General features: G+C 45.9%; 1 protein-coding gene across 1 annotated transcript; it reads left to right on the top strand.

Annotated features, from left to right (window-relative positions):
* The first annotated feature begins 38,587 nt into the window (after window positions 1-38,587).
* On the top strand, window positions 38,588-107,093 carry LOC134339917 (uncharacterized). The gene is made up of 24 exons (XM_063036704.1): window positions 38,588-38,621; window positions 49,379-49,466; window positions 58,027-58,296; window positions 60,001-60,167; window positions 61,813-61,984; window positions 62,078-62,143; window positions 64,078-65,809; window positions 68,151-68,237; window positions 70,294-70,464; window positions 71,164-71,331; window positions 72,917-73,000; window positions 81,093-81,266; window positions 82,222-82,313; window positions 87,707-87,864; window positions 89,578-89,749; window positions 89,857-89,922; window positions 91,240-92,983; window positions 97,150-97,236; window positions 97,385-97,555; window positions 98,452-98,622; window positions 100,186-100,356; window positions 101,810-101,980; window positions 104,846-105,013; window positions 106,745-107,093. The coding sequence occupies exons 2-24, from the start codon at window positions 49,412-49,414 to the stop codon at window positions 106,830-106,832; spliced, it is 6,405 nt and encodes a 2,134-aa protein (XP_062892774.1). The 5' UTR covers window positions 38,588-38,621; window positions 49,379-49,411; the 3' UTR covers window positions 106,833-107,093.
* Window positions 107,094-113,499: the final 6,406 nt, after the last annotated feature.

Raw genomic sequence — 113,499 nt, forward strand, 5'->3', positions numbered from 1 at the left:
CCAGCAATTCTGTGTGCGTGCAGTTGTCTCCTGATGAGGGCACGCTGCGCGAATACTTTGCTCTTTATTCCTCACGCTGGAGTTGGCGGACTTGCTGAGGTACCCCAGTGTTGCGGGCGTATTACTTTTGATGTGCACGGTGAATGTCAGGAATTTCGTTATGCACGTGGACCCAATAAGGTGGCGTAAGAAGTGTGCAGTCTATCGTGAAAGAAAATAACACGTCGACCTAAGTTATCATGGAGACAGAGTTATTTTAAAATTAAAGATATATACTTCCTTTACTTCAGGAAGGAAGGGCAGGACATTTTTGCATAAAACCTGATAGAGCGATTGCAACAATCATTTTAAAGATCACCAATGATAAGCGTGCTGATGGGTCATTTCCTGAATGACCATATTATTGAACACCTTTAACTGCGCGCTTAACACTGCCTCACCATTCTAACAAACAACTGAACGGGAGAGAGAACCACATTCCTCAGCTGCTCCCTGAATTTGGTCTGGGTCACTCCGTAAATGAAGGTGTTTGTGCAGCAGCTGAAAAGCTGAATCACAGTCCCCGCTCGCTGCGCCCGCCACAGTCGGATAGACGTTTCCAGGTCCGTGTACAGGCACCGCAGGAAAATGAAGACCAGGGTGGTTGTTGCCCAGCACAGGAGGAAACTCGCCGACAGCGTGAAGAGCAGAATGATGGACTGTCTCCGGCTCCTCATCTCCGGATCCTGCTGCTTCTCACCATTTTTCTGTCCCCTGAGTCCCCTGCGGACTCGACTGGACGCCAGGATCTGTCGGACGGTCAGAATGTTGAGGAGCAAAATGAGGAAGAAAGGAAGTAGCGGATTCAAAAGACGGTCCAACCAGTGAAACCACTCAAACTCCGGATACATGTGAAGAACCCCCTTGCTATAGCACTTCCAAGAATTGATAAAACGTTTCCTATGCAGGAAATAATAAGGAACGTTCTTTAAACAGAGCACGACGCATATTGTGACAATCACCCATCCCGCAGTGCTTGAAGTACAATACGTTGTCTGAACCTTAGACCAGCAAATGGCCACAAAGCGATCGAAAGTAAAGGCTACAGTAAGCCACACGGAACAATCTAAAGACACGTAACAGAGTACGAAGTGGACTAAACAGAACGGAACTGACGGCTGAAACCAGTATGCTCCGTACGCATCAACTATCTGGTAGAACAAGACTTCGATGATCACCACCATTAGATCGGCCACGGCCATCGCCAGCAGATAGCGAGTGATACCTTTGGAGAGACCGCACTTTCCTCGGCTGAGTATCACGATCGCAATCAGGTTAACTGGCATGAAGAGAAGAAATGTAGAATTATGGCACCCATAACATAATCAAACCGCGTTTCCAAAGATAATACTTACCCTACACTACATCTTGTGATAATATTTATCATCTAATACACTTTAAACATAGGTTTCAAAGGCTTCAAAGGTACATCTAATGTCAGCGAGCTCTGTACAATATACATCGTAAAATGTTTTTTTTTTCTTTGCAACCATCGAAGAAAACAGAGGAGTGACCCCAACAATGAACGACACTTAAATGTTAGAATCTCAGAGTCTCCCCCCCCCCCCGCCCCTCAGCTTCCCCTCTCCTTTGCGTAAGCGGCAGCAAGCAACAATACCCCCTCCCCGCACCGGCAAAGAAAAAGCATCGGCGCCCGCCAATGGGCACTCAAACGTAAGCAAATCAACAGCAAAGACACTGACGCAGGTACCCCAAAGACTATTTGCCCACTCGGTATTCGACATATCACAGGTAGGCCTATAGGGAGGAAGTCACCGTCTGGAAGTCACCGCACACCTGGTTTTGCTCAAAGTTACTGTTACAGAATCCCTGCTAATGTGGAGAAAAGAACACTCCATTATTTAAGTTGTGATACAGATGTAACCCATCCGTTTCAAGATCTTACGTTCAGAGATGCTCATCGGCACTGTAATTTAGCTGCGTTACTCTCTCCTCTCTGTCAGCCTGAAACAACCTATCTATTCTCCAACATCTCTCTCGTCAATGCTGCAGTTCGTCCAGAGAGCTGCCTCTGACTGGATTACTTTCATTCTTGTACCATTTTCCGTTAAACTCGCGATACGCTTGGGCGTGAAAATCACGGGCGATCAGCTCTTCCTGAGCTACGCAAACCACATCATCTGATACCGACAATCATTCCACGTTCAGAGTGACATAAATCACTTTCCTTCCCCATCCCTCCGTCTTTTCCAGACCCTCCCTCATTGGTGCTCGGCTCACAAACCTTTATTACGTCTTCTGACCCCATCCATTCTGGTTCTGAGGGAATGTCTCGGCGCGAAACGTCGATTGTTTATTTCTCTCCATCGATCAGTATCCCCAATCTGGGATCGACGGAATTATCGGTTAATGCTAAGAGTCCATCAGATACATATATGCTGGGAATCCCAGCCATAGATGCCGCCCGACCTGCTGAGTTCCTCAGTCATTTTATGTGTTGAAACGTAGAAATATAGAAAATCTACAGCACAATACAGGTCCTCCGGCCCACAATGCTGTGCCGAACATGTACCAACTTTAGAAATTGCCTAGGTTTACCCATAGACCATAAGAATATAAGACAAAGGAGCAGAAGTAGGCCATTCGGCCAATCGAGTCTGCTCCGCCATTTTATCATGAGCTGATCCATTTTCTCCTATTTAGTCCCACTCCCCCGCCTTCTCACCATGACCTTTGCTGCCCTGGCTACTCAGATACCTATCAATCTCTGCCTTAAATACACCCAATGACTTGGCCTCCACTGCTGCCCGTGGCAACAAATTCCATAGATTCACCACCCTCAAACTAAAAAAAATTCTTCGCATTTCTGTTCTGAAAGGGCGCCCTTCAATCCTTAAGTCATGCCCTCTCGTACTAGACTCCCCCATCATGGGAAATAACTTTGCCACATCCACTCTGTCCATGCCTTTTAACATTGGAAATGTTTCTATGAGGTCTCCCCTCATTCTATTAAACTCCAAGCAGTACAGTCGAAGAGCGGACAAACGTTCCTCATATGTTAACCCTCTCATTCCCGAAATCATTCTAGTGAATCTTCTCTGTACCCTCTCCAACGTCAGCACATCCTTTCTTAAATAAGGAGACCAAAACTGCCCACAGTACTCCAAGTGAGGTCTCACCAGCGCCTTATAGAGCCTCAACATCACATCCCTGTTCCTATACTCTATTCCTCTAGAAATGAGTGCCAACATTGCATTCGCCTTCTTCACTACTGACTCAACCTGAGGGTAACTTTAAGGGTATCCTGTACGAGGACTCCCTAGTCCCGTTGCATCTCAGAACTTTGAATTCTTTCCCCATTTAAATAATAGTCTGCCCGTTTATAGTTCTCTATTTGTCTGAGTCCCATTTACCTAACCAGGAAGCTCTTAAAAGTCCCTATCGTATATGCCTCCGCCATCGTCTCCGGCAGCCCATTCCACGCACCACCACTCTCTGCTTAAAAATCTTACCACTGACATCTCCTCTGTACCTGCTTCCAAGCACCTTAAGAATATGTCCTCTTGTGTTAGCCATTTCAGCCCTGGGGAAAAAAAGGCCTCTGACAATCCACGCCATCAATGCTTTTCATCAACTTACACACCTCTGTCAGGTCACCTTTCATCCTCCGTCACTCCAAGGAGAAAAGCACAATTTCACTCAACCTATTCTCATAAGGCATGCTCCCCAATCCAGGCAACATCCTTGTAAATCTCCTCTGCACCCTTTCTGTAGTTTCCACATCCTTCCTGTATTGAGGCGACCAGAACTGAGCACAGTACTCCGAGTGGGGTCTGAGCAGGGTCCGGCATAGCTGTAATATTACCTCTAGGCTCTTAATCCCGATCGCACGGTTGATGAAGGCCGATACACCGTATGTCTTCTTAACCACCGAGTCAACCTGCGTAGCAGCTTTGACAGTTGTTTGGACTCGGACCCGAAGATCCCTCTGATCCTCCACACTGCGAAGATTCTTACCATCAATACTATATTCTGCCATCATATTTGACCTACCAAAATGAACCACCTCAGACTTATCTTGGTTGAACTCCATCTGCTACTTCTCAGCCCAGTTTTGCATCCTATCAATGTCCCGCTGTAATCTCCGACAGCCCTCCACAATATCCACAACAGCCCCAAACTGTGTGTGATTCTGGTTTTCAAGTCTTTGCAGAACCTATTATGTCTATAGTGGTACGTAACCTGAATTACCATGGCGATCGTTGAGCAGTTCGCGATGGTTTAAACCTGAAAGCATGTTGCGATAAATCAATTTAACTGCGACCTGCCCACACTACCGTTCGCCGCTTAGAGGACGGCTAAAGGAATTTAATACTATATGTTTTAAAATCTCAATGTTTACAGCACAGTTTACACATGGGACCAGGATATACGTCTATTAATCCATTAAGTGGAAGGATAAATGACGAACGAGATGCATTAGTAATGTAACACATTGAGATTACCAGTAACAGTATCTCCAGTATTACCAGTATCGCCACGCATGGAAAACTTACCAGGGACACCGATGGCTGCAATAACAGGGTAGCATATTCTCCTTGCTAGAACCATTCTATACTTCAGTTCTGTGTTTGCAATACTTATTATTAACCAGAAGTGCAGGAGCGTAACGGCCGTATAACACCACCAATTATTCAGAGTATTTCGAATGCATTAAAATAAACCCACGCAGGAAACACAATGAACCATCTCTGAAGAATCCCACTGAAAAAAAAACAAAAGCGCGCTCTTTAATTGCAGACAGTTTCCGATTTTGCTGCACAATGGGCTCCGTCGCAAGTGAAGCAAAGAGACTGAGGGATCCGTCTTTTATAGAACATTCGGTTAGCCGATGTTGTAAACAACTTGCCTACCATTTGGCGCTAATTAACCGTCACTTCACAACTCATCCAGCATGGTCGGCCTTGTGAGACCTGGATCCCCAGAGGAGAAGCAACATTTCCACTGTCAGAAACCCACCACGAGTACTAATGTCTACCAGGCTTCAGAACTTTGGACTCCATTCTAGTCGAAGTATTGTCAAGTACATTCTCTCACCATGACAATATGTCTGTCTGAGCAGTTCCGATTTGATGCTGTCATTGCGGGACACGGCAGTTCAGCTCCAAATATCTCAATCTGACAAACACGTTCCGATTGGTTTTCAGTGGGAATGCCACTTTAATGTCGTTCTTCGCTTTGCCACTCTGACGTCACTGCTCCTTCTGACATCAGAGGGGTGTCTATTTCACCACCGCACCGTCAACTGCGTCTTGTTGAAATCATCCCTCTGGCTGGGTGCGCAAAACTGCACCAACAGCTACAAATAGACCTTCACAATGCCCGGCATATCGACAGGGAGCACATGATCGACACGGAATAAATGAATACTCTATTGGGACTATTCGATAGGCCCCCTAGCAGCAGCAGAGATACCGAAAAGCAGATTGGGAGGCAGATTTTGGAAAGGTGAAAAAATTATAGGGGTTGTTATCATGGGTGACTTTAACTTCCCTAATATTGATTGGCACCCGATTAGTTCCAAGGGTTTGGACGGGGCAGAGTTTGTTCAGTGTGTCCAGGACGGATTCCTGTCACAGTACGTTGACAGGCTGACTAGGGAGAATGCAACACTAGATCTAGTATTAGGTAACGAACCGGGTCAGGTCACAGATACCTCAGTGGGTGAGCATCTGGGGGACAGTGGCCACCGCTCCCTGACCATTAACAAAGGAAGTGCAATTCCACAGCGCCAGGGAATTCCACAACAGATTATAACTGTTGCAATCTACTCTGCTGCAATATTCTGTCCAATATTACGCCCCCAAGAAATGTTCGTTTCACTAAAGGTATGCTTGAACAGAAGAAGGTTTCAGAGCAAAGTGACGTCTCAAAACGCGCTGAAGATGTCCTTGGGAGATCGTCCCGCTTTGAAATTGGTTTTAAGCAGTTCCTTCGTCGTGTCTGGTGCAGTCTTTCGTTAATCCTCCAATGGCTATTGGATTTACTGACCATGCCCGCAGAGGTAAACGAATCACAGGGTAATTTATGGTGACATAGCGGTAAAGTTATCAAACCTGTGACCTCAGGCCGCTCCCGGCCACTAATTTTGGGCGAGAGAGTGCTTGTTTTCCAAAGTAACAAGATAAAAGTCATTACCCAAACGTCCATTGTTGAATCCTCGCCATAGAGGGTGTCTAACGTGCTGAGTTCCTCCATCATTTTGTTTGTGTTTTGCTATGTATTACGAATATAATCAAAATGTCCTGTGTTAAAGGAATAGACAGATGTTGGGTTTGTGCTTTAGGCTAATAGACCAGCCATGTCTGACGGATAGGCAGAGGGCGCTTTCACCGCACCTCCCCCCTGCAGGAGTGGGTTGGGAAGGGGAAATGTCATTGTATCTTCTACAACAGGAAAAGGCACGGAAAGAGAATGGTTTTAGCTATAATTTTAACATTGACGGTGGGTCCCGATTGCTTTCATTATCAGGAAATTCCAAAACAAAAGTTGTGAAGTTACAGGCAGATAGATGGAAGATAGTTAAAATCTGTGAGGGCATGTATATTTCCGGGAGGAAGTAGGGTAATAATCGGTGATTCACGCCCCTTATAGTAGGTTTTTATGAACGTTACAACAGCGCGATTTTCCGGAGGATTTGCGGAGGGCCGGGTTGACTAAACGGGCAGAAGGTATTTCGGAGCAGAGTGCCTCCGATGCGCAGGTTGAGTAGTACCTGAAGGAGAGTGATAGTGATGGTTTTCTATTTTCACGGAGTAAACATAATCTACCCCAAAGACAGACCCCAACAGCAGATGTTTTATTCTTAGTGACCAGAAAGAGGAGGTTACAAAGGATGGAGAAGTGGAATGGTTAGAAGTAGTGTCACGTATGACTTATCCGTCCTAATGCATTTAAAAAAATCCAACATCTCTTCTCCCTTAATATCAACATGCTCCAGAACATTAACCTCACTCATGTTGTCCTCACCGTCATCAAGTTCCCTCTCATTGGTGAGTACCGAACATAAGTATTCACTGAGGAACTCGTTCACTTCCACAGCCTCCAGGCCCATCTTCCCACCTTTATCTCTAATCGGTCCTAACTTCACTCCTGTCAACCTTTTCTTCTTCACATAATTGAAGAATGCCTTGGGGTTTTCATTTACCTACGTTCCAAGCCCTTCTCCTGCCTCCTTTTTGCTCTTCTCAGCCCCTTCTTAACCTCCCTTCTTGCTACCCTATATTCCTCAATAGACCTATCTGATCCTTGCTTCCTAAACCTCATGTACGCTGCATTCTTCCATCTGACTAGATCCCAAACCTCACTTGTCACCCATGGTTCCTTTACCCTACCATTCTTTATCTTACTCACCCGGAAAATTTATCCCTTACATCCTGCAAGAGATTCCTAAGCATCGACCAAATGTCCATAGTACATTTCCCTGCAAAAACATCATCCCAATTCACACCCGCAAGTTCTAGCCTTATACACTCATAAATTTCCCTTCCCCAATTACAAATCTTCCTGTCCTCTCTGTTTCTATCCTTTTCCATGATAATGCTAATGGACCGGGAGCGGTGGTCACTGTACCCCTGATCCTCACCACTGCGAGATCTGTGACCTGACCCGGTTCATTACCTAATACTAGATACAGTTTGGCATTCCCCCTAGTCGACCTGTCAACATACTGTGACAGGAATTCGTCCTGGACACACTTAACAAAGTCTGCCCCATCTCAACCATTGGAACGAATGAGATGCCAATCAATATTACGGAAGTTAAAGTTACCCATGATAACAACCCTGCTATTTCTGCTTCTTTCCAAAATCTGCCTCCCAATCTGCTCCTCAATATCTGTTCTGCTATCAGGGGGCCTATAGTATTCTCCCAAAAGAGTAACTGCTCTCTTCCAGTTCCTAACTTCTACCCATTCTGACTCAAAAGAGGATCCTGATAATTACCTACTCATTCTGTAGGTGTAATAGTATCCCTGACCAGTAATGCCACCCCTCCTCCCCTTCCACCTTCACCATCCCCCATCCTTTTGAAAGCACTGAAATCCAGGAATATTGAGAATCCATTCCTGCCCTGGTGCCAGCCAAGTCTCTGTAATGGCCCCACATCATAACCCCATGTATGTATCCAAGATCTCAGTTCATCACCTTTGTTCCAGATGCTTCTTGCATTGAAGTCCACGCACTTTAGCCCTTCTACCTTATTACCTTTACACCCTTCATTCTGTTTCTCTTTCCTCAAAGCCTCTTTATATGTTATATCAGTATTGGGGGTAAGGTATTGGTGTGGGTGGAGAATTGGTTAGCAGACAGGAAGCAAAGAGTGGGAATAAACGGGACCTTTTCAGAATGGCAGGCGGTGACTAGTGGGGTACCGCAAGGCTCAGTGCTGGGACCCCAGTTGTTTACAATATATATTAATGACTTGGATGAGGGAATTAAATGCAGCATCTCCAAGTTTGCGGATGACACGAAGCTGGGTGGCAGTGTTAGCAGTGAGGAGGATGCTAAGAGGATGCAGGGTGACTTGGATAGGTTGGGTGAGTGGGCAAACTCATGGCAGATGCAATTTAATGTGGATAAATGTGAAGTTATCCACTTTGGTGGCAAAAATAGGAAAACAGATTATTATCTGAATGGTGGCCGATTAGGAAAAGGGGAGGTGCAACGAGACCTGGGTGTCATTATACACCAGTCATTGAAAGTGGGCATGCAGGTACAGCAGGTGGTGAAAAAGGCGAACGGTATGCTGGCATTTATAGCGAGAGGATTCGAGTACAGGAGCAGGGAGGTACTACTGCAGTTGTACAAGGCCTTGGTGAGACCAAACCTGGAGTATTGTGTGCAGTTTTGGTCCCCTAATCTGAGGAAAGACATCTTTGCCATAGAGGGAGTACAAAGAAGGTTCACCAGATTGATTCCTGGGATGGCAGGTCTTTCATATGAAGAAAGACTGGATGAACTGGGCTTGTACTCGTTGGAATTTAGAAGATTGAGGGGGGATCTGATTGAAACGTATAAGATCCTAAAGGGATTGGACAGGCTAGATGCGGGAAGATTGTTCCCGATGTTGGGGAGGTCTAGAACGAGGGGTCACAGTTTGAGGATAGAGGGGAAGCCTTTTAGGACCGAGGTTAGGAAAAACTTCTTCACACAGAGAGTGGTGAATCTGTGGAATTCTCTGCCACAGCAAACTGTTGAGGCCAGTTCATTAGCTATGTTTAAAAGGAAGTTAGATATGGCCCTTGTGGCTACAGGGGTCAGGGGGTATGGAGGGAAGGCTGGGTTCTGAGTTGGATGATCAGCCATGATCATAATAAATGGCGGTGCAGGCTCGAAGGGCCGAATGGCCTACTCCTGCACCTATTTTCTATGTTTCTATGTTTACTTCATGCACTATACTTGCAGCTCTCGTATAACCATTATCCTCCTCCACCTCACTATCTGCTGTAACACTCTGGTTGCCCTATTTTAAAGCCCCAACATTGCATTATTAGTTTCAAAATCTAGTCCTCTCGAAATCACTGCTAACATTCTTCTCTCTTTTATCTATACAGAGAATGCTTGGCATATTTGATAACATGAACTCTACTAAGAAGCCCCAACACCACAAGAAAAGTAATGATACAATATTTCATAATCGCCAGAAATGAAACAGTCATCTACTTTCTTTTGATATACTGGACGATGTAAAGGCCTCAGTTTAGGTATTGGTACAATTCTGCTCACCTAGCCCAGGAAGCAGTTCAATAAGATTGAAAGAGTGCAGACAAAATGTACAAGGATCTTCCCAAAACTTATTTATAGGCAAATGCTGAATAGGTTAGGAATTTATTCGAAGGAGTGTGCGTTTGATAGAGGGAAGCAGAGTCTCGACGGGGGCAGATGGGTTCATGCAGGCAGTCATTTTCCTGTGTTGTTCGGAGAGACAACGAGAGACCATGGGTTAAGGGTGAAGGGTGATTTTTTTTTTTAATAACATGAGGGAGATGTTCACACAGCGGGTGGAAAAAGTTTGGAACCGGCTGAGGGCAGAACTGCTCAATTCAGTTTCGATTTCAAAATGTGAGAGAAACTTCTCTGGGCTCATGTTCAGGGAGGGGCCTGGTGTCCACATGTATGGTGCAGGTCGATGGGACGAGGCAACATTATAGTCCGGCAGGGAGCTGACGTGCGGAAGGGTCTATTTCTGAGCTGTGCTATTCAGTGACTCTGTGTTTCTGTGACCCCGGAACCCCGTGCAGTGCTGACGTCAGCATCTCACGTGTTTCACTAGGGGCAGTGACGTAAGAATGGCAAAGCAGAGATCCACACCAATGAAACGTGTTTATGACATTGCGATACCTGGAGCTTAGTCGAATTGAACTAGCACTCTTCCTTCAGATAGTTTAACATGATGAGAGAATAGGCGTGTCACCATTTCTACTTGAATAGAACCATACATTCTGTAGCAGTGGAACAGAAACGGCGTCTTTACTGTTAATGCTGCGTTTCAAGCCGAAAGAATTTTGCTTTTCCATTGGGAAACCAGGTCTCGAAGGCAGAGAAAGCTGGATTAATTGCGCAGTCACGATAATTAACACCGAATGTTATGCAAATTGGTTGCATCATCCGCTAACTGAATGTGCTATAAAAGAAGGAATTTGCAGTCTCTTTGCTTCACTTGAGAATGAACTGTCAGGACGCATCGAAATCGCAGAACTATTGCAATTGACGCGAGCACATTTTATTTCGGTGAGCTTCATCGGAGACGTTCCATTGTGTTTCTGCGTGTTTTATTTCTCGTGTGGGTTTTCTTTAATCGATTCGAATTATACTGAATAGCCGGATACCTACTGCACCTCTATATAGTACTAAGTATTTTAAGGGCAGAACATAAATATCGCGTGAATACAGCAGAGAAAGTATGCTACCCTGTTATTGTCGTCATCGGCGTCCCAGATAGGCTGTACATGTGTATCGATGTCAAACTGCTCCCGGTGATCAGATTGTGATATATTACTGACGCATCTCGCTCGTTATTTGTCCTTCCATCTTATCCATTAACAGATGCATTTGCTGGTCCCAAGTGTAAATTGTGCTGTAAATGTTGGGCTTTTACGATATATATAATTCTGATAGCCCTCTGCAAAACGGCCAACAGCAAACACTGTTGTATGCACGTCGCAGTTGAACTGATTTTCCGCAACATCTTATTCGGGATTTAACGTTCATAATCTGCTGGACGATTGCCATGGACATTTATGTTCGTTTCCGCTATAAACTTAAGAGATTCTGCAAACGCTAGCAACCGGAATCACACAGACAAAAAGTGACTAAGGAAAGCCGCAGATCAGGCATCAAATGTGGCAAGCATTCCAGATTTTTTTTTTAACATGCCGTCGACCCCTAACATTAACCCAGAAGTCAGCCGACCTCCGGCTGGGAATCCCTGATCTATGGGGAGAAATAAACTGTCCGTATTCCGTTCCAGGACATGTCATCTGTACCAGATTGGATGGGGAACGAAGCTAGAATAGGACAGTGTGAGCCGAGAGGCAATGATGAGCGGTCTAGGCTAGGAACATCAACTCCCTCTCCGTTTTCGGAGAAGCTGCATCTCCGAGTTCGTTCAGAGGCAACTCTGCTGGTGATTGTTCACCTCTGCATGAGGCAGAAGGGTAAAGTTGAAGGATTCACAGAAACGCTAACTATTTATTACTCTCCATAGGTGCAGCCTGACGTGCTGAGCTCCTCCAGCATTTTGTCTGCACTTCCGTGGAATTACAACATCTGAAGTATCGCCTGGCTTGGAGTTGCATTCAGTTTAGAATAGGCTGGGGAGGATAACTGTTTTATCTACCCACAACTCCATGGCGTCTTGCTGACTGTTACGTGGAAGACGCGTTTTCTTCCTGTTACGTACCCCGTAACTGGGTTGCCAAACCAGCAGAAATGGATCACTCAGTTGGAGTCTGGATTACTAGAACTAAGAACGTTTTATTAAAGAAACAAGCAACACAGTAATCGAAAGGATAATAAATGGAACAGTTCAGCAATGATAACCACACATGTGCACAGAATTAAGATAACAGCATCAATCAAGCTCTATCGTTGTCTAGGGGTAAATGACCAAATTTAAAAGTGACTCAGTCCAGTTTAGTAGTTCAGTTCGCAGTAATCGTTGCCATGGCGATGGACAACGTGGGGGAAGAGAGACAGAGAGAACAGGAACAACTGATCATTCAGCACTGCTTCACTCACAGGCCGGCGAGATGGCTCACAAGCAGATTTTGGGCGGGTCCTTGGTGATGTCACCTGAGGTCACCGACTGTGACCCCTCCTCCAGATGCGGTCGATCCTCTGCAGTGAACCCGGCACCCAGGCAAGGGCGGACACACACCGGGTTCCCGCTGATCGTACCTTTCCACCCTGGTCGTTGTCTGATCCTTCTCACCCACTCGTGAGAGGCGCACCGCTTCCAGGGTCTCGTTACCTCGGGTGGCGTGTGTGTCCTGCCTTAGCGAACCTGTCCCTTTTTATCCCCCTGCTGGGGCATCGCCTGTCCATCACTTCAAACAGTTCAAGGTTCAAAGAGGGGAGCCGCTCCAGACAGCTCTCTCTCCCCCGTCCCTTCATTACACATCTCCAGACGCTGCTCCATTGTTCCTTATCTCTCCTTCCCCTGAGGGCAGGTGGCAGACCAACTGCTGATGTCACTGATGCTAGCCCAGGCCAGCAAACATCTTAATTTTATGTGTATTCTCGTAACATTCCCTTCCATGTTTCGTGCAACTGAGATCACCAGGCTTTACAACGGCGCTGTGCAGAAGCGTATCTCTGAACGTCAGATGTTGAGATGGATGGGCTACAGCTGCAGGAAGCCCTCTAACGGACAGAGTGTTTCCCGATATTGTACAAACTTTCTACACTCGCAATTCTATTGAATATCTGATGTGCAGTGTAGGACAGGGTCTTTAAAGAGACTACTGGACAGGTACATGGAGCTCAGAAAAATAGAGGGCTATGGGTAACCCCAGATAATTTTTAAGGTAAGGACAAGTTCGGCAGAGCTTTGTGGGCCGATGTGCCTGTATTTTGCTGTAGGTCTTCTGTGTCTGTGTTTTCTGTGTAATTTCACACGGCGACGCTCTGCTTATATGTCACCGAACATCTATATTGGGGTAGATTTTAAATATTATCACAAGATGCACTGCAGTGTAGGAATTACCCCTGGAATCGCGGTTTGATTGGATGTTGCAGATATCGTAATTCTACTTTTGTTTTCTTTTCGCCAGTTAACCTGGTGGCGACCGCGATACTCAGCCGAGGAAAGTGTGGTCTCTCCAAAGGTATCACTCGCTATCTGCTGGCGATGGCCGTGGCCGATCTCATGGTGGTTATCATCGAAGTCGCGTTCTACCAGACAGTTGAAGTTTATCGAGTATACTGGCTTCGGCCACCAGTTCCGTTCTGTTTGGTCCACTACGTCTTGTGTTACGTGGCTCTAGATTGCTCCGTGTGGCTTACTGTGGCGTTCACTTTGGATCGCTTTGTGGTCATTTGCTGGTCGAAGATTCAGAGAAAGTACTGTAATCCAAGAGTTGCCGGATTGGTTACTGGCACAATATATGTCACTTTCTGTGTGAAGAACGTCCCTTACTACTTCCTGCACAAGGAACGTACAAGTATTTATTCAGAACACTGCTCTGTCAAGTCGGGTCTTCACATGGACCCTGGCTTTGAGTGGTTTTACTCGGTGGGCCGTCTTTTAAATCCGCTGCTCCCTTTCTTCCTCATATTGGTCCTCAACATTCTGACCGTCCGACAGATCCTGGTGTCCAGTCGACTCCGCAGGGGACTCAGGGGACAGAGAAATGGCGACAAGCAGCAGGATCCGGAGATGAAGAGCCGGAGACAATCCATCATTCTGCTCTTCACGCTGTCGGCGAGTTTCCTCCTGTGCTGGGCTACAACCACCCTGGTCTTCATTTTCCTGCGGTGCTTGTACACGGATCTGGAAACGTCTATCGGACTGTGGCGGGCGCAGCGAGCGGGGACTGTGATTCAGCTTTTCAGCTGCTGCACAAACACCTTCATTTACAGTGTGACCCAGACCAAATTCAGGGAGCAGATAAAGATTGCCGCGCTCAGCCTATTCATTTCCTTGTTAAGATGGTGAGGCCGTGCTTAGCGCATAGTTAAATGTGTTGAATAATATGATGTTTCCGAAGATGACTCGTCAGCAGTTGTGGAAGCAAGTTTGTAATTGGCATTCTGTAATATGTCTGTTGTGCTCGGTAAATATCTGTTTGTCCAGAAATGTCCTGTCCTTCATTCCTGGGATAAAATAACCACTCTCCCGAATAACTTGTATTGATCAGTTGTGCTTTTCTCACGATGTCATATACACTCAGTGGCCAATTTATTAGGTTCACTTCCACACAGAGCCTCCCGGCATTGATTGTATACATTCAAAGTAACGCGGACACCATGAATTGGGGAAACTGGTAGTACCAACATCTCCAATAAAGAACGAACGATTTTGGCCGAGTGCCATCATCAGGACACAACCGTACAGACACATCGTTTCCCGATCAGTGGGGCTGGTTCATGTGCACCGCATTTAGAGACATGTGGACAGATAACATCCCTCTATTGTAAGACATTGGAGAGACCAAGTCAGTCTTTTACATTTATCTATTCGCTAATATTATCAGTCCCTTCCTTCAGATCAGTACAATAAATAGCATATATTTGGTTGTTATCGTTAACTTCCGCCTGATTCTAAGAACTGTTACCAATCAGTTGTCCGGAACTTCTAAACTTTAAAACACTGAATTCCTACAGCACAATACAGGCACTTCGGCCCACAAATCTGTGCCGAACATGCACTTACTTTGGAAATTACCTACGGTCACCCATAGCCCTCTATTTTCCTAAGCTCACTGTACCTATCCAGGAGTCGCTGGACAAACCCTGTCGTATCCGCCTCCATCACCGTCGCCAGTAGCCCGTTCCAGGCACACACACAGTCTCTGCGTAAAAAAAACAAACAACAACTTACCCCTGACAGCTCCTCTGTTCCTCCTTCGAAGTACCTTAAAACTGAGCCCTCTCGCATTGGCTATATTAGTTACGTTAGCTGTTCTTAAAGTGAAGTCCCCAGCTTCGGTTCCGAAATACGATGGACTGTGACGTCCTTTTCCGGAAGCCTACGTGCAATAAACCATGAAATCTGGTGACGTTTATTAGTTCCACGTCTGTTTTATTGCAGGCATTGAATTTACCTCTTTGAATGAAGCGGCTTGTCACCAACACACAACATCACCTGCACCAATGAGCATACGATATAGTGGGCACAGATAGGTCATTTGACCCATGGAGTCTGCTCCGGCATTCTTTTATCGCCAATACCTTAACCCTCTGAACCACATTCTCCTGCCTACTTGTAATAACTTTTCACATCCTCACTAATCATGAAATCTTCAGCCTCCGTATTAAATAAACCCTCTGACCTGCCCGTAACAGCAGCCCGTGGCCATACATAGTCTGGAGAAACTGGGATGAGCCGCAGTAAATAAGAGATTCCTGTTCATGTGCATTCTCTTCCTTATCCCGACAACAACGTCTGAAAAGTTTTATACAATTCCATGAGATGGTTAACTGACGGTGTATCATCCGAGCAATATCACTGCAAGTTATATTTTGCTGCGTATCTGACCTTCTATGGAGCCGTCCGGCTCCGACTCCGCTGTCCCGTTGCGAGGTCAGTCGGTCAATGAACACATCCTCTTTCAGTTTCAGTTCCATTCGATAGTCATTAACCGCAATAAAAAATTACCATTTGATGCCTCGCGCAGCATATTCCCCAATTCGGAACCTGTTCGGGTGAACGGAATGATCCGTGGTTTTGTTGTAACAAATTGCTCCGATCGCTCGCCTTTGTTAGCCCCTTGTCTGCTGACATTAATTACGTTGCGCTGGCGCGTCTATCGGCGCTGCGTACCTAACACTATGAACTGCGGACGGAGACCATGCTTCTCTTTTATTACATTTTTCAACGTATTGCTTGTTTATAACTCAATGACGAACTGCAGAGGGGCGGTTGATGTGAGGGGTGATGGAAGACGGGAGAACTGTAATGTCATTGGCTAAAGAAAAGGACTCAGTTTGCCGCCAGAGTTCAGACCACGGGCTACAGGAGCGGAATCAGGACCATTGATCTTCCCCCATGCATCTGTTCTCAGAAACCTTCGCTCAGGTTGAGACCGTATTTGAGATCACGCCGCAGTTTGACTATATTATGCGCCTGACTATAAAACTAGTTAATTACCTGAAAAATAAAGATATCCAGGGGTGCAGGTCCAGAGACTAATCTTTCGGCGCTACGTGCATGAGAAAAGGACACGGCTGCAACAAATCACGCTAATTGTTTGCGATAATATCTTCCCTTTTCCAAATCGGAATGCACAGCTTTAAATTGTAGTTAAGGCAATCTTGGTTTGATCACATTAAAAATTCAAACCAGGGAACAATGTTCCGGCTGAATTATTACAGATTAGAGATATTGTACAGCAGGCCGATGAATATAACATTCCGAAGGTGAGGATCGGGTTAACGATTGCAGCTACATGCTGAGTTAAGTTTACCCTGACAGTCATGGTTGCAATACTGGTCCACTCTGTCATCAGCTTGAAACTGAAATTCACATTTGTGTGTCAAATAATGTCTTTTTTTTTGGTTATTTTAAAACACATTAACCTTGATGCGTCAAATTCTTTCTTTTTACTCTTTTTTGCTGTTTATTCTCTTGCCTTTGATAGCAAGAGCTTCCAAGTGAAAATGGTCTGTGCTAGGTATTCAGTCTCAATTTCCAGAATGTAGAATGAAGCACGATCCAGGGCCATATTCATAAGCGGTTATTCATCAATCGTTAGGGAAACAGAGAGGAGATTATATGAGCGTGAACAGGTAGCCGGCTGGCATGTTGCCTGCCAGATGCCGGGGTCAGGGACATCTCGAATCATGATCAGAGCATTTCAGAGAGCGACGGAGAGCAGTCAGGTGGTTTGGTACATATCGGTTGCAATGGCATAGGAAAGATAAGCAATGAGTTCCTAAAGAGCTAATTTAGAGAGATAGGCAGACGGCCAGGAGCAGGATCCCCAGGATAGGAAGTTTTGGATTGCTACCTGTGCCACGTACCAATGAGAGGTTGAATTATCAGATCATTGCATGGCTAACAGACTGGTACATGGGGCAGAGATTCAGTGTCTTAAATCACTAGGATTCCTTCCGGTGCTGGTATGACCTGTGCAAAAGGGGTGGGTTGCACTTGAAGCCGAGCGGTATCAATATTCTTGCGGAACGTTATTTCAGCTATCTGGGTGTGCTTTAACGATTTTGGCATTGGTCTGGGTTCCGGAATAAAGCGACGGAGGATAGGACGGCTGTTAGAATGTAAGGATTACGTGTTGTCAGGGTATCAGAAAGGGCAGGCAGTTGATTGGCGAAAATTGTATCGAGCAGAGTGAAGTGAGTATCAGCGCCTTAGGGATGTAGAATCAAAAAAGTTAACAAATGGAGAACGTAAAGTGTTCTATCAAATTCGAGGAGTGAAAGAAATAAGGTGAATGATCTTGTTGCGGTGTTGCAGATTGTCGGGTATGAAGTTGTGGCCATCACCCAATCATGACTGAAGGATAGTTGTACTTTGAAACAGAATGTCCAATGTTACACGTTGTCTCGGTGGGATAGGAAGGCAGGCAGAGGGGGATGGCGTGGCTCGGCTAGTAAAGAATGACATCAAATCAGTAGAAAGGTGTGATATAGGATCGGTGAATACTGAATCATTATGGTTTGTGTTTAGAAAATGCAAGTGGAAAAGGACGGTACTGGCAGAATCATGCAGTCATTACGACAGTAGCTGGGATGTTGGCCACAGATTACATCAGGAAATAGAAAAGGCGTGTCAAAACGGCAATGATATGATAGACATTGAGAATTTTAATGACGTGACAGCGAGGAGGTTAATCTGTCATTGCAAATTTGTCCAGAAATAATACCAAAAGTAAATCGGCCAGTTCTCTTGCGGTGCAGCTCGAAGGGCTGGGAGTGCTTAGCAGATAATATCTTCCCTTTTCCAAATCGGAATGCACAACTTTAAATTGTAGTTAAGGCAATCTTGCTTTGATGACATTAAAAATTCAAACCAGGTAATAATGTTCCAGTTGAATAATTACAGATTAGAGATATTGTACAGCAGGCCGATGAATATAACATTCCGAAGGTGAGGATCGGGTTAACGATTGCAGCTACATGCTGAGTTAAGTTTACCCTGACAGTCATGGTTGCAATACTCGTCAACTCTGTCATCAGCCTGAAAATGAAATTCAAATTTGTGTGTCAAATAATGTTTTTTTTTTCGGTTGTTTTAACACACATTCACCTTGATGAGTCAAATTCATTTTTTTCTCTTTTGCGCTGTTTATTCTCTTGCCTTTGATAGCAAGAGCTTCCAAGTGAAACTGGTCTGTGCTAGGTATTCAGTCTCAATTTCCAGTATGTCGAAGGAAGCACGATCCAGGGCCATATTCATATGCGGTTATTAAACTATCGACAGGGAAACAGAGAGGAGATTGTGCGAGCGTGAACAGATAGCCGGCTGGCATGTTGCCTGCCAGATACCGGGGTCAGGGACATCTCGAATCATTTTCAGAGCATTTCAGAGAGGGACGGAGAGTAGTCAGGTGGTTTGGTACATATCAGTAGCAATGGCATAGCAAGGAAAAACAATGAGGTATTGAAGAGTGAATTTAGCGAGCTAGGCAGAAGGCCAAGAGCAGGACCTGCAGGATAGGAATTTTTGGATTGCTACCTGTGCCACGTACTAATGAGAGGTTGAATTATCAGATAATTGCGTGGCTAAGAAGCTGCTACATTTGGCAGAGATTCAGTGTCTTACATCACTAGGATTCCTTCCGGTGCCGGTATGACCTGTGCAAAAGGGGTGGGTTGCACTTGAAGCCGAGCGGTATCAATATTCTCGCGGAACGCTATTTCAGCTGTTGGGGAGTGTTTAAACGATTTTGGCATCGGTCTGGGTACCGGAATAAAGCGACGGAGGATAGGACGGCTGTTAGAAAATAAAGATTGCGTGATGTCAGGGTGTCAGGAAGAGCAGGCAATTGATAGGCGAAAATTGTAACAAGCAGGGTGAGGTGAGTATCAGCGCCTTAGGGATGTCGAATCAAAAAAGGTAGCAAATGGAGAACTTAAAGTGTTATATGAAATTCGAGGAGTAAAAGAAATAAGGTAAATGATCTTGTTGCACTGTTGCAGATTGTCGGGTATGAAGTTGTGGCCATCACCCAATCACGACTGAAGGATAGTTGTACTTTGAAACAGAATGTCCAAGTTACACGTTGTACCGGAGGGATAGGAAGGCAGGTAGAGGGGGATGGCATGGCTCGGCTAGTAAAGAATGACATCAAATCAGTAGAAAGGTGTGATATAGGATCGGTGAATGTTGAATCATTATGGTTTGTGTTTACAAAATGCAAGTGTAAGTGGACCGTATTGGCAGTGATATGCAGTCATCCCAACAGTAGCTGGGATGTGGGTCACAGATTACAACAGGAAATTGAAAAGGCGTGTCAATACGGCAATGGTATGATAGACATTGGAAATGTTAACATTCAGGTCGACTGGAAAAATCAGGTTGGAAATGGATCTGAATGGTGTGAGTTGGTTGAAAGCCAACGAGATGGCTTTTTGTCCTTGAGCCCACTATGGGGTCAGCTATACTGGACTGGGTGATATGTAATTAACCAGTGGGGATGAGGAAGGTTAAAGGAAATGAACCCCGAGGAGACAGTGATCAAAATATCATTGACTTCAACTTGATATTTGTTAGAGTGAAAGTACAGTCTGACGTAGCAGTATTTGAGTGGATTAAAGGAAATTACAGAGGTATGAGGGAGGAGTTGGATAAAGTAAATTGGGAAGAGTTGCTTACAATGATGACAGCAGAGCAGCAATGCCGTGAGTTGCTGGTAAAATGAGGAAGCTGCGGGATACATGAGTTCCAAGAGTGAAGGGGTAGACAAATGTCAAAATAGTACAACCGTGGAGGACAAAAAAATTCAGAGCTATTGCAAAAACAAGGGAGAAGACATATAACACAACAATAATCACCAGGAAGTCAAAGTATTGGGAGGCGTTTAAAAACCTACAGAGGGCATGTAAAAGTATCATTAGAAGTGAAAGGATGAAACATGAAATCAAGATAGCCAGCAATATCAAAGTGGATAGCAAAATCTTTCTCAAGCACGTAAAACATAAAGGAGAGTTGAGAATGGATATAGGACCTCTAGAAAATGAGAGAGCGGATTAACAACGGGGAACCAGGAAAGAGCAGATGAAGGAAATGACTATTTTACGTCTTTCTGAGGAGAACGCTAGCAGTGTGCCAGATGATGTAGTGTGTGAAGGAGGAGAAGGAATTCCAGTTACTATTACAACGAGAAGCTGCATAAAATGCTTGAAGATCAAATGGTACATAAGCCAACTGAACAAGATGAACCGCATCCTAGGGTATCCCTAAAGTACCGCGAGAGATAGTGGAGGCATTAAAATTACCCTTCAAAAATAATTGAGATGGTGCCAGAGGACAGAAAAATTGCAAATGTAACTCCACTCTTCCAGAAAGGGTGAAGGCAGCAGAAAAAAAAATATAGACCAGTTGGCCTGACTTCAACGGTTGGGAATTTGTTGAGATAATTGTAAAGGAGAAGTTTATGGTGTACGTGGTGTCACAGAACAAGACATGACGAAGTTATCATGGTTTCCTTCAGGGAAACTCTTGCCTAACGAAACTGTTAGAATTCTTGAGGCGAGAAAACCCAAATATCTGAGATGAAAAGGGAATTAGGGTTTCTTGTGCAGAAAACACTAAAGGTTAACTTGCAGATTCAGTCGGTGGGGATAAAGGCAAATATATTGTTAGCACTTATTTCAAGAGGTATGGATTCGAGTGCGGGGACGTGATGTTGACGCTTTAGAAGGCACTGTCGGGGGAGGGGTGGGGGCTCACTTTGACTGATGTGAACTGATTTGGGGGCGTCATCTATGAAAAAATGTACTGGCATTGGAGAGGGCCAACAGACGGTTCACAACGATGATTCCGGAAATTAACCTGTTACTATACGAGGAACGTTAGAGGGTTCTGTGTCAGTACTCGATTCAATTCAAAGAGATGAGAGGGGATCTCATTGAGACCTTTAGAATGCTGAAAGGGCTAGAGAGAGAGCAGATACAGACAGAATGTTCGCTATGCTGGAGTAGTCGAGGACAAGAGGCCACCTTGCGGCATAAAGAGGCGTCCATTTGAAACAGAGGTGCGGAGACATTTCTTTACCCAGTGGGTGGTGAATTTGCGAAATTTGTTAATCCGACGTCAGGTTTTGTAATCCTGTGACTTTAATATGCCTGGCGAAATTCTACTTCGAATTACGTGACAAAGTCCTTCGGACTTTGCTTTACTTCTCCAGGTGATGAATGCACTTTAAAATCCAGCACGAACTGAGCTCAATATTGATCCGTGGATATTTGCGCAAGATATTTACTATTCCTTTTGTAAATGTTCCACCTTGCCAAACTTTGGAATTCAGTTCCCAAGATCCATCTCATAGTGGTGTTGTAGGATGCAAGGACATCTACTAATATTCTAGTGCACAACGAACATGTGGTGAGGTGCAGTGGAAGGTCAATGAACACTACACAGGGAAACGTGTTTAATATCTAATCGTTGGAACAGTGGGTCATTTTCTACATCGATGTGTCCCCACGACAGAATGAGATCGTTAGACCGACATTTCCAAGATATTCTCCTCCTTTTAACCATCTGGACTGTCCAGTCTCCAAAAGAAAAAAAAAAGTCCCTTTATCTTCTTCACAAGTGCATTCTCCCTCGAGGTAAATTCATGGTGTTCCCCATTTCTCTTTCTCAGGTCTGATGAGGAGTCTTCGACCTAAAATCTGACCTGTTCTCTCTCCCGACATTAACACCGTCACGCCGAGCTTTTGCAACATTTTTTTCTGCTTTATCTTCTCTTTTTAATTCAACAAAATATCTTTGCAAAGACCAGCTCATTTCCCTTTGGCGGGTCGAAAAATACCAAAATACGTTGGGATCAACGTGATCAATCGACACGATGGAGGATTCTCATAATAAAAACCCTTGAGAATTATGCCATTTACGATGCCAGCTACAATGTTTATTTCCCGCTGCTGCCTGTAAGGAGTTTGTACGTTCTCTCCGTGCCCGCGTGGCTATCCTCAGCGTGAAGCCGTTTCCTCGCACTGTCTAATGACGTGCCGGCGAGGAGGTTAATTTTTCATTGCAAATTGTCCAGGAATAAGACGAGAAGTAAATCGCGCATTTTTCTTGTGTTGCAGTTCGACGGGCTGGGAGGGCTTATGCCGTGCTGTACATAAATAAGCACCCCGCAGTGTGTCTGCCCAATGTCGGAGACTAGGTCCTGGGAAATGCACAGGCGGGAACTGCCAGGGGGCCTGTCTCATTCTTTTATAAATTTAGTTCCATGCAATGCCTGGGGTTGGCATTATCTGGAGAAAGATTCCATTCGGCCGTGTTTCTGAGAATGGACTACTGGTTGTAAATTTGTAAATACTTCTGTACTTGATCATTTGCTCTTTCAGATTGGCTCGCAAGAGCGATTTTAATCAGGGGCGGTCACAGCAGTCGTAACAAAAGGAAAAAAAACAGAACTGATTATTCTTTGCCGAATTTCTACTAGTTGTGTGTGGCTAGACTTGAAATGCAAGCAGCTTAAACTTTTCACATATTAGCCGTTTACTCAGTATTTAATTTGAAATTTCCGTCGATACAGAATTGGTTTGTCCACAGAAGGCAAAGAGTGGTTGGTTGTAGACTGCTCATATTCCCATGGAGGTCGGTGACTTCTGATGTGCCTCAGGGACCTGTCTGGGACGCCTTCTCTTCGTGATTTTTATAAATGACCTGGATGAGGAAGTGGAGGGATGGGTTAGTAAATTTGCTGATGACACAAAGGATGTGGGTGTTGTGGATAGTGTGGAGGGCTGTCAGAGGTTACAGTGGGACATTGATAGGATGCACAACTGGGCTGAGAAGAGGCAGATGGAGTTCAACCCAGATAAGTCTGAAGTGGTTCATTTTGGTAGGTCAAATATAATGGCAGAATATAGTATTAGTGGTAGGACTCTTGGCAATGTGGAGGATCAGAGGAATCTTCGGTTCCCCGAGTCCATAAGACACTCAAAGCTGCTACACATAATGACTCCGTGGTTAGGAAGGGATAGGGTGCATTGGCCTTCATGAATCGTGTTATTGGGATTATGAGCCGAGAGGTCATGTTGCAGCTATATAGGACCCAGGTGAAATCCCACTTGTTATATTCTGCTCAATTCTGGTCGCCTCAGTACAGGAAGGATGTGGAAATCACAGAAATAGCACAGAGGAGATTTACAAGGATGCTCCCTGGTTTGGGGAGCATGCCTTATGAGATGGATTGACTGAACTCGGCCTTTTCTCCTTGGAGCGACTGAGGATGAGAGGTGACTTGAATGAGGTGTATGAGATGATTGGTGGTGTGGATAGTCTGAGGGTTTTTTTATACCCCAGGGCTGAGGCCAGTTTTAACGTGGTCCGGGGTAGATGTCAGGGGTAAGTTTTTTTTTACGCAGAGAGGTGAGTGCGTGGAATGGGCTGCCTGCGACAGTGGCGGGGGCGGGTACAATAGGGTCTTTTAAGAGACGCCTGAATAGGCCCATGCAGCTTAGATAAATAGAGAGCTATTGGAAACCCTAGGTCATTTATAGATCGGTAGGAGAAGATGGAGGCGCGACGCAGCTCGCAGCGGCCATTCCGGTGAATGATATCTGTTATCTGTCAAGTAGGGGGCCGTGCACAATCCTGATTTGATGGAGACAGACGTGAGAACACGGAGGAACATGTGGTGAAACTTCTGAAATGACTGTTTCGCTGCCTCTGCCACTGTGCGATCGAGAATCATCGGAGGCGAAGGCCCTGAGTCCTCGGTTTTGCTTGTTGCTTGGCTGCCGGGGAAGGGTCGAAGCGCTCGGCATAGATGGTGCTCGGTGCTCAGTGTCGGAGGGCTGGTCGGAGGCCTTTTCGGACGAACTCAGTGTCGGCGGACCGGTACTTCCAATGAATCGGCAAGTTTGCAGCGCTTCTAGATTCATGGCAGGGAGAGTTTCTCCCTTCTGCCGTCTGCGTGAGATGATGGGGCTATCGGGACTTGAGACCTTTATTTACCCTGCACATCAAAATACGGCATTGCTTTGTACAGTTGTAAAGATATGTTATAATTATCTGGTTTTGTCAACTTTAGAAACATAGAAAATAGGTGCAGGAGTAGGCCATTCGGCCCTTCGAGCCTGCATCGCCATTTATTATGATCATGGCTGATCATCCAACTCAGAACCCCGCCCCAGCCTTCCCTCCATACCCCCTGATCCCCGTAGCCACAAGGGCCATATCTAACTCCCTCTTAAATATAGCCAATGAACTGGCCTCAACTGTTTCCTGTGGCAGAGAATTCCACAGATTCACCACTCTCTGTGTGAAGAAGTTTTTCCTAATCTCGGTCCTAAAAGGCTTCCCCTTCATCCTCAAACTGTGACCCCTTGTTCTGGACTTTCCCAACATCGGGAACAATCTTCCTGCATCTAGCCTGTCCTATCCCTTTAGGATTCTATACGTTTCAATCAGATCCCCCCTCAATCTTCTAAATTCCAACGAGTACAAGTCCAGTTCATCCAGACTTTCTTCATATGAAAGTCCTGCCATCCCAGGAATCAATCTGGTGAACCTTCTTTATACTCCCTCTACGGCAAGGATGTCTTTCCTCAGATTAGGGGACCAAAACTGCACACAATACTCCAGGTGTGGTCTCACCAAGGCCTTGTACAACTGCAGTAGTACCTCCCTGCTCCTGTACTCGAATCCTCTCGCTATAAATGCCAGCATACCATTCGCCTTTTTCACCGCCTGCTGTACCTGCATGCCCACTTTCAATGACTGGTGTATAATGACACCCAGGTGTCGTTGCACCTCCCCTTTTCCTAATCGGCCACCATTCAGATAATAATCTGTTTTCCTATTTTTGCCACCAAAGTGGATAACTTCACATTTATCCACATTAAATTGCATCTGCCATGAATTTGCCCACTCACCCAACCTATCCAAGTCACCCTGCATCCTCTTAGCATCCTCCTCACAGCTAACACTGCCACCCAGTTTCGTGTCATCCGCAAACTTGGAGATGCTGCATTTAATTCCCTCATCCAAGTCATTAATATATATTGTAAACAACTGGGGTCCCAGCACTGAGCCTTGCGGTACCCCACTAGTCACCGCCTGCCATTCTGAAAAGGTCCCGTTTATTCCCACTCTTTGCTTCCTGTCTGCTAACCAATTCTCCATCCACATCAATACCTTACCCCCAATACCGTGTGCTTTAAGTTTGCACGCTAATGTTGGTTTGTCTTGTGTTTCTGTGATATCTTTCTGGAGGAACATTGTATCATTTTTAATGCGTGCTTTTCTAAATTACAATAAACGAGGGCTGAGTGTCCTCATAATCTAAAAAAAAGTACATGTTCAGCACAGCATTATGGGCCGAAGGGCCTGTATTATGCTGTAGATTTTCTATATTTCAATGTATAGACAAAAAAAAATCGTCTAGAGTCAGCTCGGTAGTTCACATGTTAATAATTTAGATGGATGCTTCCAGGACTTGAAGTCAGCAGTTACAGAGAAGTGTTGCATGAGTTACCACTTTATTAATACATAGAGTGTTGGAAAATGAGGGGATATGTGAAAGAAGGATACGACATTATAAGGGGCTTCGATAATGTAATGAAAGCAGTGTATATTTTTACACTGAGGTTGTCTGACACTAGAACGAATACATTTTGTGTGAAGGGAGAAAGGAGGAATGGTCAATGGGAAAACGAAGTACAGCTTCTTCACTTAGAGAAGATGACAGTGTGGAGTGCGAGCTGCCAGCGGGTATGATGTATGCGGGTTCAACGTTTAAGAGAAGGTAGGATATGTTCATGAATGGGATGGGTATGGAGGACTCTGGTCTAGATGTTTCGGTTCGCTGCAACATCCCAAAAACTTGCGGGTGAGTAGGTTAAGGTTCCACATGCGTGTACTTGGGTGGCGATGGCTCGGTGGGCCGGCAAAGCCTGTTACCACTCTCCATCTCAAAATAAATGAGGTTTACAAAACGATAAGGGAGAATTATGTGGATAGTGTCATGACCCCTGCCGGACTTGCACCTGTACTTGTCAATTGTTGTCTTATGTAGAGGCGTGAAGGCCTTGTGTTTAAACTATTCCAGATTATTTTCACTGTCACCGATTGTCAGCGTAGTGTGATTATTTAGAGCGGAACCCCTGTTAGCGCTGAACGCTGGGTCCTTCTGTGCATGTCTGGGAGTATGTGTTTCAAGATGTTCGCTCGATTACGACACCGACGTTCATTTGAAAGTCCGATGAATAAAGTGATGCTGACGTCAGCGCACTCTGTGACAGAAGGACGCCACGTCATAAATTGACCCGCGGAGGCTCGATGGCAGCTTTGACATCTGCTGGCTGGCGGCGAGGGTTCCTGTTCTTCTCGGCAATCGCCTAGAGGCTCCATTCCGAGAAACTCGTATCGAGTCCACTTTCAATGTTGTCAATATTTCCTGAACCCCTCCAGGATTCCAATAAATATATCAGGCTTCCGCGGTGAATTCCGTGTTTCCGGGGGCGTTTCCAAGTTTCCGAGGACTATTCCCTGATCCCGAGTTTGATGCTACATTCTCGAGTTTACCAGACCTGCTTCGAGCGCATCGCTGCTGTTTCGAAAGCAGCAGGCTTCTCAGTGGCCACGCATCGTAATTCCACTTACCATCCCCATTCCGACATGTCAGGCCATGGCCTCCTCGACCGTATCGTCAGGTCGGAGGAGCAACCCCTTACATTCCGTCTCGATAGCCTCCAACCTGATGATAATAACATCGATTTCTGGAACAGCCAGTAATTCCCCCCACGCCCTCCCTTCTCCTTCGCCATTCCCCATCCCCATTCTCTCTCTCAACTTATCTACCTGTCACCTCCCTCTGGTGCTCCTGCCCATTTTCTTTCTTCCGTGGCCTTCTGTACCCTCCAGTCAGACTTCCCCTTCTCCAAACTCTGTATCTGTCGCCAATCAGCTTCCCAGTACTTTACTTCAACCCTTCCCCATCCTGTCGGGTTTCACCGATCACCTACCGCCTTGTACTTTTCCCCCCTTCCCCCAGGTACTTCTCTGACATCTGATGTTTCTTCCCAATCCCGTTGAAGGGTTCGGCCTGAGACGTTGGCTGTATATTTTTTCTATAAATTCTGTCTGTCTTGCTGAGTTCCTCCATCATTCTGTGTGTATTGATGATATTTCCAGCATCTGCAGAAAGACTCTTGCTTGTGATAGGACTCTCTTTAATTTACCGGCATTGTCTGGAGGGCATCTGGTTTGCCTCGAGTTAAGGTCAATTAATTAAGAGGTACGTTAGGGGGCTTTTTTTTTTCACTCAGAGAGTGTGGAAAGGCCTGAGTGCGGGTTCGAGTCAGCATTTCCGAGAATATTGGATACCTATATGGATGGGAAGGGCATGACCCGCTGTGCTCCATGTGCAGGCCGATGTGACTTGTCAGAATAACAGTTCGGCACGGAGTAGATGGGTTGAATGTCCTGTTGCTCTGCTGTAGTGATCTGTGACTTCCGTAGATGTCATCTCATCGTCAGCGCCCCTGCACTGATGCCTCCGCATCGCTGTAGCTCAGTGAGGTTCGTTGCGCTCCACCCCGACGCAAATATGGAGCTGCTTGAGCATTTCACGGGAGTAGCAGCACCCGTGGAAGAAAAATGACCAAGTCGGCTTCTCAGTCAAGAGCAATCACTTGGATATGGAGTTGCGGGCGTCTGGTCATTGGAGCGCCAAGTGCAAACGGGTGGATTCGGCCGTCCGAGGCGGGATGGTTGGAAGTAGCGACCGAGATTGCGAGGTGACGAACGAGGGCAACGCAAGGTTGCAGTTAATGGAATCTCATAAGAAACGTAGGCGGTTCATGAACCCAAATAAGGGAGGAGGAAGAGCACATGGATATTAGGCGGAGGGGACAGTGGGATAACGAGGGCTTGTGTAATGGGCAGACGAAGTCATTGGAGACTGGGAATCGATGTGTGTAGATGGCGGGTCGGAGTGTCCGGTTGGATCATACTGACAGAGAAAGGGACGGGGATGCGGGGCAGACATTTTAAGACTGGAGGAATCGATGAGCATGTCGATTTCCAGCAGAGGCACATTTCCTCTTGTTTGTGACTCAGTTCCTTAGCGATGTAACGTAATCACGAAGATAATAAACTCCATAATGAACCGGGCTACTGTTAGAATTGAGCCGAATTTGTCATGTTTCCGAAGAAATTCAATTCAATTGCAGGTGTCGAACACATTCTCACTTCGGCTGCCTGAGGAAACCGGGCAAACACTGGGGTCCGAAGATGGGCTTTCGAAAGCTCGCGCTCACGTGAGCGCCTGCGTTACGTATGAGGCCTCATCGATTCACCGGCGCGACCAGTCAGTCGCATGCGCACTCGCTACATTCTCACAACCGATCTCATACATAGACCCTTTCCATCCTGTTCTTCTCGGTGTCCTGTTTTCTCTGTCTCCTTACCCTGCCGGTCAGCCAATGCTCTATAGATACTATTTCTTTACTCTAATCTATTATGCTCTTATTTTGCATTAAAAGCTCAGTGGCTTTTCAATATCCATGTAAGCAGCATACTCTGAATTTCCTTTGTCTATACTGCTTCTTATTTCCATAAAGTATTCCAACAAATTTGCCAGGCAAATATTCCCTTCAGCAAACCGTCGTAACTTTGCCCCAGCAACATCCTCCAACCACTGAGGTCAGCTGATTTGCCTATAATTTGTTTTCTGCTGCCTCCCTCCATTCCTGAAGTATGAAGTTTTACTTGCAATTTTCCCGTTCTCCGGAGCCATGCCCGAAGCTATAATTCTGGGAAGATCATTACTATCAATCTCTTCAGCTACCTGTGGGGCCGCTACTCGTGAGCATTCATAGAAACATAGAAAACAGGTGCAGGAGTAGGCCATTCGGCCCTTCGAGCCTGCACCGCCATTTATTATGATCCTGGCTGATCATCCAACTCAGAACCCCGCCCCAGCCTTCCCTCCATACCCCCTGATTCTTCGGCTCCTTTTCTTACAGAGGATGTGCTGAAACTGGAAAGGGTTCAAAGGACGTTGGCGATTTTTTTTTGCAGGATTGCAATGGCTCCTGCTGTGAAGAGCATTTGAATCCTTTGTGTCTATAATTACCGGAATTCCCAAGAATGACCGGTGACCTAACTGAATCTGATCGAATGCTGAATGGCCTCGATAGAATGAATGCGGGGCGGAGGTATCCTGTGGTGGAAGGGGCTAGGACCAGATGATAGAGCCTCAGAACAGAGGGGCGTCCTCTTAGAAAGGAGATGATGAGATGTTTCTTTAGCCAGAGAACGATGAATCTGTGGAATTCTTTCTGTGAAATCTGTGGGCCCAGTTTTTATGCATATTTCGGCAGAGGCTGACATATTCCCGATTGGTCATGGCATGAATGGAAGGCAGGAAATTGTGGCTGTGAGGAAAATTGAATAAGCCATAATGAAATGGCGGAACAGGGTCAATGGGCCAAATGGCCCAATTCTGCTGCTATAGCTTATGGTATTATGAATTTTATGGTCTCTTCGTAAATCCTCGGATGTTATCCATTCTGTCCAGGTGTCTTACATACTTGCAGACCGTTCAGCTTCCCAGGCAATTTGTTCCTAGTAAGAGCAACTGCACGTACTTCTACTCCGTGACACTCTCGAGCATTCGGCATCTGAACTGCCCGCGGCGGTGAAACGTCGTTTCACCATATTCTCTGCCTGTCTGTCTGTCTGTCTGTCTGTCTGTATGTATGTATGTCGCTCTCACACGTGCTGTCTCTCTCTCTCTGTGATCGATTCTCTCTATGATCGATTCTCTCTCTGATCGATTCTCTCTCTCTCTCTGTCTCTCATACCCCTTCTCGCTACCTCTGTGTCTCACATACACACGCAAACACACACACAGGCAGACGCACACACACGCACAGAAACATCTGCATATATAGAATATGAGTCTCAGTATTTGTTTCGCAAGCTTTGTTTGTTCCCGCATCCAGTTTCATTTCTTTGTAGTTGTCCTATTATTCCTAGTACGTATTCTGTGTGTGAATTAGAATATATATATATTTATATACACACACACACACACACACACACACATATATACATTGCATGGTTACGTTGTTACTTTCTGTAGCAGAGGGGCATAAGAGGTTAATTAAAACTTCAAACAACTTCGTTCACGTCTTAGCATCAGCGGAATACAGAAGTTCTGATAACAGAGAGGACGCGCCCTGTTCTCAGGAGTGATTGTGGTTGAACACCAGTGGTGGAAAGGGAACTGTTCGATCGCACTGACCAACAAGCTGCACCTTCAGAATCAATCAACGCTTGCTCACCTGAATGGTTGCAATGAAGGTAATAAATCGGAAAGAGGAAGCTGACACAAACAGTAATAACATGGGAAGGCAAAGCCAACATAAAAGCCAAAGGGTTGGGGTATGTAATAAAGATAAAAGGGAATCAGAGAATTGGAAACGTTTTAAATACCCACAGGAGGCCACAGGAGGAAACTAAAAAAGTCAATAAGAATTACTAATTTCCAGCATCGTTTTCCAGTGGTTCGATATCTACTTATGCCTCTCGTTTACATTTTATGTATCTGAAGATACGTTTGGTGTCCTCTTTGTTATTATTGGCTGCTTACTTCCGTATTCCATCTTCATATATTAATAACATTTTTAGTTGAACATCTGTTGGTTTTGTAACGTTTCCCAATCCTTTGACCTTCCACAATATATTTTTTTGCTCTATTATATGCCATCACTTTGGCTTTTATGTTGGGTTTGACTTCTTTAGTTAGCCACGGTTGAGACATCATTCCTTTAGAATACTTCTTCCTTTCTGGAATGCATATAACTTCTGTCTTCCGAAAACTGCAGCTATTGATGCTCTGCCAACCTCCGCGCCAATGTTCTTTCCAATCGATTCTGGCCACTCCTCTCTCGTGGCACTGTAATTCCCTTTATTCCACTGTAGTACTGGACTTTAGCTTCTCTTTCTCAAATTTCCAGGTAAATTCGATTAGAAACAGAAACGTAGCAAACCTACAGCACAATAATGGACCTTTGGCCCACAACGTTGTACCGAATGTACTGACTTTAGAAATTACCTAGCGTTGCCCATAGCCCTGTATTTTTCAGAGCTCCATGTACCTATCCAGGAGACTCTTGAAATACCCTGCCGTATCCACCTCTACCACCGTCAGCGGCAGCCCATTCCACGCCCTCACCAATCTCTGCATAAAAAAAAACCGCCGTGCATAAAAAAAACCGCCATCTGCCTCTAATTATATTATGATCATTTGGCCTGAAGGTCTCTGATCGATTCTGGTTAAGTACACAACACCCAATCCGGAATATCTGATCGTCTAATGTACTGAACCACGAGGTGCTCTGAAAACCCATTCAGTAGACAATCTAAAAAAAAGCCCTGCTCTAACCTAGCACCAATCTGATTTTCCGAATCGACCTGTTGATGTCCCCCATGACTATTGTCACATTGCTCTTTGGCATGCATTTTCTGTCTCCCGTTTTAATTTGAAGGTCACATCTTTACTACTGTTTGGGGTATTTATATAAATCACATTAAGGTACTTCAACTCTGATAAGAACATAAGAATATAAGAAATAAGAGCAGGAGTAGGCCATCCAGCTCATCGAGCCTGCCCCGCCATTCAATAAGATCATGGCTGATCTGTCCGTAAACCCAACTCCATCTACCAGCCTTTTCTACATAACCCTAAATTCCCTTACTATGTAAAAACCTATCTAACTGATTCCTAAATAAATTTCGTGAGGATGCCTCAACTGTTTCCCTAGGCAGAGAATTCCACAGATTCACCACTCCCTGGGAAGAACAGATTCTCCTCATCTCCGGTCTAAATCTTCTCCCCTGATCTATTCACAAATATTCAATACCTTCAGACCATATATCATCACAGCCGCCTCTTCTGTCTTACTGCCTATGCTTTCGATGCAATGTATATCTTTGGACATTAAGCTCCCAGAGATAATCGACCAGACGTGATTCAGTGATGCGTACAGCATCGTAGCTGACAATCATCAGAGTTTATAATCAGACACGATAGAATGGCGCCACAGGCATGTTGCTCCGTGTGACCGAATTCTGCTCATATCGCATATGGTCTTGACCGTCTAATATATAAGCTTTTTTATTTTACACAGATCTGGAAAATAATATATATATTTTCGGATGCGGTTGTTTCTGACATCTCAACAGAACCAGAGAGCGCAAGTGATCTTACGTCAGCGTCTACGTAGGGAAAAGTACGGAAGAAATGTGGCAAGTATTCAGGGGATATTTGTGTGGAGTTCTGCATAGGTGCGTTGCAATGAGACAGGGAAGTTATGGTAGTGGGGTACAGAACCGTGGTGTACAAAGGCTGTACTAAATCTAGTCAAGAAGAAAAGAAAAAGCTTACAAAAGGTTCAGAGAGCTGGGTTATGTTAGAAATCCAGAAGATTGTAAAGCTAATAGGAAGGAGCTGAAGAAGAAAATTAGGAGAGCCAGAAGGCGCCAAGGGAAAGCCTTAAGGAAATCCCCAAGAAATTCTACAAGTATGTGAAGAACAAGAGGTTAAGAAGTGAAAGAATAGAACCTATCAAGTGTGACAGTGGGAAGGTGTGTATGGAACCGGAAGAAATAACAGAGGTACTTAATGAATACTTAACTTCAGTATTCACTATGGACAAGGATCTTAGTGATTGTAGGGATGACTTACAGCGGACTGAAAAGCTTGAGCATGTAGATATTAAGAAACAGGATATGCTGGAGCTTTGGGATAGCATCAAGTTGGATAATTTGCCGGGAACGGATGAGATGTACCCCAGGCTACTGGGGGAGTGGAGGGAGGAGATTGATGAGCCTCTGGCGATGATCTTTGCATCATCAATGGGGACGGGAGAAGTTCCGGAGGATCAGAGGGTTGCGAATGTTATTCCTTTATTCAAGAAAGGAAGTAGAGATAGCCCAGGAAATTATAGACCAGTGAGTCTTACCACAGTGGTTGGTAAATTGATGAAGAGGATCCTGAGAGACAGGATTTATGAAAATTGGAGAGGTATAACATGACAAGAGGTAGTCAGCATGGCTTTGTGAAGAGCACAGCGTGCCTTAGGAGCCTGATTGAATTTTTTGAGGTAGTGACTAAGCACATTGATGAAGGAACGGCAGTACATATAGTTTATATGGATTTCAGCAAGACATTTGATACAGTACCCGTTGCAAGGTTTATTGAGAAAGCAAAGAGACGTGGGACTAAAGGGGATATCGCTTTGTGGATTCAGAACTGGCTTGCCCACAGAAGGCAATGTTTGGTTGTAGACGGGTCATATTCTTCATGGAGGTCGGTGAGCAGTGGTGTGCCTCAGGGATCTGTTCTGGGACCCTTACTCTTCGTGATTTTTATACATTATCTGGATGAGGAACTGGAGGTATGGGTCAGTAAGTTTGCTGATAACACAAAGGTCGGAGCCTGAAACGTCGACTGCACCTCTTCCTGGAGATGCTGCCTGGCCTGCTGCGTTCACCAGCAACTTTTATGTGTGTTGGTTGACCTCTCTCTGCACCGTTCTGTCATTGACAGTCTCTCTCCACTCTCATTGATACAGTCTCTCACTGACCCTCATTCTCTCACACTGACCGTCTCTCTTATCGAACATCTCTTCCACCAACCTTATCTATCATAAATACCTCTTTTCCACGCTATCATTAACTCTTTCTGTCTCTCACTGACACTTACCGACATTGTCTGCGGCTGCTGCTCTCTCGTGCTGACTCTCTCTCTCTGTCTCTAACTCTCCATCTCTTTCCATCTCTGTTTCTCGCTTTCTCTCCTCTCTCTCTCTAAGTCTCTCTCTCACGCTCTTTCTCTGTCCTCTTAATGTGGAGTTTGTGGAAGAAGACGTGTTAGACCTTCTTAAAAATAAATCAAGATTGATAAGTCCCTAGGCCGGACGTCATATACCACAGGTTGCTGTGGCAAGTGAGAGAAGAGATCGCTGGAGCAGTAGTTATGATCTTTGAATCCTCTTTGGCTGCGGGCAGGGTGGGGTGGGGGGTGTGGTGGTGCCGGAGGATTGGACAAAGGCAAATGTAATTCCCTTGTTTAGAAAAGGTAATAGGGAGAATACTGGGAACTACAGACCGGTGAGTCTTACGCCAGTGGTCTGCAAACTATTGGACAGGATTCTTAAGGAGAGGATCTACGAGCATTTGGAGAAGTACAGTCTACACAAGGATGGTCAACATGGCTTTGTGAAGGGCAGGCCGTGCCTCACGAGCCTAATTGAGTTTTTTGAAGAGGTAACAAAATAAATCGATGAGGGTAGGGCGGTAGATGTGGTCTACATGGATATTAGCAAGGTATTTGACAAGGTCCCCCACGACAGACTCATCCAGAAAGTCATGAGGCATGGGGTCAGTGGAACCTTGCCTGTTTGGAGCGTAGAAGGATGAGAGGGGACTTGATGAGAGGCACAGATAGGGTGGATAGCCAGTACCTGTTTCCCAGAGCACGAATAGCAAACACCAGGGGGCATATGTACAAACTTAAGGGAGGAAAGTTTAGAGGAGACATCAGGGTTAAGTTTTTTACACAGAGGGTTGTGGGTGCTTGGAATGACTTGCCAGGGATGGTAGTGGAGGCTAAAACATTAGCGGTATTTAAGAGCCTCTTGGAAAGGCATATGAATGAAAGACAAATCGAGGGTTACGGGGTAGTGTGGTTTAGTACTTTTTTTAATGAATATATGGGGCGGCACAACATCGGGGGCCGAAGGCCCTGTACTAGTGTCTAGTCTCTGTCTCACTTCCCCTCTCTCTCACTCTCTCTTTCCCTCACTCCCTCTCTCTCTCTCTCTCGCTCTCGCTCATTAATCCTGTTTGTCATTAACTCTCGAATAACTGTCGAACCCTCTCGGTCTTTCTCTCTCTCTCTCTCTCTCTCTCTCTCTCTCTATCTATCTATCTATCTATCCCTATCTATCTCTCTCTCTCTCTGTCTCTCTGTCTCTCGCTGTCTCTCTCTCACTCACTCTCTTACCCATCCATCGTGTCATTAACTCTTTCTGTTTCACACTGACTCCCACGGACATTACCTATGGCTGTTGCTCTCTTGCTGACTTTCTCCCTCGCTCTCTCTGTCCCTCTCTCTCTCCATCTCCATCTGTCTCTCTCTCGCTCGCTCCTCTCTATCTCTCTCTCTCTCTCTCACTCACTCTCCCTCTCCCGTTGTCTCACTCTCTCTCACTCACTCACTCTGTCTCTCTATCTCTCTCCATCTCTCTCTTCCTCTCTCTCTCAATTGCTCACTCTTCCTGTCTGTCATTAACTCTCGAGTAACTGTCGAATCCCACCCTGTCTCTATTTCTCTCTGCCCCCTCTCTCGCCACTCTCTCCCTTCCTCCCTTTCGCTGTCTCTCTCTCTCTTTCTCTCTCTCCCGCCTCCCTCTCCCGCTCCCCCCCTCTCTCTCAGCCTTCATTCTCTTTCCCTCTCTGTCCCTCCCTCTCTCTTACTCTCACTTTTCACTCTGACATCTGTTACGTACCCCGTAACTGGGTTGCCAAACCAGCAGAAATGGATCACTCAGTTGGAGTCTGGATTACCAGAACTAAGAAAGTTTTATTAAAGAAACAAGCAACACAGTAATCGAAAGGATAATAAATGCAACAGTTCAGCGATGATAACCACACATGTGCACAGAATTAAGATAACAGCATCAATCAAGCTCTATCGTTGTCTAGGGGTAAATGACCAAATTTCAAAGTGACACAAAAGTTCAGTCCAATTTAGTTCAGTTCGCAGTAATCGTTGCCATGGCGATAGACAACGTGGGGGGAGGGAGAGAGAGAACGACTGATCATTCAGAAACGGCTTCCACTCACAGACCGGCGATAATTGCTCACAAGCAGCTTTCGGACAGGTCCTTGGTGATGTCACCTGAGGTCACCGACTGTGACCCCTCTTCCAAATGCGGTCGATCCTCTGCAGTGAACCCGGCACCCAGGCAAGGGCGGACACACATTGGGTTCCCGCTGATCGTACCTTTCCACCCTGTGCGTTTAAGGTCAGGTACTTCCCACCGACTCGTGAGAGACGCACCGCTTCCAGGGTCTCGTTACCTCGGGTGTCGAGTGTCTCCTGCTTTAGCGAACCTGTCCCTTTTTATCCCCCTGCTGGGGTATCGCCTGTCCATCACTTCAAACAGTTCAGGGTTCAAAGGGGGAGCCGCTCCAGACAGCTCTCTCTCTCCCGTCCCTTCATTACACATCTCCAGATGCTGTTTCATTGTGTTCCTTATCTCTCTCTTGAAGACAGGTGGCAGACCAACTGCTGATAACACAGGACAGCTAACATCGTATCTATGTGTATTCTTGTCACACATCTCACACTCTCACAGACCCTCTGTCTCTCACAGACTCTCACTCTGTCTGTACTCCCTTTCTCTATTCTATCTTACTAACTCTCTCTACCCCCTTCTCTCATTGACTCTCTCTCTCTCCACTCCCACTGATACTGTGTCTCACTGACCCTCTCTCTTACCGAACATCTCTCTGATCAACCTTCTCTCATGACGACTGGACCGTCTCTGTCCGGCCCTTTCACAGTGCCACAATCTCCCAAAGACCCTCTCCCTCGGCATCTCTCTGTCACTCAGTCTCTTACCCATCCCCTCTCACTGATGTTCTCGGCCATTACCTGTGGCTGATGCTCTCTCGTGCTAACTCGTTTTCTCTCTCTCTGTCTATTTCTCCCCTTTCTCTCTTACTAATCTTACCTGTCATTAACTCTCGAATAACTTTCGAACTCACTCTCTCTCTCCCTTTCTCTCTCTCTCTCTCTCTCTCTCTCTCTCTCTCTCTCTCTCTCTCTTTCTCTATCTCAGTCTCTTTCTCCTCTCTCTGTTTCTATGAGGGCAGCTCCTGTTACCATCTATTCGTCAGAAGCTGCACTCCAGATTTATTTGTGACTGTCTGTGTTGTAGTAAATTTACGTCCTGTTGTCCGGGTGTCTCTGTATGCATCGTGCTTTGCACCTTGCCCCATTCTCCCTACTCCTATCCCCGGAGGAACGATGTTTCGTTTGGCCGTATGTATGTGTGTCATAATTCAACCTGAAATGGAAATTGAACTTGAAGAAGCCACATCTTCAGAGCAATGGCCTTCTCTGCCCCGTGCACCAGCTTCCAAGTTTGAAATAGTTTTAGTTACCTCCTTTGCGTTCATTTTCTTGCATTCAAAATTACAGCGGCATATTTTGAACCGAGGGAGTTCAAAAATGGAGTTGGACTCCGAATCTTAAAGTTTTCTTTTTTTTTTTCAGTAGTTCTCTCCATGTTCAGAAGCTGTGTTCCCAGTTTCCTCGCTGGAGCTGGCACGCAGCCTGCACCATCACGAGAATAACTTCATCTTGCTGAAATGTGTGCCGATCTGCAAATCAGGCCTAGGGAACGATAGAAACGTGGCCGGCAATAAAATACACAAAACTTTACTATTTTCACAATAATTCCCGGAGTACTTTGTCATTTTGGCTGAATACTTTAAACGTTTTTGCCTGTAGCTATCAGCTCATTGGGCGATTTCGTTCAGTGATATGGGAGATGCTGGTTGCTAATCCGAGAGTTCAGAAATGCACAAACATTCCTCTGAAAGGGGAGCGGCTTTTGTGTCGAAACCTACCCAACTGGTTCGAACCATTTATGCTTCCTCAACTGTGAAAAGCAATATATTGAATATATATATACATATCTTTTATATGCTACACGAAATTCAATAGTACGGTTGCGTGCTGAAATTAAATTCCAGAAGGAAATTGAATTGAATGAATTGAATTGTCATACAAAGGTCCAACGAAACTCTGTTTGGCTTACCGCCCAGGCAATTAAATAAAGTCTTAGATAAAAACAAGACAGTAATAGAAAAACAGTATTAAATAGATAAGTAGCAGAAAATAAACTGCAGCAGCACCAGAATATCATAGTAATCCACAAAGTGCTGTTACTGCAAGTTAGTGCAAATCGGCTCCCTGTCCCCGAAGCTAAGGAACATTTTAGGCAGCAACAAGTTAGAACTCAGAACTTTTCCGCACAGGGGTGGGATCAAGTTCGCAGCTTGACATCACTAACTCAAAAAGTGAATTCCCGCCCACTTCCAGTAGGAACTGCAGAGAAGGCCACATAACAAAGAGAGTATTTGCGACAGAAATTACGGGCGATCGTAGGGTGAGTTTAAGCCTCCGATATTCCTATCTCTGTTTCCTTTATTTTACTCACTCCCGTCCTCGGGACGTCTGACCTGTCCCTGGTCGTGGATCCGACGGTTCTGTCGCAGTGCGTGGAACTGGGAGTTTTGAGTATTCAGTAAAATTTCGGTCGCTCCCAGCCCCTAACCCCTCTCCCCCCTCTACAATACTTCTTCCACAACGTCACTCACGGGGTGCAATGTTAAACCTGGCACTCTGAGCTAACCCAGTCCGGTGGAAGGGTAGTTTCTGCTTGGACTGTATTGCGAATTCCAAGGTGACAGTTTCTGACTCCATTCCTGCAGCCTGTGACCGTCAGCTGAGACCGGCGTCTTCAGCTCCGAGCGGGTTGACCATCCGGCACAGGTCTGCGATCGCTCTCTGTCCAATACCCCCGACATTATCATACCATTGCCCCGGGACCTAATCGAGGACGAGCCAAAGAGAGAACTGCTGGCCCGATCTATTGCAATAGCTGATCTGTATAGAAACAGACAGTAATTATAGACGTACAAAATTGCTTAATTTGCAGATATATGTATATATCCCTACTGATATCCCCCCGGCACTGATCCTTGTCAGCGAAAACAAGAGTTGGAGCGGCCCCTGCACCTGCTCTCTTACAACCCTTCACTGCCCCAAGCAGTCCTTCCGGGTGAGGCGACACTTCACCTATGAGTCTGTTGGGGCGATATACTGTGTCCAGCGTGTCCCCCGGACAGACCATGCATAGGCTGAAGGAACAACACCTCATAATCCGCCTAGGTAGCCTCCTACCAGATGGCGTGAACGTCGATTTCTCCAACTTCCGGTAATGCCCTCCACTCTCTTTCACCATTCCCCATCCCCTTTTCCCACTCTCTCCTTATCTCCTTTCCCGCCCATCGCTACCCTCTGGTGCTCTTCCTACCTTTTCCTTCTTCCATGGCCTTCTGCCCTCTTATATCAGACGCCCCCCTTCTCCAGCCCCGTATCTCTTTTACCAATCAACTTCCCAGCTTTTTACTTCACGCCTTCCTCTTCAGGTTGTTCTATCACCTGGTGATTTTCTATTTCCCTTCCTCCAACCATCCCGCACTTTTCATTTACTCCTCGCCTTTCTTTCTCCAGTCCCGCCGAAGCGTCTCGGAAGAGATGCCGACAGTACCCTTTTCCGTAGATGCTGCCTGGAGATTATTTTAACTCTGTATACGGTTATTGCATTCCCTGCGGTTATTGAAAGGTTAAATATTTGTTGTCAGTTGAGGTGAGCGGGAAATGTAGAACCGGCTCGATCTGATTTTAGACACTCCCTGTTCTGAGGAATGAGTGTGATGAAATCGATAAGACCATAAGACCATAATACAAAAAAAAACAAATGCTTACCTTTGTTCTAAAAGGTCGCCTCTTAATTTTGCGTGTGTGCCCTCTAGTTCTGAATACCCCCACCAGAGGAAACATCCTCTCCACATCCACCCTATCTAGTCTCTTCATTGTTCGGTAGGTTTAAATGACGTACCCCGCATTCATCTAGATTCCTGTGCATGAAGGTTCAAAGCTGCCAAACGCACCTCATAAGTTAAACCCTTCATTCCCAGTACTATTGTGAAACTCCTCTGGACTCGCTCCAATGGCAATACATCCTTACGGAGACATGGGACGCGAAACTGTTGACGACACTCCAAATGCTGCCTGACTAGTATCTTATAAAGGCGCAGCAGTATGTACTTGCTTTTTATATTATATTCCACTTGAAATAAATGAAAACATTCCATTTGCCTTCTATACCACAGTCTCAATCTGAGATTCACCTATTGGTAGTCTTGCACGAGGACTTCTAAGTCCCTCTGCACCTCTGATGTTTGAAACTGCTCCCCATTTAGGTAACAGTGAGCGGGCAGCGTAGTTTGCGGGCGGCGGAGTGAGCCGGGAGCAGAGTGAAGACTTAAGGGCTTCGGCTCAACAGGCTTAGGCGGAAGCGGGCGAGGCGAGGAAGGTTTGACATTCATTTTCTGTTGCTATTTGAGGAGAGAGGCATTATGACTGTGAGGGCAGTTTGCTGTTCTCGGTGTCGGATGTGGGAGGCCCTGGAGTCTCCAAGCCTCCCGGACGTCTACATCTGCGCCAAGTGCATCGAGATGCAGCTCCTAAGGGACCGCGTTACGGAACTGGAGCTGCAGCTCGATGACCTTCGTCTGGTCAGGGAGAGCGAGGAGGTGATAGAGAGGAGTGGAAGGCAGGTGGTCACGCCGGGGCCACAGGAGGCAGACAAGTGGGTCACGCTTAGGAGGGGGAAGGGGAAAAGTCAGGTGTTGGGGAGTACCCCGGTGGCTGTGCCCCTTAACAACAGGTACTCCTGTTTGAGTACTGTTGGGGGGGACAGCTTACCCGGGGGAAGCGACAGTGGCCGTGCCTCCGGCACAGAGTCTGGCCCTGTAGCTCAGAAGGGTAGGGCAAGGAAGAGGAGGGCAGTTGTGATAGGGGACTCGATAGTAAGGGGGTCAGATAGGCGATTCTGTGGACGCAGTCCAGAGACCCGGATGGTAGTTTGCCTCCCTGGTGCCAGGGTCCGGGATATTTCTGATCGTGTCCAAGATATCCTGAAGTGGGAGGGTGAGGAGCCAGAGGTCGTGGTACATATAGGTACCAATGACATAGGTAGGAAAAGGGATGAGGTCCTGAAAGGAGAATATAGGGAGCTAGGAAGGGAGTTGAGAAAAAGGACCGCAAAGGCAGTAATCTCGGGATTACTGCCTGTGCCACGCGACAGTGAGAGTAGGAATGCGATGAGGTGGAGGATAAATGCGTGGCTGAGGGATTGGAGCAGGGGGCAGGGATTCAAGTTTTTGGATCATTGGGACCTCTTTTGGCGCAGGCGTGACCTGTACAAAAAGGACGGGTTACACTTGAATCCTAGGGGGACCAATATCCTGGCAGGGAGATTAGCGGGGGCTACTGAGGTGACTTTAAACTAGAATGGTTGGGGGGTGGGAATCAAATTAAAGAGGCTAGGCGTGAGGAGGTTAGTTCACAACAGAGGGATGGGAACCAGTGGATGTGGTATATTTGGATTTTCAAAAGGCTTTTGACAAGGTCCCACACAGGAGATTAGTATGCAAACTTAAAGCACACGGTATTGGGGGTAAGGTATTGGTGTGGGTGGAGAATTGGTTAGCAGACAGGAAGCAAAGAGTGGGAATAAACGGGACCTTTTCAGAATGGCACGCGGTAACTAGTGGGGTACCGCAAGGCTCAGTGCTGGGACCCCAGTTGTTTACAATATATATTAATGACTTGGATGAGGGAATTAAATGCAGCATCTCCAAGTTTGCGGATGACACGAAGCTGGGTGGCAGTGTTAGCAGTGAGGAGGATGCTAAGAGGATGCAGGGTGACTTGGATAGGTTGGGTGAGTGGGCAAACTCATGGCAGATGCAAATTAATGTGGATAAATGTGAAGTTATCCACTTTGGTGGCAAAACTAGGAAAACAGATTGTTATCTGAATGGTGGCCAATTAGGAAAAGGGGAGGTGCAACGAGACCTGGGTGTCATTATACACCAGTCATTGAAAGTGGGCATGCAGGTACAGCAGGCGGTGAAAAAGGCGAACGGTATGCTGGCATTTATAGCGAGAGGATTCGAGTACAGGAGCAGGGAGGTACTACTGCAGTTGTACAAGGCCTTGGTGAGACCACACCTGGAGTATTGTGTGCAGTTTTGGTCCCCTAATCTGAGGAAAGACATCTTTGCCATAGAGGGAGTACAAAGAAGGTTCACCAGATTGATTCCTGGGATGGCAGGACTTTCATATGAAGAAAGACTGGATGAACTGGGCTTGTACTCGCTGGAATTTAGAAGATTGAGGGGGGATCTGATTGAAACGTATAAGATCCTAAAGGGATTGGTCAGGCTAGATGCGGGAAGATTGTTCCCGATGTTGGGGAGGTCCAGAACGAGGGGTCACAGTTTGAGGATAGAGGGGAAGCCTTTTAGGACTGAGATTAGGAAAAACTTCTTCACACAGAGAGTGGTGAATCTGTGGAATTCTCTGCCACAGCAAACTGTTGAGGCCAGTTCATTGGCTATGTTTAAGAGGGAGTTAGATATGGCCCTTGTGGCTACGGGGATCAGGGGGTATGGAGGGAAGGCTGGGGCGGGGTTCTGAGTTGGATGATCAGCCATGATCATAATAAATGGCGGTGCAGGCTCGAAGGGCCGAATGGCCTACTCCTGCATCTATTTTCTATTTTTCTATGTTTCTATTATAACTGATGCTCCGTTATGCTTCACCATCGGGATTTGCAATATGGATTCAATGATATTATGATCACTGCCTCCAAAGAGTTCCTTTCCTTTGCTTCGTATTACGAACCGTTTTATTAATAACATGCGACACCAGCCTGATTTCCCCAATCCCCTTGCATATTGAAGTCCTCCATTACAATAGTGCCATGCACTTGTTGCCTGACTTTCCTGCTCCCCTTGCAATCTAATACAACGTGGCTACTATCTGAAGGTCTATATATCATTCTCATAATGCTTTTTTTAACCCTTGCAGTTTCTTTGCTTCCCCCAGCATTATCTGGGTCTATGTTACTTCTTACTATAGATGATATTCCATCTCTTAGCTACAGACCCACACCACCGCCAATGACATCCTGCCTGGACTTTCGATACAAAGTCTCAGCTTTGATGTTAGGTTCCAAACGGTGGCCTTGTTTAAGCCAACACTCAGTCACACTGACCAAACTCTAATTGCGCCACAAGTTCGTCCACCTTATTCCGAATGCTATGCACATTTGAATACAGCACCCTCTGTCCTGCATTCTTCGCCATTTTGGATTTGCCTCTGCGGTGCAATTTAATTCTTTGCTCTGTCTGCATTTGTACCCAATCATTGGCTTGTCCTTCCGCTCATTACTGTTACACCCACGATCTACGTGAAAACTTGCTGTCTCATCCTCAGCTCTATCATACTGGTTCCCATCCGCCTGCCATATTGGTTTAAACCACTCCTAACAGCTCTAGTAAATCTGCCTGCAATAAATATAGTCGCCCTCGGACTCAAGCGCAACCTGTCCCTTTTGTACATGTCTCACCTGCTCCAGAAGAGGTCCCAATTATCCAGAAATATAAATTTCCCTCCATGCTCCAATTCCTCAGCCACACATTTATCTGTTACTTCATTCTATTCCTATCCTCACATCCCTTTTGCAAGGACAGCGATCCCGAGATTACTACCCTTGAGATCCTGCTTCTGGCCTTCCCTTCTGACTCCTCGTATTATGTTTTCTGGACCTCCACCCCTTTTCTACCTATGTCGTTGGTAGCAATATGTACCCGACTTCTAGCTGCTCACCTCCCTTGTCAGGATACGGTGGACGCGTCCAGAAACTTCGCAGTCGATGTCACCTGGGAGGAAAGCTACCATTCATGTTTCCTTTACTCTTCTTCCAGGAATTATATCGAAATTCGAAATTACTTCCAGAGAGTCATAACACTCTGGAGGAATTTAGATGATAACAATACCGCATCTGGCATTCATTTCAGACCTGTGTTTATTTCAACTTTTATAGAATCGTTGGAATCAATTTTAAATTTAACTATGCTTGCAGTGATGGTGTTTGTCTGCGGTGTTCTGCTGCCATGTTTCCGGGCTTTAGGTTTAAGGACACTTTCCAGGGGCGAGGGGAAAGCTGAGAAAGGTACCTTTTCGGGAACTCAGTTTGGAGGATCGTGGAATGTCGTTGACGCTGAGAGTTTGGGGAGACAAAACACCATAAAAGCAAAATTAGGGCTATTAGTCCTATTGTGTCTGTTCCGCCATTCCATCATGGCTGATATAATTTGCCTCTCAATTCCGTTCTCCTGTCTTCTCCCTATTACCTTTGACTTCCTAACTAATCAAGAACTTATTAATGTTCAGTTTAAACATAAGACAATAATATCTTATGGCATGCTCGCAGGGTTAGGTCATTCGGCCCATCGAATCTGTTCTGCCGTTCTTCCAGCTCAACCCCACTAGTCTGCCTTCTCTCCGTAACTCTTCGCACCCTGACTAATCACTTTAAATGCATTCAGTGACCAGGCCGCCCCAGCCCTCGGTGGCAAAGAATGCCATATATTGAGCAGACTGTGGTTAAAGAAACTTCTCCTCATCTCTGTTCTAAAGGGATGTCTATCGTGAGACTGTGGCCTCTCTTCCAAGTTTCCCGCAACAATAGAAACATTCTCTTCGCGTCCACTCTTTCCTGGCCGTTCAGCTTTCGATAGGTTTCAAAGAGATCCTCACTCATTATTCTTCTAAATTCCAGCGAGCAAAGGGCCCAGAACCTTCTTTCACTGCTCGTTTGATAACATATTAATTCCCCGAATCATTCTCGTGAGCATTGTCTGAACTCTCCATAATGTCAGCACATGCTTTGTGAAATAACGGGCCCAAAACTGCTGACAATACTCCAAGTGAGGCCTCCGTAATATCTTTTACAGCCTCAGCATTACCTCCTTTCTCACCCGCAAACTAACTTTCAGGAAAACTTTTAGAGAACTCCCAAGTCCGTTTTCACGTCGGGTTTTTGAATTTTCTCCCCGTTTAGTAAAGAGTCTATGCTTTTGTTCCTTCTACCAAGGTGCATGACAACACAGTTCCTGAGTTCGTATTCTATATACCACCCCTTTCCCAATTCTCCACATCTGTCTGTTGTCTTCTCCAGCCTCTCTTCACCTTCAATATCACCAGCACTCCATCTATCTTCATATGATCTGGGAACCTGGCCCCAAAGGTATCAATTTCTTTACCCAAATCGTTGACATAAAACCTAAACAAAAGTCTTCCCAACTCAGATCCCTGCAGTACACCACTAGTCATCGGCACCCAATCTAAAATTGATCAATTTATTCTAACTCTTTTGCCTCCTGCCAATCAGCCAATGTTCTATCGATGCTAGCATCTTCCCTGCAATACTGTTGACTCTGCACTTGTTTAACAACCTCGTGTTTGGCTCCTTGTCAAAGGAGCCCTGAAAATCCAGGTTGATATCTAGCGTTTCTGCTTTGTCTATCCAACTTGTTATTTATTCAAACAGTTCCAACAGATTTGTCAGGCATAGTATTCCTTGGAGGAAACCTTACTGGCTTTTCCCTACTTTGTCCTGCGCCACCGAGTACCCCAATAACACATCCTTAACAATCAACTCCAACATCTTTCAAGCGATTGACTGGCCTTTAGTTTTCTCTATTTTGCCTCACCCTTCTTGAAGAGGTGAGACACATGCAATTTTCCAGTCCTCCGGAACGATGCCAGAGTTAATTGATTCATCACAGATCATTAGAAATGCTTCTACAGCCTCTTCAGCCACGCTTTTCAGAATGCTGTGGTATAATCCATCCTTTCCAGGTGATTCGTCTACCTTCAATTTCCCAAGTATCATCTCCCTAGCAACAGCAGCAGTACACACTCGCGCCTCATGACATTCTCGAAAGTCCGGCGCACCATAGTGTTGTCCAACAGTGAAAACTGGTGCACAACACATAATCAGTTCGTCCGCCATTCACTTGACCCCATTACGATCTCGCCAGTGTTACTTTCCAGTGCTCCAATCCTTACTCGCGCCTGTACTCTTTATGTACCTGAAAGTGTTATTGTTGCTATTATTTTTGATATTAATGTCTAGTTGTCCTGCATAATTCATCTTTAACCGGCTATAGTTTTTATTAATTGTCTTCTGTTGGTGTTTTTATTTTAACTCCCAATCCTCTTTTATCAGTCTTCCTTTATATGCTGTCTGTTTTATTGCTATGTTGCCATATACTTCTCTTTTCAGCGACGAATGCGTCATCATGTCTTTAGAATACTCACTCTTCTTTGGGAAGTCTTCATCCTGCCCCTTCCGAGTTGCTCTCTGAAACTCCAGCCTTTGCTGCTCTGTCATCATCCTGGTTTTGTCCCCTTCCACTCAACTTTGCCAACTGCCTCTCTCCCACGCCTCTGTATTTCCCTTTACTCCACTGCAATATTAATACATCTGACTTCATCTTCTTTACGATCACCGTTTCTTCAGGGTTCTTTGCCCTAAGCTCCTTAATGATTTCAGGTTCATTACGCAATACCCAGACTTTGCCATTTTGACATGCTTTTCTCTATTTCCCGCTCTAATTTGTAGACCACATCCTGGCTACATTTCGGTGTCCTGTAAATAACTCCCATTAGGGTATTGTTACCCATGCCCTCTCTTAAATCTACCCACTAGGATTCTACACCTTCCGATCCCACGTCACCTCTTTCTACTATAGCCCGATCACCTGGCCTTCACAGCCGCCTGTGATTCATCTGGCGAGACAAATTCCTCCACAGCACTGTTCATAAGCAAAATTATTATATGCTGAGGCTGCACCCTCTGGTCTTACCCTACGCCACTACAGGAAAGATCCTCTCTACGTCCCTGCTTTCTAGCAGGATCCTGATAATTCACATACCCCGTCAGTTAATCACCTTACATCAGAAGTAAATCTCACCCCAAAGTCACACGTCGGAAGGCATACAGCACCACGAATGCGTTGACGATTCCGCATGGTAGTTATCTTATCCCAGTATAAGACATCGATACCTCCCCACGTTTTGCAAATGGATTGGTTGGAGATGCGTTCGTTATGCTGAATGAGGATAGGGTAGAGGACTTAAACCGTTCGTTTGGGTAACACTGCATGCCAGAAGTCACAAAATACTTCCCAAGCAATACAACTGAACAAATACTCCGGGAAATTAGAGCACTTGTTAAAGTCTGGAATAGTTTCTGTGGATTCGAGGGTAGCACAAAGAGGCCCTCATTTCCGAAAAGATAGAGTAATATCACTTAAAATTCCAACATGTTAGACTTTGAAAATGCTGTTATCTATGGTAGGAACTGTTAAGAGAACAGTGGGTGTGCTCCGAAGAAGATATCTCGGGCGAGTGTCTTCAACACAGATGGTGCAGGTGCCTGGAGAGCTAGGCCAGGGGTGGTGGTAGTGGTAGATGCAATAGTGTTGTTTTAGAGGCAAACTGGGCTTCACTGACCCCTTGCATAATGGTATTGGTCCTATTGGTCCAAAGGCTGGAAACCCGTGGAATCGCGGGATATGGATCGAGTACAGACAGAATTAATTAATCAATTGAAGTTAGCTTCATGGATTCAGAGTTAGCATAAACGGCGTGACTGTTGGAGTATTTTTCTACGTTGTGATGCTCTATACTCTATCCGTCGGAGATCGTTAATAGAACTGCCAAGAGCAGATTGCATTTATGAAAATGCTGCTCATAGTACCAGTCTGCTGCCCGTGGAAGAAACACCGGGGACTGAAATGTTCGCGAACTGGGATCTTACGTCCAATTCAATCAGACACGGTTTGAGCGGCGGAGCGTGCATCCAGGGATATCAGGCTTTGCAAGATCAGCGAAGCATGGCGCAAGGGTCGGACTCAGTGTGCAATAGGGAATATAAATCCCGGAATTCTGATACTGCGGGATCTGTGGAAGATGGGACGTGGGTATTCAATAGCGCGATAATGGGAAGACGGATAGTACCTTGGCCTTTAGTGGTCTGGCGGTGTCACATGAAGGAGACGGTCCCTACGGTTACAGTGTGAGAAATGCGGACAAGAGATCAGGATTCAACATTGTGTGACCTGGGGAACATGCGTCCCAGGGTATCGCACACCGAGTGACGTGGGGGTGCGTGCGGCTTCTGTGGATAGCAGAGTGATCTGCGAACTTCTCCAGCGATTATACGTGTGAGGCATGAGGAACATGGGGCGTGGATAATACATGGGTGACCAGGTACACAGGCTCCTAGGGGAATTGACGCTTTGTGGTCTGAGTAGCATGGTCCCAGGTTTCCAGTCACAGGAATATTGGAAATGGTCTCAGAAGACATAAACATGTGACATAAGGACTACCCCAATGGGTAAAGGCTCTGGCTAATATGGGAACATGGGTCCTGGGAGGTTCCGATACTGCGTCATATGAAACAAGTGACAAGGGAAAGCGAGATTCTACGGCCGAGGAAGCAGTAAACCAGGGGACCAGGCATTCTATGGCCCGGAGTACGAGCCTCGGGGCGAGGCACTGCGATCTGGGTAAAATGGGCCCCGAGGGATCCGGGACTCTGCAGATTTTGGAACAATGCCCCAAGGAGATGGGACACTTTGTGAGCTGGAGGAGATGGACCCGGAGGATGAGATACTGCATGAACTTTGGATCAATGATGCAAGGTCACCTATCATGCACAATGTGACGTGGGGAAAACATGTGCGCAGGTTGCTACGGGTATGTTGGAACACGGGGAACACAGCCTTGGAAGCGCCAGGCAGTGTCACCAGGATAACTTTGGTCTGCTGGCGGAGTCGGGTATGTTGTGATCTGGCGGTATTGTGCCCAGGGGGGGAATCAGTCACTTTGACCTAGGCAAAACCAGCTCTGGCTGAATCAGGCACTGCGTGACCTTGGGAAATAGACCCCGCCTGGCCATGCACTGTGAGTTTTGGAATAACCGGGCTCAGGGTATGAGTTGGCAGTATGTGACCTGTGGGGCATCAACACGCGCAGAAGTAACACGACATTCTGCCTGCAACTTTGGATCTAAGCTTGCAAGCACCGCGACGCGAGGACCAGGTGCTGAGTACGCCCTATCGTTTTGCGTTTGGAGTGCATATTGGAATTGGTGCTTCAGGAAAGTATATCCCACTAATTACTTTCCTGTTTTTCTGTCATTTATTCCAGGGCACCAGAATATCGGAAACTGCTGTCACCAGCATGGCTGAAGGCACCGGAGGCAGGGGTGATCCATTGACTTCAACAAAGAGCAAAGGTGTGTGTCTCATAGACAGTAGTTTAAAGTATGACCTTTGATTAGATGCTTTGCAAGGATTTATGCTTTATAAAAATAATAGGGAATGTGGAAGAAGGAAGGAAAGGGGAAAAAGGGGGCGGAGGCAAGATGGACGGGGATAAGGAGAGGGGAGTGGAGTGTAGTTTCCTGATGATATGCATTGAGGAAACAACTGCATAAAGGGCCCCCTGAGGAATGGGTTGCACGGGTGGCAGGAATGGAAGGAGTATGACAAGTGGGTCAGACGAGCAAGTAAAGGCCATGTGGATTTCAGTGCCAGGCGTATAGACAAAAACTGATCTAGGAAGCTGGGCCCAAAGGAAGACGCTGCCCCTCTGCAGACGGGAGCTAAGAGGAAAAACTATCAAGGGGACATTATTCTAGGATGGAGAGCCTGAGAGGAAATAACAATGGGTGTGAAGGGCCGAACGCTTTCCTGTGCCGAACTCCTCTACCTCTATCTGAACGGATCGTATCTGGAGTGTCAAAACTAGTGGAGACGTAATCCTGCATCTAGTACGAGCAAGCACCGCATTCTGCCGAGGAGGTCAAGAGCGTAAAATGCTGACGTAGGACCGCCGTGCTGAGCGGTCGTACATAATAGGGATGAGGACAGTAAGACGACAGCAAACTTACAAGCGGAAAGGCTGACCATGGGAAAGGCCACAGAGAGTTCGCCGAACCTTTAGCTGGCCACGTTCCCATCCTGGGATCAATTAGGTCTTCCGTAGAGGTGCTCGTATAGGTAGCGTATGATTGACTTCTGGTGACTTTGTAGTCTCTGCCTCAGAGGTCGACTTGGGAACATCAGTCAAGGGGGTGAACCCTCGCAGGGCGTCAGACTCTGATGGTGTATGTCGATCATCTGGCCGGAGTGTTCAATGTTATTTTCATTCTCTCACTGCTGCAGTCGTATGCACCCACCTGCTTCAAAACGGCGTTAATCATGCCCGTGCCTAAGGTTAGCCGGGTGAGCTGCTTCACCACTATCGCCCAATGGCACTCACATCTACGATAATGAAGTGTTTTCAGAGGTTGGCCATGAATAGAGTCTACCCATGCCTAAGCAAGGACCAGGACACAATGCAATTTGCTCTCAGTAGGACTACAGGGGGTGCAATCTCAGTGGCTTTCCTCTCGGCCTTGGCTCACTCGACACTGGTAACACCAGCGTCAGACTGTTGCTTAATGGACCATAGCTCGTCCTCCAACACAATCATAACCTCAGTTCTAATCAACAAGCTCTAAAACATGAGCCTCCCTATCTCCCTCTGCAACTGCTTTCTCGACTTTCTCGCCGGAAGACCAGAAGCTGCCAATCAACGCTGGCGCATGTTGCGTGCTTAGCTCACTGGACTACTGTCGCTAACCACGTGACTGTTTGGGTCGGCATAACTCAGAAGCCACCTGTAAATTTGGCGACGACCGAACTATTGTTGGCAGAATTTCAGATGGTGACCAGCAGAAGTATAGAAGCAAGATGTGTCAGTTGGTTCGGAAGGCGTAGGAAAGATACATCTCAAAAATGGAGAAGTACTCTTAATGGAGTTGATGGCAACTGAGGCTGGTAAGGAAAATCAAAGGCAGCATAGAAGCAAATAGAACATAGAATAGTACAGCACAGTACAGGCCCTTCGGCCCACAATGTTGTGCCGACCCTCAAACCCTGCCTCCTATATAACTCCCCCACACCTTAAATTCCCCCATATACCTGTCTAGTAGTCTCTTAAATTTCACTAGTGTATCTGCCTCCACCACTGACTCAGGCAGTGCATTCCATGCACCAACCACTCTCTGAGTAAAAAACCTTCCTCTAATAACCCCCTTGAACTTCCCACCCCTTACCTTAAAGCCATGTCCTCTTGTATTGAGCAGTGGTGCCCTGGGGAAGAGGTGCTGGCTATCCACTCTGTCTATTCCTCTTATTATCTTGTACACCTCTATCATGTCTCCTCTCATCCTCCTTCTCTCCAAAGAGTAAAGCCCTAGCTCCCTTAATCTTTGATCATAATGCATACTTTCTAAACCAGACAGCATCCTGGTAAATCTCCTCTGTACCCTTTCCAATGCTTCCACATCCTTTCTCCAGTGAGGCGACGTATGAGAGGGCGTATAATATAGGAGAAATCAGTGGAAAGGTAAAGGTTTGGTAGTATTAAAAAAATAAAATAAAGCAACTAAAGAACCATTGGGAGATAAAATATTAAATATGAACGTCAGCTGGTCGAAATATACAACAGGATACTTTTATCATATGTAGATACCGTGGCACATAACAGCTTGGGACCCCTGGTCAAAATTTCTGTCACTGTGAATAGCTAAGCGAGTAAATGATGACGTGATTTCCAACAGGTATAAAGTTAAAGATGACACATTTCTTTAATATTTTAAGCAAGATTACTTCTTTTTAAAATGTCCATCTTTTACAGTTTCAAAATACAAAAAAGAGCCCAAAACAAAAGTATGGGCACCCTGCATGGTCAGTACATAGTAACACCCATTTGGCACGAATCACAGCTTGCAAACGCTTTCTATAGCCAGCTCAGAGACTTTCAATTCTTGTTTGGGGGATTTTGGCAAATTCGTCCTTCCAAAAGGCTTCTAGTTCTGTGAGATTCTTAGGCCGTCTTGCATGCACTGCTCTTTTGAGGTCTATCCACAGATTTTCGATGAAATTTAGGTCAGGGGACTGTGAGGGACATTGCAAAACCTTCAGTTTGTGCCTCGTGAGGTAGTCCATTGTGGATTATGAGGTGTGTTTAGGATCATTATCCTGTTGTAGAAGCCATCCTCTTTTCATCTTCGGCTTTTTGTCAGACGGTGTGATGTTTGCTTCCAGAATTTGCTGGTATTTATTTGAATTCATTCTTCTCTCTACCAGTGAAATATTTCCCGTGCCACTGGCTGCAACACAAGTGCAAAGGATGATCGACCCACCGCCTTACTTAACAGTTGGAGAGGTGTTCTTTTCATGAAATTCTGCACCCTTTTTTCTCCAAACATACCTTTGCTCATTGCGGCCAAAAACATCTATTTGAACTTCATCAGTCCACAGGACTTGTTTCCGAAATGCATCAGGCTTGTTTCGATGTTCCTTTGCAAACTTCTGACACTGAATTGTGTGGTGAGGACGCAGGAAAGGTTTTCTTCTGAAGACTCTTTCATGAAGGTCATATTTGTGCAGGTGTCGCTGCACAGCAGAACAGTGCACCACCACTCCAGAGTCTGCTAAATCTTCCTGAAGGTCTTTCGGAATCAAACCGGCGTTTTGATTTGCCTTTCTGGCAATCCTACGAGCAGTTCTCTCGGAAAGTTTTCTTGGTCTTCCCGACACCAACTTGACCTCCACCGCTCCTGTTAGAACCATAGAATCATAGAACACAACAGCATAGAAAACAGGCCATTCGGGCCTTCTAGTCTGTGCCGAAACTTTATTTCGCTAGTCCCATTGACCAGCACCTGGTCCATAACCCTCCAGACCTCTCCCATCCATGTACTTATCCAATTAATTCTTAAAACTTAAGAGTGAGCCTGCATTTACCATGTCAGATGGCAGCTCGTTCCACACTTCCACCACTCTCTGACTGAAGAAGTTCCCCTTAATGTTCCCCTTAAACCTTTCCCCTTTCACCCTAAAGCCATGTTCTCTCGTATTTATCTCTCCTATTGTAAGGGGAAAGAGCCTACTCGCATTTATTATGTCTATACCCCCCATAATTTTGTAAACCTCTTTCAAATTCCCCCCTCAGTCTCCTACGCTTCAAGGGATAAAGTCTCAACCTGTTGAATATTTCCCTATAACTCAACTCCTGAAGGCCCGGCAACATCCTAGTAAATCTTCTTTGCACTCTTTCAAACTTACTGATATCCTTCTTGTAGTTAGGTGACCAGAACTGCACAAAATACTCCAAATTTGGACTCACCAATATCTTATACAACTTCACCAGAACATCCCAACTCCTATACTCAATAGTTTGATTTATGAATGCCAGGATGCCAAACGCCTTCTTTACAACATTGTGTCATACGGGGAGGGGTGGGGCTGGAAGCGGACCCAGATGCAAGACACAGACACTGAAGTACTTGGAACAGGACAAGGTTTATCAAGAAAGCAAGGGGAGTCAGGGAGAAACGACGCAGGGCATGGACACAGGCCCTGGACGAGACAAGGACACCGAACCTGGGCTAGGATTAAGAATAGAAAAGTGGGACAAGGACAAGGAACTTGGAACTAGTAGCATGGACTAGGACTCCGAGCCAGAGACTGGACAGGGACCCGGAACCTGGGTCTTGACTCGGGCTCGGACGCCGGATCTAGGCGAGGACAAGACATAGCTACAGGACTGGACTTGGAACTCCTGCACAGGACGAGGCACATAGACAGGACGAGAACACAAAGCCTTGACTTAGACAAGACAAGGTTCTAGGACTTGGCTTCGACTAGACGAGGTACTTGGACGTGACTTGGACCAGAGGAGGTACTAGGACGTGGCTTGGACTAGAGGAGTGATTACTGAACTGGACAAGGGACTGCTGGACTGGCTGAAAGACCCCTGGACTGGACGAGGGAACTCCAGCACAGGACGAGGAATCTCCAGCACCGCGCCGAGCGAAGTTCTCCTGGGCTAGGCGAGGTACTCCTGGGCTGGGCGAGGTAATTCTAGGCTGGGCGAGGTATTCCTGGGCAGGGCGAGGAACTGCAGCACAGGACAAGGACCTCCAGCAGAGGACGAGGGCTTCAGCACAGGATGTGGCTCTTGGACTAGATTGGTTTCGGTTCTTGGACTCGGCTTGATTAGGCTCCTGGGTACGCAACCGGTAACCTCCTTGGAGTGCAGGGTTGGGACACTTCTGGGATGCAGGGCCGGGAACTTTCTAGGACGCAGGGCCTGGATCCTTCTGGGATGAAGGGCCAGGAGCCTCCTAGGACGTAGGGCCGGGACCCTCCTAGGACGCAGGGCCACGATGCTTTCTAGGAAACAGGGCCCGGACACTTTCTTGGGTGCAGGGCTGGGCTGACTACTGAGGATACTTGCCAAGGGTACTCTTGAGGTAACAGTCGAGGAAACCGCCGAGGAACCCGTCAGGGATTCAGATCAGGAGGGGAAGGGAACAATCCAGCGAAAGGAGCTGAACCCCTGAGCTATTTATGTAGCCAGCCCGAAATGAGAATCAGGCGCCTCAATCAAGGCGCCCAGGGAACCGGGAAAAAAAAACAGGAAAACCCGGAATACGGATTGACGGACCGGACCGTGAACCAGAATGCAGACTTCACGGACCGGACCATGGTACCCTGTCTACCTGTGACGTCACTTTCAGGGAATTATGTATCTGAACACCCAGATCCCTTTGTTCCTCCGCCCTACTCAATACCCTGCCATGTAGTATGTATGTCCTGCCTTGATTTGTTCTTCCAAAATGCAACTTCTCACACTTGTCTGCATTAAATTCCATGCACAATTTTCTGGCCCATTTTTCTGGTTGGTCCAGATTCTTCTGCAAGCTTTGAAAGCCTTCCTCGTTTCCACAACACCTTCAGTTGTAGTGTCATCAGCAAACTTGCTGATCCATTTTACCACATTATCATGTAGATCATTGATGTAGATAACGATCAATAGTCCCAGCATAGATCTTTGAGGCACACCACTATTCATAGGCCTCCAGTCTGAGAAGCAATCATCCACTACCACTCTCTGTCTTCTCCCACACAGCCAATTTCGAATCCAGTTTACAACCTCTCCATGGATAACTGGTACCTGAACCTTCGGTACTAATCTCCCATGTGGGACCTTGTCAAAGGCCTTACTAAAGTCCATGTAGGCAACATCCACAGCCCTTCCTTCATCTACTTTCTTGGTAACCTCCTCAAAAAACTCTACAAGATTCGTTAAACACGATCTACCACGCAGAAAGCCATGCTGACTATCTTTAATCAACCTTTGGCTGTCCAAATACTTGTATTTCCAATCTCTCAGCACACCTTCCAATAATTTACCTACTACTGATGTCAGGCTCACCAGCCTGTAATTACCTGGTTTACTTTTGGAGCCTTTTTTAAACAACGTAACAACATGAGCTAGCCTCCAGTCCTCCGGCACCATACCTGTGGGTAAGGACATTGTAAATATTTCTGCCAGGACCCCTGCAATTTCTACAAGAGTCCCTGTCAAGGTCCGAGGAAATATCATATCAGGCCCGGGGGATTTATCTACCTTTATTCACTGTAAGGCAGCAGGAAACTCCCCCTCTTTAATCTCTATATGTTTCATGACACTACTGCTTGTTTCGATTCCTTCCATATACACTATGCTAGTTTCCTGAGTAAATACTGATGCAAAAAAAATAAACTGTTTAAGATCCCCCCCATCTCGTGAGGCTCCACACATACACGACCACTCTGATCTTCTCGGGACCAATTTTGTCCCTTAATATCCTTTTACTCTTAATATACTTGTAGAAACCCTTCGGGTATACTTTCATATCATCTGCCAAAGCAACCACATATCTTCTTTTTGTCTTCCTGATTTCCTTCTTTAGTATTTTCTTGCATTTTCTTTACTCTTCAAGTACCTTGTTTGTTCCCTGTTGCCTAAAGCTGCGCTACACCTCTCCCTTTTTCTTCACCAGATCGCCAATATCCCTTGTAAACCAACGTTCGCTGTGCCTGTTAACCTTGCCTTTAATCCTGGCAGGAAATGTTAACTGACATTTCTTAATTACATTACGAACTGAGGAAACGGCTACCTGAAAATGCTTTTCTATCTTCTTATATCCTTCTCCCGCTTTGTGGGCATCATTTATTTTAATTTTCCGAGTGGTAGGCAGCTGCTTAGAGGACCCCATCTCTGCTGATTTTTGGCACAACATTTGAGGAGTCAGGGTATTTATGAAGCTTTGAAATTTGCATCACCTGGCCTTTCCGAACGATGATTGTGAACAAGCCATAGTCCTAACAAGCTAATCAAGGTCCGAGACCTTGGTAAAAGTTATTTGAGAGCTCAAATCTCTGGGGTGCCTAAACTTTTGCACGGTGCTCCTTTCCTTTTTTCACTTTAAAATTGTACAAAACAAAAATAATACACTAATCTTGCTTAAAATGTTCAAAAGCATGTTTCATCTTTAACGTTATAACTTTTGGAGATCAGTTCACCTTCTCCTCACTTACCTATTCACAGTAACAGAAATTTTGACCAGGGGTGCCCAACCTTTTACACGCCACCGTATATATTTCACGAGATAAGGCACCGATATTAAATCAAATTCAGATTCTATATATACTGAGAGAGAGAGAGAGAGAGAGAGAAAGAGAGAGGGAGAGAGAAGGCGAGAGAGAGAGAGAGAGAGAGAGAGAGAGAGAGCGAGAGCGTGAAGGAGAATCAGAGAGAGATGGAGGGAGGAAGAGGAAGAGAGAAAAGTTCCTGGCTCCGTCGACAATATATGAAGCTATTTTGAACACTTTGGAAGGAAATGGGCGCAGTTTCTCATACCAGCTGGTGCAGTTCGAAGTCCGACCGAAAGCATATATATATATATGTGTGTGTTTGTGTGTGTGTGTGTGTGTGTGTGTGTATATATATATATATATATAAAAACATACAGATAAATGTTAAAATTAGGAAGGTGATATTTCCCCTCTGTCCACATGAATATGTGTTGCTGAGAGAAATGGAAATACTAATATACGGCAACGTCGTGGCGTTGTGCTTACGGGCGTTGTAAACCAAATTTTTATGCCCGATTAAATAGTCATCTGATCACAGGCCGGGACTTGAAATCCCGGCAAAGCAGTGAATACATCTGGATAACAAGAGACTTGCAATCTTAGATGCCGCATGGATAGGTTTCTTAACTGGGAGCTTCCAGGTGGAAACATTGACCGTGATGCCGGGCTAAAAATGACATAGGAACACAAGATTGCTTCTGTTTCCAGAACGCTATAACCACCAAAGTTAAGTCCGGACTTCGTGATAAGGTGAAGGTATATGAGAAGTTGTGTGAAATGTTTCTTTGATGACATACCATCTCTCTCTGTGTCAAAAACCGATAGGAAGTAGATCCTCTCTTTAGTTTCTCCAACTTCATCCACAGAGCCGAGTTCTGTCTTAAGGAAACCCCGGGCAACTTGTTAGATTTAAACTTTTCGAAGGAGATTGGCGTATTTCTGAAGAAGGGTGGACCCCAGCAACCCACAAAAGGGTTGTGCTTATGGGGGTTAATCCCCGTATGGTTTGCCGTCATCATTAGCAGGGGTCAATAAAAAAAGGTCACCGCGCATGAGCAATTGGACACATTTAATCCATGTTATGATTTTGCGGTCTGTTGTCGTTCCGTGTGGATGTTTTCTGTCACAAACTAATGAAATGTTCATCCGGTTGACGAGCCAGTGTACACTCACCAAAATTGTCTGTTCCACCACCTTGTAACTCAGGACTGCGGCTGAAGTTGGAAGACAGACTCTGAGTTCGGGAGTTGCTTTGTTCTAAGTTGCCTGGGTAGCTCTAATTAATGCTTTCTCTCTCCCCCCCCCCCACCCCCACAGCAAAGAAACGTACCTTGATACGGAATATTTTCAAATGGTTTATGCCAGTGGAATCGACAACGGAAAACGATCAGGATGGGGTACCGACAACAGCAGAGCAAGGTGCGATCGAGGACGGTGTCCTTCTGGAAAACGATCCGGCGGTGCAAAGCCAGCCCGGAAGTTATGCGGTGGCGGACGATGGTGCTGCGCAGAGAACCGATCCTAGCGAAGAGCCGTTATCATCTACGGGCTCGTTAAACAAGTATTCAAGTTTACAACGGGGAACTGGTGAGTGCAATGCGACAGACGGCGGAATGGGAAGGTTGAGAGATGAACGCAATGGAAATTGGGGCCCTCATAGGAGGAACGGAGCTGGGAGTGGAAAAAGGCGGAGGTACCAATGATTAGTTATGAAACTCTTCCTCTGTGTTGCAGTAATCGGGTGACATTTCATAATATCGCTCGGTGGCTTCACTTTGATATTAAAAAAAAAGATGTCGCCACCCAGATGGTGACAGTACTTCGGGGAAGGGTGTATCACGGACGAGAATAGACTTTAATACCTATCCCTCCCTTGTTCTTGATAAGTTGTTGGAGAATGCGGCCGTTCCCGTGTAGGATCTGGGACAGCGCCGTGGAACAGGTTTTAATTTCGGTGGTGATGTAAGGAGAGCAAACTGTTTCGGGGTGGGTGCCTTTCAATAGACAATAGACAATAGATGCAATATTAGGTCATTCGGCCCTTCGAGCCAGCACCGCCATTCACTGTGATCATGGCTGATCATCCACAATCAGTATCCAGGTCCTGCCTTCTCCCCATAACCTTTGATTCTGCTATCTTTAAGAGCTCTATTCATCTCTTTCTTGATAGCATCCAGAGAATTGGCCTCCACTGCCTTCTGAGGCAGAGCATTCCACACATCCACGACCCACTGCGAGAAAAAGATTTTCTTCAACTCCGTTCTAAATGGTCTACCCCTAATTCTTAAACTGCGGCCTCTGGTTCTGGACTCCCCCAACATCAGGAACATGTTTCCTGCCTCTAGCGTGTCCAATACCTTAATAATCTTATATGTTTCAATCATATTCCCTCTCATCCTTCTAAATTCCAGTGTATACAAGCCCAGTCGCTCCAATCTTTCAACATATGATAGTCCCGCCATCCCAGGAATTAACCTCGTGAACCTATGCTGCACTCCCTCCATAGCACAAATGTCCTTCCTTAAATTTCGAGACCAAAACTGCACACAATACTCCAGGTGGGGTCTCACCAGGGCCATGTAGAACTGCAGAAGGACCTCTTTGCTCCTATACTCAATTCCCCTTGTTATGAAGGCCAACATGCCATCAGCTCTCCTCACTGCCTGCTGTACCTGCATGCTTACTTTCAGTGACTGATGAACAAGGATACCTAGATCTCGTTGTACTTCCACTGTTCCTAACTTGACACCATTCAGATAGTAATCTGCCTTCCTGTTCTTGCCACCAAATAGGATAACCTCACGTTTATCCACATTAAACTGCATCTGCCATGCATCTGCCCACTCACCCAAACTGTCCAATTCACCCTGCATTCTCAAAACATCCTCCTCACGTTTCACACTGTCACACAGCTTTGTGTCATCTGCAAATTCTCTAATGTTACTTTTAATCCCTTCATCTAAGTCATTAAATGTATATTGTAAATAGCTGCGGACCCAGCACCGAGCCTTGCGGTACCCCACTAGTCACTGCCTGCCATTCTGAAAAGGACCCTTTAATCCCTACTCTTTGTTTCCTGTCTGCCAAACATGAAATGTTGGAGGTGTTCTTATGCATATGCTGTCGTTTACTGCCAAGTATTTACATTTTATGGGAGGTGTTCTATGTGCAGCCTTTGTGAATACTTTGCAGGCGGTCTACACTGTGGAGTCGAAGCGTGAACATACAGGGTGGATGTTGTAAAACAGACGACAGTTGTCAATGTCAATGGCTTTCTATTTCCATTCATAGCTCCAGTGTCGGCATTCCCAGACCTCCTATCACAGTGGAGCGAAGAGCAATTATTTCAGGTAACAAAATTCTACAACGCGAGACTGAAACAGGCGATTGAAGAAGGAGTTGAAGGTCTCAGTTGGGAGCTAAGATACCAGGAGCATTTCACTGGAGGAGAACATGAGGTAGGTGGGAACGAAACCGTGACGTCTGTCTGTTGTATTGTCGTGAGATCAGGAACTGTTGCGTGCTTGCTCTTTCAGAAACGTGGACTCCCATGCACCATTAATCTTCGGTGCTGCCACTCCACGACGTCTGCTAACTAAATAGTAATTTCTGTCTGCATGTGTTATCATTACTATATGTGCTGTGTGCTGTGTGTGACTGCATGTATTGCATTTTGCACCTTGGTAGAACGATATTTTGCTTAGCACCTGTAGGTTTCAATGACAAAGTTGAATGTGAATTTGAAGTGGCGCCAGCAGCCAAAAGGGAGACGAAGAGTAGTCGCATTCACCTTCTCACACTATCGGGACTGTTTGATGATGTAGCGGTATTGACCTCGGGTCAGTTTCTGTCCTAGAGTTCATGGCCTTAGGAATGAATCCTATGAAGTGGGGGGCAACTGGCAGCTGCAGTTTCAGAATCAAAGATTCATTCCAAGAACATGTCGTAATTAACACGGTGGTTCACGTGAGCCCATGACACCCCGCCCAGCTCAACAGACAGGCTCCTTGCAAACATCGTGGATCGTGGAGCAGAACTGTCTCGTTCACTTCTAAAAAGTGCTGAAAAAAATTCCCTCGGTGCACGCCTTTCTTTCGAACACCTTTGTCCTTAATATATCATAAACGGCTCAATTCGTGATTCAGTTCTTTTCACCCTGTGTAGAATTTTGGGATTTCTTTAATCTTTTCTGACAATGATAATCCTTCACTACTGTTCCCGTCCTGATTTCCTTTATACGCAACCCCACATAGTCTATACACCCAAAGATCCTCTCCACATAGTGCTTCCAGTGCCATGCATCTACAATACACCCTCCATGGCCACAGTATTAGGTACTTCCTGTACCTAAGAAAGTACCCACTGAGTGGATGATCCTTGCCTTCTACTGCTGTTCGATGTGTTGTCCATTCACAGATGTTCTTCTGCACATCACTATCCAAAGTGGAGCTACTTGTCTCATTTTCGTCTTCCTGTCAGCTTGAACCAGTGTGGCCGCTCTCCCCTGACTTCTCTCATTAAAAGCAAAGATGTTTTCGCCAACAGAACAGCAGTTAATGGATATTTTTAGCTTTTTTTCCCCCATCTCACACCTAAATACTTCAGGCAATTGTGCGTGAAAATATTCGGAGAACAAATGTTTCTGCGACACTCACATTCTTTGTGGCACCTACATACATTCCACTGTCAAAGTACTGTAAATTAGATCAAATTTCTTCCCCATTCCGATTTTTTTTCTCTGTCTGAACCTCTTGATCATGTTTGAAAGCTTTTATGCACTGCGTTGCTGCCACATGATTGGCTGATTACAGCATTTCATTATCAAGTGTATAGGCATACCTAATCATGTGGCCATTGAGTGTACACATCTCTTTTATTTTCATCAGCCATTCACAATCATTCAGGGTTCACTGGAATTCACATTTGTACCATTCGCTATTGATGTCATGGCCTTGTTTGAATATCCTCTTGATGCACCCGCCCTATTTTCTGCACTGATAGTTCGAGTCGAAACACAGTCATGACCTCCCAGCAGTGAACAGATATTTAACCCCACTTCCAGCAACTCAGTCCTCTGATTATATCACTTGTCGTCCTTTTCAGAGTATCAAAGTGCTCGCGCAGAATGGAAACCGCATGGAGAGCTCATCACGGTTTCTCACTCTGGTGGCAGGGAAAGGCTCTCGGGCCCGAAGGGCGATGTGGGAATCTTTTGTTCGAAAGCGGACAGATTTACCAAAGTTGGACAAAATCCTGAAGGACATCCAAGAGCTAGGTACGGAAACTTAACAGAAGAGAGCAATGCAATCCTGCGGATGTAATTACATTATTCATATCCGGCTTCACGCTGCTGTATTGATTTATGCAGGTTCCGATCTTCGTCGATACATGGATGTCTCCCGAAGCATACATGAATTATCCAGTGAACTGGAAGGTGAGCATCAAAGCGCAGGTTTCAGGCAAACGTTTTGTGAGAAACATTGTCTGATTGGAGAGGTTTGTTCACAGGTTGGCAAGATCAGAGAATCAGCAATTCCAAAGCTGAGGAGGGGGTTAGACTAGACTTGCATTTGACCAACTAACGTTCTAGCCGGAGCAGATTCCATAGCAAGTAACAACCGGTAAATTTTCTGACACACCGAACATTTTAGACTGCATTGTTGAACTGACACATTGCGATTACCATAGACACCTGATAGAGTCCGGCCTCAACAGATTAGATGTACCAAAGTTATTTCCCATGATAGGGGAGTCTAGGACAAGAGCACACGTCTTCAGGATTGAAGGACGTCGATTTAGAACTGAGATGCGGAGAAATTGCTTTAGTCAGAGGGTGTTAAATCTGTGGAATTTGTTGCCACGAGAGGCTGCAGAGGGCAAGTCATTGGGTGCATTTAAGGCAGAGATAGGTAGGTTCTTGATTAGTCAGGGCATTAAAGGGTATAAGGAGAAGGCAGGAAAGTGGAGATGAGTGGAATAATTGGGTCAGCCCATGACTGACTGGTGGAGCAGACTCGATGGGCCGAACGGCCTACTTATGCTCCTATATCTTATGGTCTGATGGTCTAATAGTCCTGACGCTTGAGTTCCTCATCACTGTTACATCACCTTGTAAGGAAACCCGTTTTCATCATAGCGCGTCCCTTATTTCTTTGCATGTTACATCCCAAACATTGAAGGACACAAATGAATGTCAGTTGTAGCAATGATTGATGCACACATTTTTTAAAGTTTCTGTGTGTTGTATTAAGTATGCAAAATGTCCTTCCCTTACATTGTTCAAACCCTGAAAACTTTTTTTTTCACTTGAAACCCTTCTTTTCATGATCCGTTCGGCTGGCAAGGGCGAATGTGATATAAAGATTTCTTCCAAATTTTGCTCTTAACCCACCCCTACCCCTGACTCGACTGACTTTGATCTCAGACAATTTCCCAAAAGAAAGAAAAAGCCCAGATAGTGCATGGACAAGGCAGGAGCAAAGCTATGATCTCAACTCTGAATGTAAGTTTCCGAATGGCAACGATCTACAATCAGCATTAGATGTCCTCTGCCGATAAACGTCGTTGACCTCCAATGTCAACTCGATCATTTTCATCTTTCACCGGAAGATGGCGCATTCTTTGATAGCTTCAGCTTTTTCGTCCTTTGTCCTAACACCTGCAACGTAGAGCGCCCCTGAGCCCCACGCAGACTAACAGTTGAACTTCAATTGAAGAGCCTTCTCCACCGTCTCCTATTCTGCACTAGCAGCCTATGCTGCATTGAACCTGCCCTGGTGTCACCTGTTACAAACAGTCCCTTCAGTCTATTCAGAGCTCCTGCCAAGCTGCAAATGGAGGCTTCGAGTGCTTCCTAACTTCCGGTTCTACTGAAAGGTCCGGGACCTGAATATTCACATGTGTTTCTCTTTTCAAAATGTTACCTGACATTCTGAGTCTTTCATGCAGCTCAGGTAGATAGAGGGATATGCGCATGCAAAAGCTGCTCCTTTCCCAGCTACCAAATGCCCTTCTCCCCGTGCTTGCGCATTAGGGCGACACAGTGGATCGCAGAGACTGGTCTACGACAAAACAAAAAATAAAAATAATTATGTGCCAACGACAGTCCACGATATGGTAGGAAAGACTTAACAGGGTATGAACAGATTGTTGCCTTTCACAGCTCAGTTCATATCAGAATGTGACGTATATATTGGTCATATTTCACTGTAGAATTTGAGTCTACGAAAGGAATTTTATTGCACAGGACACGTAAGGGACTGTTCCCATTGCAACTGTAATTTTAAACAGTGAACATTCTGATGGAGTTTGTAACTTATTGTTAGAACTAGACATCTCACATTGTTGGCAAATTCTGTCTCTTCCCAGATGTTGAACAGACGCACAAAGAGGCGATTCGGACACACACTGAAACACTGAGAGTGAAGACGATTCTAGTAAAGGAGAAGGAGAAGGTTTTCCAGCTGGTTGATATATACGCTGAGCTCACGGTCATTTCCACTGTTCGAGATCGGAGACTGGTGGAACATGAGCTGCTGGCAAGAGGACGGGACCACGCCGAGGGGAGGGAGAAATATCTGCGAGAAGAACTCGAAAGAATTCAGACTGATGAGTTCTTCCAGAGGTGTTTTTCCAGGCGTAAACCTATGCCTGGATGTTCAACGGCAGTTGTTGGAATCGCGGGGATCGGGAAAACAACAATGGTACAAAAGATTCTTCACGGCTGGGCCACGGGGAAAATATACCAACAATTCCAGTTTGTTTTCAGTTTCAAATTCCAAGAGTTAAACTCCATTAACGGTAGAATAAACCTGAAGCAATTGATTTTGGATCAGTATCCTTACCTTGGGAATATCCTAGGAGAGATCTGGAAAAACCCAGAGGGATTGCTGTTTATATTCGACGGTTTGGATGAATACAAGTACAAAATCGATTTTGCTGACAGTCGGAGAGATACACAACCTCAGTGCCCAGATCCCGAGTGGTGGTGTGATGTGTCTGACATTGTGTACAATTTAATCCAGCACAAATTGCTTCCAGGGTGTTCAGTGCTGGTGACCACCCGTCCCACTGCATTGCGTGCATTGGAAGAGGCAGACTTCAGTGTTTGGACTGAAATAATGGGATTTTCTGCTGAAGACGGGAAAGAATATTTCAATAAGTTTTTCGAAGATCGGACAGTGGCAGCAGCTGTTTTGAAACACGTACAGGAGAACGAGGCCCTGTCCATCATGAGTTACAACCCCTCCTACTGCTGGATCCTCGCTCTGGCACTGGGCCCTTTCTTCACACAAAGAGTCAGCGACCCGCAGCGGGTTCCCAAGACTTTCACCCAACTATATGCCTACTATATTTACAACATCCTGAAAAACCACGGCCGAGAGACTGAGAGCCCCCGTGATGTGTTACTCAGGGCTGGTCAGATGGCCTTCAGAGGAGTGTCTCAGAAGAAGATTCTGTTTTCGGATGAAGATTTAATGAAGAACAGAATGCAGCCTTCCCAGTTCCTCTCCAGTTTCCTGATGGAACTTTTTGAGATAAACCATTCTGCCCGGCGGGTGGTGTACACTTTCCCACACATCAGTATACAGGAGTTTGTAGCCGCCCTCGCACAATACCTGAATCCACATCCGGGGGATATCCTGAGTATCCTCACAGAAGTCCACAACACGACCGATGAGCGATTTGAGGTATTTCTCCGTTTTGTTGCTGGTCTCTCATTCCCAGGATCAACCTGGGGCCTGGACGAGTTTCTGGGTCCACTTTCTCATCAAACCACCAGCCGAGTGATCGATTGGCTGATGTCGAACGTTGGCCGTGAAACTGGAAAAGGAGGGGTTAAATCTGGAAAGAAGAGACTCCTGAACACGTTTTACTGCTTATTGGAGTCCAATAATACTGGACTGGCTCAGGCCGTACTGGGGTCTTTGGAACGACTTTCATTCCGTGGATTGGAAATGACCCCGATTGACTGTGCAGTCTTGAACCATGCTTTTCGGTTCAATGATACAATAAAACACCTCGATTTGCAGGACTGTCGCATTCACTGCGAAGCATTGCGGCGGCTGGAACCCGGGCTGCACAAGTGCCAGGAGCTGAGGTGACTTATTTTTGGTTTACACCTTCTCCAGATGGTCGAAGTTTTTCTGTTTCTCGCTCCTTCAGAAGAACAGCAGAACTGGTTAAGGCGAGCAGGTGTCAGATTAGCTATGCTGTATTTGAATAGCGGGTTGACAAGAGGGGAGGGGGCGTACATCTTTTTTTCTATTTTATCGTGTATTAGTTTTAATATTAAATGATATAATCCTTTTTGCTACTGCTTTGGGAAAGAAAATTCATAGCCAAAAGGTGGATGAACGCAGTTATGGCAATTAACCAAACTTATAGTCGGTAACTTCTCAAAGATGTTAGTGACTAAAATATCTCCTTGTAAGAGGATGTTGTTGATTCTTTCAGGTCTGTGACTTACGGGAGATTATTATCAAACCGTAACGAATCACGATCTGTTCCGCAGCTCTTCTGGCCCGCTGATTGTCGTGACTGTTTAACTCTCACTAACACTGGCAAATAGGCCGGCACTGACTGCAACTTTGGGTCTTTCTGAGTGTTCCGCCGCCTTCCCCGGGAGAAGGGACGTTAGGCATTAAGCACTCGAAGTGCGCAGGGGACAACCACTACGCTACCGGGCCGCCCTGATTGGTTCCCGTCTCTTAGCAACACACACTGACTGTTGGAGGAACTCAGCAGCCCGGGTAGCATCGATGGGAAAAAGTACAGTCGACGTTTCGGAACGAAGCCCTTTGACAGAACTGGAGAAAAAAAAAAGCTGAGGAGTAGCATTTTTCTTCTCCAGTCCTGCCGAAGGGCTTCGGCCTGAAATGTCGACTGTACTTCTTTTTTTTTCCCATATATGCTCCCTGGCCTGCTGGGTCCCTCCAGCATTCTGTGTCTGTTGCTCGGATTTCCAGCATCTGCAGATTTTCTCTGTTTTTGTGGTTCCAGTCTCTTGTCTTGTCTTGTTTATCCAGGGAACAATGACAGACGCATAATACTTTGGGGTATTCACTTCTCCTTGGTAATCCTGGGCGGGGGGTGGGGGGGGGGGGCGATGAATCCGGAATTCCTGACAACCCGGCCAGACTCCATTGTGAGGCGCCCCTTGGGGGTGGGGGGGAGGAGGTGTCTAGAAGCACCGCCTAAAGGTCTGGAAAGTCGCAAGTGGAAAGCTCGCTGATTAGAGATACCTGGAAAATTCGAAGTACAGGGGCAGTGAGAACTTGTAGCCAGACAGCATGCATTATGTCGCATGAATGTCTGGGGAGGTAGTTACAGAAATAGGCAACGTAACTCACCTAAATTATGTCACGGTTTAAAGCCGAAGCAACTTGCGTGAAACATGTCCGGGCGAATGTGACACCGACACGAATCCCCGTTTCCCATCACAATGTCCTCTGCATTAGAAGATTGATTCTTTCAATGCTGGGGCGATGCTTAAGAAGAATCTTTGCCAAACTTCAATTCCAAGTGCCTCCTAAAACAAGAAATCGAACGGATGTGTTTTATTTAATGGACAAACTGGCAGAAGAAGCTATCCGTTCAAACTTTACACTAAGCATTGTTACCAATACTCGACACTTCCATGTCCTTCGACACTTAAAGCAGAGTGTCCTGCAAATTTACATCATACAATTTAGGTCCATAGGAGCAAGGAAGATTGTGTAGCCGTGAAGCCACCGTCTCCGTCTTCCAACCAGATAGGTCGGAAATGAGACTAAATCAGGATGATTTAATGGCTTCACAACAACTGTGTTCAGTTCTGGTCACCTCACGACAGGAAGGATGTAGATGCAATAGAGAGAGTTGAGAGGAGTTTCACAAGGATGCTACCCGGATTGCGGCTCATGCCTTATGAGAATAGTTTGAGTGAACTCGGCCTTCTCTCCTTGGAGCGGCACAGGATAAGCGTTGGCCTGATTGAGGTGTGTAAGATGATTACAGGCAGTGATCGTGTGGATAGCCAGAGGCATTTACCCAGGGCTGAAATAGCTAAAACGAGGGGGCATAGTTTTAAGATGCTTGGAAGTAAGTACAGGGGTGATGTCTGGGGTAAGTTCTTCACCCAGAGAGTGGTGGGTGCGTGGAATGCACTACCAGCGACAGTGGTGGAAATGGATACAACAGGGTCTTTGCAGTGACTCTTAGATAGGTAAGTGGAGCTTAGAAAATTAGCAGGCTGTGCGGTAAGGAAATTTCTATGTTCTATGCTTTATGTAACTGATGAAGTACATTGTTAGCAATTGACGAATAAACCGGAGAGGTACCGAAAAGTTGGTGTCCGCGACGGGATTTTTCTGGTTATTTAACATTTAGCATTTTGTAAAATAACCGATCCAATATGTATCAATCTATCTGTGTTTTTTTTTTTTGGTTTGTTTGTTTAGACTTGGGAGCAATCGGCTGGGTGATTCGGGAGTGAAATTACTGTCTTCAGTTTTGAAGAACCCGGAGTGTAAGATACAGAAGTTGTGGTAAGTGAATGGGTTACATCAGTGGCCCGTCAGATCGCCTCACTCTGGCCTCGATTGTGTCCATTGAGCATTGACCTTCAGTAATAAACTGAGCGCAGTTTCGGCGACACAGACCACACCGTGTGTGCTGCAGGCGGTATCAACACATCTGAACAGCCGTAAAGGGACGTGCGTGAAAATACACCGCGCTTCTCATCTCACCTCCAAGTAATTAAGGCAGATGGAAGGGAGTATTGGGCGTCCCCCAGACTCAATTAAAAGAATATTGAAACATCAACTGCTGCAGATGCTGCAGGGATAAAAGAGAAATTAGGAATGCTGAAAAATCTTAGGAGGTCAGGCAGCCTCTAAGTAGAGAGAAGCGGGGTCGGCATTTCGGTTGAAAGATCCCTCAACATCACTGGTGTGGTGAGCTGAGAGGGATGTGGACAGACGCATTGTACGTCTGTGATATGGGGTGTGGAGACAGTGTAGAGTGAGTAAAACGGCAATGGACAAATATCACGTGGGACGTTCCTGATGGATACGTCTAGAGAAGGATGCAAGTGAATCAGGAAATCTGCAGACGATGGAAGGGGTCTGTGTGTGAGCAGTCTTGGATAAAGAGGAATGAATTGACCAAAAAAAAAAGGAACGGAGGATGCAGTCGAGTAAGTACGTTGGCATAAGAAGGGTATAACGCAGTTCAAAATTGATCATGTGGAGAGTTATACCCGGGAAAATAAATCGACGTGGGAAAGCAGGGGGAGGTTTTTTTTTAAATATTTATGTTTAATTACTCCAAGTGGTGACGTTATTAGGTACTTTCCTTACCCAATAGAATGATCACTTTGCGTACGTTCTTGGTCTTCTGCTGCTGCGGTGGCCCATCCACTTCAGTGATCGGCGTGCTGTGTGTTCAGAAGTTAGTCTGGTCTTCCTGTCAGCTAGACCCAGCTGTGGCCACTCTCTGACCACTTCCACCCACAAGAGCTGAAGCTCAATCCACTGTTCTTTCCGTTTGCTTTTTCGCATAATTCTCTACAAACTCCGTTGCCTATGTGCTTGAAGCCCCAAGGAAGTCAGCAGATCCTGAGATGCTCAAACCAGATGGCCTGGCACTAACGATAGTCAGTCAGCGCGATTACCTTTATTCCCCATTCTGATGTTTAGGCCAAACAAAACCTGAATCTCTTGATCACATCTGCTTCCCTTTATGCATTCAACTACTGCCACATGATTGGCTGATGATCTATTGGCTATACCGATCAGGAGCACAGCTGGATCCAATAAAGAGGCGACTAGGGGTTTCTGCGGTCATTGATACAAAAAGAAAGGGAAGCAACACGCATCAAAATTGCTGGTGAACGCAGCAGGCCAGGCAGCATCTCTAGGAAGAGGTACAGTCGACGTTTCGTCCGAGACCCTTCGTCAGGACTAACTAAAGGAAGAATCATCACTTACTAACTCTTCTTTCAGTTAGTCATGACGAAGGGTCTCGGCCTGAAACGTCGACTGCACCTCTTCCTAGAGATGCTGCCTGGCCTGCTGCGTTCACCAGCAACTTTCATGTGTGTTGCTTGAATTTACAGCATCTGCAAAATTCCTGTTGTTTGCGTTTTAAAAAGAGGGACCGTTTCTTGCTTCAAAAGTGAAAGGGGAAAAGTTGGAATGAAACTGCGGAGGAAGGCAGCAGTAGCTAATTATAGAAAAAAAGACTGCTAGAGGAGAATACGGCTTAGATTATTGAGGATGTATTTCATATTCCCGGGAGCTGTGCTGATATTGAATTCCGCACTCTATTCTGGATATCAGTGAGAATGGGACTGATGAAAGATGGGACAGATTTGAGTTGAACCTCCTATCTGGATGATTCTCAGAAGAGCGGCTAACCATCTCACTGATCTTTCCTTTGGGCATCTCTCTTCCATTTTATTTGCTATCCGCGAACAAATGAGACCGTACGTGCAAACGCTCATGATATCATACTAACGTTGATCGAAGGAACGAAATGAAAACTCATTCTGCAACAATTTCACCCCCTCTTTTCTTTCCCCACTCTCCTGCTGGCGTCCAGGCTGGATTCCAACGGTCTGACGGCTGCTTGTGCTGAGGACCTCGCCTCCGCTCTGAGTGAAAACAGCTCACTGACTGAATTAGACATGAGCACAAATGAACTGAGAGATGCGGGTGTGACCAAGCTATCGGAGGCTCTGAAGAATCCGGATTGTAAAATACAGAGATTGGAGTAAGTATCAGATCGTGAGCGATTGCGTTTCCGTTCTCCAGTTGCCCGGCGTTATATATGGGCAGGGGTCTCGTCAGGACTCGATCATTTAGGAAGCGCCTTTCCTCACTTGAGCCCCCGAGCCCAGCCCAACGCTCGATTTACGGTGGCTGCGCTGATGTCCTCAGCTGCCAGTTGTCCCTGGGCTGCCTATTCGATTGCGTCGCAGTCCCCAACACTCAAGGTGGGACTCTGCGTCATATCAAACACCCTAGAAGTTCAGGTGAGTCCATGGTATCAATGCAGGAGAGGTTGCTGGGAGAATAACCTAGTGAACATTTTATAGGATTTCATTGAACTCAAATAGCGATTACCTTAAATATTTCACCGGTTTGTTTAAAATGCAAACTTCAATATGTTTATTTCAATACCTTTTTACTGAGGTACTTGAGTGTCAGTTATGAACAACCATTCAGCTTCAGCACTGGCTTTTGCAGTGATCACCTTGCAAAACTGACGCCCTCTGCTGTCAAACACCTGAACGTCTCATCCAGGTGGAAAGCCATGCATTGGAGCGCACTCGGAAAATTTAAAAATAAATTCTGATAGTGAGCCGCGTTATCTGAGCCAAACACATCAGGACAGCAAATGGCAACGTGATCAATGTATCCCAGGCACTTAATCATTCCTGTCTTTACTTTTTTTTTGTTCAATCTACAGTTTGTTGGATGCTTGTCTCACCGATTCTTGCACCGAGAATCTCGCCTCCGCTCTCAAAACCAACCGCTCATTGACGGGGCTAAGCCTGGAAATGAACTTGTTCACAGACCATTCTGTCCCTGCTCTACAATACCTCATAAACAACCTCCCGAGTCTGGAATGGGTCCAGTGAGTGCTTGTTGGTATTCAATTTGATAGAATTTCCCTTGTCATGCTCTGAGGATTGGTTATTTGGAGCTTGTAAAACAAAAGAAGAGTTCATACTCTGTAAATTGGCTGATGACAATGATCCGTGCATGTTCTATGGTAATGTAGTACTGATAATTACTTGCAGCCGCTAACACAATTTGGGAATGTACTCCATACGGTGGCACTGCCCAGTCATGTTCCGCAGGAATGAAACTCTCACTTTGTCACTGATCCTAAGACATTCCCCACCGTCACAGTACTTCAAGCACACTCGGGGGCGGGGGGGGGGGGAGGGCGGGTTCAGGGGGAATGATCCTCACTGAAATTGCACTCCAGCCACAGTCTGTGGGAAGAGATTTCACACTGAGACAGCACTCCAACCGCACTCTGTGCGAAATGGATCCTCACTCTGACAGTAATGCACCCACACTCTGTGGCAAACTGAAACTAACTGTGACAGGATTCCAACCACGGATTGTGGGAAACTGATTTTACCTGTGACAGTAATCCTACGACTTTCTGTGGGAAACTTATCCTCACTGTGACCGGACAATAACTATACACTGTGGGACAGAATTGCTCACTGGAGGAATTCATTCTTCACTCTGATAGAACCCTCTGTTCCAAATATCAAGCAGTAGTAAATCAAGGCAAATGACCTTCTCTGTTGTCTAGAAGACCCTTTGCCACTCATCCGAAAGGCTTCTTCAGTTCTGATCCAGGGTGGGTAGTTTTCCAGTTTATAATCTCGATGAGTTATTTAAAGGTATAGCAACGACATGAGGGTTGTTCAGAGTTGCGGAGGTAATGGGAGGATCATTAGTCTTATCTTTGCATGAATAGAGTTGTGAATTGCTGTGGAGACGTCGGGGTAGTAAGACTTTATTGTAAGCAGTTGCTTGGTGGTGTCGTCCGCCACTCCCTCTGTTCGGGGATGGGTTTTCCAGTTTGACAAAGATGGCTTCTTTAACCCCACATTCAAACCACCTGTCCTCCCAGTCCAAAATGTGGACATTGCTTTCATCAAAGGGGAGCCCCTTGTCCTTTAGGTGTAGATATACAGCCACGTCTTGACGGCTGGTGGCGCAGTAACATCAGCGCCGGACTCTGGAACAGAGTTTCCCGGGTTCGAATGCAGTCGGGCCATTCCCGGGTACGCTTTCCATCCTTGCCGGTAAGAAACATACTGTACTGCGACATGTCTGTGTAAGGAGTGGCGCGCCACACTGTCTCTTGTTCCACGATTTGCAGGCCATGAAAATGCCCGACGCTGGCCTCTCAGGCCTGAGTCAACGTCATCATCATCATCATCTTGACGAGGTGTTTGCCACAGGTCTATGCAGTTCTTAGAGGGGTTGGGGTACAATACTACCTATCAACTACTTTTTGGAATGGATTTTCCACTATCTACGATAATGATCTGTCTATACACACCTTGTGATAAATTCATCTTTCTGCAGCTGCAGCCAGATTTCCAATGACATTTGTATGTGCTGTTGTTATGTTGACACTGTTGTGCAATGTTGCTCACTCTATTTTGTTCTTCAAACATTTTTTTTTTCAGGCTGGAGCGGAATCCCTTCTCTTTTGATGCAAAGAGTCGCTTAAGGTCTTTGGAGGACTCCAGATCCAAACTGAAGATTGGATTGTGAGCGCGGGGAAGGAATAATGTGTGGACAAACAGGATTTTGCAGATGCTGGAGATCCACAGTACAACACGCGAAATGCTGGAGGAACTCAGCAGGACAGGCAGCATCCACGGAGAAGAATAAAGAGACGCCGATTTGGGCCGAGTCTCCTTACAGGAACTGATAAGGAAGGGGGAAAAGCCAGAATAAAAAATGTGGTGGGAGAGGAAATAGTACAAGCTGGAAAGTGATATTTCAGATCAGATGAGGGGAAAGTAGTCTGGTGAAGTGAGAAACTGGGAGGTACTATGTGGCAAAGGTAAACAACCGAAGAGTGGGAATCTGGTAGGGTAGAGGAGTGGATCATGCGGAAGGACGAAGGGGTGGAGGGGTTTGCTCAGATGAAAACGATAGACAGGATAATGTAATCACTGAACAGGGCCTATGGATTCAGTTCAGAGCTCGACAACTTATCTTCCCTGTGTTCGTTTACTGATTGTTTTGAATTTCCTTTTTAAATCAGCGCGAGCTGGTGAAACTTAAAGCACGGGAGTAAGGAAACAAACTCTTTTCTCAATTGCTAGTAACTTTCAGACCGCTCTAGTGATGTTTAGCATTGTGGCTTTCTGAAGATTTACATCAATATTGCTGTGTCGGCTTAATTGTTTAATGCTATGGTATAGTGACCTGTGTAATGCTATTGTATCAGATAATACCAATCGCTTACATTTCTATTGGGACAATGCATATTCTATTAATGATCAATAGTCATTCAATTTCCTCCTTCAATTCATGCATTTTTTTTCACTTACCGATTTCTTTATGTGTTTTTACAATGGCTATATCTATTACGTAAACCATTCTTCCTTGTTTATCCTGTAATATTACATCCATCTATAAAGTAATTATGTAATTATATTCAATAAAATAATATATAAATAACTTATCTATTATTGATTTCCCTCAATTCAAGCTGGTAAACCATGAAGGATGGGATTACCCAGGCACACACATTTCTCAATTGCTGGGAAATTCCGGACCATTCCAGTGGTGTTGCGTATTGTAGCTTTCTGAAGATTTACATGAATTTTCCTGTGTAGGCCTAATTTCAAATGCAATTGTTCGGAGACTTTAGGCTCATACGAATTGTTAGTATTACTATTGGAACAATGTATCCCCTATTCATATTCCATTGCCTTCCCTTTCCCTCTTTAATTCATTATATTTAACTGATTTCCGTATATTGTGTGTATTTGAAGTGGCCATATCCATTAAGTAAGTTGGTCTTGCTGGTTTATCCTGTAATATGATATTGGAACAGTTATTATGGATTGTCCGATCTGTAATAAGGCATCGTTCGTAATGTAATTTGTCCGATTCTGACTTTAAAATGGATTGCTCTTTCACTCATAGTCAGGTGTTCTGTCTTTTAAGAGTATGGTGTATTTTAAAGTACGAGTTTCGGGAAGGGTGTTTGGCACCTCCGTCGCTCCAAGGCCAGGTTCACTCAACCTATTCACATAAGGTACACTCTCCAGTTCAGTCAACACCCTCTGCACTATCTCTATCGGATCCACATCCTTTCTGCAGTGAGATGACCAGAACTGAGCTCAGTACTCCACGTGGCTGTAAATAAGGTATTATATAGCTGTAACTTTACCTCACGGCTCTTGAAATCAATCCCATGGTTGATGAAGGCCAACACGCCACACACCTTCTGAAAAAACACTGACAACCTACGCAGACATGGAGACCAAGATCTCGCTGATCCTCCACAGTACAAAGAGTCCTGTCATTAATATTATATTTTGACCGACCAAAATTCACCAGTTCACACTTATATGGGTTGAATTCCATCTGTGACTTCTCAGCCCAGTTCTGCATTCTATCGATGGTGTTCTGTAACATCTGACAACCCTGCCGACCATCCACAACACCCTCAACTTTTGTGTCTTTCAAAAGCACTAGCATATCCTATTTCTTAACGTCTAAACACTCAAGAATTTCAGTCCGCTGTAAGTCATCCCCACAATTGTCAAGGTCCTTTATCCCTGGTGAATACTGAAGCAAAGTATTTATTAAGTACCTCTGCTACCTCCTCCGGCTCAATGCACGTATCGTCAGACTTGTTCCGGTTTGATCTCGTTCTTACATGGCTTATCCTCTTGCTCTTCACATATTTGTAGAATGCCTTGGGGCTTTCCTTATTCCTGCTCGAGAAGGCCTTCTCAACGCCCTTTCTGGCTCTCCTAATTTAATTCTGAAGCTCCTCCCTGGCACCCTTGTAATTTTCTAGCACTCTAACAGTACCTATTTTTTGAACCTTTGTTAAGCTTTTTCTTTTCTTACTAAGATTTTCATAAACTTATCATAAGCTCTTCTTTTCTTCTTAACTAGATTTTCTACATCCTTTGTACACCGTGGTTCCTTTACCCTACCATCCTTTCCCTGCCTCAGTGGGACATCCCTATGCAGAACGCCATGCAAATGTTCCCTGAACATTTCTGCCGTGCCTTTCCCTGGGAACATCTGCTCCCGGTTTATGTTCCTAAGTTTCTGCCTAGTAGCACCACATTTGCCCCTTCCTCAGTTATATATTTTCCCAAATATTCATTTAAATATTCAGCAAGCCATAATACTAAGCAGCACGAGAGTATTCCAGGTTTTACCACTTGAGTTGAGAATTATAATATAATCATCATCATCATCATCACCATCGCCATCGCAATCATCATTATTCTCACCATCATATCATCATCACCATAAGTGATATACTGTATTCTTAACCTAACTGTGTTGGAGAGCTCCAAATGAATATCAAACAAAAATGCATTTATTTCCTGTTTGCCTGAGGATTCTACCGCAAGACACATGCTGCATCATCTCCTCTTTCAATATACCGAACACGCCGTTATTCGCTCTCTAGTAAAAGCTCCCTTTTTTACGACACATCCCAATGCATGCAATGGAGATAATGCACTGACCCTGTTTTCTCTCCACCATCCCAGTCTTTCAGGTAACACTGAGACCACCCTCGCCCACCCCATGAAATTTTCCCTGTATACTTGATCTTCTTAATATTGATAAAAACCGCGCAGACGACTGTGTCTTTTTCTTAACCCTCCTACCTGAGCCCGCTGTTATCTGTTAATTAATAATGCACACCAACACCCCTGTGACACCTCACTCTAAATCCTGCTGACAAAATCATCTTCCATCTCTCATCAATTGTACAAAGGGTACATGTTCTCTTTATGTCCGCATTCATATAAGGACCATATAGTCAACTAGATCCTTCACTTGCAAACACCAAAGAGCTGTCACACCCTAACAGATATTTCTCGTCATTCCCCATCCGACGCTACGTACAATACGTAACGTCTTTTTTCCCCTTATCCAAGTCCAGCTCTTGACATTCACGAGTGCCTTATCTACTACGCCCGGCGGAACTGTTCCTATTGACAGCAGAAAGGGCAGATGAGGGATACTGACGCCTTAAATCCAGTCGCTTCGGGCAGATAGAGCTCTCAGCCACAGTCGGAAGCTCACCGAGGATAAGGAAACTCTGATCTGAAACCTCCGCGGCCTTCGGTCTATACCCACCCATGGGGAAGGCTTTTGGCAGGGTTCCACAGGGTAGGCTTATTCAGAAAGTCAGAAGGCATGGGATCCAGAGAAGTTTGGCCAGGTAGATTCAGAGTTGGCTTGTCTGCAGAAGGCAGAGGTTGGCGGTGGAGGGAGTACATTCGGACTGGAGGGTTCTGACTAGTGGTGTCCCACAAGGATCGGTTCTGGGACCTCTACTTTTCATGATTTTTATTAACGATCTGGATGTGGATCTCTCTCTCTTCCCCCCCCCCCCCCTCTCTTTCTCTCTCTCTCTCTCTATCTATCTATCTCTATCTATCTCTCTTTCTCTGTCCCCCTCTCTCTTTCTTAATCTATCTATCTTCCTCTCTTTCTCTGTTCTCCTCTCTCTCTCTCCTCTCTCCCCCACCTCTCTCCCTTCGCTCCCTTTCTTTTTATCTCTCTCTCTTTCCTTCTCTTCACGGGTTAATACAAGGACATCTCCATCAATACAAGTTTACTCTTGTTTCTCACACTGCAATGTGGCCTTACATACTGAGTGCTTCTGATTCCACATTTATTTTTTTTTTTCCGAATGTATTTTCTGCTTGACATGTTTTCTGAAACTCTGTCCACTCCTTTTAAGAGACAGGCCGTACAAGCCGATGAACACCCAATCACCCCGTCATTAGGTACCTCCTGTATCTGATAAAGTGGCCAGTGAGTGTACGTCCGTGGTTCTCTGCTGCTTGAGCCCAACCACTCGCCAGATACGACGAGTTGTGTTTCAGGAGATTATTTTCCACACACAACTGTTGTAACGCGCGATTATCTGAGTTCCTGCCGCCTTCTTGACCATGTAAGTCTATCTGGCTATTCTCCTCTGACCTCTCTCCTTACCAGCAAGTTTTGACACACTCAGAACTGCAGCTCGCTCGGTGTTTTATATCTTTCTTTTTTTTTAGTTAGTTTGTTTTTTGTTTCGCACTATTCTCCGTATATTCTCCAGATTGTGTACGCGGAAAATCCCAGGAAATTAACAATTTCTGATTTCTTCCAAGCATCCCGTCAGGCACCAATAATCATTCACGGTCCAATACAACTCCATCACAATTCATTCCCATGCTAATGTTTTGTCTGAAAAGAACATCCGAACCGCCCCATCATGCCTGTATTCGGTTACTGCCGCAAATTGGGCGATTGGATATTTGCACTAACGAGCAGGTTACAGGTGTACCTTATAAAGTGTACAGTGTGCGTGAATTAAAAAAAAAAGAGGCATCGACGTTTCATCTGAAACAGTTACTGTCTCGGCAATTTCCTTCAGCCCCTCCACCAGAGAACTTACGTGCTAATTACTTATTACGCGTTTGAGCTGTGGATTCGAGGAGAAAATGTCAAGCATCTCCCCAAATGTCAGGCGTACTTTCGTCAAATTTCAGTCGGTTACACATTAACTAGAGCAATTACCAACAGGAGGACACACTCATTCCGCAGTTGTTATACGAAGTTAAATGCTTGTTCTGGATAACAGGATCAATCCTGCGTGAAAATACGAGGAAATCGACAATTTCTGATTTCTTCCAACCAACCAATCGGGTACCAATAATCATTCGCGCTCAAAGACAACTCGATCATACTTCATCCCCGTGATAATGTGTGTGTGTGTGTGTGTTTTTCTGAAAAGAGCATCGGATCCTCTCCATCATGCCTGCATTCAGTTACTGCCGCATGTTGGGTGATTCGATATTTGCATGAACGTGCAGGTTACAGCTACGCCCAAGGAAGTGACCTCTCAGCGAGAATTTAAAAAAAAACAAAAGGGCATCAGCGTTTCATCTGAAATGTGTTACTGCTGTAGCAATTTCCTTCAGTCCTTCCCCCGGGGAACTTATATTCTAATTATTTATGACGCATGTGAGCTGTAGATTCGAGGAGAAAATGGAAAATGAATCTGGGGTATCTGCCCTAATATCAGGCATACTTTCGTCATGGATCAGTCGGTTACACATTAACTAGTGCAACTATCAACAGAAGAACACACTCATTCCGCAGTTGTTATACGATGTTAAATGTTTGTTCTGGATAACAGGATCAATTTTACGCTATTACTGGAAAAAAAAATAATAAAGCGTGATGTACACGATCACCCGAAGATCGGAATAAAGGTATATCGTTATCGTTAACTTGCATCGCAGGGTTATGAGCGAGCACTTCCTTCTGTTGCATGCAACCGATAAACGGACTCCTATTTTGAGTAACATTAACTCATCGATTCCACGTACAGAATTTTTAGTCCATGCAAAACAGTTTCCAGCAAGCAAATGAAATGCGACGGCGTGCGGCTCTGCGCCGGCAAACATGGCTTGGGAGCGTTCCACCGATAAGACTGGGTTTATGACCATGTGTTGTAAAACTGAACTTCGCCCAGGGTGTGCCGAAACACCTTCGGGTCACAAAATTCTGAATTATTTGAACTAAGTGAATCAGAAAAGTGCACTCAACGAAAGGTAACTATATTCCGCAAGGTTAGTAAATTTGAATAAGCAACAGTTTCGAATCGAGTGTTGTATGTGTATTTCAATAATATTTGGTTTGGTAGTGGGTGAACAATGAAATTTTAATAAAATAGTTTCTAAAGGAGTTGCTTTAATTCCTGTTACGTTTTAAAGTAATGCGTTGCAGTTGAAAGTACGATCGGAAAGTAGCACTTTTACTGCACATAGTAGGAATATATTTTTTGAATGAACCACTCCGACTGTCGTTTCCAAAAGCGGCGCCTTCCTTACCGGCCGCACTGACCTCCGGCCCTGGGTTCGCTAACGCCAAGTTGAGCTAAATTTCTCTTCAATATATCTATTCGTCGGTGAGATGAGCGTCCTTATTTTATTTCCCCCGATGAACATCCGCAAACAATTTGAAGTCAGTCCAGACTGCAGAGGTTATCCAGGAGAAAGCACGCGGCAGGCTGTAAGAAGCAGATTTTTCTCATCGAAACATCAACAGTGAACTGTGCCGGTGAGTTGCACAGTCATGGTCATGCCATTATAAGTAATGTGGATATTAGCTTTCACCGGATCTACTTTAAAATAATTCAGTTCCATGGAGTTCAGTCATGTGGCCTATCCTGTACATATCATGCATGACTGATGGGATCCAAGATAAAGGGACGAAATTCAATCTGCGCAGGAGCCGATCATCCCAGATGTCCAGGCACAGACGCCATTCAGCAACTGCATGGCTGATAAACATCTTCGTCTCGGCTCTGACTGTACAGCCCGCTCTGCATCCGAGTAGGTGCCGGAAAAAATAAATCAGAAAAATGTCGCTTGCTTTGATTTATAAGGAGAGATTGGACAACCTCGGTCTGTTTTCCTCGAAGTCCTGCCGAAGGGTTTCGGCCCGTAACGACGACCGTACTCTCTTCCTAGATGTTGTCTGGCCTGCTCGGTTCCTCCAGCAGTTTGTGCGTGTTGCTCGGAGTTCCAGGTTCTCCAGATTTTCCCTTGTCCCCGAAGAAAATAACGGCTTCCCCTGAGGAGAACGTGGCTGGCGATGGGGTTTGTGATTCGGGGTTTGTGATTCGGGGTTTGTGGCTGATGGTGACGCGAGTGGAGAATATAAAATGATGGCTAGCATAGACAGGGAAACAGTGAGCGTTTGGTGGAGGTCCGTAAACGGAGATTTAATTTGAGATTGTGGTGAAGCAAAGGAGATCCGTGGGAGAAAAAAAAAACATATATTAGTTGGAATCTGCAGCGTATTACCAAAGAAATTGCTGAAGACAGGAACAGTAACTACATTTCAGAGACATCTTGAAAGATATTTTACCAAACAGGGCGTGAATGAACGTCGCCCTAATAGAGACAAAGGGGTTCCGTAGAGTCGGGCACAATAGTCAGCGAAAGGAAAACCGGACAATTGACATGTTTCTAAGATGTTACTCTATAATATTTGGTTCCGTTATTGATCCACAGTCGGCCACACCCTCTGCCCGAACATCTCTGATGACTGGAATTTTCCCAGGTCACCTCGGGTAGTGATTTGCGAATATGCAATTCCTTGCCGTGAGAGGCAATGTTCCCTCTGAAGGTGAGCGCGCGTGCGCTCGCGCACAAAGGCATTTAAATCGCACCCAAAAGGGTGTCACCCTCTGCCTCGTCGGCATGTTAAGTACATCTCAGGATCGTACACAATCACATTTCATTTTCTGTCTTCTGTTGCGATTATCTCTCTATTGGTTTGTCTGCACTGTTTAAACTGAAACAAAAATAAGAAAAATAGCCAGTGCGCACAGGTTGATGTCATTGGGCAAAACAAGTGAAAACAACAAGATTTTTCCGCACACTGGTCATAACAAATTAGAGGGAACATTGGTGAGAGGAAATGTCTCCGCATCTCCCCGTCCTACAATGAGTGAACGATCGTCTATTTTGCTCTTTTTCCTCTGCTTCCATATTAACAAGGTGGGAAAATACCTTCAGCGTCCGTAGTGCAAATCAACCTCCTGAGAGCTCGTGACCGTTTTATATTCGACGGGTAAAGAAACGTGAATGATCGAAACTGTCGGCTGTCCGTACTTCGAGAATGTCTTCCGGTGGGAGATCCGCGAATCAAACCCATCCGGACTGAAACAGCCAACGGGATATTTGGGCGCCAGTGTGCGAATTCGTGGAAGGCTCGACATATTGCTCCGATCACTGGACGCTTGTCGTCCAGGCTCGTGAGGATTGCTGGCTTGGAGAATGCCACGTCAATGATATGGTCAACTAACTCAACCTACATAGCTCAATCACTCTGAGCCTGCGATGCGGGCAATAGATATTTCGGATGGCGGACAATGCGTGGATCAACTGTGCTTCGTTATCATGGAATGAGAGTTGTTGACATGAAGTTCAACCGGGATCGTGCAGGCCATCCCATAAAGCTGCTGACCTCTGCCGTGTGGATCGCCGAAAGCAATCGGTGAAAGGCATTGGAACGATTCAGATCTGGAGCATAGCTGCCGTAATAGCCTTGAATAACTGTACATGAGGTAATTTCTCAAACCGGTGTTCCAGTAAAATAAGGCATACCCTCAACTCAACTCCTCCCACCGCTGCTCCTCATAGCCTTCTGAAGCACACGCGACGTTTATTTAGTCGGTCATAGCCGAATCCGCTCTAAGAAGATGAGGCCATTTGAATTCAACCCTCCACCCACCTCCCCGAAATTGCGTAGATCTGCGAATTAATCACCAGGAATATTGTACTCTAATATTACACCAGGAATATTGTATTCTAATCTTAAACTTCAAAACAATTCGATAATCCATGTCAATTATTCCAAATCAATTAAGATTCAACTGTTGATCAAAAGCAAATCAATTACTTCTGACGGCTTTCCTGTGGTTTGTTGATTGCCTTAATGTCGCTCCCTGAATTGTGTGACAAGCTTCTCCACACAGACAGCTTCTGGATGCTTGCTGTTTGAGAATTACAGGAACTTTTGAATACTTCGGCTCATAACGCCTCCACCTCTCTGGGGAGGTCGGGAATCAGGTTGAGACCCGAATGTAGAGGTAGCGTATCTCCGGATTAAGAGAGAATGCGTGTCACGGAGACGTGGACTCTTTCAGTCCTGGCTTAATTGTTGCATCTGATTTTCTTTTAACTTAATATTTTACTTATTATAGGATCCGGAAGCTGCGATCGGCTGCCACCAGCATGGCTGAGAATGGAAACAGGGAAGGGAATCCCGTGACCATAACGACAACCGAGGACGTGGGTGAGTAACAGATCTCGCGAAAAAAAAGGAGGGTTGACCTGAGAGTGGGCTCAGACATCGGCCAAGAAACTGAAGTTAGCAAGATAAATGCAATTCAGGATCACAATCATTGAAATTGGCGATTAAAGCAGTCGTCAACAGAGTAAGTCAGGGGCTCTAAAAAGAGAAAGAGCATGCATTGCTCGGGTGACCAACTGGTTACTTATATTTTCTAGGAATCAAAACCAATTGCCCTAAACTTTGCGATCAATTCCCTCCCTCCGGTACTGAGTCTGGCTCTGTGGCTCAGAAGAGTAGGGAACGGAAGAGGGTGGCAACAGTAATAAGGAACTCTGCAGTTAGGGGGCACGTGGCCAAGTGGTTAAGGCATTGGACGAGCGACCTGAAGGTCGTGAGTTCGAGTTCCAGCCGAGGCAGCGTGTTGTGTCCTTGAGCAAGGCACTTAACCACGCAGTGCTCTGCGACGATATTGGTGCCAATATGTATCGGCACTTGTCCAACATCGGTGTCGTGGAGAAGGGAAACTTGCAGCATGGGCAACTGCCGGTCTTCCATACGACCTTGCCCAGGCCTGCGCCCTGGAGAGTGAAGACTTTCCAGGCGCAGATCTGTGGTCTCACAAGACTAACAGATGCCTTTATAGTTAGTGGGACAGATTCTCGATTCTCTGGGCGCGCAAAAGGAACACAGATGGTAGTTTTCCTCCCAGGTGCCGGGGTTCGTGATGTTTACGAGCGCGTCCACAATATCCTGAAATGGGAAGATAAGCAGCCAGAGGTCATGGTGGTACATGTTGATGCCAAAGACATAGGTGGAAAACGGAAGATTTCCTGACGGCAGAATACAGGGCGTTAGGGAGGAAGATAACAAGCAGGACTTCAAGGGATTGCTGCCTCGGCAACGCAACAGTGAGTATAGGAACAGAATGAGGTGGTGGATAAGTACGTGGCTGAAAGTATGGAGTAGGGGACAGGGATTCAGATTTCAGGATCATTGGGACCTTTTCTGGGACATTTCCGACCTTGAATCCGAGGGAGATCAATATCCTGCCGGAAAGGTTTGCTGCTGCTATCGGGGAGGGTTTAAAATAGATTTGCAAGGTGGGGAACAGAAGCGAAGAGGAAGAGGATAGTGCGTTTGGAGCACAAACAGAGGCAGCTTGTTGGGAGTTTGTGAGGAAGGATAGGCAGATGATAGAGCAACGATGCACACAGCCTGGTGGTTTGAGATATGTACATTTTAACGCAAGGGGTATCACAAATAAGGCGGACGAACATAAAGCATGGATCGATACGTAGAACTATGACGTTGTGGCTGTTCCGAGTCTTGGATGTCTGAAGGGCAGGAACGGCTGCTGTGTGCCGGGCTTTAGGCATTTCAGAAAGTACCGGGTGGAAGGCAGACGAGGTGGGGTGTGGAGTTGCTAATCAGGGATAGTGTCACGGCTGCAGAAATGGACTGGCATTTCCTTAGAGCAAGGGGTTTGGATGGGGTGCAGTTTATTCGGTGTGCTCAGGAAGGTTTCCTGACGCAATATATAGATACACCAAATGCTCTCGGTGAGAGAGCGTGTTGGAGGTGATGATCACAACTCTGTTTCCTTTACCATAGCGCTAGAGAGGGATGGGAGCGGACAATCTGGTAAAACATTTAATTGGGGTAGGGGGAAATATGACGCTATTGGGCTGGAACTTGCGAGTATAAATTGGGAGCAGATGTTCTCAAGAAAATGCACGGCAGAAATGTGACAAATGTTCGGGAACATTTGCATGGCGTTCTGCATAGGTATGTCCCACTGAGGTAGGGAAAAGATGATAGGGGTAAGAACACTGGTGTACAAAGGATGCAGGAAATCTGATTAAGAAGGATAACAGACTTACGGAAGGTTCAAGAAACTGGGTACTGAGAGAGTTCTGGAAAATAAGGTTGCCAGGAAGGAGTTTAAGAATGATATTAGAAGAGCTAGAAAGGGCAGTAAGAAGGCCTTGGAGAGCAGGATTAAGGGACACTCCAATGCATTCTGCAGGTAGGTGAATAAGAAGAGGATGAGCCGTGTGAGAAGCGGACCAATCAGGTGCGATAGTGGAATCGTTGTGCATGGAGTCGGAGGAGGTAGCAGCGCTAGTTAATTAATACTTCGCTTCAGTATTCAGCAGGGGAAAGGACCTTGGCAATTGTAAGGATGACACAGCGGACTGAAACGCTTGACCATATGGACAATAAAGAACATTATGCGCTGGAAATTTTGAAAAAAAAACATTAAGTTAGATAAGTTGCCGGGACCGAAAAAGATGTATATCAGGCTACTGTGGGAAGCAAGGGAGGAGATTGATGAGCCTCTGGCGATGATCCTTGCATCATCAAAAGGGACGGGCTAAGTACCGTTGCTAACGTTGTTCCTTTGTTCAAGTGAAGGAGTAGAGATAACCCAGGAAATTATAGACCAGAGAATTTTACTTCGGTGGTTGACAAGTTGCTGGAGAAGATCCCGAGAGGCCGAATTAATGAGCATTTGGATAGACATAATCTGATTAACGATTGCCAGCATGGCTCTGTATGGTTGTAGATGGTTCGTATTCTGCATGGAATTCGGTGACTAGCAGTGTTGCACAGTGATCTGTTCTGGGACCCCTCCTCTTCGTGATTTTAAAAAAATGACTTGCCTGAAGAAGTAGAAGGGTGGGTTAGTCAGTTTGCTCATTACACAAACTCTGGGGTGTTGTGGATAGTCTGAATGATTGTCAGAGGTTACAGTGAGACATCGATGAAATGCCCAACTGGGTTGAGAAGTGGCAGATAGAGTTCAACCCAGGTAAGCGTGAAGTGTTTCATTTTGGTGGTAAAATTTGAAACCAAATTATAGAATTAATAGTAAGGCTATTGGCAGTAAGGAGGATCACAGAGATCTTGGCCTCCGTGTGCATATGGCACTCAAAGCTTTTACTCAGGGCTACAGTGTGTTAAGAAGTCCTATGTTGTGTTGGCAGTCGTTAACCGTGGGGCTGAATTCAAGAGATGTGAGTTAATGTTAGAGACATAAGAGACTCTGGTCAGACTTCACTTGGAGTTTTGTATTCAGTTCTGGTCACCTCACTACAGGAAGGACGTGGAAACCATAGAGTGTGTGCTTAGAAGGTTTACGTTGCCTGGATTGGAGAAGATGCCATAGCCTGAATGAACTTGGCCTTTTCTTCGTTGAGTGATAGAAGGATGAGACGTTACCTAATAGGATAAGATGATGAGAGGCATTGATAGTGTGGATAGCAAGAAGCTCCCCCCCCCCTCCCCACCCGCCCAGGGTTGAAATGGCTAATACGCGAGGGCATAGTTTTTGAAAGTATTTGAAAGTTCGTACAGACGGGATGTCAGGGGTACGATTTTTTCCCCCCACAGAGAGTGGTGGGTGCGTGGAATGCACTGCCAGCGACGGTGGTGGAGACGGATACAATAGGGTCTTTTTAAGAGACTATTGGATGGGTACATTGAGATAAAAATAGAGGGCTACGAGGTACGGAATTTCCAGGCAATTTCTAGAGTACGTTACATGGTCAGCACGACATTGTGGGCCGAAGGGCCTGTAATATACTGTAGATATCTACGTTCAATGTTTTCTGTTCTATTGCAGCCGCGGTAATGCAACTAATTGTCCCGGAATCAATCCCGTGCGCTTTATCTTCGGGAAGCCAATATGTTTGCTCGCGGCAAAACCAGTCTCCCCTATGAGACCAATGTTTAATTCCCACTTAAAATGGAGGGATCTCCTCTCTGTAGGCCGAAAGAATTCACACGGAGTTCGGGAATCGCCTTAGGAACAAACTTCCAATTTACTACAAGTTGAAGTCAACAAGGTCTAAAATGGTTCACTGCTCTTGTACTTTGTTACCGCACCCCCCTTCAGCTGCGTTCACAGATTCAAAGCGAGCCTTTGCAGTATCAACCTTCAGTCCGATCCACGTGAGCTGTGCGCATGTCCGCTTTCGCCTTCTGCGCTCAATGGCAAGCTTCCGCCCTTGAGTCCCGTGAGGCCTTGCTCGGTATCGAGGCCTGAGTTCACTACAGTCCACGACAGCCTGTCCATGAGAGTCTGTGACAGACTCTCACTGCCTGGCACCGACTCTGTCATGGTCGTCGTTTCATTACTTTATGCTCGTCCCCGTACACACGAGAAAACCTGCAGAGGCTGGGCATCCAAAGCAGCAGCGCACAAAATGGTGGGAGAGAGAAAACAGTTGACGTTTCGGGCTCAGATCCTTCATCATGACGGGTGAGCCCTGAAGGGTCTCCGCCCGAGATGTTGACTGTTTACTCCTTTTCATGCATGATGCCCGGCTTGCTGAGGTCCTCCAGCCTTGTATCTCTCTGATATGCTACTGAATTAAGAGTTCATTATTCACTGCAGTGAACTTTCTATCCAGCACGACCCCGTTCAGAATTAAATGTTCGCCATCAGCAATGGTCATATCCTCCGAACATAAACAGTTATGCAAGTATATTCAGCGATGGTCGGCGTTTACTCAGCTCAGTCTTAGCAGAAGGAATAGCGTACATTGCGCTGGACTTCTCGTTAGTCGGCGCAGGTGAGAGTACAGCTCACTGGGTCAATTGGTGGGCTGTGATATGTATATATTTTATGTTCTTCGCTTCGTGGCTTGTCCTAGATAGAAGCTTTTGGGAGAAACGAGGTGACCTCTATGCAGCTGAACAAGTCTGTGAACTCTACAGCCCGTCTCAGTGATAACGCATCCTGCCATCGTAAGCGCTTGGAACGCATTGGGGTGGAAATCCCACAAAAATTATTCATGTCCACACTCGACTGGACCCTATTTCACTGATGATCCCGACATGCATTTATGGTAAAACTGAGCAAAGGTGATTGCTATTTCTACAGAGGGTGTGGGTGCCGCTCGGAGGTTCGGAATTTATTGGCATAACTTATTTCTCCCTGAATTTGCATTGGTGCGACGGCAGCTATCCGTAGGCCAGATGGGAAAGGGAGATAGTCCTTCACTGAAGGACAAGCTGTTAAGAGTTCGGACGTTGCCAGCACTGTCTCTTCTTTTCTTGAAGATTCATGAATTAATTGCATTAGGGTTAGTTCCCAGATGCAGTGTTTGGAAATGCAGTTTGTAAAACCGAGGTGTATTGGTGGACGGGGCAATGCATGATGAACTGCTGATTACGCTATAATTCAAGAGATGGTGTTGGAAGGCTGGAGTGGGCTTGCGTATTTGTCACGTCTGGTTATGTCTTAAAAAAGTCTGAGTCCACGCAACAGCAGAATGTAGCCCAGAAGTTACTTGCGGGGTTTGAGGTGGTGTTTGGTCACGTGGTCGCGGTGGCTCTGCTGAGCGAAAGGTGAAAATTCAATATTGAATTGAGTCTATTGCCTACAGGTTCGAGCTCCGCGATCAGTGAGTCCGTGGATGATTTCAAACTTCTCCAGTTAACCATCTTCTACCGGGACAGGCTGGCAGAGTGCTTGGAAGGAGCGGTGCACGACGTCATCTTGGCATTAACGAACGAGACGGAGTTCAGTGGGCGGGAAATTCAGGTGAGTCGGACGGGGTACGTGTAAGTTTGATTCCTTCATAAACACGCGACTGACGGGATATCAGAGCTTAGAATAAGGGTCATGCAGTGATAGACACACCGAGGACAATTTTCAACTAACATACCAACCCGGATTTTCAGTTGTTTATTAAGATAAGTGTTGGCCCTAATCAAGACCGGTTAAATGCCAGTGGGTCCCGAAATCTGCGAATGATGCCTTAGGAGGAAGGAGCAAGAGATTAAACGGAAGCCAATGTATCACTTGGCCGGCCAGTCACCCGCCACCACATTAATCGGACTTCAGCAACAAAGTCGTCCTATTTTCGGTATTTCGCTGCTGTCCTACCAGGCACAGCCGAGAACCATCGTCCGTCTGTCACCGGCTGTCACATTGGGCAGAGTCGCCGATGGCGACTAAGGCAGTTTCCGCTGGACTACCCGTTGTCACAGAAAGAAGAATGTAGATCATAGAAATCTACCCAACAGTACAGGCCCTTCGGCCCACAATATGGTGCCAACAATGTAACCTAAACTAGCAACTGCCTAGAACTACCCTAACGCACAGCCCTCTGTTTTACTAAGCTCCATATACCTATCTGAAAGTTTCTTAAAATAACACTATCATACCCGCCTCTACCACTCCACGCACCCACCACTCGGTGTGAAAAACATACCCCGGACGTCCCCTCTGTACCTACTTCCAAGCATATTAAAACTATGCCCTCTCGTGTTAGCCACTTCAGCCCTGAGGGGGAAAAAAACCCTTTGGCTATCCACACGATCAATGCCTCTCATCATCTTATACACCTCTATCAAGTCACCTCTCACCCTCTGTCACTCCAAGGATAAAAGGTCAAGGAGGAGAAAAGTCTCAGATCAGACACTCAGTTGTCACTTTGTTAGGTGCAGAAATGAAACCAGGTGTGGTCTTCCGCGGCTGTAGCCTATCCACTACAATGCTGGAGTGGCTCCAGTATTCCGAGATGTTCTTCTGCGCAGAACTGCTGTACTGCAGAGTTATTTGAGTTACTGTCGCCTTCCTGCCAAAGTAGAATAAATTAGCTATTCCCCTCCGACCCGTCTCAATAACAAGACATGTTCGCCAACAGAGCTGCGCTCGCTGGATCTTTGATGATGATGATGATGATGATGATGATGATTGTTGTTGTTGTTATAGCTATTATGATGATGATGATGATGATGACGATGATGAATCGTACTATTCTCTGTAAACTTTAGACACTGCTGTGCCTGAAGATCCAAACAAATGAGCAATTTCTAATATGCTCAAAACTCCCCGTCTGGCACCAGAAAATACTGTATTCCTTGATCACAATAACACAGGTCCCATTTCTTCCCCATTCTTTTGTTTGGTCTGAACAACAACTAAACTTCTTGACCCGGTCTCCATGCTTTTGTGCAAGGGGTTGCGGCCGCATAATTAGCTGATCAACTAATACAGTGGCCACTGTGTGCACACTGAAGGTTCCTCCCAGTCACTCTGTTAGTAAGATTATTTTCATCTGACATTTCGGAATGTCGGCCTAATTTGTGGGAATGGATTTCAGTCATCTCATTGACTCATCGCATGTTCAGACAGGATCGGCGCAAGACCTAGTGGCTGTTTTCTGTGTTCAAAACAGTAGAAGCCGGATATAGAGCAAGTTATTATCTTCTCATTCTCTCTGTCTCTCTGTTCCTCCGCCTTTCAAAGGCAATCACCGAGCTCGCCGACAAGGGAGAGCGGGCGCACAGTTCCAAACTCTTGCTGAACCTGGTGACGGAGAAAGGCTGCCGGGCCCGGAGGGCGATGTGGGATACATTCCTGAAAATGCGGACTGGAGTTCCGAATCTGGACGAGATTCTTAAGGAGATTCAGCAACCTGGTGAGATCATGTCCACAGATCGAATATATTTTTTACGATCCAACACTGCGTAGTTGACGATGAGAGTGCACCGATTTGAATTCTTAACATCTAAATAATTTCAACAGGTTTTGTTCCGAGTCATGACCTCCAGCTCGCTCGAGGTTTCTCCGAAATTTCCAGTGATTTGACATGTAAGTAATGAACCAATATCGATTAGCAATAAGCGGGCATCTGTTTTGGTAAGAGATCCCGTGACAGATTACGAGTAGCACCCTGGCACGGAACAGAAATAGAAAAGGGACAGCGCAGTTAATGTACGTGGACGATGAGTCGTGTGGAGGAAAATAGGGGCAGACCACAGCCGAGATTCTTGCAAGGTATTACACCGCTTTGAGGTGTACACCTTTAATTACTTTGGGGGTAGTTAAAGGGGTAGAGCTGAGGCCTCGGAGCTCTCGGTATCCGGGTTCTATCCCGGCCGCGCGCAAAATGAACGGGGTATTCGTCCCTTCTGGCTGTGAACTTTTGGGGATCCCCTCAGTTGCTCCGGTTTCCTCTTGATATCCCAAAGTCTAGTGGGTTGGTTGGTTCACGGGTCACTGTTACCCGCTCGCTTGGAGAGTGCGGCCGATTTGTTGAAGGTTTTACACAGTGGTTGGGAATCTGAGGCTAATTAAAGGTGCAAAGTTGCAACGATTTAAAACACGTTGTTTCATAGTCGGCATGTACTCGATGGGCCGCAGGGCCCGGTTTCCCTGCAGGTTATGTTTGTAAGTTTGATTGTAAGTGTCCATCCGCTGGGCTGCCCAAATGATTCAAGCATTCCTGACCTCGCGATCTCCACTGTCTTCGTTCACCATACCAAATACCCACAGCAAATTTGTAGCAGCCGCTACAATGATCCATCTCAGGTGCCCACACAGTGATCAGACCATCGCGGCCAGCAGCGCGATTGATATACAAGATTCGGCAAAGAGCGAGTCAACATGCTCGATCCTCAAGCGTCAAGTTGGTTGCGCTCGTTTCAGACACGCCTCGGCGTGGGCGGAATGCGAACAGTAGCGGGAAAATGTGTAAAAAAAAAAGGCCAGCCGGATGTTTTGAAATTAGTATCCTCCGGAATCCATAAAGGGGAGGTAGTATTGGCGCAAGATGAGGGTAATGGCGAAATCCCGAGTTCACTGCATGGCAGAGAACAGGCAGTTACGTGGCAAATGTGAAAGTGAAAAATTGGGAAACAAAGGAGTTCTGCGCAGCAATAGAGTATCGACATTAAAGTGCGAGGGAAGGTCACGTGGGGGAGGGAAGTAGAACGTAGGGGAGTGACGTAATATTGCTGGCAATACTTTCCTGTGCGTTTCAACGCCGATCGCTGTAACAGGGCTGGTGGACGGTGGTAAAATGGAGCGAAGTTTCATTTACCCATAAGAATGGGTAAGAATGTGGTAAACTTCCAAAAATTACGATGGTTCTGACAATGTTTCTGTTTTTTTTTTTGCTTAACTCAGTTGGAGATGTTCAACGCAAACACAGAGAGGCTCTGCGAGCAGAAGGTGAAGCACTGACAGTGAACGTGTTCCCGTTGAGGGAGACGCAGAAGTTTTCCCAGCTGGACGATCGGCACGCCGAGCTCACGGTCATTGCTGCTGTCGGAGACCGGAGGCTTGCGGAGCATGAGCTGCTGGCAAAAGGCCGGGAGCATGAGGTGTGGAGGGAGAAGCATCTGCGTGGTGAGCTGGGGAAAATGCGGACGGATCAATTGTTGCAGAATGTCTTCTCCCGGAGTAAATCCAAATCAGGGAGTTCGGCAGCAGTGACCGGGGTCGCGGGGATCGGGAAGACAACAATGGTGCAAAGGATTGTTCACGACTGGGCCACGGGGAAAGTAGGTCAACAATTCCAATTTGTCTTCTATTTCAAATTCCTGCATTTGAACACCATTAACTGTCGAATAAACCTCAGGGAACTGATTTTATATCAGCATCCTTATATCAGGAATATCCTGGGAGAGATCTGGAAGAACCCAGAGGGATTGCTGTTTATATTTGATGGTTTAGATGAATTCCAGGACATAACATATTTTGCTAACAGCGCGACAGGCGCAGGAACTCAGGGTCGGTGCACTGATCCCGAAATGCGTTGCAAAGTATCCGACATTGTCTACAGTTTAGTCCAGCACAAGCTGCTCCCAGGATGTTCAGTGCTGGTGACCACCCGTCCCACTACGTTACATTTCTTGGAAAAGATGGATATTTGTGCCTGGGCTGAAATCATAGGAACTGTTGGTGAGGAATGGAAGGAATATTTCTACCGTGTATTTGAAGATAAGATGACGGCAGCATCAATTTTCAAACACGTGGAAGGGAACGAGATACTGTACACCATGACCCACAACCCCTCTTACTGCGGAATCCTTGCCGAAGCTCTGGGTCCCCTTTTCACGCAAGGAGACAGGGACCCACAGCGAGTTCCCAAGACCATCACCCAGCTATATTCCCACTATATTTACAACATCCTGAAAAACCACAAGTGTGAGACTGAAAATCTCCGGGATGTCTTGCTGAGAGTTGGTCGGATGGCCTTCGCAGGCGTGTCCGAGAGGAAGATAATGTTTACGGATGGAGACTTGATCGAGTACGATCTGCAGCCGTTTCAATTCCCGTCCAGGTTCCCGACGGAACTCTTGGGGATACGGGAGTCTGCCCACAGCGCGACGTACGCATTCCCTCACCTCACCATCCAGGAATTTGTGGCAGCCCTCGCGCAATTCCTGACCTCATGCCGCTCGGACATCGGGAATCTCCTCACGGAATCCCATTGCGCCACGGACGGGCGATTTGACTTATTTCTCCGGTTCTGTGCCGGGCTTACGTCGCCAGAGACGGCTTGCACCTTCGAAGAATTTCTGGGTCCTTTTCCTGATGAAACAGCCCGGCAAGTGATTGACTGGGTGAGAGAGGCGCATGAAAGTCAGCTTGGCAGCGCAGTGTGTCACAGTGGTAAAAGGCGGCTCCTGAACATATTACACTGCCTGTTCGAAGCCCAGAATCGCGGGCTGGCTGACGCCACGCTGGGATCGGCGGAAGCACTCTCGTTCAGTGGACTGCGACTGACCGCCATTGACAGCGCGGTCCTGGCTCACGTCATCGGGCTTTGTGATGCAGTAAATCATCTCGATCTCACGGGCTGCTTCATGCAGGATGAAAAACTACAAAGACTGGGACCCGTTCTGCACAAATGCAGCGGACTGGGGTGAGCGCATTTAGCTTTAATGTTAATTTCTTCTTTTCGTCACCTGGAAAGTTTCAGTTGGCAGATGGAGTTCAACCCAGATAAGTGTGAGGTGGTTCATTTTGGTAGGTCAAATTTGATGGCAGAATATAGGACCAATGGTAAGATTCTTGGCAGTGTGGAGTATCAGAGGGATCCTGGGATCCGAGTCCGTAGGACACTCAAAGCTGCAGGGCAGGGTGACTGTGCGGTAAAGAAGGCATAAGATGTATTGACTTTATCAACCCTGGAACTGAGCTTTGGAGCAGAATGGTAATGTTATAGGACCCTGTTAGACCCGACTTGGAGTACTGTGCTCAGTTCTGGTCAGCTCACTACAGGAAGGATGTGGATACGATAGAAAGTTTGCAGAGGAGATTCACAAGGATGTTGCCTGGATTGGGGAGCATGCCTTATGAGTATTGACTGAGTGAACATGGCCTTTTCTCCTTGGAGCGACGGAGGATGGGAGGTGACCTGATAGCGGTGTACAAGATAATGAGAGGCATTGATCGTGTGGTTAGTCAGAGGCTTTTTCCCCAGGGCTGAAATGGCTAACACGAGGGGGCACAGTTTTAAAGTACTTGGAAGTAGGTACAGAGGAGATGTCAGTGCTAAGATTTTGACACAGAACGTGGTGACAGCGTGGAATAGTCTATGGTGAAGGCGGATACAATGGGGTATTTTAAGGGACTCTCGGATAGGTACATGGAGCTTAGACAAATAGAGGGCTATGGGTAAGGCCTAAGTAATTTCTAAAAGAACCACACGTTCGGCATAGCATAGTGGGCCGAAGGGCCTGTATTGTGATGTAGGTTTTCTACGTTCAGATGTTTCTGTGTTACCCTGTAGGGAGGAGATGAGGCACGTTGCTAAAAGTAATCAATGAACAATTCCTGAAGGTGTTGAGAGAAGTTGGACTTCCTCTATCAGGGGTCTATTTCGTTAACAGCATTGGAGACATCTTGTGATACAGGCGCCGGCAGTGAACGAATTGTTTCGCTGCCGGACGGAAAGACCTACTGGAGATTAGCATTTTGTCACGCACGGCTTTTAAGTACGCAGGGAGATGATGGTTCCTCTAGTGGGCCAGGCTGGTACCAAGGGACACAGACTCAGAATAGAAGGATGGCCCTTTTTAGAAAGGAGATGAGGAGGGATTATCTTAGCCAGATGGTGTGGTTCTATGGAATTTATTTCGACACACAACTGTGGAGGCCAAGTCATTGGGTACACTTAAAGCGGAAGTTGATAAGTAATGACGTCAAAGGTTACGGGGTGAAGGCACGAGAATGGGGTTCAGGGAGATAATAAATCAGATTAGCGGAGCCGACGCGATGGTTCAAAATGGCCTTGTTTTGCCCCTGCTGTCTAATGGCCTTACCTCTTTGAAATGCCTGATGAAAAGACTCAACCCGAAACGTCGACTGTTTACTCTCTTCCGTAGATGCTGGCCGACCTGCCAAAGGTCTTCCAAAGTCGCGCGCGAGTGCCTGGTGTTGGAATACAGGGAAAAAAAATGGTCGGGATTTGTCGATTTGATTATCGGGAAAGGTTGAGTAGGTCAGGCCTTCTTCCCTGGATCAGAGGGGAATGAGGGAACAAAGTGATGGAAGCATATAAAATGGCGAGGATTTTCCCGCTGAGGTTGTGTAGGACTAGAGCAGGAGGTCATGGGCTAAGGGTGAAAGGAGAAATGCTCAATGGTAATACAGTATGTGGTAAAAATTCCTCACAACCTTCACAGGATGGCAAGGATGTAGAACGAGCTGTCAGCGGAATTGGTGAACGCGAGTTTGATGTCGACATTTAAGAAAAGTTTGGATAGGAGGTGTTGGGAGGGCTATGGTCCTGGTGCAGATCGATGGGGCTGGGCATAATAATGGTTTGGCACAGACTAAAGGGGCCGAAAGGCCTGTTTCTGTGCTGTACTGCTCTAGGGTTCTATAAAGGGGAGTGCCTTATAGAGCGAAGCCACATCACGACGTCGATCTCCCACCCCCATCTCACCACCCCATGGAGAACACACCCAGAGGGCTGTTTTGCCATAATTATTGAAGGTATGAAATAATTTCCAGTCACGTACAGAGAACATGGAATGATAAAATAATTGCTTATGCCCTTAAATGTGTAGTTAGGGTGCAGCAGATATCAAGGCGATAATGATGCTGGTCAAGCAACTTATCCGAAGGAACAGGCACGAAATGCTGGAGGAACTCGGCGATCAGCCATATAAATCCCCAGGGCCTGATGGTCGGCATCCCAGGGTACTTAAGGAGGTGGCTCTAGAAATCCTGGACGGATTGGTAATGATTTTCCAATGTTTTATAGATTCAGGATCAGTGCCTGCGGATTGGAGGGTAGCTAATGTTATCCGACATTTTAAGAAAGGAGGGAGAAAGAAAACAGGCAATTGTACCCCAGTTTGTCTGACATCAGTGGTGGGGAAGATACTGGAATCAATTATAAAAGATGTAATAGCGGCATATTTGGATAGCAGTGGCAGGATAGGTCCGAGTCAGCATGGATTTACGAAGGGGACGTCATGCTTGACTAATCTTCTGGAATTTTTTGAGAATGTAACTATGAAAATGGACTTGGGAAAGCCAGTGGATGTAGTGTACCTGGACTTTCAGAAAGCCTTTGGTAAGGTCCCACATAGGAGGTTAGTGTGCAAAATTAGAACATATGGTATTGGGGGTAGGGTACTGACATGGACAGAGAATTGGTTGGCAGACAGGAAACAAAGAGTAGGGATTAATGGGTCCTTTTCAGAATGGCAGGCAGTGAATAGTGGGATACTGCAAGGCTCGATGCTGGGACCGAAGCTATTTACAATATACATTAATGATTTATATGAAGGGATTAAAAGTACATTAGCAAATTTGCAGATGACACGAAGCTGGGTGGCAGTGTGAAATGTGAGGAGGATGTTATGAGAATGCAGGGTGACTTGGACAGGGTGGGCGAGTGGGCTGATGCATGGCAGATGCAGTTTAATGTGGATACATGTGAGTTTATCCACTTTCGAGGCAAGAACAGGAAGGAAGATTACTATCTGAATGATGTCAAGATACGAAAAGGGGAAGTACAACGAGGTCTAGCTGTCCTTGTTCATCAGTCACTGAAAGTAAGCATGTAGGTACAGCAGGCAGTGAAGAAAGCTAATGACATGCTGGCCTTTATAACAAGGATAATTGAGTATAGGAGCAAAGAGGTCCTTCTGCAGTTGTACAGGGCCCTGGTGAGACCACACCTGGAATATTGTGTACAGTTTTGGTCTCCAAGTTTGAGGAAGGACATTCTTGCTATTGAGGGAGTGCAGCGCAGGTTCACAAGGTTAATTCCCGGGATGGCGGGACTGTCATATGTTGAAAGATTGGAGCGACTGGGCTTGTATACACTGGAATTTAGAAGGATGAGAGGGGATCTGATTGAAACATAAATTTATTAAGGGATTGGACACGCTAGAGGCAGGAAACATGTTCCCGATGTTGGGGAAGTCCAGAACCGAAGGCCACAGTTTAAGAATAAGGGGTAGACAATTTAGAACGGAGTACAGGAAAAACTTTTTCACACAGAGGGTTGTGGATCTGTGGAATGCTCTGCCTCAGAAGGCAGTGGAGGCCAATTCTCTGGATTCTTTCAAAAAAGAGTTAGATAGAGCTCTTAAAGATAACAGCGTGAAGGGATATGGGGAGAAGGCAGGAAAAGGGTACTGATTGTGGATGATCAGCCATGATCAGAGTGAATGATGGCGCTGGCTCGACGGGCTGAATGGCCTACTCCTGCACCTATTGTCTATTGTCTATTGTCAGGCAGCATCTGTGAAAAGGAACCAACAGTCAATTTTCCGGGCTGTTACCCTTCCTCGGGACTCAAATGGATAGTCAAGCAGATAAGACCACACGACAATAGGAGCATGATGAAGTCATTCGGCCCATCAAGTCTGCTCATGACTGATGCATTTCTGTCTTTATCGGTGAAGGGCGATCCAGTCCAGAAGAAGGCTCTCGGGGACACAGTCCGGGTGAAAGATCTCGGTGATCCGAACCTGGGGAAGGGTCTCGGCCCGACAGGTGTCTTGAAGGTGGACAATTGATATCAGTGCATGATGTCAATCAGTCTGTTTCTCTGTTTTGATTTAGACTGGGGAACAATGCAATCGGAGATTCGGGAATGAAACTGGTGTCTGCGGCTCTGCGGAATTCGGAGTGTAAAATAAAGAAACTATGGTAGGTACTGTATTGTGGGCCATTAAGCCTGAACACTTGATATCAGATGTTAGCGTGATCAATAATCGGTTTCACAGTGCACACTGGGGAGTGCTTCACTGTGTCGCGTCTGCACATCGCCCTTCTTATTTCTCGCTGTGATTTCCAGCCTGAACGATAATGGTCTCACGCAATCCTGCGCCGAGGATCTCACCTCCGCTCTCGAAACAAACCGCTCATTGGTGGAGCTGGACCTGGGTGAGAACAGGTTGCAAGATTCAGGAGTGAAATTACTTTTCGCGGCTTTAAGGAACCCGGCCTGCCAGATACGTAAACTGCTGTAAGTAACATGCAGCGGTTCAGATTTTTCGTTCCTCAGCCCGAGATCCCCTCCGGTTCTATCACCGCCTTTCGGAGCATCTTCGCTGCACTCTGTTCGACCGGGTTACGGTGTACGGCAGGGAATACGGAGCGGAGTAAAAATGTTTGTAAACGTTGTACGCTAAAAGGATATTGGAGCTACCCGTTTTCCAGTGATGCAGCAGATCACAGAATTCACTGGTCACTCGGAGGCTAGGAGCGGGAGCCGGGTGTGCCGACTGCGCGGAAAACTACAACCTCCGCCCTGCTGGTCCCTTTGCTCAGCTACGCTCCAAGGGTCCTCAAGAGTGATTGTTCTGTGTATTATGTGTTTAATTCCATACTATTTACGTGATGTGTATTTATTTATCGAGATTTAGGGCAGAATAGGCCCTTCCCGTCCTGCAGGCCAGCCCCCGCCCCCACCCCCAGTATTCCCCCAATTTAATCCAAGCCAAATCACTGGACAATTTACAATGACCCATTCGTCTACCGACTGTGGGAGGAAACCGAAGCACCCAGAGGCAGCCCACGCCCCTTACTGGCAGGTCGGCTCTCCTGTAAAGCGTTCTGCGACCTACTACGCTAACTACCCTGTCGACTCCTTCGTCCTCCTTTGCACGTTGGATGTGTGTTGCCCTGTCTTAGGAGAGGTGCATACTTTGATACGAAATGTACTTTGAAATTCTGAATTTGTTGTGGATGTTTCTGGTACACCAGATGATGGACACTCGATACTGCGCATACTGTGCGAACAGCAACCGTGCCGATAATAATAAAAATAAAATCTGAGCAAAAACAGAATTTCTGTGAAATAAATCTCCCCGGTTTTGTTACGATCCGACGCTTCTCATCTCGCCCTCTCTCACACCCCAGATTGCGGGACGTGGACCTCACGGCTTCTTGCGCTGATGAACTCTCTTCCGCTCTCAGTGCGAATCGGTCGCTGACGGAGCTTGACCTGGGTGAAAATCGTCTGGAGGATTGTGGAGTGAAGCTGTTGTCTGCGGCTCTGAGGAACACGTGTTGTAAAATAAAGAAACTGCGGTAGGTACCACGCTTTGAAGGGACCTCTAGGTTGGAAGTGATGGGGCATATAGCTGACCGGGACTTGAGTTCTAAATATCCAAAATTCACATGGACGACTTAGTATCGGCGATCAAACACGGGGTTGGCAGATTTGGCGATTTCAGAAAATGGGAACTCAATACTTGCCGGGGAAGCACCGGGACTAAAAGATGATAGAAGTGAGAAACAAATGATAATAGTCACTCCAATAAATTATTAGTACAATGTTGGGTACGAAGTCTTGGTGTTAAAAGGCGGCTTGCGCGGAGGATCAGGCGTAGATAGCATTCGTTTCCTCAGTGAGCGCACGATCCTGCTGGAGAATTGAAGGCAATTTTAATTCGTCATTGTTACCGGACTTTAACAAGTGGTATGTCCCTAGATGCCAGAAGTGGTCAAAACCTTCGCACTACCAGGCTGTTAGTCATTCCATTTGGAATGAAGTGCGGCTGTCCTCCCCTCCATTTAGAAGATTGAAAAGCGACCTTACTGCAGCATTTTAAATTCTCATGGTGTGACGAGATAACTTGAAAAAAGACGCCAGCACTGGAGATGTCCGAGTCACGGGTTCCCGGCAAAGGCTACACCTTTGCGACTGAAACAAGAAAACATGCCTTCTGTCAGGGGGCGTGAGGCCTTTGACAGTCCCTCCGGTGACGTGCTGCAGAGGACTGTTGCAGTCAGAACAAACTTCGTTAGATTCTATTCTTGGATCCGGGAACAGATCTCGAAATATCATTGAATCTGAAAGATGTTGTTCCATCTTGTCCAATTCCATAACAGGCGAGCAAGGCAGAGTAGCTTACTGTTACTGACACACTCAGTGGTCACTTTATTAGGAACGTCCCGTACCAAATAAACTTCCCGCTGATGTTCGTGGTCTTCTGTTGTTGCCACCCATTCTCTTCAAGTTTCGACGCGTCATGCGTTGAGGTATGCTCTTCTGTACATCGCCTTTGTAACGGGTGGCTACTTGTATTGCTGTCTCTTTCCTCTCAGCTTGAACCAATCTGGTTATTCTCATCTGAATCTCGTTAACAAGGAGTTTCGCCCACAGGGCTACCTGTCAGTGGACGCTTTCTTTTTTCGTGCCAAGCTCTGTAAACTCCAGAGACGGCTGTGCATGAACACCCCAGGGGATTAGACAGAAACCAGCCCGCCTCGCACCAAAGCTCATCGGTCAAAGTCGCCTTGATCATATTTCTTCCTCATTCTGATGTTTAGTATGAACAGCAACCGAATCTCTCCACCCTGTCTACATCTTTGTCTGCATTCAGTTGCTGCCACCTGATTGGTTGATCAGACATTTGCTTAAACAAGTTGGTGAGCAGGTGTACCCAATAAATTATCCAATAAATGTATTTCTTATTGTATTCTGACCGCATTGTTCCTGCGCATAACCTAGTGAAATATTTTTTAGATGTGAATCGATCTTATAGATCTTATTGGGGTTGATCATTATATGACAGTCAGGGGCTCTGTACCGAACACACTGGTCTTTTGTCTCTTCTATTTCCCTTTTCCTCATTTCTCGTTGATCAGACTGGATCATAATAGGCTCACGGCTTCTTGTGCCGAGGATCTCGCCTCCGTCCTCAGTGCAAACTATTACCTGAAGGAGCTGGACCTCGGCTTTAATAAACTGGGCGATCCCGGAATGAAATTTCTGGCTTCGGCTCTGAAGCACCCGGACTGTAAACTACAAGCACTGGAGTAAGTTGCAGAGAACGCGATATTATGCCTGTAATTATCGTCCGTCCGCGGTTATTCAATAGCATGGGAAGTTTATTTTCATATTTATGATACACAGTGTTCATTAAAGTTCAAAATCAATTTATTATCGAAGTACGTACATAGCACCATGGCATCATGGTCTTACAGGCATTAACAGTAGATCAAAGAAATTGAATAGAGTCAAACTACACACAAAGACTGACAAATTCTTCAAACATACGAGTTGGGGGTGTTGTGGATAGTGTGGAGGGCTGTCAGAGGTTACGGCGGAACATCGAAAGGATGCAAAACTAGGCTGAGAAGTGGCAGATGGAGTTCAACCCAAATAAGTGTGAGGTGCTTCATTTTGGTAGGTCAAATATGACGATAGTATATAGTATTAATGGTAACACTCTTGGCAGGGTGGAGGATCAGAGGGATCTTGGGGTCCGAGTCCATAGGACACTCAAAGCTACCACAGATTGACTCTGGGTTTAAGAAAGCATACGGAGCATTGGCCTTAATCAATCACGGGATTGAGTTTAGGAGCAGAGAGGTCTTAATAGTTTTAATAGTCAGAATCTTGGCAGTGTGGTGGATCAGAGTCAAGGGCACTCAAAGGTGCTGCGCAGGTTGACTGTGTGATTAAGAAGGCATACGGTGCATTGGCCTTCATCAATCGTGGGATTGAGTTTAGGAGCAGAGAGGTAATGTTGCAGCTATATAGGACCCTGTTCACACCCCACTTGGAGTACTGTGCTCAGTTCTGGTCACCTTACTACAGGAAGTATGTGGAAATTATAGAAAGGGTGCAGAGGAGATTTACAACGATGTTGCCTGGATTGGGGAGCATGCCTTATCAGAATAGGTTGAATGAACTCGGCCTTTTCTCCTCGAGGCGACAGAGAATGAGAGGTGACCTGATAGAGGTGTATAAGATGATGAGAGGCATTGATCGTGTGGATAGTCAGAGGCTTTTTCCCGGGGCTGAAATGGCTAACACGAGAGGGCACAGTTTTAAGGTGCTTGGAAGTATGCACAGAAGAAATATCAGGGGTATGTTTTTTTGTTTTACGCAGAGAGTGATGAGTGCGTGGAATGGGCTACTGGCGAGTGTGGTGGAGGCGGGTACAAAAGTGTCTTTTAAGAGACTTCTGGATAGGTAAATGAAGTTTAGAAAAATAGAGGGCTATGGGTAACCCTAGGTAATTTCTCAAGTAAGGACATGTTCGACACAGCATTGTGGGCTAAAGGACCTGTATTGTGCTGTAGGCTTTCTATGTTTCTTTGTTTCAATACAAAAATAATTAAGTAAACAATATTTAAATACATAAAAAATAAACAACTAATACAACTTAACAATACTATACATAAAATAAATATTATAACCAGTTTTTATCCAGCAATGTTTGCATTTATATATTCGTTGTTCTTCTTTGCATCATCTCATCAGTCTATGGGACATCAATCTCACGTCTTGTTGCGCCGGCGACCTCGCCTCCGCTCTCACCGCAAACCATTCACTGAGAGTACTGAACCTGGGTGCCAATGAACTGGGCGATTCAGCGGCGCAGCTGGTGACAGAGGCTCTGAAGGGGACGGAATGCAAAATGCGGGATCTATGGTAAGCCGGACGCCGATAGATGAAGCCTCAACTCAACAGGCAGCCTGACGCGAAGCACTGGGTACACATATTGCACCCGGGTACTAGTTCCTCTCACCTAGTGTGTCGCGGTTGTGTCGAAGTAGGGCGCCGATGGCTGCCTACGTCGAGTCTGCCCCCTCCCAACCCCCCCCCACCCCCAGATTGTTGGTTGCCACTGTGGTTGCTAGCAGATGCTAGCAGATCTCCTTTGTGCCCAGCCCTCTGCCTGGGTAGAGTGCAATCTGACCGCCCAGCGCCATTGGAATCCGAGAGGCGGTGGAATATCCGCGGAGGTCACCTTCGTCCCGACTTAAATGCACCACTCACCTAAAAGCACACCCACACAAACAAACAGTGGCTAGACGAGTAAGCCGCGGGATTGGTGCACGATGGAGTATGACTTCCCGACACCCCGAAACAATCACCCCAGGCCATAAGACAAAGAAGCGGAAGTAGGCCATTCGGCCCATCCAGTCTGCTCCGCCATTCCACCGTGGCTTACTTATTATCCTTCTCAACCCCATTCCCCTTCCTCCCCCTGAAACCTCTGACGCTCTTACTAACCAGGAACCGTCAACCTCCGCATTAAATACCTGACCTCCACAGCAGTCTGTGGCGACGAAAGCCACCGATGCATCACCGCCGGCAGAAGGAAATCCGCCCCATCTAAAGGGACGACATCCTATTCTGAGGCACTGCTCTCTGGGCCACTTTCAGAAACATCCTCTCCACGTTCACTCTATTCCTATTCCATTCTCCATTTCAATTAGTTTTCCCCCTCCCCACACCCGCTTCTTCATTCTGCTGAACCCCGACGGCCACAGGCCTACAACCAACAAACGCTCCTCAGATGTTAACACTTTCATTCCCAGGATCATTTTCGTAAACCCCTCCTGGACTCTATCCTATGTCACCGTGTATTTCCTCGGTCCCCGCGGCTCCTCACAATGCCCCAAGTGCGGTCTGACTAATGCTTCGCCAAGCCTCTGTATTTCGGAGCCATTCTCTCACTCAGTCCGAAGAACTATCAGAAACTACTCAAATTCACCACTCCAACAGTTTTTCCACCTTCCTTCTTACCTCTCTCTGGGAGTTTCGGGATGGTAACCAGCTGGGTAGATCCACTTTGCCTCGTTTACTGATCTTGTTCCCTGATCTTGAGATGTCAGGGGTAAGGTTTTTTTTACGCAGAGATTGGTGAGTGCGTGGAATGGGCTGCCGGCGACGCTGGTGGAGGCAGATACGATAGGGTCTTTTAACAGACTCCTGGATAGGTACATGGAGCTTAGAAAAATAGAGGGCTTTGGGTACCTCTAAGTAATTTCTAAAGTAAGTACATATGCGACACAGTAATGTGGGCCGAAGGGCCTGTATTGTGCTGTAGTTTTTCCATGATATGTTCTATGTTTCCATATTGCTCCATAATTGAACTCACCGTAACCTCACAGTATAATGATTCGTAGGATCCCGTATCCATCTACGTTGCCAGAATTGTTGGAGAAATTGCTCAAATACACCAAACGGATAGGTCCACTTCACCGTCCTGCCCCTCTCTAGGAGCTCGAGGGTGGCCACAGACCCGGCAAGTCCATAGTCACCGGGCGGGTATCAGTCCAGATCGTAGAGCCAGTTCTCCAATAGCTTTCACCAGTGCGACCACACGTGTTCAAGAATATGAGATCACAATCTCCACTACAGTGGTTGTGGATGGGGAATAAATTCCCGCTCACCAGCATTTCCCATGCTCTGGAGGAGAGACAAAAGAGAGGGAAATTTAGCACCCATTGGGTGTATTTAAGGCAGAGGTAGATAGGTTCTTGATTAGCCAGGGCATCAAAGAGTATGGGGTAAAAGCAAGGGAGTGAGGATGAGTGGATGAAGTGGATCAGCCCATGACTGAATGTCGGAGCAGACTCGATGGGCTACTTCTGCTCCTATATCTTATGGTCATGGTCTGATTTTGAGAGGACTAGAATATAAGAAGATGTAATGCTGAGGCTTTATCAGACATTGGCCAGACCACGCTCGGAGCACTGTGGCCAGTTTTGCGTCCCTTACCAAAGAAAACCGTTGGCATTGGAAAGAGTCCGGAGGAGGTTCACAGCCAGAGTTTCAGGAATGAAAGAGTGAACCTATGAGGAGGGTTGTGAGCTCTGGACGTGTAGGCTCTGGGCTTTAGAAGAATGGAGCGGTGGTGGCGAGGGGGCGGGTGTTGCGTCTCATTGAACTCTATCGAATATTGTAAAGAGTAGATGGAATAAACGTGCATAAGAGATTTCCTACAGTGGGGACGAGAGTTCGCAGCCTCAGGATAGAAGGGGAGGACTTCCTTAAGCAAGTGGATGGCAAATAGGCGGAATTCTGCCGCAGACAGCTGTGGAGTTGTGGGGGGGGGGGGGGAGGAGGGACGGTTTAAGTGATTGGATATGTTTATAGCGAGGTTTGACAGGTCCTTGATTAGTAAAGGCGTCAACGATTACGGGGAGTAAGCGGGAGAACGGGGTCGAGAGGAATAATAAATTAGCCATGATGGAACAGCGGTGCGCACCCCATGCACCGCACGGCCTAATTCTGCTCCTCCGTCTGGTCCAATTCGCCAACACCGACATCGGGCTTGCAGACTCACGCACATAAACACTGCAGCCAGAAGGGAAAGCCTTGGGGTTGGTACTCAGTGCCACGAAGTGCCACAGACAGTCTCTGCATTGAACAGTCGGATCCGTGCTTCGCGACTCGTGGGATACCTGTCCACCGCACTTCTCGTGTCGGCGCCATTAGCAAAATCAGAGGACCCTACCAATCCCTCTACTCCTCTCTCTCTCTCTTTCTCTCTCTGACCCTTAGTCTCTGGGGTGCCGGCCTCACCGATTCCTGCACTGAGCATCTCGCGTCCGCCCTCGGTACAGTCGACTCTCTGAAATACCTGGACCTGGGCTCGAACGGCTTAACGGACCGATCTGTCCCCGCTCTCCACCGCCTCATACAGACTTCAGCGAAGCTGCAGCGAATCAGGCGAGTATTTGTGTTAATGCTTCATCTGAGATTTAAAAAAAAAATCATTGGCTGTTGTATTATTTCGAGCCATATGTAACGTAGACTCAAAAGAGTTTAGGGACAGGAGTAGCCCGATCGATCATGGACAATCATTCACTTCGATAGCCCAGTTTCTCCCGGTTTCCCTTGATCTCCATGGCACTACGACATCTCGCTATCAGCGCATCGACTTACCATAGCCCTAACGAGTTAATTAAGGCCTGAGACCTGGTAAAAGCTATTTGAAAGCTCAAATCTCTTTAGGATGCCCAAATTTTTGCATCATGCGCCTTTCCTTTTTTTTCACTTTAAAATAGTACAAAACAAAAATAATACACCAATCTTGCTTAAAATGTTGAAGAGAATGTTTCACCTTTAACTTTATGACTTTTGGAGATCAGTTCATCTTCTACTCACTTAGCTATTCACAGTAACAGAAGTTTTGACCGGGGTGCCCAAACTTTTGCATCCCACTGTAAATGCTTCCCGATCTGCACTACGTAAATACAGGTCTCCTGATCTCAATTGCCTTTGTTTCTCTAAGTTGCATACTCTAATTCCTGAGGCTGTGGACTTTGGTTATGGGATTCCCGACCATCGGCAGTATTCTCCCAGTAGCTAGCCTCTTTTGCGTTGCTATAATGTTGGTGCAAATATTGAGCCAATGGATTCAACCTGTCCTCCTACGTCATTACTCCACAAACTGGTCCTTACACCCCGTGGCATGAAATCCTTCCACAGACACGGGTATGAAAAGCCCCTCACCAGCTTCCCAAAGGGCACGTCCAGGTGTGGCAATAATTCGTTGCTTCTGTACTGAGATCCTCCTGTAAGGAAGCTGCACCTGAACAGTTTCTTTCAGCCATTGTGTGCACGAAGGCATGCTCTCGGATGAAGTTCGGCAATCTGCCACAATTCGGGTCCTCACAAACACAAGAGAATTTTGTGAAATCCAGGCAACACGCACGCACACACACACACACACACACACACACACACACACACACACACACACAATACTGGAGGAGCTCAGCAGGCCTGGCAGCATCTATGGAAAAGAGTAAACAGTCGACGTTTCGGGCTGGGACCCTGCATCAAGTCCTGACCCTTCCTCGACTGCTTACTCCTTTCCATAGTCGCTGCCTGGCCTACTGAGTGCCTCCGGCATGTTGTGTGTGCTACTATTCAGGTCGTAGTGTCTTTCTATTTCAGACCCAAAGTCGGCACCTCCTCTTTATCATCCTAACCTGTCCGTGAAACATTAGCCCGTGTTCTCGGCTTGTCCGAACCGCGCTGGTGGCCATTTAGATCCCCAGCACGGTTCACCTATCCCGCCGCCGTTCCTCCCGTTCATCGCACCTCTGAGCTGTATTCACTCTTGCAAACTCGAAATCGTTGCCGTGGCTGGGGCGAGCACTCTGATCCCGTCGATTCACACCAGTCGCTACACGGCGGCCGGAAGAATACCTGACTATTTCGTTAGTAGTTCCCCACAACTTCTCAGTTCATGCTCGCATGTTTCCCGAAATTCAAAATGCTTTAGTTCTTGCCCCCTGACAACCGACGTGCGACCTTGTCAAATCCACGGAATGTCTATTTGCGGCTGCTCTTCTAATTATTTTGCAATATTGACCTTCCCCACCCAGTCCCATTTATTGATACAATTGTGCAATCTGTACGCTCTGTTGTTTACTCGTCAAACTATTTCAGGCTGCGAGCGAATCAGCTCGGTTCAAGTGGGAAGAGGGAACTGGAGACGCTGGAGGAATCCAGACCCGGACTGCGAGTAACAGTGTGAACGGACGCAGATGTAAAGATAACACCGCGCCGTCTAATGGAATGCCCGTGACCTGAGTCCAGGACCGCGTGGTGCAACATATCAGCTCACAGTCCTGCAAACTGCCACACCAGCCGAAATCACCACCAGATCCCCATCACTTCTCTCGGATATTACACTGTACTGCTGCCAAAATTATCATCCATGGCACATGTGAGTGATGATAAACCTGATTCTGACACGGGTCTCTATTGTGGACTGGGAGTGGGAAGGGGGCAGGGACCCGGGAATCATGGTTGGGGAAAGGGGGAAGGGAGAGTGGGGAGGGGACGGGAAGCACCAGAGAGACATTCTGTACTGATCATTAAACCAACGGGTTGCCATCAAATGAGCTTATCTGGTGTCTCAGTTCTGGGCATGCCTGCACCCGCGCCAACCCCTCCCGCGGCGCTGCACCCTCGTCGTTCCCAACAACCTTTGCACCCGCCAGATTTACAAACCCTCTCTCCGCTCCACCTTGACAAATACACTGCCGTGCAAAGGTCTTATGCACCCGAGCTACAAATACATATGCCTCAGATTTTTGCACAGGTGTTGTACTCTGAACTGCAATCCTACAATCGGAAGTCCATAATGGAGGACCAATTGTGATTTGCGGGCCTCACGGTACACCCGCGTCATCGATCGCCTGCTCAGTAAAGATAGTGTGTAATTGAAATTGAGCGATTAACTGATATTGCTTTCTAATTATTGATGTACTCGATATCGTGTCTTTATTTTAAATGATTTGACGGCAAAACGCGTGAATCAATGGTTATCACTACCCGACGTATCGGTCGCTTGGTGACTTGAGAAGAAAATATTAAATGGTTCCTTCAGCTTGTTTGAAGAGGAAAATACATGAGGTTGAAAGCAATTAACTTAGGCCGCAGACGGCTGTGTGTGTGTGTGTGTGTGTTGGGGTGGGGGGGGGGGGGCGCGACGAAGCCATTGGGCATATTTAACGCTGTGGTTGATAGATTCTTTATTAATCACAGCGACAAAGGTAATGAGGACAGGGAAGGAGAATGATGTTGAGACGTGTAATAACTCAGCCTCGATGGAAAGGCGGAAGAGACCGGATGGGCTGAATGGCCGAATTCGGCCTCAATGTTTTTGATCATGCAGTCAGGACTGGGAGGTATCACATTGTTCGAAGAGCGATATGAGGCTTGACTGGTGTTGGATTCGCATTGAGAGGAGGGGATCCGGGGATTCCCGATTTATTTACTGAGCCAATGTGTTCAAAGTTCGAAGTTCAAATTTCAAAGTAAAAAATATTGCCAGAATACCTGCACGTCACCACATGCAACCCTAAGGTCTCTCTCTCTCTCTCTCTCTCTCTCTCTCTCTCTCTCTCTCTCTCTCCCTGTGTGTGTGTGTGTATATATATATATATATATATATATATATATATAGTCTGCGAGAATATTTAGTAAATGTATGGAACAGTAACTCTAAGCAGGGTCGGTGAAGAACAAACTGCAAAAGCAAATATAAATAAACAGCTTCCAAATACAAGAGTCCTTAAGTCAAGTCAAGTCAGGTCAAGCCAAGTCACTTTTTATTGTCATTTCGACCATAACTGCTGGTACAGTCCACAGCAAAAACGAGACAATGTTTCTCAGGGCCATGGTGCTACATGAAACAATACAAAACCGACACCGAACTGCGTAAAGCAACACAAAAACGACACTAGGACTACAGACCTACCCAGGCCTGCTTGAAGTGCACAAAACAGTACAGGCATTACAATAAATAATAAGAAAGACAAAAGAGAGACCATCGATTGTGGGGACACCAGAAATAGAATGAGTGTGATTATCCTCTTTTGTCCAAGAGCCCGAACGAATGTGGAAAGATTGTGATGAGATACCCAAAGAAATCAGTGTCACAAGAAAATAAAAACAAATCCAGCCTGTTTACAAGAAAAACAATCGTGTGGCGGAAGTAAAGAACTGTAACACAGATCACCGGCTAGAAGAGCTGAGAGCACCGGGTGATATTAAAACAGAAGTCTTATGAGGGTTATCGATGGGGTAATTGCAGGCAGTCTTTTTCCACTGAAGTTACGTGAGACTAGGACTGGAGGCCATGGGTTAGGGGTGAAAGGTGAAATGATTGAGGGGAGAATGCGGGGGGAGTTTCTTCACTAAGAGAGCCTTAATGTGTGGAACAGGCTGCCCGCCGAAGTAGTGGATGTGGGTGGAATGTCCACAGTTAAGAGAGAATTGGATAAGCCCATGACTGGGGGCGGCATGGCGGGCGATGGCCTGTTTACAAGGCGTGGGTTAGGGCATTGTGGTTGTAGTATTTGTGGCCATTATGACCAAATTATGAGAGTCCAGAGAGAACGCTGGATATCTCTGGCGTGCAAGTGTACGACCATAATAAGCCCTTAAGACTCTGGAGCAGAATAAGACTATTTGGCCCATCGAGTCTGCTCCACCATTCAATCATGGCTGATTCTTCCCCCCTCCTCAACCCCATTCCCCGGCCTTCCTTTGATGCAGTGTCCAATGAAGAATCTATCAATCTCTGCCTTAAATACAGCAATGACCAGGCCCCCACAGCTGCCTGTGGTAACAAATTCTACAAATTCAACACCGTCTGGCTAAAGAAATTTCCCCGCATCCCTGTTTTAAATTAACGCCCCTCTATCCTGAGGCTGTGTCCTGTTGTCCTAGACTCTGCCACCTTTCCACATCTATTCTGTCCAGGCCTTTTAACCTTTACATACCGTTCGGCTCAAATATGACCCTTTTTGAAATTTGACCTTAGTGAAAACACCATAACCGCCCCTTTTTTGCCGAGATTTTCTGATTTTTCCTAAACTGAACAAAAATGCACCCAAATGGAAAAAAAAAACTTTGTACAGGTGCTACCGATTTAGTATCACTGAGGCTGTTCCGGGTCAAACTTGACCGTATCTATTGAAATGGATTGCATATCCACCAGTGTGGGTCAAATCAAGGAAAATGTTGTTTGAAAGGAATTTTGAACTGTGAAAATGGACATGCCATTACAGCATAGACATGATCATCTATGGTGCACATAATGTGGTCATAGGTCAGCACAAGTCATAGGGTGACTTGACAGTGTCGCAAGATTTGCAGCTGCAAGCACAAACACCTGGAATGTTACAAACTGTTACAATATGTACCTGGAATGTTACAAAATAACCTGGAATGTTACAGAATGTTACAAAACAACCTGCAATGTTACAAAATGATACAAAAATAACCTGGAATGTTACATAACGTTACAAAGTAACCTATAATGTTTCAAAATGCTACAAAAATAACCTGGGCTGTTACAAAAACGTTACAAGACAACCTGGAAAGTTACAGATTGTTACAAAACAACCTGGAATGTTACAAAATGTTACAAAATAACCTGGAATCGTACAAAATGAGACAAAATAATCTGGAATGTTACCAAGTGTTACAAAAAAGCCTGGAATGTTATAAACTAACCCGGAATGTTACAGAATGTTACAAAATAACCTGGAATGTTGCAAACAGTTCCAAACTATACCTGGAATGTTACAAAACAATCTGGAATGATACAGAATTTTACAAAAATAACCCAAAATGTTACAAAATGTTATGTAATAACCTGGACTGTTACAAATGTTTTTCAAAATAACCTGGAATATTACAAAACGTTACAAAATAACCTGGCCTGTAACAAAAATGTTACAAAATAATCTGGAGTGTTACCGAATGTTACATAATAACCTGGACTCTTACAAGATGTTACAAAATAACCTGGAATGTTACAAAATGTTAGAAAATAACCTGGAATGTTACAAAATGTTAGAACATAACCTGGTCTGTAACAAAAATGTTACAAAATAATCTGGGATGTTACAAAATATCCTGGAGTGTTATAGAATGTTACGTAATAACCCGGACTCTTACAAAATGTTACAAAATAACACGGACTGCTACAAAAATGTTACAAAATAACCTGGAATGTTACAAAATGTTAGAAAATAACTCGGAATGTTATAAAACATTACAAAATTACCTGGAATGTTATAAAGTGTTAGAAACTAACCTGGAATATTAAAAAAATGTTACAAATAATCTGGAATGTTACAAAATGTTACAAATAACCTGGAATGTTACCAAATGCTGAAACGTAACCTGGAAGATTACAAAATAACCTGAATATTACAAAATGTTACAAAGATAACCTGGACTGTTACAGAATATTAAAAAGAAACGTGAAATGTTACAACTTGTTACAAAATGACTTGGAATGTTACAAAATGTTACCGGATAACATGGAATGTTACAAAATGTAAACCTGCAATATTACAAAATGTTATATAATTCCCATGCATCTGATATTTTATCAACTTTCCAGCTCTGAGCTGCCGCCTGCTCTGATTGCAACAAGGGGGAGGAACGTCATATAATAAATCCCACAGTTCCAGAATGTTCTTGTCATTTTCAGTTTCAATGAAGTATATTTAAATCATTACGGTTGGTATTTTTTCATGTCTTAGGTAAAATAGGGCATTACGTTGTGTGATAGTAGATGTTTTTCCTTCATAAACGAGTGGTGTAAAACCTAAAAAAATACACTCTCCCTGCTCACTGTAACATTAATTAACGATTAATCACCCATTTATTAATGTCAGGTAGGATATTTATACATTCTAAATAGAACAGTGGTTCAAAATTTGGTATAGACACTTGTTATGTGGGGATTCTTGGACTAGGGTCAAAATTGACCCTGACCATACTGCGAAGGCATAGAATCTGAACTGTATGTAAGGGTTAACATTCAAAAGCTTTCAATGAGATCCGGCGTCGTCCTTCTAAATTCCAGCGAGTACAGACCCAGAGCTATCACACTTTCCTCGTATGATAACCCTTTCAATTCCGGAATCATCCTTGGGAATAAAGGATCAGCCATGATTGAATGGCGGAACAGATTCGATGGGCCAAATGACCTAATTCTGCTCAGTTATCATATGGACGTATCCCTTTGTTTTACCGCAGTCCTCCGTATCCTACCGTTCACTCTGTAGGACCCTGGTACGTCCTACCGAAATGCAACATCACGGACGTGGGAGGCGACGACATGCTCAGGGTTCTGCGGAGCATTGATTAGTGAGCTGTCATTGTGTGCAAGTGCATAAATCTCCCAGGATGGAAATGTTTATTCCGAGCTGGCATAGTTGTTACATAATTCCAGGAAAATATAGTTTGGATGGGGGTGTAATTTATAATAAATAGTATGTGCAACAGGACAGTCAATATAACATATAAATACAGTTGTGTCAGCGTGGATTAATCAATCTGATGGCCTGGTGAAAGAAGATGTCCCGGAGCCTGTTGGTCCTGGCTTTTATGCTGCGGTACCGTTTTCTGGATGGAAGCAGCTGGATCAGTTTGTGGTTGGGGTGACTCGGGTCTCCAATGATCCTTCGGGCCCGTTTTACACATCTGTCTCAGTAAATGTCCTGAATGGTGGGAAGTTCACATCTACAGATGCGCTGGGCTGTCCGCACCACACTCTGCAGGTTCCTGCGATTGAGGGAAGTACGGTTCCCATACCAAGCAGTGATGCAGCCAGTCAGGATGCTCTCAATTGTGCCCCTGCAGAAAGTCCTTATGATTTGTGGGTCCAGACCAAACTTCTTCAACCATCTGAGGTGAAAGAGGCACTTACCCACACCACCAGGTTCACGAACAGTTATTACCCCTCAAACATCAGGAAGGAGGTACAGGAGCCTCAGGACTCACATCATCAGGTTCAGGAACAGTTATTACCCTTCAAACATCAGGCTCTTGAACTATTGGATTTACTTTATTACTTACATCTTTCACATATGCGAGGAATAAAAATCTTTGCATTACGTCTCCGTCTAACTGTGTAATTCACTATTTATGGTAATTTATAATAAATAGTATGTACAACAGGTCAGTCAATATAGCATAGAAATACAGTTGTGTCAGCATGAGTTAATTGTTCTGATGGCCTGGTGGAAGAAGCTGTCCCGGAGCCTGCTGGTCATGGCTTTTATGCTGCGGTACCGTTTCCCGGATGGTCGTAGCTGGAACAGTTTGTGGTTGGGGTGACTCGGGTCCCCAATGATCCTTCGGGCCCTTTTTACACCCCTGTCTCTGTAAATGTCCTGAATGGTGGGAAGTTCACATCTACAGATGTGCTGGGCTGTCCGCACCACTCTCTGCAGAGTCCTGCGATTGAGGGAAGTACAGTTCCCATACTAGGCAGTGATGCAGCCAGTCAGGATGCTCTCAATTGTGCCCCTGTAGAAAGTTCTCAGGATTTGGGGACTCATGCCGAACTTCTTCAACGGTCTGAAGTGAAAGAGGCATTGTTATGCCTTTTTCACCACACAGCCGGTGGGTACAGGCCACGTAAGGGCCTCGGTGATGTGCACGCTGGGGTTACTGAATGGTTTATTGTATATATTTATTTTTGAATAAAGTATTTTTTTATATTTCAAAATTTGAATAAAGTGTATTTTGAAATTTAAAAAATCTGTTCACTCTCTCAACCCCAGATCCATTGCTGTCAATAGGAGATTAGCCTGCCTCCATTCCTCCTTTAATTCACAGCGGATGGTAAGTTGTGGTGCAGAATGCAGGGAGAAGGATATAATAGA

The sequence above is a fragment of the Mobula hypostoma genome, chromosome 31, assembly GCF_963921235.1.
Source record: "Mobula hypostoma chromosome 31, sMobHyp1.1, whole genome shotgun sequence".
NCBI lineage: Eukaryota > Metazoa > Chordata > Chondrichthyes > Myliobatiformes > Myliobatidae > Mobula > Mobula hypostoma.

Bases quoted from the DNA above. Each gene is read 5' to 3' on its own strand.
- LOC134339917 (XM_063036704.1), top strand. From the start codon at position 49,412: ATGGCTGAAGGCACCGGAGGCAGGGGTGATCCATTGACTTCAACAAAG. The intron at 58,297-60,000 runs GTGAGTGCAATG...TTCCATTCATAG, and splicing joins AAGTTTACAACGGGGAACTG to CTCCAGTGTCGGCATTCCCA. The intron at 70,465-71,163 runs GTAAGTATCAGA...TTCAATCTACAG, and splicing joins TGTAAAATACAGAGATTGGA to TTTGTTGGATGCTTGTCTCA.